At 45.4% G+C, this 142,929-nt stretch overlaps 3 protein-coding genes, 1 long non-coding RNA gene and 2 other non-coding genes across 15 annotated transcripts; 3 read left to right on the top strand and 3 right to left on the bottom strand.

The window, feature by feature from the left end:
* Window positions 1-25,042: 25,042 nt before the first annotated feature.
* Window positions 25,043-25,208, bottom strand: LOC123636290. Its single transcript, XR_006734481.1, has one exon. It is a non-coding gene; the product is annotated as a small Cajal body-specific RNA 1 (non-coding RNA).
* A 7,018-nt stretch (window positions 25,209-32,226) lies between these two features.
* Window positions 32,227-72,800, bottom strand: TRIT1 (tRNA isopentenyltransferase 1). Of its 5 annotated transcripts, XM_045548162.1 has the most exons (12): window positions 72,623-72,797; window positions 49,223-49,363; window positions 45,011-45,109; window positions 44,144-44,289; window positions 41,424-41,566; window positions 39,590-39,701; window positions 39,102-39,214; window positions 38,772-38,849; window positions 36,026-36,135; window positions 35,599-35,716; window positions 32,885-33,081; window positions 32,227-32,517 (listed from the first exon to the last, which is right to left on the bottom strand). In XM_045548162.1, exons 1-11 carry the CDS (start codon window positions 72,794-72,796, stop codon window positions 32,912-32,914), a joined length of 1,404 nt encoding a protein of 467 aa, XP_045404118.1. In that variant the 5' UTR covers window position 72,797; the 3' UTR covers window positions 32,227-32,517; window positions 32,885-32,911. The 5 variants fall into 5 exon arrangements, 4 of the variants coding, with proteins under 4 accessions (XP_045404118.1, XP_045404117.1, XP_045404119.1 ...); XM_045548161.1 differs by having other exon boundaries at window positions 32,227-33,081; window positions 72,623-72,800; XM_045548163.1 differs by lacking the exon at window positions 72,623-72,797 and adding an exon at window positions 50,812-50,937 and having other exon boundaries at window positions 32,227-33,081.
* Window positions 72,801-82,053: 9,253 nt separating this feature from the next.
* Window positions 82,054-88,590, bottom strand: MYCL (MYCL proto-oncogene, bHLH transcription factor). The gene is given in 4 exon segments (XM_045548159.1): window positions 82,054-84,610; window positions 87,637-88,141; window positions 88,511-88,566; window positions 88,569-88,590. Coding segments are annotated over 4 exon segments (1,182 nt in total). The 3' UTR covers window positions 82,054-84,011.
* Window positions 88,591-97,469: 8,879 nt separating this feature from the next.
* LOC123636071 lies at window positions 97,470-97,630 on the top strand. The gene has a single exon (XR_006734309.1). It is a non-coding gene; the product is annotated as a U1 spliceosomal RNA (small nuclear RNA).
* Window positions 97,631-100,258: 2,628 nt separating this feature from the next.
* On the top strand, window positions 100,259-111,064 carry LOC123635706. Of its 2 annotated transcripts, none has more exons than XR_006734191.1 (5): window positions 100,259-100,314; window positions 107,022-107,198; window positions 107,768-108,334; window positions 110,428-110,502; window positions 110,936-111,064. It is a non-coding gene; the product is annotated as an uncharacterized LOC123635706 (long non-coding RNA). The 2 variants fall into 2 exon arrangements; XR_006734192.1 differs by lacking the exon at window positions 110,936-111,064 and adding an exon at window positions 110,620-110,640.
* Window positions 111,065-114,925: 3,861 nt separating this feature from the next.
* Window positions 114,926-127,233, top strand: MFSD2A (major facilitator superfamily domain containing 2A). Of its 5 annotated transcripts, none has more exons than XM_045548158.1 (14): window positions 114,926-115,028; window positions 117,785-117,916; window positions 119,393-119,517; window positions 122,553-122,676; window positions 122,810-122,888; window positions 123,224-123,381; window positions 123,838-123,928; window positions 124,044-124,165; window positions 124,376-124,459; window positions 124,918-125,001; window positions 125,097-125,209; window positions 125,657-125,800; window positions 125,891-126,067; window positions 126,768-127,233. In XM_045548158.1, exons 3-14 carry the CDS (start codon window positions 119,510-119,512, stop codon window positions 126,829-126,831), a joined length of 1,248 nt encoding a protein of 415 aa, XP_045404114.1. In that variant the 5' UTR covers window positions 114,926-115,028; window positions 117,785-117,916; window positions 119,393-119,509; the 3' UTR covers window positions 126,832-127,233. The 5 variants fall into 5 exon arrangements, with proteins under 5 accessions (XP_045404114.1, XP_045404111.1, XP_045404109.1 ...); XM_045548155.1 differs by lacking the exon at window positions 114,926-115,028 and adding an exon at window positions 116,103-116,362; XM_045548153.1 differs by lacking the exon at window positions 114,926-115,028 and adding an exon at window positions 116,103-116,368.
* Window positions 127,234-142,929: the final 15,696 nt, after the last annotated feature.

Raw genomic sequence — 142,929 nt, 5'->3', positions numbered from 1 at the left:
CATTAAACCCTTCCAATGCCTTCTGCATTAAATTGATCAGCATTAGATGACTTATATGCTCAATAAATAGAGAATTTTTTCTTAAAAATGGTGATATTATTCATGGGCTGAAACTTTTCTTAATTTCTGCTGAATTAACAGCAATTATATTAAAAGTTCTTCTAACCATTGTAATACTCTGTGAGATATTTTTTATATTCCAGAGTTGTTTATTGGAGTAGGTAACATGAAAAGTCCTTACATTTTTATGTCAATTCATTAAAATTGTAACGAATACTTATATATACAGTGAATGAAATTGAGCGTTCCTCTGGAAATTTACTATTAATATTCTCTAATTTAGTAGATGTATAAGATTTTCATATATACATTATCTCTATTATTGACCAAATCATGAATATGATTAATTTGGATGTTATATTTAATTATCTGGCTTAATTCTAGTGATTTTTTTTTTTACCTTCAACCCACAGATCTTTGCAAGCATCATTTGACCAAGTCCCAGGAGTCAATAATAACTTAGAAGAATTTAAAAGTTCATTATATGGTTTACTTTTGTTATCAAATAACCACAATTACCACAGAATTTATTAGACAATCTAATGATTTTTCTTTCAGATTTAATACTGCTCTGGTATTCTCTGTTTTCTCTTCCAGCTCTATTATTTATTCTTCTCCACTTTCTTCTGTGTTCCCGGAAGCCAGCATCTGTAGGTTGCAGAAACTGGACTTCTCTAATCTCTGGCTTCTGACTGGGCTTGACCCATGGTGGGCACTGGCAGAGACTAGAGCATAGGAGCAGAAAGAGATCAGGACATTTGTTCCCCCCGGATCCTTCCCTGTCTGGCAGTGCTTGCACTCCTCTGCTTAAGGCTGTAACTCCGTCCAGCTGTCATCTCTTATGTGAGACTCTGGTAACCTGCTCTCCCCTTGTTCCTGCAGACATAGGAGTAATAACACTGCCCTGCTTTAGCTAGTCCTCAGGCTAATTGCTTTGCTACCCCTTGTTAATTTCCCTGACTTCAAATATCAAAGACTATTTTTTGCCTATTTTTGAACTTTAATTAAATGATTCCATTTATTCTAAAAAAAAGTATATATTCTTTTGGCGCTGGTTCTTTTCACTCAACAATAGGTTTGTAAGATTCATCTATGCTGTTGCATAAAACAGTAGTTTGTTTGTTTTCATGCTACATAGCATTCCATTATTTATATATTCTATGATTGATAGATATTTGAGGGATTTTTTTCCCCAAAGTGCATATATGTCTCTTGGCTGTATACCTATGAATGAAATTTTGGGTCACAGGATATGTATAACTTCATATTTAGTAAATAATACCCAACTGATTTCTAGAGTGGTTGTACCCATTTACCATTCCACCCGCATTGTATGAGTTACCATCATCTATAGGATCTATAGTGATGTCTCTCTTTTCATTTCTTTTCTATTTTTAGAGATGGGGTCTTACTCTGTTGCCCAGGCTGGAATGCAGTGATGTCATCATAGCTCACTGCAACCTCAAACTCCTGGGCTCAAGTGGTCCTCCTGCCTCAGACTCCCAAAAAGCTGGGACCACAGGCATGTGTCACCACATCTGGCTAATTTTTTTTTTTTTGTAGAGATAGGGGTCTCACTATGTTGTTCAGGTTGGTCTCAAACTACTGGCCTCAAGTGATCCTCCCACCTTGACCTCCCAAAGTGATTACAGGCATGAGCCACTGTGCTGGCCACAACTACCTTCTTGAGATAGATGCTTAGCTTATTGATGTTCTTTCTTTTCTAATATGTAGATTCAAATATGCAAATTTCTCTAAGTATGGCTTTACCTGCATCTCACAAGTATGGGCATTTAGCATTTTCATTTTCATTCAGTTAAAGTATTTTCTAATTTTCATTGTGAGTCTTCTTTTTCTTTGACCTGTGGGCTATTTAGAAGTAAACTTATTAATATTCAAATAATAAAATTTTTAGTAAAAGTTTAAATTAATTTTAGCTTAATTGGACTATAATCAGAGAACAAATTTTGTATTATTCCAATTTCTTTGAAATTTATTGAAATTACATTTATGATCCACATATGGTCAATTTTTATAAATACTCTGTGCACTTGAAAAGAAGGGTGTGATGTTCTTTTTATGTCAGTTTGGTCAAGTATATTAGTTCTGTGGTTCAAATCTTAAATCTTATTTTTTGTCTGCTTTATCTATCCATTATTAAAAAATATGTTAATATTTCTCACTGAATTTTGAACTTGTCTATTTCTGCCTCAGGTTCTGTCAATTTTTGCTTTAAGTATTTTGAGGCTATTTTGTTGAAAAATGTAAGTTTAGAATTATTTTATCTTTCCAGTAGATTAAACTTTTTATTATGAAATGTACCTCTTTATCTCTAATAGTGATTTTTGCCTGAAAGTCCACTTTTTCTAATATTAATATAATTATAACAGCAATTCTTTGGTTAGTATTTGCATAGTATATCTTTTTTCATTCTTTCACTCTCTTCCTTATAAACTCTTTAGTTTGAAATAATTTCAAACTTGCAGAAAAGTTGTGAATAGTATTAAGACCATCTATATACCCTGCATCTAGATTGCCCATTTACCTTATTATTCTATCCTTGTATATATATACCTTGTATATATACTTTATATAGTATATATTATATATAGATGTTTTCTGAGCTATTTAAAAACATGTTGTATACATTATACCCATTACAATTAATACTTTTTTTTTTTTTTTTTTGAGAGAGAGTCTCGCTCTGTTGCCCAGGCTAGAGTGAGTGCTGTGGCATCAGCCCAGCTCACAGCAACCTCAAACTCCTGGGGGCTTAAGCGATCCTACTGCCTCAGCCTCCTGAGTAGCTGGGACTACAGGCATGCGCCACCATGCCTGGCTAATTTTTTTTTTCTATATATATTTTTAGTTGGCCAGATAATTTGTTTCTATTTTTAGTAGAGATGGGGTCTCGCTCTTGCTCAGGCTGGTCTCGAACTCCTGACCTGGAGCTATCTGCCCGCCTCGGCCTCCCAGAGTGCTAGGATTACAGGCGTGAGCCACCGCGCCTGGCCTACAATTAATACTTTAGTGTGTATTTCCTAAAACAATGATACTATTCTACATGACCACAACAAAATTAGAATCAGGAAATTAACACTGGCAAAATACTACTAATTAACCAGATAATGCCCTAACTCCATTCAAATTTTCCCAGTTGTTCCCCGAATGACCTTTATAGGCCCAGGATCCAATTCAGTCGTCCTGTCTCTTCAGCCTCCCTTGTTCTAGAACAATTCCTCATCTTACCCTCTTTCATGTCCTTGATTTTGGTCATGATTTTGACAAATACAGACCAGTTACTTCATAGGATATCCCTCAATTTGGGTGTATCTGATGTTTCCTCATGATTTATGCATTTTTGGTAGGAATAACCCAGATGTGATGCTATGTTCTTCTGAGTGCACTGTATTAAAGTCACACAATGTCAACGTGTCCCGTTACTGGTGATGGTAATATTTACCACTTGGCTAAGGTGATGTCTGCCAGCTTTCTCCACTGTAAAGCTACTAATATTTGTTACTTATTAAGTTATGAATAATTAATAAGTATTTCATAGGGATATATCTGAGACTATGAAAATATCCTATTTTATATCAAAATTTCATCACCTAGTTTTAACCTTGATCAATTATTACTATGATATTTGCCAAATGATGATTTTCTAATTCTATCATTCCTTCTGCATTTAATAGTTAATATTCTATGATGAGGTAGAGCTTTTCATTCTCCCCAATTTATTTATTTGCTTATCTATTTATTTCATATATCAGTATAAACACATGGTTTTCATTTTTCTCAGTGAAATACAATTCATTACTTGTTATTTAAAACAAGGACCCCTAGTCCTGTACTGGAGAATGGTATTTATAAACCAAGATGTGGGTGCTAAGGATATTTGCAGCTGCCAGGTGTCATTGACTCCAGGCAGTCTCTGCAGACAGAACTAGGAAATGCATGCGTGCATGTGTGCAGACACATGCACATCTTGATTTATTTCTATAATTTATCTAAACATATTACAAGCCATGAATTCACTCTGATACTTCCAGTTCCAATCCACACTAGAGGGCTTATCTTAGTCTTCTGCATTTCCATATTTGTAACTCCCTTCTCTGACAATGACTAACTGGATTCACATTACTCTCAATATATTTACTTATTTGCTTCTTCCTCCTGTGTGCAGCTAATCTCACAGCCACGCAGGCCACTTCCTTGTCCCTGGAAATGGCTGCATCCAGCAATTCCTCGCAAGAAATTCCTCTTTTCCTTCCCCATGTCAAGGGGAAGGAAAAGAGAAACTCCACCCCTTTAATTGTGATCTTTCTTCATTCTTATGTTTTATGTTATGTCTCTTATAGTTATTTTTCTTAACTAATCTAACAATATTTACCTTTTAATTTGGGCATTTAGTCTATTTACATTTAATTATATTACTAATTACATTAGTCTATTTACATTTAATTTAAATATTGACATATTTGGATTCTATTTGTATCTTAGTGGTTAACCTAGAGTTTACATAAGGTTAATATTAATTGGTACAATCTTTCTGGACAGTATAAAAACCTTAGAACTCTATGAACTGCCTTCCTGATTTGTATGCCATTTTTATTGTCTCATTATACTTTTTTTTTTTTTTTTGAGACAGAGTCTCACTCTGTCACCTCCATTAGAGTGCTGTAGTGTCAGCCTAGCTCACAGAAACCTCAAACTCCTGGGCTCAAGTGATCCTCCTGCCTCAGCCTCCCACAGTGCTAGGATTACAGGCATGCGCCATCGCTCTTGGCCATAATTTTTATGTATATTTTAAATATATCCAGACATTATAATTGTTTTACAAAGTCCACATTAGTCTGTATTAATTCAGTGTTACCTACATACTTACCATTTTCATTGTTTTTCAGTCCTTCCTGCATTTTTGAGGTTCAATCTGGGGTTATTTTCCTTTTGTCGGAAAAATACCCTGTAGTATTTCCATCAGTACAGGGCTGCTGGAAGTGACTATCTGTTTTATTTTTTGTCTGGAAAAGCCTCACATCCTCTTCTTTTTTGAAGGATATTTGTGCTGAGTATAGAATTCTAGATAGGCAATGACTTTCTTTCAGCACTTTGACTACAGTTTGCCCTCTGTATCCATGGATTCTGCAGCCATGGATTCAACTATCTGTGCATTGAAAATATTTGGAGAAAAACAACAAAAAACAATACAATGATAGGCCGGGCGCGGTGGCTCACGCCTGTAATCCTAGCACTCTTGGAGGCCGAGGCGGGCGGATCATTTGAGGTCAGGAGTTCCAGACCAGCCTGAGCAAGAGCTAGACCCTGTCTCTACTAAACATAGAAAGAAATTATACAGACAGCTAAAAATATATATAGAAAAATTAGCCGGGCATGGTGGCGCATGCCTGTAGTCCCAGCTACTTGGGAGGCTGAGGCAGGAGGATTGCCTGAGCCCAGGAGTCTGAGGTTGCTGTGAGCAAGGCTGACGCCACGGCACTCTAGCCTGGGCAACAGAGTAAGACTCAGTCTCAATAAAAAAAAGAAAACAAACAAAAAAAACAATACAATGAAAAAAAATAATTCAAATAGAAACCACAATACAGTATAACAACTATTTATATAACATTCACACTGTATTAGGTATTATAAGTAATCTAAAAATGATTGAAAGTGTATGGGAGAACTGGGTGTGGTGGTGCACACCTGTAGTCCCAGCCACTCAGGAGGCTGAGTTGGGAAGATGGCTTGAACCCAAGAGTTTGAGACTAGCCTGGGCAACATAGTGAGATCCCATTTCTAAATAAATTAATTAAATACATGGGAGGATGTGCACAGGTTATATGAAAATGTTATGTCATTGTATATTACAATGACTTGAGCACCTGTGGATTTTGGCATCCACAAGAGGTCCTGGAACCAGTCCCCTTGTATGTTATCCAATGTCTCCCCCCTTACATCGTTCCTGTTGAGAGGTCAGCCATCACTCGACTTAGTCTTCCTTTGAAGGTAAAGTGCCCTTTTCTCCTGGCTGCCTTTAAGATTTGTCTTTGGTTGTTAGCCATTTTACTCTGATGTGCATAGGTGTACTTTTCCTTTAGTCTTGTTTGGCATTCATAAGGCTTCTTGAATATATAAATACTTAACTGTGGCTTGATGATTTTTATCAGTTTTGGAAAATTCTTGGCCATTCTCTTCAAAATATTGCCTCTGCTCCCTTCCTGCCCTCCCTTGTATCCTGGGAATACAAGGGCATGTGAGTTAGACCTTCTCACAGAATCCCTGTGTCTCTGTTGGGAAAGGCAGTCTGCCATGGCCCTGAGCATCACCACACATCCTTGCTAAGTGTGCCAAACTTCAAGGCTTATCGTCCCCTAATACTGAGCAGGTCCTGTAGCTAGTCACACAGGCAACCAAATAGATCAAGGCACCCAGAGTGTGACTGCTGTGCAACTCACTGCTCATCCCTGGGGAAGAGGGACTGGTTTGTTCACTGCTTGCTAAAAAGATGCTGGGCCCTTGGCTCTCAGTTCCTCAACCGCAACCCACTGCCTGCATAGCCTCCATATGGGCCCACACCATCCCCCAAGTGACATGGAGGCACATGTTTGTATGTGGAGGAGAGTAGGCCCCGGAATGTCTTTCCATTAGGGATGGGGGTTGCTTTCTGGCCCATCTCTGTAATTATTAACAATTACACTGCCCCTGGAATCATGTTTCCCATGCTGGGTTCCTGGATAAAGAGGGTGGTGCTACCAGGAGCGTACACTGATTCCTGGTCCCACAGAGCAGTATGAATCTTGTTCCTTGTCAGCAAGAGACTATGCCCTAGAGACAAGAATTAGAAACCTACCCTTTACTTTGGCTACCATAGCCAATGAGATGGCACAAGTCCTAGATCAGCAGGTCAGTCTAAACTCTCTTGCGTGGTTGTAATAGATGAGACTCTGGCTTTATACTACATCCTGGATGAACAGGGAGGAGCATGCGTGGTTGCCAACATCTCCTGCTATATTAGGATTAATACCATAGTTCAGGCGTAACAGTCCATCTATGCCACAAAAAAGGAAGCTAAAAGGTTATCACCCACTGCTCCCCTTGGGGACTGAATTCAGTTGTTTGAGTCAGAGATCCTGGGTGCATGTATGAGATCAATACGGCAGGCGGCTTCCTGCTGCTGATTGGGATTCTGTTCATGAGAGCTCTCATCAAGTGTTGCATGTGAAAAACAGAAAGGATATGTTCCCAGCCCAGTCAGTGTGCCTAATCCGAGTCTCTGATAGGGAGGCATATTCGTGTGAAAATTTGAATTCATTCAAAAATATGTGTAGGGCCGAGGGGTGTATGGTTTGAAAGGCCCCGAGAGCCCGTGCATACCCTAGCTGAGCTAAACCAAACTACCTGATACGCAACAGTTTCTGCAGCTTATCACAAAGTGACTAAGTAGGTCAAAGAGACAAGCAACTGCATGCATCTCTCCACTTGCCAGAAGACTGGTTTGTTGTGGTGAGTGCTACAAAATATTCTGGGTCCTTGGCTCAGCTGTAGCTGTGTCACAACCCGTTTTGCGTGCAGGCTTCATTTGAGTCTGTCCTGTTACCCCTGCGAGCCCTGGGAGCAAAGGGAGGGGACACACTGCACTGAGGCCCTGCTGTCAGCTGTGTGTGAGTAACTCGTCCTGCTCTGGTGCATCAAGCCGTGTCGTTTACTTTCGGCATCTGTGGAGTCGTGGAAGGCTTATTATTTGCCATCCTTTCTGAGGTTGGAGTTTGCCTCTCTTACTCTCCATTTGGCATTTTCCATTCCTTTGTCTCTCTGTGCTTCATTCTGGGTATTTTCTTCGGATCTATCTTCTAGTTCTTTAATTCAATAGTTAAACCCATTCATTGAGTTTTTACTTTTAGTTATTGTATCTTTCACCTCTATACTCTCTGTATTTGTTTCCTGGGGCTTCCATAACAGGGTGTCACACACTGGACACCTTACAACCATGGAGATTTATCTCACAGTTCTGGAGGCTACAAGTCCAAAACCAAAGTGTAGGCTGTGTTTGTTCCTTCTGGTGGCTCTGAAGGAGACTGTTCCCTGCATCTCTCTGAGCTCCTGGTCGTGGCTGGCACTCCTTGGCTTGTGGGCGCATCCTCCTTCCAAGCCCTATCTCTGCTGTCACATGGTGCTCTGTCCCTGTGTGTCTTCCCTTCATCTTCTTATAAGGACCCCAGTCATATTGGATTACAGGCCCATACTCCAGTATGACCTCATTTTAACTTTAAAATTACATCTGCAATGACCCTATTTCTAAATAAGGTCACATTCTGAGGTACTGGGCATCGGGACATCAACATCTTTTTGGAGGAAACAATTCAACCCGTAACACTTTACTTTTGATTCTTTTTGTAGTTTCTAGTTCTCTGCTGAAGTTTCAGCTTGCCTTTTATGTCTGAATATAGGAAGTTATTTAAAAGTGTGTCTATAATTCCGATATCTGAGGTTCTGTTTTTCTAGTCCATTTATTGGTTCTATTGCTCTTGTTCATGTTAACCTCACATGTGTGGGCAGGGCGTAGGGGGGATTGTATTTGCCAAATTCCTTGTAGAAACTATTTCACGCCTGGGATGGTGTTATTTTCCTCCAGAGACTAGGTCCAGAAGGGACTTACTTTTGCTTCTGCCTGGCACCTTGCGGGACTTGCAATCTGGGGTCCCCGAATACAGTTTCAGGGATTGCGATGGTATGAAGCTGGGGTGCACTCTTTGTGAGGATCTGTCTACTTCCCATTCGTCTTTATGTACTCCTAGAGTTTAGTCTTTCAGGGTCCTAACTCAGAGTGAGGAGGGTTCACCAGGGAACCTTCCCTGATGGTCCCTGACTCCAAACCCTGGCCACTTACCTGCAAATCCATGAAAGTACTGCTCAGTATCTCAGCGGCTCCCTCCAGGAAAAGTGGCCCCAGACACAGGGCTCACCTCCCTGAGCCCCTCTACTCCCAAGAGTCTTGGTCCAGTCGGTCACTCTTCACTCACTTATCAACACCCCACTGCCTTTGTGTGAGTTAGCTATTGCTGAGTAACAAATGCCTGCCACACTTAGCAGCTTAACAATAAACATGTATTATCCTATATAGAGACTGAGCCTCAGGACCCAGGAATGCTCAGCTTGGTGGTCTGGCTCAGGGTCTCTCCTGAGGTGGGATGTTGGCTGGGGGCTGTAGCCATCCGAAGGCTTGGCTGGGCTGCAGGGGCCGCTTCTAAGATAACGGCTCACACCTGGCAGGATGCTGCCACTGTTGTCAGGAGGCTGCAGTGTCTTCACCTGGTAGATCTCTCTTCTCTAGGGTTGCTCGAGCGCCCTCACTACAGGGCAGCTGGCTTCTCCTGGAGTGAGGGATTCAGGAGAGAGAGCACGGAGGAAACCACGGTGCCTTTAACGGTGGCGCAGTTGTTCACCTTCCCTTTGACTTTATTCCATCCGTTAGAAGCTAGGCATGAAGTCCAGCTCGCTGGCGAGGGAGGGGAATTGGGCCCCCCCTCTTGAAAAGAGGAGTAGCGATGAATTTATGGACATACTTTAAACCTCAGCTGTTAAGTAGGGTGATTTTTAAATTATTTTGCCTAGTTTTTCTAGTCGTCCTCAGAACAGGCTTGATCAGAATTACCCAGTCTACTGTTAACCTGAAATAGAAGTCCAGCAATCTGTTTTTTATTCTAGAAATACAAATTATTTGTTTTATTTTGTACTGATTCTTATATACTATCAATGAATATGCTAGGTGCTTCGGATTTTGCCACAGCAGTAACAGGTATTCTGGGCTGTAATTTATTATTAGTATTATTGCTGTTTCTTCTTTCCTCCTCCTCCCAGTAAGTGAGATTCATATTAAAAAGTGAAATATATTAAAATATTTCAAAGAAACCTCTCCAAAAGTTCTTTTGTCTTCATTTTGTTGTTTGTTTTAAATGTTTTATTATAAATCTTAAATTTATAAATATCAAACCACTGCATTCATCCTACTTAAGAGTTAAAATGAGCCAGGCATGGTGGTTCATGCCTGTAATCCCAGAGACTCAGGAAGCTGAAGTGGGAGGATCGCTTCAGGACAGGAGTTCAAGACCAGCCTGGGCAACATAGTGAGACCCATCCCTACCAAAAAAAAAAATAAAAAGAGTTAAAATGAGCCTATAAAATCTTAGTAAACACTACACTATTTATAAGCAGTAGCAACTAGATAATTTGAGGATAATGATAAACTGGCAACTCTTCTAAAATACAGAATGCTCCAGAAAGTATGCTCAGTGCACACCCTGCTCATCCTAGCATAGGCTGAATCCCAGATAGTCCTGAGGCCTCCAGTGTTTCTCAGACACCTGTAGGGCAGGAGGCCCACTGAGTAAGTCCTGACATCCTATAACCACAGCTTGAACTAAAGAGTTTATAACAGAATTTCTGTCATATATTAAGTTCATTGATAATCACAGTTGCAATTGTACTATTTACCAAGCACTATAAAATTATTTGAATAGTTTAAAAACTGGTATAGTCATGCCCTTAATATTCTTGCCCAATCATCAGCCCTGTACATGCAAGGTTACTCATGACAGTTTGTGACAGCATAAGTCTGGAAACAACTCAAGCATCTGTCACAAAGGAACAGACTGGCTCAATGAACTACAGTACATCCTCACTGTGGGAGACTAGACAGCGGACCAAAAGAACAAGAAAGCTCTTTATGGACTGATATAAGCTACAAAAGGCAAGATGTAGAATGTAGTATACCCTCCTTTGAGTGAAAAGGGGGTGGAATAAGAATGTATAAATAAATTTGATATTTGCTTGTAATTATTTACATGAAATAGACACATAAGAAACTAATACAATTGATCACTTATAAGGGAAGGATGAGGCAGAAAATGGAATGAGCATAGAAGCAGCAGGGAAACTTCTTGAAGTATATCATTCTATAGATGGTTTCTTGCGTGATGCAAATATGCTACTTAGCCAAAATATTAAGTAGAATAAGACATGTGTTGGGTTAATGAATGCTCGATGGAACCCAAAGGAACTCGTTTCCCCGATTCCCACCTCAGTTTCCCCCCGAGGGACTGGAGGACCCCTGAGGGCTTCCCCTCTTTGGCTCCCCTATTTTGGCACAGGCTCTTAGGACTCCATTCTGCTGCTCTGTCCCCACCCCAAAAGAGGGTCGGAAGGGGCCTCCCTCCTCTTAAGTCAGGGTCAGCTCCCTGGGACCACTGATGGGGCTTCAGTCCCTGTCCTGCTCCCCGGGCCGCTGAGCCAGAGGGCCTGCTCTCGCCTGGGGCTGCAGTGCGCGGGGAGAGGCCGGCTCCGCTCTGTGTTCTCCCTGGGGGCCACCCGTGTGCTCGGTGCGCCGGGTGCGCTGCAGCCGCTTCGGGTCTGCGGTGGGGCCTCGGAGCTCTCCTCACATCCCACACGCCCCTTCTAAATGGTGGGCTGTGACTCCTCACTGCACTGCGACAGAACCGAACCCTCTGTCCCAGCTGCAGGCACCCGGCTTCTGTCAAGCGGCTACTCTGGGCCAAGTGCTTCAAGATACTGTCTCTTCTCATCCTCACGGCAGTCCCGTTTGGCAGATAAGGAAACTGAGGCCCAGGGAGGGTTCCAGGATACAGCAGAGCCGGGGAAGGGGGAGGCAAAGACTGTTGAAGTCACCTTTCAGTGAACCCACCTGGGAGGCAGGACGCTGGGCCTGAGTGGAGGGACGCTGGGAGCTCTGTGGTCAGAATACAGGGAACAGGGGTGACCCAGGCTGTACCGGCCGGCAGGGTCCCTGAGGACTCCAGGGCTGAGGGGCTTGGATAGCTGTCCAAGGGGAGCATTTGCAGGTTGGGCTTCTGGAGTGGACAGACAGGGTCACCAAGTGGAGGTGCAAGACAGCGGGAGGGGCCGGGGAGGGGGTGGCGAAACCTGGAGGAATCCCAGCAAGGTGACAAGGCCTGATCTAGCAGGGCACGGGGTGGGAGAGGAGCACAAATCAGCAGGGCTTGGTGACTGATGGGATGTGGAGGTTTAGGGAAAGAGGGGTGGTGATGGTGATTAACATTTTGGGGGCACTTTCTCAGCGCGTGGCTCTACAGCAAGTGTCTCCATTTGTTATAGTGTTTAATCCTCACAACATCCTGAAGTGTTGGCAACATTATTACCCCCATTTAACGGATGAGGACTAGGGCTGAGAGCGATGAGTTTTGGCAGCGGTCACAAACCAGTCCTTAGGTCCCTGAGATCACTTAGTGTTCCGCTGTCACCTCCCGCTGGTGCTAGGCTGATGGCGGCCACCAGGGGGCAGAGCGAGGCCGGGAATCGGGACAGACCCCACGGTTTCCTCCCTTAGCCTTTTTTGTGATAAGAGATCTTGGTGATCGAGGACTCTGACTCCCCCAGTTCTCACTTTACCAACGAGTAAACTGAGGCCCAGGCAGCGGTGTGACCGGCCCAGGTGGCAGAGCCAATCAGGAGCACAAGTGGGGCCAGAGCCCAGGACTCCAAGCTCCCAGCAACTTTGCCCCCAGCCCTGGACTCAGGTTACCCTCAGCACCCGGGGGTGGGAGGGCTGTGGGTGGGCGCGGATTCTCACCCCCAGCCTGTGGAGCTCCGTACAGCCCACCCTCCCCTGCCCCTGCACACTGGAAGGACACAGCTGCCATTTCCCGAGCAGGGCCCGTGATCACCAGGTTCCTTGCAAACTGGGGCGATGCCTCCCTGGTGGGACTGACATGAGGACTGCTGCACAGCACTGACACAGAGGACGTTCTCAAGGAGGAAAACAGCTGCTGCTGTTTTCATTAGTCATAGCAATGAAAAGGCCCAGTAGCCATGTGAGGCAGGTGCCTTTTAATCCCATTTCCCAGGAGAGGAAGTGAGGCTCAGAGTCCCGCAGCCAGTGAGTGGCGGAGCAGGAGATCCGTGGCACTCAGGCCGTTGTGGCCACGCCTGCACCTGCCTCTTCCTTTGGGCGATTCTTTTGCTCATCCATCAAATGGGCATTTGTGCAGGATGCACTCTGAGCCTGGCCCTGGGAAGGGCATGGGGTGCCACACCCTGGGCCCTGAGGTGAAGGCGGGGTGTGGAATAAGTGGAAACTGAGTCAGGCCAGGCCTAGAGCCTACAGGGTCCCTGGGTCTGGGCACTGAGTAGTGAGCCCAGGGGACAGAAGGCCAGGCCTGAGGGTGGGGGCTTGTGCCAACTTTGCCTGACCAGGACTTGCTTCTCTTTCCCTCAGAGTCACACACTGGAGGTCGGTTCTGCCCCTGGACAACATCCTGCCCTCAGGATAGCCTTGGGGCTGCCCTCAGGAATGGGGGTTCCCTCATCCGGGGCTACTCCAGGGCCAGAGGGTTATGCCCGGGAAGAAGCTTCCACTGCCGGTGTTGCTGGGAGCTGCTCCTGAGTCCTTGCCCCGCTGCCTAAGGTTGGTCCGGGCCAGTGGGGAGGAAACTCTGGACTGACCTCCTTTTGTCAAGCCCGGGGAATACGCAGGTGAGGGGCAAGGTTTGGCCTGGAGATCGGGGGCTCAGGTCCATGTGTTAGGATTGTCCTAACAGGCATTGCACCTGCGTAAGCCAGTGCAGGATGAGTCTGCACAAGCCCATAGGAGGAGAGGCGAGAGGGGTTGAAGTCCAGCTCCACGCCCTGCTCTACTTGGCAGCGCTGAGCACTGCAGCAGGCTGCATCCACCTAGAGGAAACAGCGTCTTTCCCTGAATCATCCTGGGCACCACGCGGGGTTGGCAGTGGCCTGATGGCGGCAGTCCCTACAGCACAGGGGCGGGGTGCGGCTTGATGCTGGCCTGGAGCTGTTTGAAAGAGCTGCAGTGAGGGGGTCTCACTGCACACCCACGTGCCCAGATCCATGGCCCCAGGTCTTGCTCAGGAGAAAGAGGGAGGGAATTGGCCACAGGCCGTCCCTTCAGGGGGCTGGACCTCCCCTGAGGAGTTTCCAGTGCTTTGCTCAGGATGTGTCTGCAGTGACCCACCAAGCACCCTGGCGTCTCAGAGGCTCTCTGCTTCCCATTTTCCCAGGCCCCAGTCCCAACTGACTTCCCCAAATGCCTGTGGTTGGTTATGTCCGAATTCCTTTGCAAGCCTTTCCTAGTCACCACAGAAACACCTCTGTCCAGTGCCCTCTGACAAGCCAGTGCTCTGAGGTGGACTCCTGGCTGGGGGGACTCCAGGCCCTGCAGCTGTGGAGCCACCTGCTCTGGACACATGGGGGAGGGTGGCAATGGTCAGCAGCTCAGGGAGCCCAGCAGAGCACCTGGGTGGCGACTGGCCTGGAATCCACGCAGCGTAGGGTGGACCGCGGCCTCACTCTGCGATGCCCCCGCGAGGCAGCCAGGACCGTGTTCTAGGCCAGGCACCAAGGCCTCTCTGCAGCCTCGTGAGGCCGTGTAAGGACCCGACCCAGCCTGGCCCGGAGGTCAGATTCCTCAGCTGAGGAGTTGCAGGGACAAGGAGAGGCGGCCAGCGTGGCGGGAGGACTCCTTTGTTCCAGGTATTTTCTCAACGTGGGGCTGGGCTGCCTGCCAGGTGCCAGGGCGCGGCTCTGGCCTCCCGCCGCACAAGCCACTTTGCCGCCAAGCCCTCTACCTGGCCCGGCAGCTCCTTCCCGCGCTTCCACTGCCAGGCCCGGCAAAGTAAGGGGCAGGACCGTGAGCTCCCAGCCCAGCCAGCCTGTGTCTCTGGCAGGGACCTGAGCCCAGCAAGAGAAGGGACTCAGTCAGTGCTCCTCACAGTATCTGGCATTCAGAACTGCATTCTTCCAGGAGAATAGGTTAAAATATACAAACTTTTGCTCAACAAAATATGATAAAACTGCAATAGCAGATATGGACTCTGTCTGGATTTGATTCCCGGCCCCACCACTTATTAGCTGTATGAACAAGTGACTCAACCTCTCTGTACCTCCACTTCTTCATCTGAAAAATGAGGACGGTAGCTGTGCCCACCTCGTAGGACTATTGTGAGGACTTGGTGGGTTATGACACGCAAAGCTCTCAGAGCAGTCTTGGGACATCGTGGAAGGGTCTGCTGTGCTCATGATCATGATGATGATCGTCAATGGGGACAACACTAATCAGAACAGCAACTCACTCGGGCAAGCTTGAGCGAAGAGAGGAATTTAATAACGAGTCTTCAGAGGTGTCACATGGAACCCAAGAGTAGGGAGCAGCCAGGTCTCAAGAGAAATGAGAACCCGGATCTTAAACGCTGTTGAGCATCCAGGCAGCTTCTCTCCTCCTCTGGGCCTCACCACCTCCTACTCACCTCCTTTCTGCACGTTTGCCTCTCTCTTGTCTTTCTCGGCTGATCTACTTCCCTCCCCCACCCCCACCCCCTGGACACATGGCCAAACATGGCCAGCTCCCAGTTCTCAGGTCAGGGAAAGGGACTGGCATCTCTGAATCCCAACAGCAAAATCATGTAGAAAGAACCCATCATCCCGTCATGCACCAAGAGCCCATCAGTGGCTGAGGGGACGGCCAGGGCCAGTCCTGTGGTGCCGAGGGAGCAGGGTGGGGCGGGGGCAGGACACCCCTGAGCGTGTGGACTCCAGTGGCACGCTGGGGCGCCCATGCGCTAGTCCTGGTGTTGCTGCAGGAAGTCCCCAGTGTTTCCAGACCCTTCTCCTCTTCTGCTCACTCAGTGACTTCTACAGTCCTTTCTCACAGCATTTAGGTCGTATTATAATTGTTTGTGTGTCTGTTTTCCTCACTAGACTGTGATTTTCATTCATTCTTTCACTATAATACGGTAATGACCAGGCACCAGCCATGTGTCTGGGATACAGAGATGACTCCAACCCAGCGCTAGCAGCCTGGCTCAGCGTCCAGCCATGTGGAACGGATCAGCCCCACTGACCAGACCCTTCCAAGTTCAGGTGCTGGGGACTTCCTTTCCCACACCATTGACAGTGGCAAGATCCCACCTTTGTTTTAGGAGGTTTACAAGATTCCTGAGCTGTTAGGAAAAGTGAACATCTGCAGGAAATGCCTGAGAAGGGGCGAGGCACGGGTGGGCATTGCTTCTTCGGGGCAGTTCAAGGGCAGTGGTAGGCAGCTGACAAGAGAAGAGCTTCCCAGCAAGTGAAGAGCAGAGCAGTGACTGTGTTTTCTCAGTGCAGGTGACAGCAGTGCCAACTGGAAGGCCATTGATAGCTACCCGTGTTGCTGGGCTGCCACAATGCAGCCCGGCCCTAACACTGACCCTGCCCCTCTCCCCATCTTTGCTCCCATCTCAGACCACTCTAATCTCTCCCCAAGTCAACTCCTGTCCCTGTTTTTAGCCTGAGTTACCCCCAAGGAGCCTCCCTGCAAACAGGATGGGCCAGACACCCTTCTGTGCTCTTCCTAGTCCACTACTAAGGCATAAACTTTCCACTCTGCTTTCTTCAGGGACATCCTTTGGGTTCTCAAAATCCCTTCTCCCTAAATGCCCAGCACTTGACTTTCAAGACTATTCATGTGGGTGACCACATTGAAGCCCAGTTTGGTAGTTGAAAAACTAAACATAGGTTTTTTTCCTTTCTTTTTGCATTCTTGCTATAAAAATATCAATTCTTGAAGGCAACAGAATGCTTCTGGCTGTCCAGGGGGAGGAGCACATACAAGGACGTATGGAAAAGAAAAGCCCAAATATTAGTATTTCAAGATGTTTTCCTCCTATACACATGATCAAATAATTGTAAACAGTGTGGTAGGGTCTGTAGTTAGGGTTGACAGAGTTCCCGGAGTCCAAGGGCTGCAGAGAAGAAAGTAGCTGGCTTGGCTGGGGACGGTGGCTCATGCCTGTAATCCTAGCACTCTGGGAGGCCGAGGCGGGCGGATCGTTTGAGCTCAGGAGTTCAAGACCAGCCTGAGCAAGAGCGAGACCCCGTCTCTACTAAAAATAGAAGAAAATTAGCTGGACAACTAAAAATATATAGGAAAAAATTAGCCGGGCATGGTGGCACATGCCTGTAGCACCAGCTACTCTGGAGGCTGAGGCAGGAGGATCGCTTGAGCCCAGAAGTTTGAGGTTGCTGTGAGCTAGGCTGACGCCACGGCACTCTAGCCCAGGCAACAGAGTAAGACTCTGTATCAAAAAAAGAAAGTAGCTGGTTCACCTGGCACGTAGTGGGAGGGGACAGCTTGGGGGCCTGTGCAGAGGAAGAGATGCTTGGGGTGAGCCTGGGAGGGAGGGGTAAGAATTTCCAGGGAAATGGGGGCATGGGGAGAGCATTCCAGACAGTGTCGACAGGACCGAAAGAAGGGACTATGTGCCAAACACTGTCTTAAGAAGTACTTGAAAAATATTAATTAAATCATCACAACCACTTTTATGGGCCAAATTTTTAAAAAGATAAAACCAGGGCACAGACATGGGAAGTCACTGGGCCAAGAATTCCTATCTGGCAAGTGGTGGAGCTGAGATTCAAGCCTGAGAGTGTGACTCCCAAAGCTCTAAGACTCGCTCTGTTCTGTGTCTCGAGGCATTGCGGTAGCTTTGTAAGGGCAGGTGGGGGCTTTAGCTGAAGGACTGAGCAGGAGAAAGACCTCAGAAGATCGTGCCCACCGTCGGAGGGGCTCAGACTTGATCCTGATAGTAGGGGGTCAGTACAAACTTTGAATCGAGAGAGACATGGGAGATGCAATGAGAAGGAGAATGGATCTGAGGGGGCAGACCAGAGGCAGAGACCACCTAGGAGGCTGTGTGTAACAGAAATGAGGGCGACTTGGCCTCAAGAACAATGACAGTTGGCATGGGGGAGTTCAGGAAGGTTAAGTGGGCAGGACGGGTGAAAGATGTCCTCAAAGATGTCCACATCCTAATCCCCAGAACCTGTGGCTCTCATTTTATATGACAAAAGAGAGCTTGCAGATGTGACTAAAGATCCTGAAATGAGCAGTGAGGTTATCTGAGGAGCCTAATGTAACCAGAGTGGGTCTGAGCACAGACGCAGAGAGTGAAGTGATGCAGCTACAAGCCAAGAAGTGTAGGCGGCCTCCAGAACCCGGAAGGGACGAGGAACAGGCTCTTCCCTAGAGCCTCCAGAGGGAGGTGGCCCTGCAGACAGCTTGATTTTAGCCCCGTAAAACTCATTTGAGATTTCTGACCAACACAACTGTAAGATAATAAATTTGTGTTATTTTAAACCACAAAATTTGTGATTACAGTCAACCCTCGGTATATGCAGGGGATTGGTTCCAGGGCCCACCCCTCCCATGAGCACCCAAATCTGCACATACTCAAAGTCCTGTTGTCTGCCCTTCAGAACCTGCATATACAAAGTGGGCCCTCTGTATACATGGGTTTCGCATCCCATGAATCCTGTATTTTCAATCTGCACTTTGTTGAAAAAAAGCCGCGTGTAAGTGGACCCGTGCAGTTCAAACCTGTGTTGTTTATAGGGTCACCTGTTTTTGTTATCAGCAGTAGGAAACTGATAGAGACGGTTAAGGAAAGGAAGGGTCACAGGAAGGGCTGAGGACGACAGCCAGGAACTTGGCTCGGGTGATGGGGCCAGGGGTGATACCATTACAGTCGGGACTGGGAAGAGCAAGGAGGGAGCAGCTGGGGAATGGCGGGAGGGCGGTGTGTTCAGCTTTGGACATATCGAGTTTGAAGTGTCCCTGGGACATCCGGAGGAGGGTCTGGAATGTAAGATGCAGCTTGGGAGCCACTGGTGTGCATAGGCTCCGGTCTGAGAACTGTTAAGAGACCTCACGGCCAGCGACATGGGCTTTCCTTTATACCTCATACTCTGTGACGTGGGGCCAAGAGTCTCTCCTAAATGCAGCTGTTGGGCACTTAAGCTCCAGTCCTAGCACCCTCCTCACACCTTTCCCTGTTGACAGCGGGTAGAGAAGACTTATTCCAGATGGTAGAAGCCATATGGACTGTTCCATGGAGGTACCCAATGTGCCTCCTCTGGTAGCAAACGCAGCCTTCACCTGCCAGGGCCTTGCAGGGCAGTCTACAAGCCAAACTCCAAGTAGATCAGCTCTGCCGAGTCGCTTATAGGTGAGCTCTATTGACTCCTGAGAAGCCACTCTGTCCCACTGGTCCCTTTGAAGATACCTTTTAGTGTATAAGCTAATTTAACTCAGGCAGTACCTTTGGACAGCACCAGGGTGTTTCCGACAGTAACAGAAATATCTCAGTGGAGTGTCCCATGAGTCAAACTGCACATTTAAGCACCAAATACAAAGTGCATGGGGTAAAAGTTACATATCATTAAAAAAATTAAAAAAGCCTGTTCATCCTGCGGAACAGGTGGGAGCTGAGCCTGCCAGCAGATGAGATCACTCAGGGAGTGCCTGTGGCTTAAGAGGAGGAGAGGGCCAGCGAAACCGACTTCTACAGGGCGGGCAAAGGAAGGGAAGGGGGACCCGGGGCCGATTCACACAGTAGGAACTCAAAGGATGTTTGATGAATGAATGAGTTTGTACTTTATCTTCTGTAGAATATAAAAAGGAAAGAAAGAGAATGTGGGAAAATATGTCGATAAAAAAAAACAGGTACATGTTTATTATCCAAATAATTGAATTAAGTATTATAAATGTGAAACTGGATTCTACTCAGAAAGGGCTTAAAATGTAAACAACAGGAATGTAAAGTTATCTCAGGAAAATGATAGTCTGACCAGTGAATAGAATAAATGCAAATTCCATTACCTTTAAGATTATCTTATAGGCCCATAAAACTAGAAAAAACAAAAAGAGGTAACCAAGCCCCACAGCAGTGAGGCTGTGGGAAGGGAGAGCTCCACCAGCCACAGATGCCAGCAACGGGGACACAAGGGGCAGGAGCTATGAATGTGCACAACCTGGAACAAGAGTCCCTGGGGTGCAGTAAAAGAAATCCACTAAGGCAAAAATATGGGTGTTTTATAAGCAAATAGCAGTATCTCAGGAACCCAAGGAAGCACACTAGGCCTCAGAGGGTCGGAAACTGGAACTGAGAAATCAACAGGAAACCTCTCTTTGTCTCTCTTCCTCGTCTGGGCTCCCCTCCCACATCTGCTTCATTTCTCCTTCTCTGCAGACCAGTCTTCTGTGTTTTGCCGTGTACCCGTTCATACGCCAGACATGGCTGTTCAATTTCCATGTCCAAGGGTACCCAGCTAAGACCAAGTTGCAATACGAAATTTCCAGGAGTCATCTGATTGGCCCGGCTGGTTGATGTAATAAGCTACCACCAGGGGGGCCGGAGAGTCATTCCACTAAGGGGGTTACATCTCTAATCCCTTTTTCCACAGGAAATCCTTCATCTCTATGTAAATTAGTGAATGTGGTAACAAGCTGGGGAGGGGATGCCCTTAGGCAGAGAGATAGCTAACCTCAACCCATCCAAAAGTTCAGAACTCCAGGCCCTGGTTCCAGCCAGAACATCCTGTTAAACTTTTTCCTGTTTCCACATTCCACAGCTAGTTATGCCTTCACAGCCCATTGGCCACATAGTAGCCAGACTTACCTTTTAACATGTAAATCAGATCATATTTTTCCCTGCTAAGCAAATAAACCAGAAAACTCTTCAACTGCTTCCTTTGCAATTAGAATAAAATCTAAAATCCTTACCAAGGCCTATCAGGCCCTGCCTGATCTAGATTCTGGCTACTTCTCTTTGTCTTGCACAAATCTTCCCCTCATTCTCTCTGCTATAGCCATACTGGCCTTCTTTTTTGTCCTTAAATAGGCCAAGCTCATTCCCACCTCAGGGCCTTTGCACTTGCTGTTCCTTCTGCTTTATATTCTTATATGACTACCTCCACATCATTCTGGACTCAAATGATACCGTCTCTCATCATCTTCATCCCTTCTGAAGATGTAACACCCACCTCAAAACACACATACACCAGTCACTCTTTACCCTATTTTTCAGTTTTTTCATCATAGGACTTAATATCTACCGAAATTTTCTTAATTGTACATTTTTTTGTCTCCCTATTAGAATGTAAGGGACTGGCCTCATGTGGTGGCTCATGCCTGTAATCCTAGCACTCTGGGAGGCCGAGGCGGGAGGATTGCTTGAGCTCAGAAGTTTGAGACCAGCCTGAGCAAGAGCAAGACCCCATCTCTACTAAAAATAGAAAAATTTAGCCAGGCATGGTGGTGCTCGCCTGTAGTCCCAGCTACTCGGGAGGCTGAGGCACGAGGATCACTTGAGCCCAGGAGTTCGAGGTCACTGTGAGCTAGGCTGACGCCGTAGTACTCTAGCCCAGGCAACAGAGCGAGACTCTGTCACAAAAAAAAAAAAAAAAAATGTAAGGGACCCAGTCTGTCTCTCCCTTTGATATTCTTCCCACCAGAACTGAAGCTGGCAGTTAGTAGACACCAAAAAGCGCTTGAATGAATGCCTGAATAATTGGGTTTCAATGCCGTACCACAAGGCAGTGTAGTACAGCACCTTAGAGCAAAAGCTCTGGAGCCAGACCACCTGGGCTCACCAGCTCCCCACCTCCTACCTGGGTAAATTTGCACAGGTTGTTTAAGCTTATCTGTGTTTCAGTCTCGTCATATGCAAAAGGAGGGATAGGGAATGAGGGAGAGGAAGGAACAGATCCCATGGTACTGTCATGAGGATTAGATGAGTTCACATGTGACAAGGGTTTAGAAAAGGCTTGCCACCAAGCACTCAACATGTCTTCACTCTTATTCTTTATTAATCATGAGTACACTTATTTTTGAACTCTTGAAATTCATCTTTCATTGTTCTGCCATTCATAACTCCTCTTTGATCTTATTTCCATATTTTTATCAGCTTCCTGTGTTCTAGGAGACCATCTGAAGTTTGTTTTCTTTACTAAATTTATCTACTGTGTTCAACCTGGCCTTCCTTGCTTGCATGCATTTTTTAATTCAGCAGCCTTGTCTTGAATCTCCTAATCCTTCCTTATCCTAGATTATGCCCTTTGCAGGATTGCTGGTTCTAAGTTAATTATGTGCCATCTTTGGAATCCTATTGAAACATCAATCAAGTATCATCTACATTTTATTCTGTTCCTTGCAGCAGGTCTTTTCTGAGGTAGGCAGCTCCTCTAAATTTTCAGAGAAATGATAAATCACCCTCTCTACAACTCAACTAGAGGGTATTTCTTACTTAATTCTCATGGAAGGAACTCTTGACCTAGGGTGAATGATCATCTTGGTTTATTCCTATTGAGGGTTTCCCAGGAAACCAGACTTTCAGTGCTAACACCAGGAGAGTCCCAGGCAAAATGGGATGAGTTGGTAACTCTACCTCCACCTGTAGACAGCGTCAAGGAAGAGCTCTGAGGTCAGGCTCAGTGGCTCATTCACACCTGTAATCCTAGCATTTTGGGAAGCCAAAACGGGAGGATCGCTTGAGGCCAGGAGTTCGAGACCAGCCTGGGCAACAGCGAGACCCCCGTCTCTATAAAATATTTTTAAAAATTAGCTGGTTGTGGTGGTGTGCACTTGTAGTCCCAGCTACTCAGGAGACTGAGGCAGGAGGATCACTTGAGCCTAGGAGTTTGAGGTTGCAGTGAGCTATGATGATACCACTGCACTCTGGCTTGGGTGACAGAGGGAAACCCTCTCTCAAAAAAAAAACAAACAAACAAAGAGCTCTGTCATTCAGTCATATTGTGACAAACAGACCTCCAAATCTTTCACAAAAGGAAGAAATTGTTTTCTAGTATTTAGAACTACTAGCTCCTTCCAAGTAGCATTTTAACATGTGATAATGTCTTGGAAATAAAGGGGAAAAAGGTCTTTAACCCTAAGCCTCCCTCTAGCAACCATCCTGTCTCCTGCCTTTCTTAACTTAGGATGTTCACTGTCTCCACTTTCTCTCCTCCTCTTCATTCCTCAAACCACTGAAATGTGGCTTCCATTTTCTAACCCTCAACTGGCCCTTCTCTTACCAAGGTTACCACTGATGTCCTCATCACCAAAATCCAATGGATACTTCCCATTCCTTATTGTGCATGGCCTCTTGACACATTCTTCCCTGCTGCCCACTCCCTTCTCAAAGCTCTTTGAGTCGTACCAATGTTCCCCAGGGTTCTGCTCTAGACTTTTCTCACTACACCCCCTGTTCTAGTGACCTCATCTCCCACAGCTTCAAATACCATCAACGTTGAAGACTTAGAGATCCCTGTCTCCAGCCAGAATGCAATCTGGGCTCAACCTGAATATTCAGTTCCTTACTGTATTTTCCATTAGGATTCTCTACAGACACCTCAATCTCAGCAAGTCCCAAACTAAACTAATCCTCAGCCCAAACCTGCTCTTCCTCCAGTCTTCTCATCTTGGCCAAAGGACTTGGCCACCATCCAATCAACTGCTAAGGTCAGAAACACGAGCTTCATTCTTGACCTCTTTCTCTCTTTCACCTCCTACATTTAATCAAGTCCTGTAAATGCTACCTGCTAAGTATCTTAACTGTTCCCCTGCTTCTAGCTGTCTCCAGCCAACCCATTCTCTGCATTGCACCAGAGTGATCTCTCCAGTAAACACATCTGATATTATCTTGGGATTAATGGTCCAAAGGGTCCTCTAAGACCTGGGTCCTGCGGACCTCTCCTGCCTTTCCCCCTAACACTCCCATGCCTGGCTCACTCCAGTTACTCTTTCTGATGTTTTCTTAGACATCATTTCCTCAAGAAAGGCTTCCCAGATGCCTCTGGACTGGGTCGGGTAAAATCGTGTATGTTCCCTGAACACCTCTATCACAGCATTTATCACATTCATTGAAATAGCATGGAAGACTTAAACTCTTTGAAGAATCGTCTTGTTCACTGATACATCTCTAGCACCTAGAATGGTAAATAGTAAGTACTCGTTAAGTCTGTTGAACAAATTAACAAACAGACATTCCTAATCATAAAGCTCTAATCCGTTTATTAGACTCCCAAAGTCCTCTACTTGCCTTTATGTTAGTCCAGTTCCAGTTACCAAGTACCTGATGAAAAATACAACCGCTTTGTTGGAGTGCTTATTCGAAAGAGCTAGAAGCAGCACATTACAATAAAAAGAACACTCCTAAACTAGGAGACCAGGGCTCCAGGCATACCAACTTTTTGTGCTGCTGTTGGTGACTCGCTTAGCCTCTCTGGGACTCAATTTCTCCATCTGCTAAATAAAGTGGCTAATCTAGATCAGTGATTTTCAGTGTATGCCTCACAGGGGAGGAGACTAAATCAGAGGGACCAAAGGACTGTGTGCCCCATCCAGATGCTCTACTTCCCAAGTTGCTCTACTTTGATCTCTATTATATATTGGAATTCATGCATGATTTGAGGGAAGTGAAAAAAAAAAAAAAAAGGATCCACAACTAAAACAAGTTTGAAAACCACTGAAACATGATCACTGAATTCTCTGCACCCTTTACATGCTGGCATCTAAAACAATGCAAAGCCATGAATGTCACTAATAAGAAGATATTAAATAGTTTTTTAAAAGCACCTGAAGCTTCTGGTTGCAAAATCCTGGAGGGGGCGGGCTGGTACTTCCTGGTGTCAGGAACCCACCAGCTTCCATGCAACTCCATCTCATTATGCAGATATGGCAGGACAGACATTTTTGAATCCACAAATAACATTTATTTAAGTCTTCATCCTTGATCCCCTTGATACTAATGAGGAAGCACAGGCAGAAGACATAGGCCTAAATGGTTTTCCCTTAAGTCTTGCTTTCAGGTGGCTCATCACCCAACTTCTGGTGACTCAAAGTCCGACCCTAGTCCCACATCTGGTAATGCTCTCTCCCAGGGCCCTTGCAGAGATAGGGCCTCCCTTTTGGGTGGGAAGTACTTAGCAGTTAGCTTGTGCTAGTGAGGGTTGTAGTCAGAAGACCTGGGTTTCTCTCCTGTCTGCCACTTACTCTGTGTCACTGGTGTGGACGCTTACTGTTTGGTTTACTCAGCACCCATCCCATCCCCACCATCTTTCTGAAAACTCTTTTTCCCCCTAGGCCCATTCTAGTCATACATTTTTTTTCTTCATCTCTAGTTGTGCCTTTGAGTTATAACTCAGAGTGTCTCTTTACACACTGGGCTTAAAAGGCTCATGGCTTTTGTTTTAATATTGCACTTCTTAAACCCAGCTATCACAACACATCACAAGCCTTTGACACAAGACTAGGATATAGATAGCTCGGTTAGTATCAAGTGCTGAAGTTATACAGTTCTACAGGGAGTGGCCGTGTTCTTAGATGGCAGACTCTCCTGCTTAATCCAAAAGTGGACAGCAGAATTCAACTCAGAGTCTTTCCCTGAGATTTTAAACTCGGGGACTCAGTCCACTTCTTTGCAGTGGGGAAAAGCTATAAGATGTTGAGGTGTGGAAGGTTCTAATGACCATTTGAAGAAAGCTGGTTTGCATGGAGAAAAAAGTGAAGTCAGCACACAGAGAAGAGACATGAGCCATACAGGGCTGGAGGTGTCTGAGTCCTTGGTGGCAGTTGTTCCTGAGGCCCAGCTGTTCCTTGCCCGTCCTTCGGAAGGGGCTCAGTTGTTTGACTCTTGGATTCCATGAGCCAATAAATCCTCCTTTATACCGAAATTAGTTTAAATTGGCATTTAGTCCATTACAACTGAACACCAAGCCTTTGTTAGAGTCTGTTTCTTCATTTGTAGAAACTACTTCAAAGGTTTATGACAAGGACTAATGAGATACATAGCTCTGTTAAAATCATACTGAACTATAAATTTGTAAGGAGTGACTATTATAGATATCTCATGATGAAGATAATGGCAAGTACTACCCAGATGGTGTTTGGACTTAGCTTAAGCTCAGCCCTGCTGCAAGAAAAGCAAGTGGCTTCCTGACAAGCAGGCAGTAACTCCACAGTGGGCATCCACTGCTTGTCTGCCCGGGGGCCCTCCCCTCCCACCAACCCACACACCCTTCTGGGAATCACTCCACCTCCACTCCATCCATTTGGTCTCCATAGGAACCACCCTATCCTTTCAGGGATTCATCTCCAGCCTGGCTGATGGGACTCAGGGTAAGCACTAGACCCAAGCTGGACTATGGATTCTGTTCCTGGGACTTTTAACTGTGGTAAAATACACATAAAATTTACCATCTTAACCATTTTAAGTGTACAGTAATGTTGAGCATATTCACATTGTTGCACAACCAATCTCCAGAACTTTTTCATCTTACAAAACTAAAACTCTAACCCATTAAACAATTCCCCATTTGCCCATCCCCCCAGGCCTGGCAACCACCGAACATTCTATTTCTATGAATCTGACTACTCTAGATACCTCACATAAGTGGGATCATACCATAAATTTGTCTTTTTGTGACTGGCTTATTTCATTCAGCATGATGTCCTCCATGTTCATCCATGTTGTAATATGTCAGAATTACCTTCCTTCTTAAGGCTAAATATTCTATCATGCGTACATACCACATTTTATCCATTCATCCCTTCTTAGACACCTTGGGTTGCTTCTACCCCTTAGCTATTGTGAATAATGCAGCTTTGTACAAATATCTCTTGGAAGAGCCTGCTTTCGGTTCTTTCAGATATATACCCAGAGTGGGGACTACTGGATCATATGGCAATTCTATTTTTAATTTTTTTGAGAAACTAATTCTATTTTTCCACAGTGGCTGCACCATTTCACATTCTCACCAACAGTGCACAGAGTTCCAATTTACCCACATCTTCACCAACACATGTTATTTTTCTGGTTTTTTGACAGTAGCCATCCTAATGGATATGAGGAGTCCTGGGACTTTTGAACTTAGAACCAAAAGAAACGTCAGCACAATCTCTCCCCATTTGCAAAGCTGTACAAGGTGAAGCTCAAGCTCTCCCAGCAGCCCCGTCTCCTGCCACGTGGAGAAAGCCTATTTGCAGTGAGAGGAGTGAGCTGACCTGCACAGAAGGGAGAGAGGGGGTCGATTAGGTAGTACAAGTTGTACCTGGAGTCTAGATGCTTCCCTGTCCTTGAATTTGATGAGATACCTCTGTAGCCCAATCACAAATTCACCTTTTTGCTTAAGTTAGTTTGAGTTGGGCTTGTTACATTTGTTACCACGAGTTTTAACGAACATAAACACATTAGTATTAATAGTTCTTCAGGAATCTTTTTTGCTTTTTCGTCCCTTAGTTCCTTTTCAGAAGTAGGTGGGATGTAAGTAATTTGTACATTTAAGAAACCCCAAAGGAATGCCCTTGCTGAAGTATATAGTGGTTAGAGCATGAGTGAGGAGTCAGCCCAAATTGACTTCAAATCCTAGCTCAACAAATGTTTCCTGGGTGTGTTAACTAACTTGTGTGGCAATCACCTCACAATATATACACATATCATCACATTGCACACTTTAAATGCAATTTTGTCAATTATACATCAATCAACCTAGAAAAAAACAAGAGACTCGCTTAAAGGAAAACACACACACACACACGTTTTAGCCGAGTGCCTTCAAGCAGCAGGTTCTTATAGGTGCCAGGGATAAAGCAGTGAACAATGGACAAAATCCCTGCCCTCCCTGAGCTTTCTTTTCAGTACTTAGCAAATGTTTGCTTGTCTACTCTGTGCCAGCCACCGTTAATTAAGCTCTCTGGGTAGGTCTGGTTGTTTACAAAATGGTGATAATAAATTACCTGGTCTATCTGCTTTAAGGAATCACTGTAAGCTACGCATGTGCTTAGCACGCAATGCCCAGCATACAGCGAGCACTCAGTGAAGAGCAGCCATGCTTATGTCTAGACACAAGATGTGCCTTGCAGGAGTCAGCCTCAGTGTCTACTGGGTGCCAGCTCTATGTCCCACAGTAGTCTTAACATAGGACCCACATCCCGGCAGAAGTTACTTTGCAACAGGAGTAAGAGGTAGTTACAGATAATGTGTGCTATAGCAGAGCAATGAGGAGGTGGGACACAGACTTTGGAGTCACCCACCTACTTTCAAATCCCAGCTTGCCCCTGGGAAAATCACTTACCTGCTCTACTCAGTTTCCTCAGTTGTAAAATAGAGCTAATATTAATAATGATGATACTACCTCATAGGGCTGTTGTGAGGATTAAATGAGTTAATATGTGTAAAAGTACTTAGAACATGCAGTGCTATATAAGTACCTGCTAATATTCATACTATTACATATAAACTGCCAGGGAACACATAGGAAAGAGGAACTAAGCCTCCCTGGAGGAGTCAAGGAAGCTTTTTCGAAGGAGAGGACATCAGCTCTCTGGGCCTTGAAGGATGTGTAGAAGTTCACTAGGTAAAGACTAGAGGAAAGGGCATTTCAGGTGAAGAAAACAGTTCAAGCAAATGCGCTGGCCCATGGAAGAAATCATACGTGTTAAAACAACAAATAAGAGCTAATAGCTGAAGCCAAGTTGGGTGGCAGATAAAACCCTGAGGCACCACTTTTGGCCATTAGCACTTTGGTCCACCAAACTAGTCAGTTTTGAGTCAGAGCTTGCCCTGATAACTTAAGAACTGACACCATACCATAAGCCAACCCTTTAGTAGCATTAACAATTTTTCCCCAATGAAGCAAATAAATCCAATCAATACTTACTGTTTACTGGGCACTATGGTGCCAAAACACTCTATTTATAAAAGGACCTACCTCATTTAATCTTTACCATGTTCCCTGGAGGAGATAACACCATTTTATACATGAGGAAACTGAAGCTGCTTAAGCAATTTTCCCAAGGTCACACAGATAGTGTATTAGATAGGAAAGTGTTCAGTTGCAAATACAAATAGCAATTTCTTTCTTTTTTTCCCTCCCCCAACTCCCAATAAAACAAAGGCTGGAGATAGGTGGTCATTAGTTCAGTTATTCCACAATGCCAGCAAAATGCTTTCTTTCTTCCCCATCATTTTTAAAGTATCAGCCATTGGCTCTAAGGCTCATACAGTCTCACATTTCCTATAATGCTTTTTTATTCTCATCCTAAAAGCCCCACCAGCCAGGATTTTGTCAAGCTTTACTTTTTGAAATATTTCATAGGTCAGCTCACACAATTCACTAATTTCACAGATGGGAAAATAGATTTGCCCCTAGCAAACTAACAGAGTTAATTAGTTAAATGAGCCTGGAATTCAGTGCTCTTTCCAAGATACCAATTTAGTGGAGACTGCAAGTTGTCCACCAAAATCTGTTCTCCCATTCCTTCTTGGCACAAGGTTTGACTACATTTCTCAGCCTCCCTGGCAGGTAGGTGTGGCCAGAGGACTAAGTTCTTGCCAATGGAAAGTGCGAATGCATGCAGAAGTATGCCTGCCACTGCCGGGTAGGCCTTCAGGCAGTGGGCCCCTCTCCCTGCTCCTTTGCTCCTTCCCACCGGCTGAGACCAGTGATGACCCAGCTTCCAGCACACAGCAGATGAGGACAATGCTCCAGAGGATGTGGAAGCAACATGAGACAAGGAACCTGTGTCCCTGAATGACCATTTGGACCAGAGCTGCCCCAGTGACCTGGACTGCTCACTTTAGACACGTTAACTCCCTTCAGAGCTGTTATGTGAGAAAGAATGAACTTCTTTGTTCTTTAAGCCACTGTATCATTGAGTGTCTTTGTTACAGCAACTTAGCCTTTTACCCTAACACAACCATGTAGCTTCCCTTTGTACACATTCAGGATAGCTGTATAAATAACCAGTTAGCCATCATTTTAGAAAACAGCCCTAACTGCCCAAGTAGGTGATAATCAAATAACGAAATTCCTGCCTGTGGCTACCATCCCAAGATTTCTCCATCGTGTTAAAGGGTATTTAAGGATTGAAGCAGATCACTTATGTAGAGACCCACTTGACTTTTATGCTTTTGTGTAATTACTTCCACAAATATTTGTTTCTAGGTGCTGGGGACACAGACTGTTCACTGCATTCATAAAAGCTTGCTTTCATGCATTTGTGTGTATGGGGGGGTAGCTGTTGTTTTTTAATGTTACACTGTGTGTTTTAAGCAGAAAAATCCTCTTTGTAGAATGTGGAACTAAGGCTAAGAACACAAATAATTACTGAGTGTTACAAAGGAGCAAACCACCGACCTGGACTACAGATGAGCTGTTCTCCTTCTTAGTCCTAATAATCCAGCTCCCTCTTCAAAGTCCTTGCTACCCACTTAAAACAACATTGGCTAAACTGTAAGTAGTATCTAAAGCCTAATCCAGATTTTTACTGAAAGAAGTAGATGAACCCAATAGCTCGCGGAGTGTTAGAATCAATTACGAAGGCCATTTAGATAGCACTGCTGCTGTGTGGGACTGAAGACTCTGGGTATCTGGGCTGGAAGGCTCTGCTCGTCCGGGGATCAGCTGCGGCCAGATGATGCCAGATGATGCAAAGCGGCATTCCTCATCCTCACTCCAGGCTGAGCAAATAGCCCAGAGCTGGTCTCTGTGGTACTTCTCAGCTCTCAAATGAGATCTGGCATGAGATATAGTAGTCATGTAAGAGAGGTGACCTGGGATGTCCTGGCTTTGCCACAAACTGCTCTGTAACTGTAGAACACCCATGTTTTGGGCCCCAGTTCCCCCCTCTGTACAAGAAGGGGTTAAGGATTCTTTCATCTCTATATTTATGACAATCACAAGACAGAATTACTTTCCTTCCCTACATTCAACAGCAAAGCCATTCAGAGGGCAGCAGGCAAAGAAGTGGAACCTACGCAGGGCGATACGTCAGACCAGAGCAGCGAGCAGATCTCTAAGGCGTGTTCTGCCTTCCCAGGTTCTTTGCTGCTGTTGAAGGAATTCCATCTTGCTGAATTTACAGTTTCTAAGTATATGGGCACTAGGCCCAACCACAATGCCTTGAACTTAATAATAGATGCTTCATAAATATTAGGCACTTTGATTTTTTTTGGTAAAAAACTCCTTATTTCCAATTGCCATAGAGATAACAATGAGTTCAATGAGAAGTTACTGCTCCAGGTATTGCAGATGGAAGGATTAAACGCTTTTTGAGGTAGAATTATTAAAACTAGTTTTTCCTGTTTGTCCACTGATACTTTTTTAAGCTTTAAAACATATTTAGCAATTGAGTGGAAAACATTTGAGACTAAGTTTCCTCCCTAAGAACAGCCAGCTTAATACCGTTCTTTATAGTACAAGTCTACCGGCCTCACCGCCACTCCAGCTCTGCCACTTCCTGGCTATGCTCCTTTGCTGAGCCTCGGCTTCCCTGCTGGCCACAGCAATGGGAACAGCGTCTCCCTCCCAGGGCTGTGGGAGAAGATAATGTACATAAAGTGCACTGCTTGGCTCACGGCAAGTACTCATCTCCACTCCCAGCGGGAAGATGTGGCTTCCCACCCTATTAGGGCCTAAAGCAGTTAAGAAACTGAGAAAATTATATCATGTTAAGAACAAGACCAGGTGGATACAAGGATGATTTCTTCTTTGACCACAGAATAAATTTATTCTTGAGATTCAAATCAGTTAAAGTGAGGCTCTGGAATTCAGCACTGTTAAAAAGGTCAATTAAGTTAGTTTTTTTACTCTACCTTCTCCTCTATGTAATCTTGTATGCATAGGTAACAATACATGTACCAAGAATTGCTTCTTAAGGTCCAGCAGAAATGATCCTTCTTCTATGATCCCTTCCTCTTCCCTCTAAATGGAAAATCTACAGAGCTTTAATGGCTTTGATAATTTCTTGCCTAGGTTGGTTGTTTATCTACACACATGATTATTTATAAGCTCCCTGACAGCAAGGTCCACATCTCATCTCTGCATTCCCTCTAGCCTAGTCCAGGAACTCTCATATAGTAGATTCTGAACAAATAAAATATATTTGAGTGGGGAGTTACTGCTTAAGGAGTACAGAGTTTTCTGTTTAGAGTGACAAAAAAGTTCTGGAAATAAACAGCGGTGATGGTTGCACAGCAATGTCAATATAATCAAAGTCACTGCATTGTACACTTAAGAATACTTTATTTTATGTTATATAAATAAATATTTAACACTGCTGTTAGCTCAGATCACTCCAGAAAGAGGGTTTCAACTGGAAATAATAAATCTTCAATAAAAGACCTTCTCCAAATGTCTTCAAGTAATATATAAGTGCTCAATAAACATCTGCTACATAAATGAACAGACTGCATGATCTATGAAGAATGTCAATTTTAAAAAAAAGCTATCATGTTGATAATAGGACATGTTGTATATAAACCAGACATGGACATATATATTTTTTTTAAGGATTAAAGAGGCTCTTGCAAACTTTTTCTTTATTTACCTTTCAATACAAATATAGACTTCCCAATTCAGAAAGACAGCAGTGACAGGATCATACAGGAGCAGCTCAACAAATTTCAAAGTCTTTAGTCTTCAAGGCCCTTGTCACAGCTACCTCAGGCTGCTGATTCTCCCCTTCTTTGTGGAATTCCAAGAACTGGTTGGTTCACTTAATCATCTCACTGGAGCTGGTCCATTCCTGCCATTCACTCAAATCCAGAACTCCTAATTTGTGGTTCACAATACTTCAGTCATCTACAAAAGCATCTGGAAATTAGATAATTTTAGCCAGAGTCAGGGATATAAAAACTTCTTTTAAGGGATATAGTGAATCCTAGTAGTCACCACTAAAAAGATCCTCACGTATAAAACTGTACAGTCTGTGCCTCTTTTAAAAATAGAAGCTTTAAGGTTCAAAGAAAAAAAATCCCTTTCTGAACTACATCATTACCAGACACATCAGCCACACAAGGAGCTGACAAGACCTGCTGGTTCCATTAGAGAGAACACGAGGCTATAAAACCGTGCCCGTGCCACTGAATGAAAGAAAACGCTGGGAGCTTTCTGCACAGCACTCCTCAGTCCAGACAGGGAGACAGAGACACCCCCCCCTCCTGAACTGGATCCCCGCCACCTCTGCAAAGGCCACTGGACGCGTCTCTTAAATGTTGGGTTTCAGCTCTTGATCACTCTGCCCTGGGGATCCCTTCTCTTTAAGCTCTTTGTCACGGTCTGGGGAAATACTCTGACTTTCTATGGTGTTGACAGCATCTGAGTCCAGCCTTCTTCTTTTCTTCAGTTGGTGCAAGTGGGATTTGGATTTTGTATGTGCTGATAAGACAAAAACAAACCAACCAAATAAAAAACTCATTAAAATTTTCTAGAATTAATCCCAGAAGCAAATAAAATTAACTATACAATCCTTTTCTTTAACAATAAATAACAGGATCGACACATGTATTGGTATAGCTGCTTAGCATTTTTAAGGGAAGAATAAATTACATGGCCAGCTAGCCAGCAAACTAGAGTGAGCTATCACATATCAAGTGCTCCTTGCTAGGTACTTTACATCACTAATCCTTACAATCGTCTTGCAGGACGACGGAACCATTTTGCTCATTTTGTAGAAGGGGAAACTAAAGTTCAGAGAGGTCTTATATTTTGTCCAAGTCTAAGGTCACACAGCAGGTAAATGCTTTCGCTTAGACCTATAGCTTTAAAAAGAGACCCTACTTTCCAGAATCAGGTCTCTAAGGCATGGGGCTTCCCGTTACAGATGCATTTCAACTCATAAGGTTAAAAAGTTAGAAATTCAAATCCTCATCTGTATGTCCTGCCTCGTGCCTGCAACACTTGGCCCTACAGAGAGGTGAGGAACACAGCTGTCTTTCCCAGTCCGTCCCTGCTCTCCCAGGTTGTCCCTCCTAGTCTGACATCCCCATGCCCAGGTCAGATAGGCCATTTGAATGACTACCCCGCAAAGCTCCTATTCTCTGAGCACACAATGCTCCAGGGAGACAGTAAGGGGTATTCATCTCTGACAATCTCTTCTGAGGGGCCACAGAGCAGTAAAGCTTAAAGGCCACTGTTGCCTGATATCAACTGCTGACCTGTCACTTCTAAGACAGTTCCCACCTTCTGACTAACTCATACAGGCTCATTTTTACTATCCTGTTCTTTTTTCAAGGAAATTTCATCTGGGAACACCTAAAGAGATGACTAGATTAAATCCTCTTTTATACACATCAAAAACATCATTTTTAAGGGTTTAGAAGCAAGGAAGGTTAGAAGTCAAAGAAAAGTTTAATTGGGGAAAAAAGTCAGCTTTGTTCTCCAGCTAGAGCCTAAGGCAAAAAAAAAAGGGCTTCTGGGCTGGCTCTCCATGACAGCAGGAGATGGGAGCAAGGACTTGACAGATGGCACTACAGAAGGGCTTACACAAGCTAAGCTCACAAAGGCTCACACATGTTGCTTCTCTAAGGCTATCCCTGAAGGACATTTGACAAATCGAACCACCAAGTTTCCTTTAGAAAAAACAATCAGACACTCTCTTTCTCTTCCCCTTTCATCATTATAAACCAACGGACAATCAACAATCAAGGCTTCTTCTGCTGGTTGGGCAATCACAGCCATCCCCAGTCTCTGACAATGGAGTTCATTTTGCCAGAGTTACCAGTTAATAGACCTAATCATTCTATTGGTTGGTATGAGGAGAAAAATCTACTTCATTGAGAATCCCATGCAAAACAGTACCCTGAACAGAAGGATCCCAGCCGCTGGGTAATCTACAAGCCCCACTGTGCCTAAAAGGAGAGGGCCTTATACCAGTTTCTAAATACCATGTAAATTCAAGGCTTGGGGACAAAGCCCTCTGGGATTTGACTGGAAGACAACGGAAATCCTACAAAGCCAGAAGAGGCAGAGCCAGGCTCTAAAGCAGCCCTAGGGTGGGGCTGGCCTTGAGTTGGTGGGGGACTACCTTCTTTATACATGCCTGACAGGCTTGCCTCCACAGTTTCCCTTAACATCTTTTCATCACAGTTTTAGCAACTACTACCATTTTAACATACTACCTCAAAAATTACTGAAGAGACACCACTTTTGAAGAATGTATTGGGAGTAGTAACTGCACTTCCTGCCCCATCCCAGCTACCCTTCTGCTTCTTCCAGTCTCTTTGAGGAGTTGCCTGGCTTCCCTTATAATCCTATCTTATCCCGACTGAGTACTAAACTCCTCTAAGGCAAGATTGTAAAGTCAAAGGAGAAAGTTTCCTAGGACTCTGGGAAGCCGAGGTCAGGAGTTCAAGACCAGCCTCAGCAAGAGCGAGACCCCGTCTCTACTAAAAAAATAGAAAGAAATTAGCCGGACAACTAAAAATGAAAAAAAAAAAAAAAAAAAAAAAAAAAAAAATTAGCCAGGCATGGTGGCACATGCCTGTGGTCCCAGCTATTCAGGAGGCTGAGTCAGGAGGATTGCTTGAGCCCAGGAGTTTGAGGTTGCCGTGAGCTAGGCTGATGCCACAGCATTCTATCCCAGGCAACAGAGCAAGACTCTGTCTCAAAAAAAAAAAAAAAAGGAGAAAGTTAATCACAGACCTCTCAGTACAAAATATCTATTCCAGCTGAAGCTAGAGGGCATCTAATCTCCCTTTGAATTTCAGAATACAGAGACAACTCCCCAATCGGGGGAAGCCTCCAAGGAATTTGGGCACAGGCTCTTAGAGGAATCTGGCTGTACCTTTACAAATAAATAGACTCTAGTGTTCAACCTACCAAAGACCTTAAATTTCATGAAGTCAATGTGACCTCACCCTTACAGATTTCTCCATAACCTTCCCCATACTCTACCTGCCCATTCACGGTCCCCAATGATGATTCGATCACAGAAATCACACATGTGATAACTTCTCTTGTTCTCAGTTTCACTATATGGCATCTTTATTGGAGCAGCTGCAGGCTTGTGGCCCTAAAAGAACAAAAGTGGGGAGAGCATTCAATTCAAAGAGATTTGGATATACTTCTTTGATATTACGGGGAGTGGGATTTTCCCAAGATTCCTTTTTCTCACCCCAAAGAGCAGGTGAGCTGTGTACACATTTTAGCAATAACCTTTCTAAATGTAATAGCAGAAACGCAACCTCCGGGCACCTAAAAGCAGCAAGCCCTTCTGCTTTATTCCATGGAAAAGAAGGCTTGGTTCCATAATATAGCAACAATTAGCTAAGTTAAGTGCTCTGAAAACCAGACAACAGACTGTACCATGATTAATAATCACCTGGATGAAACTCTGCACGATTCCAAGAGCAGGTTCGAGAACAGACTCGTCCCACTTTGAGACATCAGATACCTCTAAGCCATATACGGGGGGGACACTGGGACCAGGTCCTAATGGTAACAAAGAAAAGCTGTGAGAGGTCAGCCTCCAAGACCCAATCTATTCTGCTCCCAGGACTCCAAAATCCTCAAGGGAAACACAGGGGCCAAAGGAATAAATATTCTGCCATGATACTTATTCTAACCAGAAACATGAACCACAATCCAAGAAAAGACCTGGAGGTTTCACTGATCAGCAGCCAGTAAGCCTAGCTGTATAATCCAGAGACTCGAGTACAGGATCTTCCAGATCAGTCAGGAAACCAGAATAGAGTAACAGGTCTAATAACCACTGTGTGGGCTACAATATAAAGATAGCAAGCACATTATAGAAAGAAAGAAACTAATGCTTTAAGTGAGTGCCTGTTCTAAGTTCTATATCATCTTACAGTGATGGCGCTCTGTGGCAAGAGAGTTTGTAGCTTTCTTTAGGTCTCGGGTTTGCACGTATCCCTTTAGAAGCCTAGTATTTGTGAAACTCCTTGACAGCATGCTGATAAGCATGGGCTGGGAACAGAATAGTATCAGCCAATGAGCCACTGAATCTGAGAACTAGAAAGAAGCCTTGGAAATATCTATTTGAGCCCCTTCGTTTAAGAACCAGATCCAGAGGGTATTCAAGAAAAATTCTGGTAAACATTTCTGAATGGAGATGAGACTGGAGGTACCGAAGAGTACAGCTTACGGACATTTCACCCATCTCAGCCAATCATGTTGCAAGAGTTTAGTCTCTGCTGGTAGCTTCCCCAGCCTACACACACACTAAATTGCCTTCCACAGCTAAGTCAGTTGCCCAAAGGCAAAGAGCATCAACCCCATGGACAAAAACATCAAAGGCCTTGGGATGCCAACGGCTGGCAGGTGCTAGCCTTTTGATTGTGCCAACCACAAATAAGATTGTTCATAAACTGGACTGGGCTGCACCTGCCACCACATGGAAAGGTGAGACTGGGAGGGTGCAGGCAGCATCCACAGCACACCTGGCCTTGGCTAAGCTCTGCACCTGTTTCCAGGCCACTCTACATTTTCCTTTCTCCTCTAAGCCCTTTGTTGGGCTTCTGTGCCCTGTCTAAGCACCTTTCAACAAGTTCTCGGCTCCCAGCTGCTATTTCTGGCTTGGGTCCAAGGCCAAGCTGGGGTGGGGAAGTCCCTCTGGCTTCTTGCCAGAACCATATCCCAGCAGACCAGCCCTGGCCAATTGCATGCGGCTCCTGATTTACAGGGCAGCTGTGCCTTTCACTCTAGCTCCAGGACTGTGCCGGCATACACACGAATGAAGAACAGGCACATGACACACTATGCCATCAGCTCCTCCTGTCTCAGAGATGGAGGAGTTATTATGGCTTTACCACAGGAGGAAGTTTCAATTTATTACCAAAAAACTCCTTTGTTACAGACTTATTGTCAGGCTTGGGGAGAAGAGAAGCTACCTTAGAAATCTGCAGTACAGTACTGAGCTTCCACTTCAGCTGGCACTAAGACTTCTACCTTCTTCTACATGCAGAGAAAGCAGGATAAGTAGAAGACAATGTAAAGAGTCTTTTGGCACCAGAACTCCAATGGGAAGCTCAGGAAGAGGGTGGGAGCTAGGAGAGATAACGTCAGCAATCTAGTGATCAACAACATGGATCAAGGTGTATTATGTTCAGGGGCATCAAAGAGCAGGAGTGGAAGCTTCAGCTGGCCCTGTCTGTAACTGAGAGCAAAAGGTAGACATGGGATGATCTGGAAGCATATGAAGATTCACTCAACATCATGTGGGAAAAAAAAAAGCATACGAAGAAAGTACTGCCTATTAGCTGGGGGATTTGGGGCAAGTTATTTAACTTCTCTAGGCCCTCATTTCCTTATCTGTAAAAAGAAAAGAATAACACCTACTCAAAGGCTCAATAATAAATGAATAGCATCAAATTTAGTGCCAAAGACACAGTACAGGGTCAATGAATAAAAATATCCTTTCCTTTCCCTTAAAAGTGCTATTCAACAAAAGTTTCAGCTGGAACAGAGTTGGAACAATCTGAAGCACTACGCACGTGACCATGATGCCATGATGGAGATGCTGGGGGAAGCGGTGAAGGCTTTGTCTTTTTTTTTTTTTTTTTTGGAGATGAGATCTCACTCTGTTGTCCGGGCTAGAGTGCAGTGGCATCATCACAGCTCACTTCAACCTCAAACTCCTGGCCTCAAGTGATTCTCCCACCTCAGCCTCCCAAAGTGCTGAGATTACAGGCAAGAGCCACCACACCTGGCCTGTTTTGTCTTTTTATACTGCTCATCTGGCCAAAAAGATATTGTAAACAGGAAATCCTCCCTATAGAAATCTGATTGTTCTTCAGGTACAAAATTGAAGCTAAAATCAACTTTGAACATCAACTCTGCTAAGAAGACATTGCTATTTTGTTTGTAGCTGTTTGCAGGACCTATCTGTTTGAGGCATAAGACAGATTCCTCAATGAAAACTTAATTTTTTTTTTCTGAGACATCACAAGAAAATATACCTAGATAATCATAATCAACCCTGCCCCAGGTCAGTTCCAAAATCTTAGAACAAACAGGTCCAGAAACTAAAGTTCGTTTTCTGGGTTAGCTGAGGACATCTATATTCTATTCAAAACAGACTCAGGGATTAAGAAAAACATGAGACTTACTGCTCAAAAAACGGTTTTTAACCCATCGGTTTTGCTTCCGGGCATATCTCTTAGTTACTTGTTTCAGAGTCTCAATACCTGAAAGATACAGTAGATATAAGAACATCTAGGTAAGCACTTCTTACCCTACAGAGATGCAGACCCTCCCAGCCCAGCAGAAGAGAAAACCAGCCACAGCAGTACAATGTTAGACTTGGTGGATGAAAATCCCAATTCTGAGCTGAAAGCCATCTGGTACTCTTCTAGCCTCAGCTCTTTCTCAGACCATACCAGCAGGGTACTCTGTCACCCAAGGATGTCCAAGACTAGGTTAGATGGAGGAATTCACACCTTTCTTTAGAAGCTGGTTACTAGTCTCTGGTGTGCATTTTCCCTCAGTGATCAGGTACTCGTGAAATTCCTTGAAGCCAATTGATTGGAAGATACCATGTTGATAGTCCTGGCTGGGAACAGGAGAGCATCAGCAGATGAGCCATTGCTTCTGAAAGCTAGCAGGGGCCTTGGAGATGACCTAGTTGAGCCATTTCATTTCACAGATGAGGAACTGAGATTCTAAGCAATTAATGACTCTCTGAAATTCTTCCCTCCCCTCCCCACCAGTTCCCAGGTTACTTCCTTGAAAAATAACTCCTGGGAATGTCTGAAAGATTAGAAAATTGCAACTGTAACAAGTATACCAAACCTCCTTCCAACAAGTCTTGACAATGCCAACGACAAAGGCTAATAAACAAGTAGATCCAAAGCCAGTATTTTGTCTATGGTCTTTCAACCCCAGGCAAGAGATGGAGAGTAGGTCAGAGCAATAGCCAAATCCTCACCTATTTTCTGAAGCATTCTTCTGATTATAGCGTCTGTGAAAATCTCTTAGTTCCTCCAAGAGCCCAGCAGCAAGCATGTCATCTACCCTCTTATCCAAGCGCTCATCTAGAACTTGAATCAAATTAGCCCATCAACCAGCAAGCATGTTACAGGTGCCTACTATACACTTCTATGGTGAATGAACAGACTGCCACAAAAAAGAGAATCTGTCCAAATGGAAGAAAGGATTCAGAATCCAGATTATATAGTAATTCACATTATATTTACTCACACTTAAGACTCTGCAACTTCAAATAAAAACAGCCAGAATCAAGCACATGCCTTCTCGTTGTATAAAGAGAAAGAATACAACTACAGCTGTTATGAAGGACAAATATTTTATTCTCATACGGAATGTATATCCAATGTGTTTAAGAGGTGGCTGAAGACCCCTTGGTTTACCTTCCTTAATTCTTTGTCATTTAATTTGTCATTGTACTCTAACTTTGTGTTATTTTAAAGAATCCCCCAGAGGACACCTCGAATAGAAACAAGAAACTTTAATCCAATGCCATCCTAAATATATCCTGAATTACTAAACCAGACAAAGGAGCAAAGCTTGAGAGGTCATAATCGTTCAGATAGCGTGGTCAAACACAGCTCTATTGTGAATCAGATACCATTATTTTACGCTGAATTATAGTAAAAGTTTTTATTTACAAAAATTTCATTCTTCTATAAATTTATAACTGATTAATTTAACAAATTTTTTACCACTTCAATTATGCTCTTCTACATCTCTACCATTGCTGTGTCTCGGCCTGCAACAATTGTTTCCTATCTTCCTAAAAAGTTTGTGTTTACTGAGGATCCACCATGTGTCAGACACATTCTGAGCACTTTGTATATATAAATTCATTTAATCCTTAATGAAGTTATGAGATATATACTATTATTATTATCATCACTTTATAAGAGAATTAGGCCACAGAAAGGTAACTAACTTGTCTTACAACTCACATAGCTAGAAGATGGTAGATCAAGAACTTGAAATCAGACAGTCTGCCTCAGAGCCTGTGCTCTTAATCACCACACTATACTGCCTGTCCACATAATAATCTCATCTCTCCAGACCTAGCTCATAGGTTACCTTTGTACATTGGTCCTATTCCCCCTAGAGAACATTCATCATCCCTTCTCTGTGGCCCCACAGCACTCCGAATGTATCTCTAGCCCTGCATTTATCACACTGTAGTATCTGTTTCCTTGTCTGTCACCCCACTAGACTGGCAGCTCCATAAGAGGAGGCACTGCCTCTTATTTATCTCTGAAATCCAAGTAGTACGCAGAATACTTGATGCTTCATTGAATGTTTGCTGGATAAGTAAGTTACTACTATCACAGGGCATTATTATATTTTAGCAACAAAATGCAATCAGGCTAGCGAGCTAATCATCACAGCTACTTCTCAGGCCTGCTGGTTCTAGAATAATCAGTGATCCAGCCTCCAGCCAATCCAGGGATCAGACCTCCTTCCACAGGAAGCTTCCTTCTCTTTCCCCTTTGGACCTTCCCTGGATGGCAGTCTCTTTCCCATTCCACCCGTTCCATCCTGTCTCACCCCTGCTACCTTATCCTAAGTGCCAGGGCTATCCTTCCTCCCTTTCCAGACAGACACCTGGGGGAATGGCACTACATTTAAGTCAACAAATAATGATAATGATAATACAATTAATAGTTTACACATTTTTAGTGCTTATTATGAGCCACTCATGGTTCTAAGCATTTTATATACAGTAACTTATGCTCTAAGTTCTATCTCAGATGGATTCTGGGGCATCAAAGGGCTTTTACCTGTCTGGTCAGCATGAAGCCAGAGGATGCAGGGGTTAGAGAACTTCAGAGGACCTCCAAGGGGACCACCACCTTCCTCTGCATGTTGACGATGAAGAAATTCACTGTGAGAGATTCCCGTTTCTTCAAACACTTGTAAGCTCCTAAGTCATTTAAAAGTGGGGAGAAGGGACACAGCCATAAAACCACTGGGAAATATTCATTCTCAAGTGAAACAAGGAGAGAGGCTGTTTATTATAGAAAGTCTCATTCTCATTTTCACTGCATAAATCCCAGAAGACGTGAAGGACTAGGGTTACGCTAATCCTACAGCTACTCAAAAACGGTCCTAGAGAAAACTTTAGGTAAAGTAAGAAATAATACTATTTTTCTAAATATGCATAAATTTTCCTGAGATCAGTTAAATAGGTTCAGAAACAGGTTTCTTCTACACAAACAGAATGGTTCTCATTCACTTTCAGGTAAGCAGTGAAAGAGCTTGTTTGGGACACTTTGTTACAAGCCAACAAGTCTGGTCTCGCTGCCTGGCATGCCTTTCCCACAATACAAGTATGTCGTATATCCAGCTTATCAGCTTTCTTTTTAAATATGTCTAAAATTAATGAAGAATGTTTCTGGCTAATCCAGTGCTCTACTGGCAGAAAGATCACTGAAAAAACTTTAACTCACATACTCATTCCTAAACCACCATCCACGCCTGTCCATATCTATTATGTTATGCAGCACTAGGTAATTTAACTCCCAAATCTATACTCTACCACTCTGTGTGATTGCAACTTATCGGCTTGAAAGTGATCTTTCCCTTTCCTGACCCAATTCTACTTCCTGAAACCCTACCACAAGAATGAAGCCCCCTAGTCTTTTAGTGTCACTGGTCACTCAAAGAAGATCTATGAGAAAAAAAATGTAGTAGTAGATATCTCACTAATCTGGAGGTTAGAATACAGCCTCAAACCAAAAGAAAGATGAAAGAAGTCCTCCAATCCTCTCTAAAGGAGAGAATCTAGAGCTTTTGCTTGGAACCTATTGACTCTTACTAAGACAAAATTCTCCAACTTATTACTAGTTTAAAAGGAGCAAAATGAGGAGAGCTGATAAGAAAGAACTGATCAGTAAAAGGAGAGAATAATAAAGACCAAACTCAAGAATCAGGTGATAAAACAATATAAAAATGAATGTTCATCATGTTTCCGAATTTTAAGGAAAAAAAGGGAGAAAGATTCCTATTGATATGTTTAAAATAAAATGTTTGGATACTAAAAAGTATAAACTTTATTAATCTACAACATGCATTCTTAATGGGGTGATACTAACTTCAAGGAGATGAAAAACTTATTAATAGATACAATGTGTGCCCCACAAAGGACAACCCTACCTGAAAAATATCCTATTCTTTAATATTAAATTTCACTGGCAGAGGGAACCAAGGGGAAAAAAATTTCTAAAAAGACTCCTGGGGCCAGGCGCAGTGGCTCACACTTATAATCCCAGTACTGTGGGAGGCCAAGGCGGGAAGATCTCTTGAGCCCAGGAATTCAAGGTTACAGTGAGCTATGATGGGCCACTACACTTTAATGTGGGTGACAAAGTGAGATCTTGTCTCTAAAACAAATTTTTTAATAGAAAATAAATAAATAAAAAGGCTCCTGGGGGACAATAATGAAAAAAGAATTAAGAAACACTAATCTAGAAAATTCAAAGGTCAGGCGCGGTGGCTCACAACTGTAATCCTAGCACTCTGGGAGGCCGAGGTGGGTGGATCGCTTGAGCTCAGGAGTTCGAGACCAGCCTGACCAAGAGTGAGACCCCCGTCTCTACCAAAAATAAAAAGAAATGATTTGGACAGCTAAAAATCTATATAGAAAAAATTAGCTGGGCATGGTGGCGCATGCCTGTAGTCCCAGCTACTCGGGAGGCTGAGGCAGTAGGATCGCTTAAGCCCAGGAGTTTGAGGTTGCTGTGAGCTAGGCTGACGCCACGGCACTCACTCTAGCCCAGGCAACAAAGCAAGACTGTCTCAAAAAAAAAAAGAAAATTTGGTTGAGTGGAATACTTCATAAGCCCTATCAATGCCAGATGTTACTATATTTACTCTGTATAACCATCCATATAGTAGGTCCTTTGTTGGATGTTCTACTATGCCAGAAGTGGTTATCATTCCCAATACTGCAGAAAAACAAACCTAATCATGAGGCTGCAATTTCAAAATAACCTAAGAAAATATGACCTTATGAGTTCATTCAACACCTCTCTTTCCAACAAGAAAGTCTCCATGTGCAAAGGTGAGCTGATCTACAAGACAGTTTATAAAATCTACCTCCCACTGGGAAAGCTGCTGGGGCAGAACTCAGCATTGCACAATCAATTATGAAATGCAAAGCAGAAAGTACATGGGCTGCATGCCAGAAAAAAATTTATATGAAAACTGTTATACAAGCAAAGATCAAATAGAAAATGGAGCAAGATTACATAGGCCCTAGGGAAAAATGATATTGTACCATGTATGCATTTAAAATGTAAGAACAAAGTAGGGTGCAACTATTTATTAAGGGAGTTGAACTGAAGCAGTAAGTCAGAGACTCCCAACCTGCTGAGCTAGAACAACAAACACATCAATCTCTACTAACTGCTATTACCAAACCTCTCTCGTCACCTAGGCAGACTGAAGAACTCTCTGCCCCCTAACTCTAAAGGAGTTCAGGGTCAGCAGGCTTCCTTACCTGGCCACTTTGCGCTTGTCGTGTGGGTGCAGCTTGGCGGCCATTTCTGGGTCCACCTGGCTGAGGCGTTTGTGGAGTGCATGGCCATCCTCCTTTTCAAGCTCTGCTTTCCGGTCAGCTGCTTTCTCAGTGCCCATCTTCTGGGGCTATTAAACGAAGGTTTAGCAGTAAATTTAATTCAACAATTCAACAAACATTGAGACAATGTGCCAGGCACTTAACAAAGTGTTACAAATACAAAATATAGATGAATCAGATCTTGCCATACCGTGAGAGACAGATCATAACCAGAAAATTCCAGTATGCTGTGGTAAGTGCTATGAGGCCACAGCAAACAAAGAGGAAGGAGGACTTACTGCACTAGGAAGTACTCAGCCACCCTGCTTCCTTGTCAGAAGTACAAACAGGTGCCACAGCTACCACATCTAATTTAACATGTATAGGAGTCCAGGCTTCTCAGCAAGGGTGACCAAAAAGTAGACCAGATTGCCAGTATATTACAGTTTGTAAAGTCTTACCCTACGTTTTAGCATATCCGTAAGTAAGGTCAGTTATCGGACATCTCCCTGACATATACATTGTGCTGCCAGCCAGAAAAGGCTGAATCAGACTAATGTACTTTTAACTTATGTGGAGATGCTAATTAGTCCACACAGGAGCATTTTTCCCACACTACCTCCTCCCTTAGGCCAGCCTGGAGGAGTACACTTCACATATGGAGGTGGCATTTGCTTCAGATTATTAAGTAGGAAAATTACAGTTGCTGAGTATAAGAAATAGGCCAAAAGTCAACCTCCCTCCTACTACAATTGGCCAACAAGAAAAAGGAACCCATTTCTCAGTGAGTTACAAGTGAATTAAACCTACCTTGGTATTGACAAGAACTTTCCAGAGCAGAGACTCAATGTAATAATTGGTTCCTCCCACAACAATAGGAATTTTGTCTCGGGCAAATATATCTTCAATGTGAACATTAAGAAAAACATCACCAAATTTAATATCAAGAAGAGAATCCTGGCTCACCTGGGAAGGAGACTATTAGCAAGAAAACACATTTGTCTACAAAGCAGAGGAGAAAAGGCAGAAACAAAGATGAATTGACACCTGCCTTCGATGTTTCCTATAACTTTTCAGAATCATTTCCAATCATCTCTGGAGGGACTTACATAAACTAGAGACAAATGCTTGATGGTAATACCTTCCAGTTCTAGAACTTTCTAGGTCTTGCTCCTAAAAGTCAAAGTTCTATTGGTATTCCAAATAAGTTTAACAAGCACAAGCCCAGGGACTCTCATAGAACCAAGTGTCAACTGCTCAGGAAGCCACCAAGGTGACATCCATTGTGCAACTTTACCTTCTAAGGCAAAACACAAGCTGGTTTCTCTAAGGTTCTTAGACTCAATCAGTCTCTACCATTATGTAGTAGTAATGTACATTTTTGCCACTAAAGACTTCACCACATTAAATGAGAAGCACAGGTTCTGAAGACAAATAGACTTCAATTACCAGGTCTAGCTCTTGGGGAAGTTACTCAGCCTGTCTGAGCTTCAGTTTTCTCACCTATAAAATCCCCATGAGTTCTTATGAGCATTAAATGTGACAAAGCATATAAATCCCATACCTTAATGCCTGAAAAACAGTAAGCACTTGATTTACTTTAACCACTACTGTTTTCATATCTCTGCTCCTTTGAATTTTTCTTGTTAAAATTTCTGTTGAACAGATAATTATCTGCTTCATCAAGGGCTTTGCTTCTGAGGATAACTGATTAAAAAGAAACTTTCATTACCCAGATAAAGAATCACTTACACACTTCTCCCTCTTGCCAGCCAATCTGTGGGCATACAGACAGATGACCTCTTTTCTATCAGAAGCCCACTAATCCTTAAGGGGTTGGGGTGAGGTGAAAAGAAACATGTTATCAATCAAGGACCATAAAGAAAAAACATTGTCTATTTGTTTTAAAAAGAGAAAACAAATTCTCTATTCCCCCTTTAAATTAAGTACAGGGACCATACAATTACACAGTATAATAAAACTTCAATTACATACAGGCTGAGTATCCCTTATCTGAAATACCTGGGACCAAGAAAGTGTTTCAGATTTCAGATTTTTTCAGATTTTCAAATATTTGCCATTATGCTTACTGTTTGAGTACCCCAAATCTGAAAATCTTCCTTTGAGCATGATGTTGGTGCTCAAAAAGGTTCATATTTTGGAGCATTTTGATTTCAGGTTTTCAGATTTGGGATGTTCAACCTATAATGTGATTAACAAAGGGAAAGTGAGCAAGGAAATAAAAAGGGGAAGGGAAAAATAGTAAGATACCAAAAGAGAGAGTGGAAAAGACGGAGGGAGATAGGATTGTAGATATTTCATGGGAAAAGATTTGTCTGCCCAAGTCATGAAATGACAGTGATGCTGGCAAAGCTCTTCTCACTGGGCCTCTCAGTACATAGAACCTTCACTTGTCAAATCAAGAAGGCTGACTGATACTTCTTAAGATACTAAAGTCTGACATTCTGATTCTACTCTCTCGCTAAAATTCACAAATCTCCTAACCTGTAAGGGATTCTCATTAAGTCATCCCCTGTCATTGCTGTCCTTTGAAAAATCTTAATTAACTCTCCATTTCATATCAGTTCTTTCTGAACAACTGAACTGTCTTACAGCAACTAACTTACATTTGGTGATATATTTTAATTTGCAAAGGGCTTTCATATACATTATTTCATCTGATACAACAGCCTTGTGAAGTAGGTAGGGCAGGAATTATTATCTGCATTTTAATTTCTGCCATGTGCTAGGCAAAAAATATTATCTCATTATTTTAATTTGCATGCCCCCTGATTTATAGCAAAGATAAACCTTTTTCATGTTTACCACTATTTGTATTTCTTCCTTTGTGAATTACTGCTCATGCCTTTTAAGTATTTTTTGTATTGATTCATAAGAGTTCTTCATATAATAAGAATACTAACCATGTGCCTTTCCTATGTTACAAATATTTTCCCCAAGGTTTGTAGTCTGCTTCTAAATTTTGTTTACAGTGAGCTGTTTTCCTTATTCCATACATACAAAAGAATATATGTAATACATGTAAATTATGAAGCTTAGTAACAAAACTAACACTCATGAACCCAATGTAAGAAATGGAATATTACCAATTTCTTCAAAGCCTTCTGTGTATTCATTTCCATCCCAACCCCTACTTCTCCTCTCAGAGGGAATCACCATGCTGAATTGCTTTGGTTTTTCACCATACCCTTGCTTTTCTTTAATAATTAATGATATATATGTATCCCTAAACAATATATTAGTTTGTTTTGCCTTTTTAACCTTTATAATAATATATAATGACATGAATATATATGTATCCTTCTGTAATCTCCCACACTTTACATAAGTTTCTGGAGATTATTCCACATTGATTGATGCATGGAATTGCAATTTATTCATTTTCACTGTTGAAAAGTACTTAACTTACTTGAACAAAGGAAATTTTTATACATTCTTCTGTAAGTGAGAATTTGGGTGCTTATAAGGTTTTGCTATTAAGTACAATGCTGTTATGATAAGTTCTACCACATATTTCCTGATATAACTGTGGCAAGAGTTTCTCTAAGGTATACACCTAGGAATTCTAGTTAATATACATTGTCACCAATATAAATTCTTAATTTTTACATATTCAAATCTAACTATTTTCCTTTTTTAAAAAAGTTGTATCTACACAGCCCTTCCCTACTCTAAAATCCTATAACTACTCTTCTTCCACATTTTAAGGTTTCATTAAAAAAAATGGATATTAAACTCCAAAATCCATCTGGAATTTATTATGTCATTTATAACATGTCATATACAACGAGGACCTGGCTTTTTCCCCCAAAACAATTAACTGCCCCAGGAATAATTATGAACTACAGTTGTCCACTGGTATCCATGAGGGATTAGTTCCAGGACCCCTCTCAGATACCAAAACCCAAGGATATTCAAGTCCCTTATATAAAATGGCATAGTATTTGCATATAACCTATGCATGTCCTCTTATATATTTCAATCATCTCTAGATTACTTATAATACCTAATACAATGTAAATACTTATGTAGTATTTTATGTAAATACTACATAAAAAGTTGTTATACTGTATTGGTTTTTTATTTGTATTGTTATTTTTTATCATTATATTGGTTTTTTTTCTCAAATATTTTCAAGCCACAGTTGGTTGAATCTGTGGATGTGGAACCTGTGGATACTGAGGGCTGATGGAACTTCATTGTTTCTCCATTATTTTGAAATGCCACCTGATCATAATCTAAATACATACATCCTTTTAAATCTATATCTGGGTTTTCTGTTCTGTGCCATATATTTATCTAGATTACATAAACTCCATGCTGTTATAATTGTTATAACTTTTCAATATGTTTTAATACATAGCAGTCCAGATATTAAAGGCAGCCTGGATATTTAAATATAAGGGCAGTCCCCCTTACATTATTCTTTTTTCAAAAATTTCTTGGTTTTACCCAGAACTACTTTTTCTAATACTTCCTCACCCAAATAATCCCTTTGAAATTTTAACTGTAACTCCAATAAATTTTAAATTAATTTTTATCCCCATTTAAAGGGCAGGAAACTGAAGATCAGTGGGATTAAGTAAGCGGTTTACCCAATAAAATTAACATGGACAAAAGACACAGTTCTAGGACTAGAACACAAATGTTCTGATTCCTAAATCAGTGTTCTCATCACTGTAATAGTGCTTTTCAAATTTTTATGTGACTATAAATCACCTGGGACTTGTGTCATAATGCAGATTTTAATTCAGTAGGTCTGGAGCGGGGCCCAAAATTCACCATTTCTAATAAGTTCCCAGGGGATGCTGATGCTGCAGACTAAGGACAAGAATTTGAGTTTCAAGGGCACTGTATCTTTCAATCCATAGTCTGATGAGGGTGCTATCAATTTGGTCTTGGGTACCCTTACTTAAAGAATTGCCACTAAAAGCAAACTTCTTTCTTGGCTTGGGTTGCTCTGTAGCTACCAAGTCTAGTTGCTATCTTTCCTAAGGATATCAGAGCAGTTGCTTTGTTCCTGAAGTCCACCACTGTGTAATTGGTCACAAGAGGATCCACAAAGCTGATCATGTGGTGCCGGCAGATTCTCTGCTCTTGGGCAGAAACCTTGTTGGTGATGATGTTAAGGCCTTCATAGACCTAGGGGAAAGAAAATTAACATGAGAAAGCCATATGCCTCCATAACACGCACCTTAGATGGGTGGAAATGGTGATCTATCTCTCCCTCCAGCCAAACACTTGACTGACCCAAAGGACCAGGGTAGATGTATTCTAACAGAAAGCACAGCCAGATCTACAAAACCCGAGACAAAGAAAGAAAACAGAGGATTGGTTTTCTTATCAAACAGTAGCTGTTAGCTCTGACTTTAAGATAAGAAGGGTATGTAAATCCATACCCAAGTGAGAACTAATTCTGCAAGATTAAAAGAAAGTTCTTTAGGCTCGAACTTTTTTATGCATTTAAAAATGGGCAGGTTGTTTTATTTATTCTACTTATCACAAGTCTACAGAAAGGTAACATTTTGCATTTGTTTTTCACAGTTCTACTTCAAAATGCTTAGATATTTCTTGGATTTAAATGGCTCTAAAAGGTTTCAGAATTTGCATAAGACTAGTTCCTTTGTGGAGAAGTGGCCTATCTATAAAGATACATACAAAACATACACATACACACTTTGAAGTCAGAACCCCTAATACTATTGTACTCTGGTAGAAACATTGTGATCTACCCAAATTACTGCTTCAGGGGTCAACACATCGAGTCTAAATACTCAAAGGCAATATCCTGTCCCTAAGCTCTTGATCTGCCAATCCAACTAAAAAGTTCATGTGTACTTTTTCTAAATGCAAGGTCTCAGATGGAGAACAGATCTGAAAATACTAGTTTGAAAACAGGGATGAATGCTTTGAGATTAAATGTTCTCTCTGTAATCACTGATTCTACAGGGAGCACTGAATGAACAAATGATAAGTTCTGTAGAGCCCACAAAGACGTTAAAAGCATTTTTTATCTCACATTTCCCTTTACTTATATGGGTGTCAAATAAGTACAGTACAGTGTAATGGTTAGGAGGAAGGACCCTGGCGCCAGGCTGCCTCGGATCAGTTCCTAGCTCTGCCACTTACTGGTTATTTGTACTTGGAGTAGTCAGTTACTAACCTCTCTGCCCCTCAATCCCTCATCAGTAAAATGGGGATACTAATATCTAACTCCTAGGGCTATTGTGAAGATTAAATGAGTTACTACATGTAAAAAAAGCACTTAGTTTTTGCCTGGCACACTCTAAGTGTCACATGAGGGTCATTATATTACCACCTAAATTACTATCAACTACTATCACAATAATATAAGGAGAAAGGGAAATAATTTTAGTGTCACTGTTTAACACTCTGAAGCCTCTGTGCTCTTAGTGACTGAGGTTATTTACCAGCAAGGATAGAAGCTATCTTCAAGTAAATAAAATTGTTAAATAGTAAAACAGCACACAGAAAAAAATAATATAAATAGAACCACAGGGAAAGTATTAGCTCTGCCTTTTTATTAGCTCATTTAATCTGTGCCTGACAGGAGACTTGCATTCTTATACCTGAAAAGTGACAGAATTGTAAATCATAGGAAATTCTTTTCTGTGTATCTTGAACAAGACTTCCTTCTGCCGTTACAAAAGGTTGTAGAGTAGATCATACACTGGGGTCTTCCGCTGTGCAAAGTAAGAAAACTAAAGAGGGGAAAAGAGTTAATAACTATGTGTTCCTCAAACTCTCATTTCACACAGTCCTTGGTTGGTTGGCTTTGCTGTAACTTAGAATTCCAAATGATCCAATGTTAAAAAGTTCACATAGCAACAACTTGATTTTGCCAGTAGAGGATTTCTGAATATTGATAAGTATGTCATAGTAAAAAGGATTCTCATTTTTTACACTGAGATTAGTGTTAATTAATGTTAATCAGTGTTAAATGCATAGCTGCAAATGTACAATTACTCATCCCTCGAAAAAAGCCAAAATAAAACACCTCTTCTAGCTCGTTCTATCAGAGACCCAAAGAGGCTAGATAAAATTTTATCCTGTGATCTGCCTTTAGGTGTATCTTCTTCTCTTTTTTTTTTTAAAAAAGAGAAAGGGTCTCACTCTGTGGCCTGGGGTACAGTGGTGTGATCATAGCTCACTGCAGCCTCTTACTCCTGGGCTCAAGTGATCCTCCTGCCTCAGCCTCCTGAAGCTTTTTTGTTTTCGTTTTTTGTTTTGTTTTTAATTTTTTTGTCTCGCTGTGTTGTCCATGCTGGTCTCGAACTCCGGGCCTCAACTGACCCTCCCGTCTCAGCCTCCCAAAGTGCTGGGATTACAGGTGTGAGCCATTGCTCCTGGCCTAGGTGTATCTTCTAGAGATGCAGTGGTCCCCAGTCCCTGGGCCACGAAGCAACACCAGTGGCACCAGTCCAGGCCTGCCAGGAACTGGCCAGATAGCAGGAGATGAGCGGCAGGGACTGAGCAAAGCCCCTCCTGCACCCACAGCCGCTCCCCATCCCTCACATCACCAGCCAAGCCCTGCCCCCACACCCCATCAGATCAGCCGCGTGTAGGAACCCTATAGGAACATGAACCCCACAGCAAACTGTGTACCCCACTGCAAACTGTGCGTGTGAGGGATCCAAGTTGTGCACTCCCCAGGAGAATCCAATGCCTGATAATCTGAAGTGGAGCTGAGGTGGCAACGCTACCCCATCCCCTACCCCCATCCTACCACCCGCCATGGAAAAACTATCTTCCATGAAACAGGTCCCTAATGTCAAAAGGGTTGGGAACCGCTGTTCTAGAGGCCCTCAAAATGGTGAGTTTAAACAAACATACACATGAAACAAGGTAACCCCAGAACCAGGCTCATCTTATTTATTAAAAGAAGTGGCCTGTTGTACTCTTTATGGCATACACAAATTCCAGAAAGAAGGAGAGTATTAATCTTTTTTTTTTTTTTTGAGACAGAGTCTTGCTCTCTTGCCTGGGCATTAGCCTAACTCACAGCAACCTCAAACTCCTGGGCTCAAGCGATCCTCCTGCCTCAGTCTCCCGGGTAGCTGGGACTATAGGCTCACACCACCATGCCTGGCTAATTTTTTCTCTTTTTTAGTTGTTTGGCTAAATTTCTTTCTATTTTTAGTAGAGACGGTGGGGTCTCGCTCTTGCTCAGGCTGGTCTCAACTCCTGAGCTCAAGCAATCCTCCCACCTCGGCCTCCCAGAGTACTAGGATTACAGGTGTGAGCCACCGCCCCTGGCTGAGAGTATTAATTTTTAAAGAAAGCAGAGCTTTCTTTTCCTCAGAGTGAACAAATTAAAAACTGTTAATTCAGCCGGGCGCGGTGGCTCACACCTGTAATCCTAGCACTCTAGGAGGCCAAGGCGAGTGGATTGCTCGAGGTCAGGAGTTCGAGACCAGCCTGACCAAGAGCTAGACCCTGTCTCTACTAAAAATAGAAAGAAATTATCTGGCCAACTAAAAATATATATAGAAAAAACTAGCCGGACATGGTGGTGCATGCCTGTAGTCCCAGCTACTCGGGAGGCTGAGGCAGGAGGATCGCTTAAGCCCAGGAGTTTGAGGTTGCTGTGAGCTAGCCTGACGCCACGGTACTCACTCTAACCCAGGCAACAAGCGAGACTGTGTCTCAAAAAAAAAAAAAAAAACTGTTAATTCATATAAAAGCAGTGAATCTTGGTTACCAATGTAAATTGTCATCTTTGAGTGATTTATTAACCCTTTGCCTCCTATACCATCAGATTAAAAGAAATGAGATATAAAGATGTGGGTGATACTGACTAGATATCTGATGATAAAGAAATTATTGTTAATTGTTAGGTATGATATGGTTTTATGGTTATGTTTTATAGAGTCTTAACTTTTAGAGGTACAGGTTGAACATCCCAAATCCGAAAAAACAAAATCTGAAATGCTAAAAAAGCTGAAACTTTTGAGCATCAGACATGATACTCAAAGGAAAATGCTCACTGGAACATTTCAGATTTCAGATTTTCAGACTTGGGATGCTCAACTGGTAAGTATAATACAAATATTCCAAAATCAAAAAAAATCCAAAATCCAAAGCACTTCTGGTCCCAAGCATTTTGCATAAGGGATACTCAACCTGTATACATATCCTAGTCATATACTTGCATTCACATAAAGTACACAGGAATGAAAGCATATGACTGAGATTTGCACTGCAACAATGGGGGAAGGGAGCCAGACCATAACTGAAACAAGATCGGGTCAAGTGCTATAACTATTGAGGCTAGGTGGAATATATGGGAGTTTAATCTACTGTTTCCTCTATTTTCTTTGTATGTTGGGAAATTTTTGTAACAAAAAGTTTCTTTAAAAAAGACTTGGCTGTACTGCTGTACTTCACACTCATCATGGCTATTAGACAAAAAAAAACCCAGCAAGCAACAAATGTTGACAAGGATGAAGAGAAACGTTAACCCTTATGCACTGCTGATGGAAATGCAAAATGGTCCAGCCATTACGGAAAACAATATGGCAGTTCCTCAAAAAATAAAAATAGAATTATGATATGATCCAGCAATTCCACTTCAGGTATATACTGAAAAGAATTGAAAGCAGGATGTTGAACAGATATTTACACATCCATGTTCACAGCAGCATTATTCACAATAGCCAAAAGGTGAAAGTAACCCAAATGTCCATCAGTGGATAAATGGTTAAACAAATTGCGGTCTATACATTCAATGGAATATTATACAGCCTTTAAAAGGGCAGGAAATTATGACACATGACACAACATGGATAAATCTTGAAGACATTATGCTAAGTGACATAAGTCAGCCACAAAAGGATAAACACTGTATGATTCCATTTATATGTAGTACCCAGAGCAGTTAAATTCATAGAGACATAAAGTAGAGCTGGGGAAAGGGGAGAATAGGGACTTATTGTTTAATGAGTACAGAGTTTCATTCAGGGAAAATAAAAAAGTATTGAAGATGGAAGGTAGCAATGGTTAAAGAACAACATGAACATATTTAATGCCACTGAAGAGGTGAAAATGGCTACTGAAATGGTTAAAATGGTAAATCTCATGTGTATTTACCACAATTTTTTTTAAAAAAGACTTGGATGATAGCTTTTAGGCACAATGAGAAACCCGTGAATGGCCAGGCGCAGTGGCTCACGCCTGTAATCCTAGCACTCTGGGAGGCCGAGGAGGGCAGATCGTTTGAGCTCAGGAGTTCGAGACCAGCCTGAGCAAGAGCGAGACCCCGTCTCTACTAAAAAAATAGAAAGAAATTAGCTGGACAACTAAAAATATAGGTAAAAAATTAGCCAGGCATGGTGGCGCATGCCTGTAGTCCCAGCTACTCGGGCTCAGGCAATAGGATTGCTTGAGCCCAGGAGTTTGCTGGAGCGAGGCTGATGCCACGGCACTCTAGCCTGGGAAACAGTGAGACTCTGTCTCAAAAAAAAAAAAAAGAAAAAAAAGAAAAGAAAAGAAAAAGAGAAAACCGTGAATATTAGCAATGAAATAAAATTTTCAAAATTACTGAGAGCTGCTATTATTTCTTGAACTGAGTTGTAGTTACATACGTATTTTCACTTTTTGATAATTTTTGAGCTGTACAGTTATGAATTATGTTTTTATGGGTGTCTACTATTTATCAATTAAAATCATACCACACAGTTAAAAAGCAAGAACACAGCAACATTTTACACATTTGCACCAAGCATAAATATCTAAACAAACCTAGAAACCAATCAGTTTTATAAATGTCACATTTGGTCCAGAGGTTTAGATGACATTTATATTGTAAATACCACAATCAGGCTTATAATTTTATTACCTGCCAAGAAAACATTAACAGGTTAGATTTGTAGCTGAATGCTTTACATTTCCCCTATTTTCCAGATTCAATTATAGCTTCAGTGCGACTCTAGCTATAAAACAGTAACCCTGGGTGCTGGGAAGAGCTAAAAGGATCTGCGTTATCTTTTAAAAGCAGTATGCCACTCTGTTCTGTTTCCCCTTCTCCCAGAGGACACTTGTGACCTGTGTAGATAAAAATGACTTTGAATAAAATGCTTCTCTCTGCACAAATCAATACTACGGGACCTCTGGCTTCTCTGTGAGGACTGACCACTGAAATATTCGGAAAAATTAGAGGTTTAACCCACTTAGCCAACTACCCAACATAATTGACTTACCTCAGCAAACATTTACTAAGAGCCTACTACTATGTGCCAGGTACTCTGCAAGATGTTAGGCATGCAAAGATGATTAAGAAAGAGTCCCTGTCCTCAAGGAGTCCAAGCCAGCAAGAGACACACATACAAACAGCTATAATAAAAAGAAGTAAGTGATATAAAAGTTATGAGAGATATTAAAGTTGAACTCTGTAGTCTTCTTTAAATACCATAACCATTAAACATTTAATGTTCTAGGCATTGAACATTATAATGTATGTAACATTATATTACATTAAGAGGTATGATAGAGAATATACCTCTTTGTCTCACCTCTACTGAGGGTTTTATTTCCAGACTGAAAAAATTCTGGGAAAAGGCCAAAAGGCTGAAATAACCTGAACTGTCCAAATCAACAGAGCGAAAGTACCCAAAGGAGCTAATGAAGGCGAGAAAATCTACAACAGAGACCTAGAGGAAAACCAACAGAATCTAGAGCAGTGATTCTCAACTGGCAGTAATTTTGTTCACCAAGGAAATGTCCAGAAACATTTTTGATTGTCACAACTTTGGGGTGGGGCTGCTACTTATCATCTTGTGCAGCAGTCCCCAACCTTTTTGGCACCATTGGCACCAGGGACTGGTTTCAAGGATGACAATTTTTCCTTGTGGGGGGGGGGTGGCAGCAATGGTGGATGGCGGAGCTCAGGTAGTGATGTGAGGGATGGAGAGCAGCTATAAATACAGATGGTTCACTCACTCACCTGCCACTCACCTCCTGCTGTGCAACAATTTTTTTTTCCACAGATGGGTACAGGGGTTAGTGGAGCTCTGCAGCCCAGTCCCTAACAGGCTGCAGACCGGGACCAGTACGGGTCCATGGCCTGGGGTTTGGGGATTGCAGATCTGGTGGGCAGAGGCCAGGGACGCTGCTGAACATCCTACAATGCATAGGACAGCCCTCAGCCCCTATAACAAGGAATTATCTGGCCTAAAAATGTCAATAGTCTAAAGAAATTTCACCTTGGAGAAACTCTTCTAGATTTTTAAGTATATACAGCCAAAGATCCCATCCATTTAAGGCCCCAACACTTTGGGGCTGCGATGTAGGGTGGCCCTATGAGTATGCTAATCAGCAGTGTTCTGGGCACTGGGCAGATCCTGGAGGTCTAAATGCTGGCTGTGATGTACCAACATAGCTGTCCACAAACAAGAGGAAAAGCTGCCCCTTAATTTGGCTCTTTCCCCTCAAGTTATCATCCCGTTTTGACTTCATTTCCTTCCTATTCCAAATCCTGAAGTCCTTCAGTCACTTTCTTGCCTCTATGGATTACATCTGCCTTGAAAACCACAACCTTGGATTACGGATCAATACAAGTATCTGCCTTCTCTGTTTGCTGCTCTCCATTGCCCATGAATATCTCGCTGAGAGCACTAAGGAACCCTGACTGCCAAATACAACATTTTTTACTAAGTGCTCAAAACAAGTAATGGAAAAAGCAAAAATCTGATACTACTGAGCTCTCTCCTTTGGAGCTTCCATGGCACCAGTCTTTCTAGGTTTTCTTCCTATCTCTCTGGCCCTTCCTCGGTCTGCTTTACTGAGGCCAGCCACTGGTCTATTAGCAATGTCTGTATGGCAATCATATTGAGAAATGGCAGTCTTTATGGCATCTACGTGCCCTTTCTGTATGACAAATTTTCTTTGGGTAACATCTAAGACCTACACAACCATTTTTGTGCTTACAACTCCCAAAATCCATATCCACAATCTAGTTCTCTCTTGTGGTGCCAGACCTGTATATTCAACTGCCTAGTAGACATTTCCATCATTAATGAGAGAAGTATAGTAAAGTGGTTAACAGTAAGAAATTGGGAGCCAGATTACCCGTAATTAAGTCCTGGCTCCATCACTTACTAGCTATGTAACCTTGGGCAAGTTATTTAACCTCTCTGTGCCTCAGATTCCTCATTTAGGAAGTGAGAATAATCATAAATCTAACCTCAAAGGGCTAAGTGTTATGATTAAGTGATTAATACATGCAAAGCATATGGAATAGGGCCTTCTAGAAAGCAGTCAATAAATGTTAGCTAGCTAGCTATCATCATCATCATCACCCCCCAAAACAGGTACCAAAACTTAACTAATTATCTTCTCAGCCACACTTGGATTAACCACCTAGATCTGCAGTCCCCAGCTCCTGGGTTGCAGACCAGATTTACAGTCGCTCCCCATCCCTGGTATCACCGCCTGAGCTCTGGGCCCGACCCCTCCCAGTCCTTGGAAAAACTGTCTTCCATGAAACGGTCCCTAGTGCCAAAAAGGTTGAGAACCGCTGACCTAGATAATCAAGCCAAAAACCTGAAGTGCTCCAGTCTGTCTTGTCTCTCTCCCCACATTTCCCATCTGCCTGTCTCAATTTCTGTTCATGCCAGTTCCTAAAATTAGCTCAAAGCTCACCACCCTCACATTTCCCACTGCCATTACATCAAGTAAAAACTTCACACTCAACCAGACTGTCTCTCCCACGAGATAGCCAGCATCTAGCACAGCACCTAACACATGGAAAATGCTCAGTGAATATTCTATGTGTGAAGTACAGAGTTCTAGACTCTATGCTAAGGGCTTCACATCCTACAAAGTCATTTTGCTCTCCTCTTAGCTACAAGAAACTGGAACTCAGATACATTAGGTAACCTGCCCCAAATCACACAGCTAGTTAGTGGCAGAAACAAACTTTGAATCCATGTCTTCTGACTTCATGGTCAGTGTTCTATTTCCACTATATCGTTAAACATTGTTCTATACACATCAGATTTGTGACTTTAGGAAGCCCTTTTCCATGGAACCTCAAGTTTCTCACATCTAACATTGCTTCTAGTTCTAACAATCCAAGCTGCAGAAAGAAAGACGGTTTTGGCATAGGTGGGTGAAAGGAAAAATTATCTTTTTAAAAGATGTTGACACTCATCAGAAAGTTGATTTTCCTTTAATCAAATTCAGCTGAAGAGATCCTGAGGAGTAGGGGAAAAGTCAATCTCTAAACTAACTTTACTTTCTTAATATAAAGGATAACTCTTTTTTTTTTTTTAACTTACAATGTTACGAGGTTAGAAATAATGAATCAGCTGCAGGAACACCATGGCAATTACTCCTTTTAACTTTGGTACAAATTCAAATATAGACATGCTGAATAAACTGGAGAGATTAAGATGCTCAGAAAGCTAGAGAACCTATGGCTGATCTCTTCAGTCAGGCTGGTGAGACTGGTGGTTTGGAATTTATACTGCATATCATGGCTTTTATTCTTCCTATGGCTGTCTCTCCTTAAGGGAATAGAGACTAGAATCATAAAAGGCCATACTTTTCTAACTGAGAAGTGCATAACATGCATGTGATGCATTCTTTTGGAGCATCAATCTTACTACGTGGTAAAGAAATTCTGAAATATTTTTACATCTCAATAAATATAGATTGGATTAGGGCAGAAAATGCAAAATTGGCATATACTTTTAGGTTAAAACATGAGAAACTTTGCAACACAGAGCCTCCGTAATGGCTGCTTGGAAGTGCGCCTGCAAATACTAGAGAAGCATGGATATAATGAAATTCCGGAGATCATCCAGTCCAATCAATTGAAACTTTATATTTGAGAATATTGAGGCTCAGACTTTATATTTGAGAATACTGAGGCTCAGAAAGCTCCCTGGCCATATAACTGTCTGGAAGCAGAGACAGAACTAAAGCCTGGATGCTCTGTCTATAACCCAAGCTATTTCTGTTGCCTCTTACTGGTAGAATTTTTATCCCCATTTGACTCTGGTCTATTTGCTTGCTTTATGTAATGAATTCCTACTGAGATGAAATTAAATTCCAGAAACTAAGAAGACAACCTACCACACTGAACCCCTTCAAGGTTCTTAAGAATAAGCATGAGAGAAAGCTAGAAATATACACACAGGCAATGCCATGTGACTGTAATGTTGAGATAGAAACAAAAGGCTCATTTGAGAAAATAGGCAGGCACGGTGGCTCATGCCTGTAATCCCAGCACTTTGGGAGGCCAAGATGGGAGGATCACTTGAGGCCAGGAGTTTGAGACCAGCCTGAGCAACATAGCGAGACCCTGTCTCTACTAAAGAAAATAAGAAAAATTAGCTAGGTGTCGTGGCACGTGCCTGTAGTCCCAGCTATTTGGGAGGCTAAGGCAGGAGGATTGCTTGAGCCCAGGGGTTTGAGGCTGTAGTGAGCTATGATAGCATCACTGCACTCCAGCCTGGACAACAGAGCAAGACCCAGTCTTTAACAAAAAAAAAAAAAAGAAGAGAGGGAAAATAAAGTTCATAAGAAAGTTTTTACTCTTTGGCCATCTTTACAGCCTCAAGGATGACCCATCTTTGATGGTTTCAGGGATATTTTACCTTAGGATACCTATGATAGCTGAGGTGCTCCAATATTTAGAGCTCTATGTGTAAGTTAGGGAGAGACAATATAATAGAAAAGAGCCAGACTATCTGAGTTCAAATTTTGGCTCTACCACCCAGTCGTAGCCATCATTTGGCAGGTTATTTAAGTATCTAATTTTTCTTTGCTTCAGCTTTCCTCATGTGTACAATGCGGATGATAAGAACACCTACACTCCTCCTTAGGTTATTCTGAGGATTAAAGTTAATATAGGTAAAATGTTTAGAATATTGCGAGGCAAATGATGAGTACTACATAAGTGCTTGACATTATCTATATTTAATTGGCAGTGGCTAAACAAGATTTTCCTTGGCTCTTTGAGGTAAGACCCCCGGCTAGGGTTTGAAAGAAAAGAACTACAAAATGCTAGACCTGAAAGGGGCTTTAGACACCAAAACAGACAATGTATGACCCACAAAGCCTAAAATACTTACTATCTGGCTCTTACCTGCAAAACTCTGCCAATCCTTGATCTAATCCAATATGTGTCCTTTCTCTAATATATTCAAAGAGAAAACTAAGGCCCAGAGAAAGTCAGTGACTTGTTCAAGTTTATACGTACAATGAGTTAGTGGTAGAGCTGGGACTAAAACCCAGTTTTCCCGGTAAATAAAACTGCCTATCAGGCCAAATGGAGACTTTAAAGACAAACTGTAAATGAAGAGAGAATACTGGCATCTGAAGAGTTAGGTATTAATAAATCATCTAATTCTAATCAATAGATATTTATTGACCACTATAAGCCCAGGCATCAGTATGTTTTTAACGCTTTCCAGGTGATTCTAATGTGCAGCCTGGGTTGAGAATCACTGTTACAAGCACTGTGTTTGGCAGTTAAGATGTAAACCAAAAAACAGAGAGAGCAAAAAATGATTGGGTAGCTAACCAAACATATCCAGACCTGTGTTAAGCCTGACAATACACATATGTGTAGGAAACTCCAAGGGAAGAGCAACAGGCCCAATGAAGGCAAGAAAGCAGAAAAAAAAAATGCTGCTGACTGTCTTTTGATAAAGAAAATAAAAATTAAAAATTAAAAAAAAAGAAGGTAAGAAAGCCCTGGGCATGTGTTCATTTACACTAAACAATCAATGACATTTTTTATTTAGCTCTGTAAGTTCTAACAACTCAAAGGATTATAAACTTCAGACATGGAGTCTTTCTAAAAAGAGTGTTAAAACTAACTTGTACTCCTAAAAAAGTATACAAGAATATAAAAATTTCAAACCTCTGTATGCCCCCCTAAAAAATCGTAAGTCAAAAAATAAATGACCAGCTGAAAAAATACTTCCAATACATGAGACTGTACAAAAGGTTAAAACCCGCAATACACAAAAAGCTCTGACAAATCAATAAATACAAAACCGAAAAGTATTATAAAAGTGGGCACAACAAACAGAAAATTCAAAAAAGAAAAAAAACAAATGGCCAATACAACCTTGAAAAGACAATTAGCCTCACAAAGAAATGAAATTAAAATGAACTCCATTCTTCCTTACCAGATTGACAAGAATGAAAAAGATGGGTAATAAAGATTTGCAAGGGTGAAGGGAAATAGACATGCTACTATTCATAGTATAAACTTTCTAGAAAGCAGTATGGTAATATATATCAAAATGTAATGTGTGGGCCGGGCGCGGTGGCTCATGCCTGTAATCCTAGCACTCTGGGAGGCCGAGGCAGGTGGATCGCTCGAGGTCAGGAGTTCGAGACCAGCCTGAGCAAGAGCCAGAACCCGTCTCTACTAAAAATAGAAACAAATTATCTGGCCAACTAAAAATATATACAGAAAAAATTAGCCGGGCATGGTGGCGCATGCCTGTAGTCCCAGCTACTCGGGAGGCTGAGGCAGGAGGATCGCTTAAGCCCAGGAGTTTGAGGTTGCTGTGAGCTAGGCTGACGCCACGGCACTCACTTTAGCCGGGCAACAGAGCAAGACTCTGTCTCAAAAAAAAAAAAAAATGTAATGTGTGGAACTCCACAAGAAAAAGACAAACAACCCAATTTAAAAATGAGTAAAGGTTAGGTGGGCATGGTGGTGCCCCTGTAGTCCCACCTAAGGCAGGAGGCTGAGGAAGAAGGATCGCTTGAGCCCAGGAGTTTGAGGCTGCAGTGAGCTATGATCATACCACTGTACTCCAGCCTGAGTGACAGAGTGAGACCCTGTCCCCCCAAAATAAATAAATAAATAAAAACTAAAATAAGCAAAGGACTTGAATAGATATTTCTCCAGAGAAGATACAAATGGCCAACAAATACACTAGAAAATGTTCAACATCATTAGTCACTGGGAAATATAAATCAAAACTACAGTGAAATACCACTTTCATACCCATTAGGATGGCTATAATTTAAAAAAATGGAAAATAACAACTGTTGGACAAGACAGAGAGAAATTGGTACCCCTGTACATTGTTGGTAGGAATGTAGAATGCTACAGCCACTGTGAAAAACAGTGTGGAAGTTCCTCAAATAGTTAAACACAGAATTACCACATGATCCAGCAATTCCACTCCTAGGTATACACCTGCAATAATTGAAAACAGGTACTAGAACAAATACATGTACACACATGTTCATAGAAGCACACTATTTACAATAGCCTAAAGGTGCTAATGCCCATCAACAGATGAACAAACTACAGTATATACATACGCTGAGATATTATTCTAAGGAATGAAGCACCAATACATGCTACAACTAATGTAAGTGAAAGAAGTCAGACATTAAAAGGTCATATATTGTACGATTCCATTTATATGAAATACTCAGAATGGGTAACTCTATAGACACAGAAAGCAGACTGGTGGTTGCCAGGGGCTAGTAGCAAGAGGAAATGGGGAATAATGCTTAGTAGGTATGGGTTTTCTTTTGGGGGAGATGAAAATATTTTGCAACTAGACAGAGGTGGTAGATAAAATAGATAAATTAGGCATTACAAAAATTTAGAACTTCTGCTCTGTGAAAGACACTGTGGAGAGATGAAAAAATAAATCACAGAACGTGAGAAAATTATTTGTAAATAACATATCTGATAAAGGATTTGTACCCAGAATATATAAAGAACTTTTAACGTTCAACAATAAGAAAAGAAAAAACCCCAATCCCCACTCATGGACAAAAGAACTGACAGACACTTCACCAAAAATATACAGATGGCAAATAAGCATACGAAAAGCTCAACATCATTAGTCTTTAGGGAAATGTAAATTAACCACAATGAGATACCAGTACACACCTATTAGAATTGCTAAATTTTTTTTCAAACTGACAATACCAAATGCTAGAAAGAATATGGAGGAACAGAAATTCTTATTCATTGCCAGTGGGAATGGAAAATGGCACAGCCACTTTAGAAAACAGTTTGGTAGTTTCCTATAAAGTTAAACCACAAAGTTACCACACAACCCAGTAGCCCACTCCTAGGTATTCATCCAAATGAAATGAGTGAAAACTTAAGTTCACACAAAAACCTGTATGCGAATGTTTATAATAGCTTTCTTTATAATCGCCAAAAACTAGAAATCCAGATGTCCTTTAATAGGTGAATGGACAAACTATGGTACATCCATACAATGGAATAATACTCAGCAATAAAGAGTAATGGACTCACGCAACAACATGGAAGAATTTTAAAAACATTTTGCTAAGTGAAAAAAGCCAAACCCCAAGGGCTATATATTGTATGGTTCCATTTTTTGATATTCTGGAAAAGGTTAACACTATAGGGATAAAAAACAGGTAAGTTATTGCCAGAGGTTAGGGGAGAGAGAGGGGTTGACTACAAAGAGGCCACATAGAATTTTTAGGGTGATGGAACTATTTCAGTATGGTACTGTGATGGTGGACACCTGACTCTATGCCTTTGTCAAAACCCACAAAACTTTATACCACAGAAAGTATACTTTACTATACACAAATTTAAAAAAATAGCCAGCATGTCTGGGGAACACAGGATAGACTACAACAAATGAATCTAACTGTATTACAACCGTCTGACATAACCTCACTGTGGGGAATGGGGTGGGGAGGAGCTGACCCAAGCAACTTTGTAAAACAATATCATTATTGGATCCTGGAAGGCTAAAACCAAACAAAAAACTGTACACAAACATTGTACTCTATTTGGTATCTTTGTTTCTCACAGGAGAAACTACTGAAACGACTTTACAGGTTACACAAATAAGCAAATATACTGTAGACAATGAGAGCCAGATTTCTTAACTCTCAGAGAAAGAAGTCACAAGTAAGCAAAGGGAGTCAGGGACAGGAGTAGGGAGAAACTAGAAAGAACCCTGTAGTGCTGGATTACAGCCAGAGATACCAGTATAAACTCCTGCATCTACACATACATACATATACACATACACACACACATATGGATACAGAAATGTAGGTATGTGTGTGTACATAGATTAGTATATATACATATTACGTACATATTATTTCCTAGCTCTTTCCATTGAGAGGGACTAGATCACCAGAAGCATCTTGTAGTGCCAGAAAGTAAGGAAGTACTAAACACAAACATACACACATACACAAAGTTGGGGACATGTCAAAGGACACAGGAGTCTGTGTAAGAGTATCCAATAACCAGAGTTGGAAGAATTTAAGCAACAAAATAAACCATGTAGTATTGGATTATAACCCAAAGAATAAAATAAATATCCATAATGATGTAAGTAAATAGTATAAATAAATGGGGGAAAAGGGACAAATATTTGTAGAATTTCCATTAATATAGAAGGGGCTGGGCACCATGGCTCATTCCTATAATCCTAGCATTCTGGAAGGCCGAGGTGGGAGGATTGCTTGAGGCCTGTAGTTCGAGACCAGCCTAAACAAGAGCAAGACCCCATTTCTACAAAAAATAGAATGCAGTAGTATGCACCTGTAGTCCCAGCTCCTCCAGAGGCTGAGGCACGAGGATGGCTTGAGCCCAGGAGTTTGAGGTTGCGGTGAGCTATGATGACATCACTGCATTCTAGCCCAGGCAACGGAGCGAGATCTGGCCTCCAATAAATAAATAAATAAATAAATAAATAAATAAATAAATAAATAAATAAATAAAGTAGAAGGAATGAGGGAAATTACAACAGCAACTGTAGCAGTAAAGATTCACCGATGAATGCTAAAATTAGTGGGTTAAACTTTTTTTTTTTGAGACAGAGTCTTGCTCTGCTGCCTGGGCTAGAGTGAAGTGCCTTGGCGTCAGCCTAGCTCATAGCAACCTCAAACTCCTGGGCTCAAGTGATCCTCCTGCCTCAGCCTCCTGGGTAGCTGGGACTACAGGCTCAAGCCACCACGCCGGGCTAATTTTTTATTTCTATTTTTAGTTGACTGGCTAATTTTTTCTATTTTTAGTAGAGATGGGGTCTCACTCTTGCTCGGATTGGTCTCAAACTCCTGACCTCAAGCCATCCTCCCACCTCGGCCTCCCAGAGTGTTAGGATTGCAGGCATGAGCCACCGCGCTGGTCTAGTGGTTTAAACTTTAAGGAGAAACAGGATATCTGCATAGCCTCAAAGTATCTCCCCTAAAATATTTATTAATAACTGTGACACTTTTAACATGTCAGCAATTCTTTGATATTCTTCTCTCTAAGAGGTAGAGCTTAATTGTCCTATTCAATGGGGGCCAGACTTGGCAACTCATTTTTAACAAACATGACTGGATACTCTTATATTATGGAAATGAAAACGGAAAATAATATGGAAAGGGAAAAACCTTGACTTCAATAGTAGAGAAATCTGACAGACATACCTTAACCAAATGATCAACATTAACAATGATAAACCATGCTGATATCAGGTTGATATCACACCCTGACAAGATGCAAAGAGAAGGGTACCTCACTTCTGTGGTATGCTTTCCCAAAACCCATAATGCCAGTCTAATCATGAGAAACCAAAACCCAAACTCAAGGGCATCTACAAAAGAACTGACCAGTACTCTTCAAAAGTATCAAGGTCACAAAAGAAAAAGAAAGACTAAAAAACTGTCACAGAGTGGAGGAGACTAAGAGTACATGATGGGGCCAGGCGTGGTGGCTCACGCCTGTAATCCTAGCACTCTGGGAGGCCGAGGCAGGTGGATCGCTCGAGGTCAGGAGTTCGAGACCAGCCTGAGCGAGACCCCATCTCTACTAAAAATAGAAATAAAAATTATCTGGACAACTAAAAATATATATAGAAAAAATTAGCCAGGCATGGTGGCACATGCCTGTAGTCCCAGCTACTCGGGAGGCTGAGGCAGTAGGATCGCTTAAGCCCAGGAGTTTGAGGTTGCTGTGAGCTAGGCTGACGCCACGGCACTCTAGCCTGGGCAACAAAGTGAGACTCTGTCTCAAAAAAAAAAAAATAAAGAGTACATGATGACTAAATGCAATATGGTATCCTAAATTGGATCCTGAAACAGAAAAGGGACATTAGTGAAAAAACTGGTGAAATCCAAGTCTACGGTTTAGTTAATATTAATAGTACTGGCCGGGCACAGTGGCTCACGCCTGTAATCCCTAGCACTCTGGGAGGCAGAGGCGGGTGGATCGCTTGAGCTCAGGAGTTCGAGACCAGCCTGAGCAAGAGCAAGACCCCGTCTCTACTAAAAATAGAAAGAAATTATATGCACAGCTAAAAATATATATATATAGAAAAATTAGCCAGGCATGGTGGTGCATGCCTGTGGTCCCAGCTACTCAGGAGGCTGAGGCAGTAGGATCGCTTAAGCCCAGGAGTTTGAGGTTGCTGTGAGCTAGGCTGACGCCACGGCACTCTAGCCCGGGCAACAGAGTGAGACTCTGTCTCAAAAAAAAAAAAAAAAAAAAGAACATAATTCTTCCCTCTTTTCTGCCTGATAAGGTGTACACAGTGGTACAAAGATAAATAACGGGATGGACGATGAATGAATAAATAAATAGGAGAAACTAGAGGGGAAATACAGAACAGCATGGAGATGAGAGTAAGGTAATTTTGGGTGGGGATGAGATAATAATAGCATGTATCTCAAAAGGTTGTAGTGGCCAGGTGCAGTGGCTCCTGCCTGTAATCTCAGCACTTTGGGAGGCCAAGGCAGGAGATTGTTTGAGGCCAGGAGCTTGAGACCAGCCTGGGGAACAGAGCGAGACCCCATCTTTACAAAAACAATTCAAAAAGTTAGCTGGGGGTGATGGCATGTGCCTGGAGTCCCAGCTATTTGGGAGGCTGAAGAAGGAGGATCACTTGAGCCCAGGAGTTCAGGGTTACAGTGAGCTATGATTACACCACTGCACTTCAGCCTAGGCAACAGAGCAAGACCCTGTCTCTGAAAAAGGGAGGGGGGGGGGAAAGGCTGTGGTGAGAACATTTAGAATATTAAATGAGATAATATATGTCAAACTTTTTAGACAGCCTGGCATATATGTTATTCTTGTTTTCATTTTCAGTAGTAATATCATCATCATCATTCATGGTGCAATGGTGAGGGCTTAAACTCTGGCTGCCACAGTGAGGGTGGAGCAGTCAGGCTGCTGCTCAGAAGCAGAGCCCCAAAGGTAAGCAATGAGGTAAACAGGATCTGGTCTGATCAAATTTACCTAAGGAATCCAACAAACTACACAAGAAACCAAAACCAATCCCATTCAGTCACACTGGAGCACATATGTGAATTCCTATACACTACAAGTAACTTTTACTCCTCAAACAAATACTTCTTTTTGAAGTACAGCTGCTTCAACACCCTGCCCCAGGCACTGAAGCATCAGGGCAGCACCTCACCCTCATGAATCTGAATCTGCAAGCCTCATTTATGCTCCTTTGGTTTCTCAACTGGCCAGTAGTCACTTCTCCTTCCTTATGTAATAGAGAAGGTTTGACATCAAAGTTCTCCCTGTAGCTGCAAAAAAGTGACCATATATGTACAACCTACCCAGCTTAATACTGTAGCCAAAGGAGGCCAGGCACAGTGGCTCATGCCTGTAATCCTAGCACTCTGGGAGGCAAAGGTGGGAGGATTACTTGAGCTCAGGAATTCGAGACCAGCCTGAGCAAGAGCGAGACCCTGTCTCTACCAAAAATAGGAAAAATTAGCCGGGCATGGTGACATGCACCTGCAGTCCCAGCTACTCGGGAGGCTGAGGCAGGAGGATCACTTGAGCCCAGGAGCTTGAGGTTGCAGTGAGCTATGATGATGCCACTGCATTCTATCCAGGCTGGCAGAGTAACAGTCCTAAAAAACAAAAAAAAAAAAAAAACACCCACGGTAGCCAAAGGAAAACCAAGGGGCCTAGAAACTCATCAAATGTTAGATGAGTCAAAAAATTTGAAATTTCCTTCTTAGCCTCTTGTCAGGCTCAATCCTTTTAAAAGATTCCCTCTGTCAGTTGAGGCCCCACCTCTCCCAATTTACAGGTTAACAGGTCTTCCTGCCTTTTTTTGCACATCTATTAGGCCACTGTGACACACCATCGCATCTCTCCTTTCGTATCCCTCCCCCATGCATCCCCGATCTCCCTTGAGCACTATCAGACAGTCCATCCTTTGGTACAAAACACTGCTCCTAAATTATGTCTCAAAGCAAACAAAAAGAACAGAGTCCACATCTGTTAGATGACACACACCCTGCCTACTAGTCAGACTGCCAAAAATCATTTGCTTCTCCTCTTGTAGATTTAAGCAAACACAAAGGGAACTGTGCCTCTATGTATGACTACTGCTTCTCCAGAGGACTTGAAGAATTGAGGCATTAGAGATACTTCCTCTCTTTAAACCCAAACAGAACACTTTGTTTATTTTCCCTTAGCATATAGTTAGTAGTCTGTATTTCCAGCCAGTCATTGTACATGTTTGGCAAGTACCTTCAAGTTTCTCAGTACAATATTTCATCTCATCACTGAAGGCGATGCATTGTACCTTGAATTTACATGCCAAGATAAAGACTCAGACTGAAAAGAAGACCTTCAGTATCATCTTCCTGAAATATATCAGACTCTACAAATGAGTTAGAAGACCCAGATCCAATTCCCAGTCTCTTGCAGTGTGATCTCTAGACCGCTCTTTAATCTTCCTGTACCTCAATTTTTCCATCCTGGAAAACAGGGATTATATTACCTGTCCTCCTTGAATTCAGACTCTCACTACCAAATGAGAATATTTGTTTCTACAATTTGTGAAACAACCAGGGTTCAGAAAACTCAGAAAATTAAGCACAAATGTTGTTTCCCACTTTTGTCAGACCTGCCATGCAGAAATCCACAGTACAGCCCAACAGGACACCCTAAGCAAATAGTCCCTCAGAAAGTAGTTGCCTCTTCCTGCTCCACAAATCCCGTACATAAGAATAATGGGAAGCAAGAGGCCAGGCAGGACCTTCAGATGCTAAGTGGCTATAGAAGCAAGTCACTGCATACCAGCTTCCATGAAGAAATTATCACTCTACACATACTACCCTTAAAAATCCCATTGTAGTTTTACCTCAGAGAAGCTTAAAACACTTACTTATTCAATGTTTAAGAAGATAAGTACTTCCCCTGACAGGAAGTGCTCTGTAGGGGCTGCCTTGGGATGATGCTACAGTTAAGGTAGGACAGAGAAGTGACGAAGGAAGCATGAGGTACAAGATAATTTAAGATTTAAGGCAGTGTTTTACAATCGTTTTTGAGTTACTGGTACAATTCTAAATACAACATTCTTGGCAGCATACCAAAAGGGATTATTAAAATGCAAATATTGGTTTTTAAAAACTCAATTTGGAAACTTGAAAGAACTTTCTAATTATCACACTTTCCATTTGGTCACCCTCTGGTCTGTGTGGCTGTTACAACAAAGTGGTTTACTACTCTGTCTAGGCTCTCCACAAGGCCAAGTTTCTCCTTCGTTCAAATAAACACTGTCTGTCTTTAGTACCAACTTGACATTAAATTTCATCCCCCTACAACCCATCAAGTGCCTGCCAGTCAGCTCAACACTCCATTTGACAGACGTCACTACAAATTCATGCTATGATTCACAATATGAATCCTAAAATACATTTTATACCCTGATCAAAATGTAGCACACTCCTATGAAGGATGAGTGCCACACAAGTTAAGAACCACTCTAATGACTGAGTCCCATAGCTCCTGCCTCATCCAAAGGGCATGGCTTTGTGCAGCGGATAAGCAGTGGGCCTGGAAAGTAGAGACCAAGGTTCAACTCCAGGTCTGCTACTTACTCTAAGACCTTGGACCTGTTTCCTTAACACACAGTGAATGGGACATGGATACTTTATTTCATTATTTGGACTGAAAAGTAAAATTAAAGGTCAAAGTTTTCCAATAGGGATTAAGAGGAAATGTTATGAATATCCAGGGTATAATCAAAATTAAAAATAACCTATAGGCAGTTCAGAAAGCTCAATACTCTTCAGAGTTTTTCATATGTTAATTAATCCTCATGGCATCCAAACGATGAAAGAAATTTAATTCTCATATTCTAGTGACTTAAAACCACAGGAAGAACCTGAATGGATTAAGATGTGCCATTTTAATAAAACAGACCATCAAATATTAAGGATCTACCATATCATCAGCACTAAATGAGGCATAAAATGTCCCAGTGATGTGGCCTATTTTACAGTGAGCAAGACCTCTAGCAACTTCACCTTATGGTACACAGTTATGAGTAAAGAAACATTTCTGAGAATGTAATAGCTACTACAGAGCTATATCCAACCCTTATTGCCAGAACCCACTAATTTACTTAAAGATATTAACAGATGCAAACTTAAGATGATTTATTCAGAACACTTTCTTAACAGGAACTATGTGGGGGGGAGGAGCAGGTCGTCACAGAAGGCCTCAATAAGGTGACACCTGAGCAAAGACCTGAACAAAGAAAGGGAGCAAGCCACGTGTTATATAGGAGGAGAGGGTCCACCAGGCAGAGGGAACAAGCATAAGAGTTCTGAAGTGGGTTCACATCTGTAGCATTTTCCACACATCCACTAACTAGACTTCCCCTACAACGTCCTCTTCCCACTCCCATGTGCTCTGCAAGATCTTTCTGACTTCCAGGTTCACCACACTCTCCCAGGCACCCAAACTTGAATCCCGAATCACACTGTGGAAATTATTCTCTTCTTTCCCCAATCAGTGACCAACTCATATTGTAACATGATACTACCTTCAAAATACTACATCTTTCTCTTCCTCTCCATCCCACTAACACCACATCAACTCAGAATTACAGAAATTACAGAACATAAAGACTGGAATGGACCTTAGATATTATCAGTTTAACTCATCATACTGAAAGCCATAGTACTCAAGGCCCCAAGCATCAGGCCAAAGATCTATTGTGACACCATATTTGGATTTTTTCTTTGTATGCATCTCCCACCTACCCCAAATTCATCATGCATGCTGCTCACATATGAATGCTCCTTACACACTGCCTGTATCATGTTACTCATCTCCCACTCCATAATATCTACAGTACCTCGCTATTGAACAGTCTGCTTTCACCGTCCTACATACACACTATGGCCCATTTCACCTTCTAAACCTTCACTTATATTCCTTTCTTTGACATGCCTTTTCTTCTTTCTTACCTATCCAAACTCAACCTATTTTTCAAGCCCCTTTCAAAGAGCTTTCCATGACTATGCCAGCCTTCATTGATTTCTCCCCAGAAAGTCTATAATACTTAATAGTTTATCATAAAATCTAGCACCTGTAGTCTCTCTCCTTCCAACCCCATCCACCTTGCAAAGCACCATTAATATCTCTGTTCAAACACGTATTAGCTCTGCCTTGTTTCACGTTTAGCTGGACTAAAACTCATTAAGGATAGGGATTACGGTTTTGTCTCTTCAAGAGGGCCTTGCAGAAAATAGCAGCTACCATATTTTTAGCTCTTACTATGTGCCATATGTTGTATTAAGTACTTCACATACTTTATCTCATTTAATCATCACAACAATGTGATGATTATTGATATTATTCTTCCTACTTTACAGAAAAAGAAACAAAGGCACAAACAAAGAGGCTAGGCTGAAGTTGCCTATCTTGGAAAAGACAGGGCTGAGATAAACTGTCTCCCCAAACTGGCACAAAGTAAGATGCAAATAAATATTTGCTGAATTACCCTACTGTTTTATGTGTGCTGATGATCTTGTCACCGCAAATGAACTAATGAGGGTAGAAACCATGCCTGGAAGCCTGTGGGATAGAGTAGAGGCAAGAACTGCCCTTCCCTGCTGAGTACCCATCAGATGCATTTCATGTCCAATATCTCATTTACTCTCTGAAGACTCATAACTGTAAATTCTCTTCAACAAATAACTGTTGTAATTTCTCCACCAGAGATTTACCCAAAATGTTACCCACTTTCAATAGAGCACAAATGCTCCCAGATGCAATGAGCACACCCCTTCTGGGCCTCCAACCTCAAAGAAAAGGACAAAGCCCCCTCAACTTGGATCAGCCAATAGAGTTAAAAATCTCAGCTTCAACCAGCATTCATCACATGTCTGGCCTTCTTCAGGACAGGCTACCCTGCTCTCATTCTAGCACTCATGGTATCATTTAGTAAGCACTATAGCTTTGTGAGGTAGGTGACATTTTCCCCCCTTTACAGATAAATAAAATAATGTCCAAATAAACGACATTGTTAATCCTAAATCACGTGGCCTACGGCAGATTCAGGACGACATTCCAGATCTGTTTACCCTGTCCCACTGTCCCGCGTTCCCAGGCGCCCGGGGCCAGCCGCACTGCCATACCTGCATGGAGTCAGCGCTGACGATCTCACCATCGAGCCGCTGGCCTAGCTGCAACGCCAGGGTGGATTTTCCGGTGCCTGTGGCCCCGAGAATCACTACAAGAGGCAGTGTCCGACGCAGGCCCCGGATCCCAGGGCCCACAGGAACTGCTCGTGCAGCCGCCACAGCCGCCATCTTAAATCCATCTGCGCTTGCGCCGGAGCTGTTGGGCCCCATGGCAAGCGTCAGTGCGCCTGCGCGGATCTCGGGCTCGATAGACCGGGATACTAAAGGAGGAACCGCGAAATGAAAGTCCCAAGCTAAGGAGGTTCATGGCATCACTGCCATCACTTAATCATTTAGCTGGTGTCAGATCTCACCTACCTGCTGTCGTCTTAAGTGGGAGTTGGCAGCCCTATCTAAAGTAGACCTGTCCCTGTTACTTTTTTATGGCACCCGATTCTTTTTTTTTTATAGCACTACAATATAAAATTATATGTTGGCCTCTTGTCTATTGTCTGACTTCTTGGGACAAATTCTGCCTAGGTCATTGCTTTATTTCCAGTGTCTAGCACAGTACCTGGTACCGAATAGACACCCAATAATTGTTAAATGGAGAGAAGAATGACTTGCCTATCTAGTGCGGGAGCCACTGAGCCCAGAGGTGTGGCATTCTCCAGAATCAGACCTACCCAGTTCTCAGGTAAGGGCGGCTGCTCTTATGTTTTCATCCCACAGTACAGCTTCAGACGCAATCCGAAGGCAGGACAAAACTTTCCATCTCCTTGGCCAAAGGATGCAACAAATGGGGTGGGAACAGAGAAAAACAAAGGACAATTCACAAAATAGGAAGAGGAAAAGGAAGGCAGGCAGAAACGATAAAATAGTAGCAACCCTCATATTAAAGTGGGGTGGAAAAAATTAGGACCAGAGAAGACCAAAATTCTCCACAATATTTTAAGAAATGGCTTTGGAGTTCGATGGAGCTGGGTTCAAATCCCAGTTCTGTCACTTACCAGCTGTGTGACCTTCATTAATTTCACCTCCTAGCCTCAGTGTTCTTATCTTTAAATTCCTCTCAAGACTGCCTTAAGCTGAAATGAAGTAATGTCTGAAAAGTGCCCACTACACTATAATGCCCTGGCACAAAGCAACCATTTGTTGAACACTTTGTATTATTATAATGGTAACACTCCATCTGTCTCTCTAAAGAGGTAAGAGCAACAGCCTAAGGGCAGAGAAATTTTCAGTAATGTGTAAAAGTGCCTAAATACCTATTCTGCTAACCCCTCCTTAGCAAATTTAAGAGTTCTAATTGCTTTCTTCCTGAGATTGTCTCTGCCTAGCTCTCAGGTCACATCACCAGGATCCCCTGGGCCAGAGGAGTAACCCCTGGAAGCTTCCAGCATATGACAGGCCTGCCTGGAATAAGGCCAATACATTTCTCAATCACTTGAATCACCATTGGCATAATGACCACTCTTGCAGACCCAGCCTAAACCTTGTAGCCACATATATTGTTTGGAGAACACTGGTTCCCAGTTCTTGGTCCCCTGTACCTCCTTTTCTCAACCCAACCTGCTTTGATCAAAAGCCTTGTTCTCTCCAATTTGTGGTACCCGCCTGGGGCTTGGTTTAAAAATGGAGATGCATGACCACGTATTGGCAGACACTCTCACATGATGGTTGTTAACTGTAGAACCTTTGCCTGGAGACTTTCAGAGGGTATGGTTACCATGACAACCACCAGAAAGATGGCAGGCCAGAGAAATGATGCAATTAAAGGAAAAGGGAGGCTGATTTCATGATGACAATCTGACCATGACAGAGTATGCTCACTCACAGATGGGATAGCACTGTCCAAGTCATGACCAGGTGACTGTTACTAGAGAGAGAAAAAAGGAGGGGGTGGAATTTACCATCTAGAGACCAGAAGAAGAGAGTGGTTACCAAGGCAACTACGGAGAAAGGAATGAAAAAATGGGGCTTCACCATAGCAGCAGAAAATTGCTTCTAGCCAAGCAACACAGGACTGTTGCTATAGAAACAAGGAGAACAGGGATCCTATAGACCATGGGGAGAATTATCACTGAAATGCTGAGCAGGAAAGACTCCTATATCAGAATGGAGTCTGTGGTCCAAAACAAATGAGAAGTGAGAAAAACATAGTACCATTTCCATTCATCATAATTCTACCACTTCTACCAAAAGAGAATGGGAATATATTTTTTTAAATTCTTTAGTCTATTTTACGTGTAACTCTGTTTGTCTCCCTAGAGATCTTCTGAACTCTACATCATACTAAAAATCGTTCCTGAAAGACGTTCTGTAATTTGAAATCCTAATTGGAGAAACTAAGTTCAAGGGAAAATTGGGAAAGTGAAGTCTATGACCAAGAGTTAATAAGTATTTCTAAAAAGGAACAACATAAAACCCTCTAATGGGAAGCTCTACAGAGTAATAAGGAGACAAAAGAAGGCAAAAGAGAGTCAAGAAAGCTATTTGTACTCATGCCCAGGTATTAGCCCTGGCCCCCCTCCTCTTTCTATGAGAGCAGAAAGGAAGTAGCTCGCTCTACTCTGAAAGGAGGCCCAAGATAGTCCCTCACTTAAAGTTTATGTGTATGTCTAGAGATGAAGGAAACAGAAGCCCATCTCCAACATGCTCCACATATTACAGATTATTATGGGCAAAGAAATTCTAATTTTAAAAGCAAAAATACCAGGATAAATCCAGTCTGGAATAGCATATCTAAAATGCAGGAATAAGGTACTAGGGATACTCAAATTACTTCGAGGGTAATAATTCCTTGCCTGCCCTTCCAAAAGCCTGCAGTCAGCTACCTTAATTCTCTAATTCTCAACCCCTGTGTGTGTGTGTGTGTGTGTGTGTGTGTGTGTGTGTGTGTGCGTGTTTTACCCTAGAGGCAGGTATATAAGTCAGGCTGAACCTCTCTGTACCTACCTCACCTTCTTTAGGAAATTGAGAGAAGTGCATAGGGTGGGACGCACAAGAAGAGATGGCAGAAAAGGAGAAAGGGAGGGGTGCAGAAAGGTAGAGAGGAAAATCTGGGTGATGACCCATGAATGTTTATTGTAGTATTTCCTGACCTCTGTGCACTTCAGATAACTTATTTAAAAACTTTTTAGAAAAAGAAAGAAGCATGTAGGGACATGGCAAAAGATGAAGCATCATTCAAAGAGGATCACCCAAAAGGCTCAAAGATTTGAGGTGGGATTCTAGAGGATGCAGTGACATTGGGGACAGAAAGAGGAATGCTAACCAGTGCAGTAGCTAATGCCTGTAATCCTGGCACTCTGGGAGGCCAAGGTGGGAAGATCACTTGAGCTCAGGAGTTCAAAACCAGCCTGGGCAAGAGCTAGACACCATCTCTACAAAACATGGAAAAACTAGCCAGGCACTGTGGTACACGCCTGTAGTCCCAGCTACTCAGGAGGTTGAGACAGGAGTTTGAGATTGCGGTGAGCCATGATGATGCCACTGCACTCTAGCTGTGGTGACAGAGCAAGACTCTGTCCCAAAAAAAAAAAAAAAAGAAAAGAAAAGAAAGAGGAATGTGCCATGAGAGGCCTGAGGCATCTACCTCAAAGTTAAAAGATGAAAGTTGGGTCAGAGACAAACACCAGCTTTTTGGTATGACTTAAGATACCTTTGCAGTCCAACCTTCACACTGATTAGGTACTCCAAATAAAAAAAAATATTTCCTGTAGGAGGTCTTTCATGATGAACTTGGTTCCTGTATTAGATTCTTAGGGCTGTCATGACAAATTACCACAAACTGGGTGGCTTAAAAACCACAGAAATTTATTTTCTCATGGTTCTAGAGGCTAGTTGTCGGCAGGGCCATGCTCCCATGCTTCCCTCTAGGGAAGAATCCTTCCTTGCCTCTTCTAGTTTCCAGTGGGTGCCAACAATCCTTGGTGGCATTCCTTGGTTTGTGGCAACATAACCCCAATCTCTGCCTCTGTCTTCACATGTCCATTTTCCCTGTACATGTCTGTATCCAAATTTCCCTCCTCTTAGGACATCAGCCATTGAATTAGGGCTCACCTTAATCCAGTGTGACCTCATCTTCACTTGATTACATCTGCAAAGACCCTATTTCCAAATATTTCCAAATAAGGTCACATTCACAAGTTCTGAAAGGACGTGAATTTTGGTGGTGGTGAGGACAATATTCCCCTAGTACGGTGCCTATGAGTAACCATGACACCTCATATTGGTTTATTGAATTGCTATTTACAGTACTGTTTCCATTGGTGATTGACCAATTCAAATTTGAATTTTAGGGGGCATCAGAATTGCTCAAAACAAGTGAGGGAAGAAGAGAGTAGAGTTCACCTTGTTATAGGGTTTGTGTTACACCTAAGTTGACTTATAGGGTTTGTTCCAGAGCACACCAGAATATTCTCAGGGGGAGCTTGCTTCCAGCTTGCTCAGCCCTCTGGGAGAGCCTGCATGACACCAGAGGATCCCTGAAGGCTGTAAAATCAGGGTGGGGAAGATGCAAATAGGAAAAAGCCACCAGAGGTCCTAATCTCATGGCTCTTCCAAGCCCTCTCCTTTACTTCTCTGGCCCCGTCTCTTTCTCTTGGTTTGGCATTCTGGATCGTAATCATCTTTATATCCCAGTGCTTCTCAAACCTGTATTTCCCATTCAAATCCCTTTCTAAAGCCTCAATACCATATATTCAACTTGTTGGTGCTTCATTTTGGATGACCCCACCAGCTCAATCTCATTGTGTCCCAGCCACAATCAGTTTCATCCCCTGACTTCCCTATTTCAAAGAATCACAAGAGAATGTTTGCTCTTAAAGGATCCCCTTAGAAATCTAGTGCAACTGTTTTTGTTTTGTAAAAATGAGACTACCCAGCCAGCAAATCAGACCAGTTCCTCCCCTCTCCCCAGATTTGACAGGAAATTCCCAACTGCTCTTCCCCAAAGCTATTCCTTTAGACTAGAACATCTTCTTTTTCTTCACTTAGCTAAATACTGCCTGTACTTCTAGTTCCAGTTAAAGTCACAATCTCCAACAAGAACTTTCTTTATGAGTCCAAACAAAATGTTCTCTTCCCCTTCTGAGGCTTGTAACTGTTGTCTGAGACTGCCTTATTCTGTGATCATGTTTGGGTGCTCATAAACTTCCAGAAGTAAGGAACCATAGCTTCATGTATCATTGCAAACATATTGCTTTTACTATGTGGCAGCAACTGTTCTAAATGCTTTACATGTAACAATTTATTTAATTTTTTTTTTTTTTTTGAGACAGAGTGTCGCTTTGTTGCCTGAGCTAGAGTGAGTGCTGTGGCGTCAGCCTAGCTTACAGCAACCTCAAACTCCTGGGCTTAAGCGATCCTCCTGCCTCAGCCTCCTGAGTAGCTGGGACTACAGGCATGCGCCACCATGCCCGGCTAATTTTTTCTATGTATATTTTAGTTGGCCAGATAATTTCTTTTTATTTTTAGTAGAGACAGGGTCTCGATGTTGCTCAGGCTGGTCTCGAACTCCTGACCTCGAGCGATCCACCCGCCTCGGCCTCCCAGAGTGCTAGGATTACAGGCGTGAGCCACCTCACGTGGCCCAATTTATTTAATTTTTACAATAGTCCTGCAACATAGATATCGTCATCTCCATTTTGCAGGAGACATGCAGGACTCAGAGAGGTTGAGTGATTTGCCCAAGATCACACAGGTAGTAACCCTGACTCCCTGTTCTTAACTATTATACTATACCCTCTATACCACCGTCTATGAATACTTTTGTATCTTTGAAGGACCTGGGCTCCAACCCCTTATACCCATGATTTTCTAAGTGTGGCCTCAGGATTCCACCTCCCTGATTACTTTTCAGCAATGCAGATTCCTGGTCCCAACCTACTGCATCAGGGTCTCCAGGGTGGGTAGATTCTTAAGAGACACTTAGGTTTGAGTAACAATGTTTTTACAAGATAGGGGTTAAAGTATTTAACGACTTAATGGAGTGAATCGTTTCCTGCTCAGTTTAAAGGCACCACAGTGCCCAGTGAGGAAAAGTGGAGAGTCTGTATGTTCAACAGCTTTACGGGTGCACAGCCTTTGTCTGTCATGGGCCATGGATACTTTGGGCCAGTCAGAGGCTACAGTCTTTGCCCTCCCTTCATCCTCTGCCTATCTCAGTCTCCCCAAACCTTGGCTCTTCCTTCCCTGATGATTTACCATCTCTTGAGACATCGATATGTGCACTCCAGATTACTTTAAGTACTCCTTCTGGGAAGATTTCATATTTTACCAATTCCTTCTATCGATCAAATCTGACTAATCTGTATTCTAGGTGTGGCTTGTTAACATGGTTTAAATAACACTAATCATTTACTGAGCACTTACTGTTGCACACAATGACCCAATGAAGAAGGTGCTATTATTTATATCTAGTTTGCAGATGAGCCAGGAGCCAGGAGAGGTTGATAACTTGCCCAAGGTCAAGAAAACTAGAAAATGCAGAGCCAAGATATGGAACTGAGATCTGTTGGGTGTGGGTGACCACTTAACCATAATGCTTCCCACAAGCTTAAAGGCAATCCAGTATTTACTGGGCACCTACTGGACTCCTGGCACTGAGCCTAATCGCTTAATGACACACTTGATTAGAGACTTTAAGAACATACTTACATTTCCTTGCCAAGAGAATGGTAACATTAATACAGTTGATCCCTTTGGCATGAGCAGTTGTAAATAAACAGACATTAACAAAAACTGCCCACTGGGCTTATGGTAGAAATGCCCACACACCCAAGGAACTTTAGCTGACACATTTAGACACTTCCCCCTTCCCCCTCCCCAGTCCCCTCCCATCATCAATCATCTCCCAACTGGTTATCTTATCCTTACAAAGGAACCTCTCTCTCATGCCCTCCTATCACCTTCCAGATTAGCAAAGCCATCCCCATCCCCTTTTCCACTTTTATTTATTTATTTGAAATAGGGTCTCATTCTCTTAACATGGTTTAACTAGGCTAGAGTACAGTGGTATCATCACAGCTCGCTGCAACCTCAAACTCCTGGTCTCAAGGATCCTCCTGCCTCAGCCACCCTAGTATTGGGGACTACAGGTGTGTGCCACCATGCCAGGCTAATTTTTTGTAGAGACAAAATCTCACTATGTAGCTCAGGCTGGTCTCGAACTCCTGGGCTCAAGCAATCCTCCCACCTTGACCTCCCAAAGAGCTGGGTTTACAGGAGTGAGCCACCATGTTCAGCCTCCTTTTATTCCCTCTTTTAAAGTGAATATTCTGAAATATTCTGACCTCAGGAGCACTGTAGACAAATTCAGCACCTCTAAGACGGTTTAACCATCTCAATTCCCCAAAATAACTGCCAATAGGGGCAGAAGTTAAGCAAATACTTTAGCCTTTTATTGTCTAACGAGAGAATGTTCTCTCTTTTCTACACTAAGCCTGGCTTCTGGGCCAAATTAGGAGTGTGATCCCTTAGGTGTTTTATTCAGAGGCAAACCTAATTTGTAGAAATTGTTCTCTGAAATCCAGGAATAAACTCCTGGCTATTTTCAGACAAAGATAGAGGTAGGAGTCTGTTGAAATGAGCTAGGAAAGAGCTTAAAATACTTCACATTCCAGAAACACCCTGCCTTCCCCCCAGGAGATGGCTTTATTCCCACTCCTTTCTCAGCAGAGTTGACTCAAAGGAGCTGAAGCTTGGAGTCAGGCAGCTGGTACTAGCTGTGTGGGTTTAGACAAATGACTTGAATGTCTCTAAGCTTCAGTCTGCTTATCTATGAAATGGGGCTGACACCACCCGGCTCCCCATGTTATTGGGAGAATTAAGATATGCAAAACAACTAGCATTACTGCCTGTACCCAGGGGTCCCTAACATTTTACTGAGTGCCCACAAATCTTTTCAAGGCCCAATAAAGGAGAAGTCCTACAAATTAGTCTGTTGACAAATGGCCTTGAAAAAGGATAAATACACTGGGAGTTAAAAAAAAAAAAAAAGACTTCGGGTAGTCCAAGTCTGTTTTATCAAACAGCTCCTTAGGTTCTCAGTTTGCCATCCGAGGGAAGTGGGGGATGAATGGAAAGTTTACCTGACCTAGACTGGGCTTGGGATCCTGATTTTGCTGCATGACTTTGAGCAAGAAAACTCTCTGGGCTCCAGGACCATAGGACAGATATTGCTTACTTACCAGGTTGGGGTGGGGGTCACAAGAGAGTCATTTTGTAAATGAGAAATTAGGAGTAGCTTTTTTACCCTACTCCAACTCCACAGGCATACAGGCTGGGTGGGCAATGGTAACCCAGTTTGCAGCTGCAAAGCCGGATTAGTGGAGGCAAAGCGAAAGTGGCCTTCTCTCACTGTGATGCCCATAGCCTTTCTGAACAGCAACTGTTTTCTTCTTACAGTCCCAGAGTGGGCCTCTTTGCAGCAAGACTGTCCCACCTAGCACATCATGCTGTGAGTAGCTGGTCATGGAATACTTGCTCCATTTCATCCCAGTAAGTGGCAGAAGCAATAGCCCCAAAGAGAAGACAGCTCCAACAAGCAGTTAAGTGATGGAATTCCACGCTTCCCTCCTCCACACGCCCCATGCTAACAAACAGGCTGATCGTTATAATATAGTGGTTAAGATCTCTGGCTCCAGCGATAGGCAGAGCTGGTTTCAGAGCCCAACTCACTTACAAGCTGCGTGAACTTGGGTAGTTTTGTTTACTCTTAGAACCTCAGTTTCCTCATCTGTGGCCCTGGCTTGGTGTGGTGTGATATAAAGGAGTCAGCAGAGTGCTCAGACATAAGCAGTGCTCTAGCAGGAACAGCTATCATTAACTTCCCCCTCTTGCACTTATAGCAAGTTTATGAGAACCCTGGAAGGGAAAGGGAGCCTTGATTTTCTTTCATTCATTAAGGGAGAAAGAATTTAAAAACTACCTTTCTATAAGAAAAAATTACATTACTTCACAAATTCTCAGAGAGTTTTATAAAAGACATCCTGCAAAAGGTCATCATACTGCTAAGAATAGTATCACCCTAAAGAGTATAAGGGTTTATAGTTTAGAAAGCAGTTTAAAGTCTACTACTTCATTTAATACCTACAAAAACCCTGTGAAGTAGCATTTATCCCCATTTTACAGATAAGGAGACTAGGACTCATAAAGGTAAAGTTAAAAGGCCACAGAAGATGTGGCAGAGCCGGGATTTCAAGCCTTCTAAAGTACAAATTCAGCACTCTTTGCAATTCACAAGAGACTTTCGTGTTCACTGATTACTAAGCCTACATTGTTTAGACATGTCTGAAATGGCATTTCAGGAACCCAGAGTGGAATGACCAGGTTAGCAACATGGTTAAAGAAATGCAGCCATCTGGATCACTTGTGGCTACCCTGAAATATTTTTCCGTGGTTCAGGAGGATTCTGATGGCGTAAGCTGCCCCCACTCTGACATGTTTGAGAAATCTTTTATTAGAAGACGTCCCAGAAGGCAACATTTTCAAATCAGGCAAACAATAATCACAACTAAATACAAAATTTCAGGTAAACTTGCCTTTCAAAATAAATCAGACCCTTGCAACAGGAGAATTGCCCAAGAGTTTTTTTTTTTTCCTTGTACAAAAACAGTTTACACCACTTTGCAAAAGGCATACAAAAATACAGTATAAAAAAAAAACCTCCCCCAGCATAATACCCAACAGCAGCTTATAAAACACAAGCTATTCAGGTGAGACATCAGTAACCTACACCCCACCTGTCCTCCAAAGACAGTTCTAGAAGTCAGTAGGCTCCTGAAAACCATGCTCCAGAAGGTAGAGAGGCTATTTCCAAACTTCCACTGAGATTCTCTGAGGCCAAGAAGCAACCTCAGAAAGAAACCATCTTGGACAATAGGTTTGGAAGTAGCAGTTGGTTTTCCAGAGCCACGTATAGTGCCTACCACCACCACCCTCCCCCATTTCCAAACCTAGAGCCAGCAGGCACCTGCTGTCCTGGGCAGAGTCCTCAAGGGCCTGGTCCTTTTTTCAGGACAGGCTTAGGGGTTCCTGAGGTTGCCCATATGACACCTGCTGGGTTGGGTGACTTTCCCAGATTGGAGGGTGCACCTGGATTCCACTTGGGGCTGCATAGTCCAGCTGGGGCAAAATCCATCATGGTTGGCTAAACAGAGCTCCTGGAAGCTCCTTTAAAACCCACCAGGAAGCAAGTCCGCCTTCTGGAGTGCTGGATGAGTCCCAACCACTCTCCCCAGAACTTTAGTAAGGCCCGCATTCTGGGAAAGAGATCTGACTCATGGCAGGTTGGCGGGGGTCCAAGGGTGGCTATAGAGCCAGCAAGCTCCTTGGAGTTGCATGAGAAGAACAGGTTTGCATGGTTCCAGTAGAACTTCAAACTTATCAGTCAAGGATTGAGATGAGAGGCAGGTGGGAAAGAGGAAGTGGTAACAGTTCTCCCTTCTGAGGTGCCTTACACCTGCCTTGAGAAAAGATTCTAAGATGGGCCTCAGGTGACCCTTGGAAAACACCTGGGCAGAGAACAAATTCATTAGCCAGGACTCCAAGCCTTCCCTGGGCCCCAGGCTAGAAGCCATTTCCCTGTGTCTTGGGGAAATATTTCTGGCTTATGGGAAAGGGTGCTGTAGAGCCCATTGCATAACAAAGGCAGAATGAAACAAAAACATCCCTTGTGAGGACAGAAAGGTCCCTCCCTCAGAGGAGAGGGCCCAGAGGGCTCTGAGACAAACAACCTAGAGTCCAGGCTCTTTAAATGTTCTCAGAGTCGCAGCATTGAGAGTGAGAGGAGAGGTGTCATTTAACATCATAACATTTATATTGAAGGTTTCCAACTCCTCAGCTACTATAAAGTGTCTGACAGTGAGGTAATGGTCCATATTGATCAAGTCTACGAGCTTGTCTTCACTCAAGACAGCTCATGTGTCTCCTGGAAAAAGGAGCCTCAGGGAAGGCATCCAGGCCCAGCTGTCCTTGCATCACCCCAGAGACACCAGTGGGAGCATCCTTTCCTAGCCTAAAGCTCATGCGGAGTGTGAGATTTCATGCAGGCTGGAGCCCTCGATAACGTCCACCACCTGTTGCATAGCATCTGTCAGCCTTTTCTTCGGAGCTAGCGAGCTAGGCAGACCCCAAGGCTCCTCAGTCAGCTGCCTGCTGAGAAGCCAAAGGCGCCGGAGAAGACACAGCACTCCCATGAGTAGGGGAAGAGGGAGAGCTGGGTTTCAAGGTTTCCAAGAATGCAAGCCCTTATTGTGTGTGCACCGGCTGCAATGCATCCTGGGATCTACTGTCCAGACTGTCCCACCATAACCAAAATGTGCAAATTACTAAAGGGGAGAGGGAGGTTAAAAAGAAACTGTCTTGGTAAGACAGAACAGTCAGGCTTTTTGGTCAGTTAGTAGCCACTGAGGTACGCAATTCTTTTCTGCAACTGCTGTTGCCGGCATCGAAGCTGCCTTTTCTCCGTCGCCATCCTCTTCTCAGCCCCCACCAGGGCTTGCAAGTATTCCAAGGCCTTGCTTAGGATCACCACTTTGGGGGCCTTAGAGCAGCTGGCCAGGGTGGGTACCTGGTCCCTCAGGGCCAAGAACCGTGAACGCAGGTCATTCCGCCTTTTGCGCTCCAGGAAGTTGTGGTTCTTCCTCTTGGTCACGTCCTCAGTATCAGAACTGACGGGTTTAGGGTGGCAGGACTGGGGAGCCTCACTTTCTGCAGGCAGGGGGCTCACAATCTCTTCATCCTCTTCATCTTCCTTCTCCTCCGGGGCATCTCCCTCCAGAGCCTCTTCTTGGGGATCCCTCTCTGGAGCCCCTTCTTGGGAGCAGCTTTCTGGAGGAAAACGGGCTGCATAGTTGTGCTGCTGCTGGTGGATGGCGATGTGGAAGTGTTTCATGCAGGGGTCCAGGGGGTCCGCTCGCACCGTGATGGTGACAGGCTTCCGTATACCCAGGGACTGTCTCTTCTCTACTGTCACAACATCGATTTCTTCACCCTCTGTCCAAAGAAGAGAGATCAAGAGAAGAAACACATCCCATGAGAAATACATACATAGACCCTACAGCTTTAGCTCTCTATGCTGGGGCTTGGGAAGGTAGGTAGTAATATTTTCCCAATTTAGAGATAAACAAATTGAAGTGAGAAGAAAGTGGACTCATTTGTAATGGGGTAAGGGCAGAGTGAAGGAAACGACGGGAAATAAGCAAGAGGGAAAATATTCTCCAATTTCCTTTTGCACAGCAAGGCTTAGATAAGAACAAAAGGCAGACCCAAGCCAACAGCCCCCAGTCTGCAAAGGTTCTCCCCTCCCCCACTGAGGGAATGGAGAGAAAGAGCTACCGGCCTGGGACAAAGTTTAGCTATAAAGATCTTTCCCAGTCGGGCTCTTTCATGCCCTATCAGAATTGTAAATGAGGGGTCTGTGGGCAGAGCTGCCCTTTGTTCCTGCCCAACACAGCCTGCACTTGGGGAATTGTTACTTTTCACAAGTTATAAATCCTATTATTCTCCCACCTCTCTATTCTGCCATCCCTTTCAGCTGGAGATTCAGAGAAGGGAGGGCTACAACCCATTCCTAGTCACCCACAGAGGGGAGGGAAGGGGTTTCCCTTAGGAGCATTTTGCTCCTGGGTTCAATGGGTTTCTAAAGTCATCCATCAAGTATAGGTTGCCTGCCCCACCCCCTTCCCTGGACCTGAAGAAGGTTGGATTTGTAATCACAGGTCGGAGAAGGCTGTAGAAACTTCACAAAGGTTCAAGCAACCATCTCCAAGCTACCTGCACCAGAGGCAGAGACTGGGCAGCAGGAGAATGTCCCGGATACAAAAGCCAAAACAGCAGGGACCTGGAGATACTTGGACATGTCCCTATCATTTCCTGGCTCGGAAGGTCTCTTAGGTTAACCCAACCAGGAGGGAGCAATTGGAGGAAAACACTCCAGCTCCACACATTTTCCAGCCCCCACACAGAAAGCCACCTTAATGCATTTCGGCCTGACAACTGAAGAGCTCCGTTCTCAGCCTCTTTGCATATCAGGAAGCTTGAGCTCCTTTGTCAGGAAGGCTCCCATTGTGTGGACAATCGCATTATTTCTCCATTAATAAAACCTGACCATTCAGCCCTCCTGGCCCCAAAGCCTGTGATTGGCTGGCTATGCTGTGTTTGGAATGCTGTTTTTACACAGCCCCTAACCCCTATTGGCTGAGCTCTGCTGTCAGTCACTCTCCCACCCCCTCCTCATTGTCTGCAATCTGTTGCATTTTGTTCTAGGCCATGTGGCCTGTGAGTGAACCAGGAGCCCACAAACAGGTTCAGGTTAAAGGGCAGGTCAGAAAATGATTCGGGAAGCTTCCCTACATCCCAAACCTTTAATTTTCAATGTTAAACCTCATGGCTCAGGAAGGTTCTGTCTAAGAAAGAAATAATTTAAGACTCTATTCTCCTTTTCAGAGAGTTGTGTCTAACTCTACCCAGACAAGGAAATGTCTTCAGCAGGACAATCAACTCCAATCCCCTCATGTGCAAAGGGAGAAAGTGAGACCCAGATCAGCCTTTGTAACATTCTGCATCTCAAACTAAGATCTCCCGACTTCCAAAACAATTCTCTTTCCACTCTACTACTCCACCAGGCTTTGTAGAGATACATCTTTTCTAAGACTAGTCAAGGTAGAGATACATCTTTATTACTTTCTTCATCTCAAGATTCCCATGCCACCTGTTAAACAAACCTAAGCCCTCGGTCACCAGCCTGTCACCAAGCAAGCAGGTTAAAAATGACCTTAACACAGTGGACCCAAAAAAATTGACTATTAATTTTTCTTGTTATCCTCTTTTCCCCTGAAGTGTATAACAACTTCCATACCCCATTCCCCAGCTCCCTCTCCAATGGTCACATAAAAGTTATTCTTCAAAGCTACAGTGAGTTTTCTCTGTCCTGATCTACATGCTGCTAGCCTCAGTCTGCACCCTGCAAAAGCACTCTCTCCAGCACTTCTCATGGGTACAGATGTCCAAGATGTTGGGGCAAGAACAACGCAGTCTGGTGGCACAGGATGCTCCAGTCCGCCCTCAGTGAGGTCTGCACTTGCATCAAGGATCAGGAAGGAGGGCCTGGAGCTCTATGGCCCTGGTGACCCAAGCATCTAGCCTAGAGGTTGACACAAAGTAGGGGCCAGTCAATATTTGTTGAATGCAAGGGAGCATCTGAAGCCTGCAGACATACTGGGAGGGAGCTGGAAGAAAATCTTTCCACCTCAGGTCAAAGCAGCAAGGCAAAGTGTAGCCCTTCTCTGATAAGCTACCACAAAAACCTTATAAACACCAAGGAAGAGGTGCAAGGTTGAGATGGAGCATAGGGGAAAAGAGTCTGGCTAGATGGCAGGAAGCTGGGACTCACTTCTAGTGATTTCCTATCTCTAGTCCTCAGTTTTTCCATCCGTTAATAGGGAGCATTCATTCCTCCCCTACCTGTCTCATGAGTGATGGAGAAAATGCACAAGTTCTTAAGGCTGGGAGGTGCAAGGAGAGGACATTCATTATTGGCATTTTAAAGTGAAGCTGACTGAAGACCTAGGTGTTTTAAAAGGACGAAGGCTTTAGCTTTGCACAAAAGGCTCCTCAGCTCTTCTCTCCCTAAGGGAGTGTGAGTTTCCCCGGGAAAGAGCCGGCAACAAAAAAGCTTCAAGCTTGGAGTGACTCCTCCAGCCTCCTTTGGACAGGAATCCCTTACAGTCCAACCCCAGTATTGTTCTCTAAGCGCCAACCCTCACCACTGTCTCCCTTGTCCCCTGAGGCTCCAATCATCTTCCAGGGGATGCTGGCTCCCACGCCACATCTCTAAACTGTTTACCAACACACCCACGTGCCAGACAGACACTGCCGGGGGCTACCTCAGCAGCTTCTACCAAAGAAAAGGGGAGGTGGTCGAAGGGCTTGAGAAGACCCAGTGCTTGACCTGACAGAGGTAGAGAGCTTTGGCCACCCGTGGGGTGTCCCCCACTTGGATGGTCCGGGGCAGTTCTTACCCGAGTCACTTGGGCTCTCGGATCCCGAGCAGGCCTGGGTCTTGGGCTCGCCCAGCGGACAGGGGGCGGCGGGTGCCGGGGTGCCGGCTTCGAGGCTGGGACTGCAGTCCGGGGCGGTGGGCGCCTTGGGCGGGTTCCCTCGGGGCGCGCCAGCAGCGAGCCGGTCGCTCACAGCTCTCTCCAGCCGTTCCCGGGCGGAGAAGCCGCTCCACATGCAGTCACGACGAATGATGGAGGCGTAGTTCCTGCCACAAGCTTTCGAGTGGCCCCGAGATTCCCCCTCGTCCCCTGCGCCCCCTCCGGGCCACGGCTCCGGGGGACCAATCGCAGGAGCCAGGTCCCCGGCGCCGGGACCCAAGCCCCAAGGCGGCGACGTGGGGGGCGACGGCACCAGCTCGAATTTCTTCCAGATGTCCTCGCTGGGCGCCGTGGATCGGTAGAAATCCTCCCCGCAGTCATAGTCGTAGAAATAGTGCTGGTACGAGTCGAAGTCCATGTCCGCTCCCTGCGGGAGGGAAGGGGGGACGTGCTGGCTGGGTGCGGGCCGAGGGAAGGAGGCGTCCCCGGGTCCCTTGGCACAGCCAGCTGCCGGGCTCTCGTCCCTCCCCAACCCCACCGGCTAGCAGTCTGCGTCCTATCCTCGAGTCCTGGCAAGCCGGGACCTGGGTTAGAGCACCCAGGGAAGCCGCTCACAGCGCGCGGACCAGGCTGCAGGGAGCGAGTTCAAAGCAAACTTTGCCAGCGACGCCCGGAGCGCAGCTCCCAGGGCCCAGCCCGGCCGGGCCGGGCGGGGGCGCGCTGTGCCCAGAAGGCAGCCTGCAGCCAGCCCACCTCCCGGCACCCGCGCCCGTGCCCGGGCCACCCGCAGTCTCACCTCGCGCCCGCCGCCCGCCACCTGGAGCGTACCGGCTCCCGGCCCGCTCGGGGCAGCCGGCAGCCCGCACACACGCACATGCGCGCCACCGAGCGCGCGGCCCGCACTCACGAGCGCGCCCCCTCCGCGCGCGCCCCCTCCCTCGCTCGCGCACGACAGCCCGGACGCTCCCGGGATCGGCGCGGGAGCGCGAGCTGCAGGCGCATTGTTTCCCGGCTGCCTTATATCTCGTCGCGCGCCCCGGACTCGGGGACTGGGAGGCGGGCCCTACGGGACAAGCCCCGCCCTCTCCCTGCCCCCGTCCGGGCAGTGGACAGGTGGGGCCGGCCACACCTCCCGGGTGCGCTCGCCAGCTCTATTCTGTCCCTTGTAACCCCCACATAAATTGCACGCTGGGGAGCGCAGAGCAGGAGGCGAGCTGATGCAGCCTGGCAGTCGCCTGGTGGAGGCGTGACTCTAGCGAGGCGCTGGCGGTACCCAGCCGGCCGAACTAAAGCCGTGCTCCTTGCCCACCCTGGGCTGGGGAATAGGGCTACTCCCCGCCCCACCCTGCGAGCCTACTTTCCCCAGCGCGCCCCGCTGGGTTCAGGTGCGAGCGACCCGCGGCAGGGGGCAACCGCACCTTCGTCGCGCCACCTGGTGGCCCTCAGCCGTGAACTAGGGCCGGTTCCGGAGTCCACTTCATCACGCATTGGCCCGTTTCTTTAGCTCGGTGACCTAAACTTGGATGGCAGCTAAGCGAAGTGGTGAAGATTCCAGGCTTTAGAGCCTGAAACGTAACCTTTCTGAGCCTCAGTTTCCTCTGTAAAGTGAAGGGATGTAATGCTTACTAAAATGAAGGGTGGTTGTGAGGATTTAAGAAGAGAATCTAGGGAAGAGACCGGGTGCGGGAGGAAAGACCAGCAGAACTGGCCTAGCCCCCGGGGTGGGGGCGGAGGCAACAGTGAGGAAGAAATACCCCAACCTTGCAAAGCCAGGGCTGTGACCTGCTCCCGTCCCTCATGCCCGACAGAAAACACTCATGTACTAGTAGAGCATGGGGATTTGGAGCCTGGAAACTTCGCTCAAGCTCTTCTTTTGCCACTTGCTAGCCAAGTCACTTGAAGCTTTGTCCTGCATCGCTGGCCAAGATGATAGATATATGACCCCTTTGTGTCATCTTCTACGCAGACTACCTTTGGTGAAAGAGGAAAAACTAAACTATACGGCTAGTCTAAGATTTAGGCTTGAGGAAGGTAACTTGGGATAGCAGCCAATACATCTAGATTCCTCCACCTGGCATGGAGGTTTGGTTGAGGTTTTGTCTGCCCTAGGCTGCTTGTCTGCTGTCTCTCCTTCCCTCCCACCCCTGTGGTCTAAGAGCACCAAACTACTCACTACTGGCATCCCAGCAAGGAAGTGAGAAGTTCAGTCTGGTTAGAGCAGAGGACGCAGGTGTGAGTTGATATATGGGTTGGGAGAGAGGGCAGGGCAGATGATACCCTCAGTTTTGGATAAGTTAGGTGTAAGGTGCATATGGGACATCCTTAAAGGCAGGAACTAGCTCTTGCTTTGTAATCTCAGCACCTAGAATAGCTTCTGGCAGATAGTTGTGAACTGACTGAGAGACAGCCAACGAGATTTTATTGAGACAGGCTGTGTGCCATGCTTTGTGCTGAATGGAACACACAGATCAGAAAGATTCCATGTTTGGTGGCAGCCTTGAAGCAGGAGGATTGAGCTGTCTTTTGATTCTCTGATGCACAGATGTCTGAGATGCTTGCTCTACCAGTCAGGGTTCTTGGTTACAGATGACAGAATACAACGTTAAATAAATTTAAGCAGGAAATGACTTTATTGGAAGAATTTGGGGTATAGAATTCACAGGAGGCTGGGAGTCTATGCTTGGAGAAGGGACCCTTTTTCTCTATCTGGAGTAGCATCCCTACTCTCTTTCTCATCACACTGTAAGCTCAATGAGGGCAGGGACAAATGTCCGTCTTGTTCATTGCTGTAACCCCAGGGCTTAGAACAGAGCCTGGCATATCATGGGTGCTTAGTATATGTGTTGGCTCTTTGACTGAACACAAACCTCAAATGCCTTAAAGTAGAGATGTGCCAACCTACCTGATGGAGACAGAATAACTCTTAGGCCCAGTCTAGACTATAACCTGTTTAAAGGTATTAATGCAGCTGAAGAAAGAAAGTGCCAGTCAGGAGGGTCTGGGCAGCCAAGGAAGCCAGAGATCAAGAAGAGTTGCCAAGGCATTGACTTGCAGTGTCCATCCTCTGGGGAAAAGGATGCTGGTCCAGGAACAGAGGAGATGGAGGCATCATTCTTTGAAGTCACCCAATTCACCTCCCACCTCACTCATGCTCTGGATCACCAAGCAACCCTCTGAAATCCACTCTGTTCTTCCACGTAGATCCGCCCACAGGGAGAGAATGCACTCATCATTGAACAGGAAGAACCAGTGTGCTTCAAAGCCCTGCTTCCCCTTATAAATTAATGAATTGGCATCTGATTTGAAATATTAGCCTCATGAGCCTGGTTAAAGTGTGTCTTTTCTGTAGAGATGCTGTTGCTTTTAGGGCTAAAAACTCTGGTTTCTGAGCTAATGTCTGGACCCAAGATGGTGATGAATTCACCACGGTAACAAATGCTACCCTAGGGACTTTCAATTTTTCTGCAATTTTTTATTTCCTTTATTTTTCTTAAAACATATATATCTATATATATTTTTGAGACAGAGTCTCGCTTTGTTGCCCGGGCTAGAGTGAGTGCCGTGGCGTCAGCCTAGCTTACAGCAACCTCAAACTCCTGGGCTTAAGCGATCCTACTGCCTCAGCCTCCCAAGTAGCTGGGACTACAGGCATGCGCCACCATGCCTGGCTAATTTTTTCTATATAGATTTTTAGTTGGCCAGATAATTTCTTTCTATTTTTAGTAGAGATGGGGTCTCGCTCTTGCTCAGGCTGGTCTCGAACTCCTGACCTCGAGCGATCCACCCGCCTTGGCCTCCCAGAGTGCTAGGATTATAGGCGTGAGCCACCGCACCCGGCCAAAACATATTTTTAATAAAAAAAATACATGTACCTAGGCATATGGCAAGGTTTAAAACAAAGGCAGTCTTCTGCCCTGTCCTCACCTGAGTCCAACTCTTCAAAGGCAACCATTGTTTTAGCTGTTCTTTGTCCTTCATATTTCTTCCCATATTTTGACGAATACAGAAATCTATTTTTTCCTGATTTTAGAATTTCGATTGACATCCTACAGTAGAAGGAGAGATATAGCTCTTATATTTCCCTTTCCCCCCAATACTTGGTCTTCCCTTATTCTACCAATAGAATTATCATTTGATTTTTAAATAAATAAATAAATATTCAACATTCACAGTACTTTGGCTATACAACTATTCCTTTCTTATACTATTTTTTTAGAGTTAAATTATCTCATTTTTCCTTTTGCTTAGATTTCTATGTATCTATCATGAATTTAACTCTTTACAGTCCCACCAGAGCTACAGAAATCACTCCACATGGTAAAATACACCAGGTAATCAATCTATCAGTTACATTTTTTTCTTGGAATCATCCCTCTTGGAACCCTTTGTCTTCCGGTTCCAATCTAAACTTATTGATCTCTTGGCCTGCATCACAATTGTCATCCTGTGACTTCCCTTCACCATTATCTTGGAAATTCCCTCTGCTGCTCTCCTGTGTTGGATCTCCTGTTTCTGGAGCTTCCTCTTTCTTGATTTACTTCCTCACTGGTGGAGCACATCCTCAAGTAGCTGCTTGAGAAAGGATACTTGGAAAGTAAAATTTTGAGACTTTGCATTTCTCAGACTGTCTTTGTAGTGTTCTTTGGTTGATATTTTGGCTATATATAGAATATTAGATTGGAAATAATTTCCTCCAAGAATTTTAAAGGTACTAAATTCCTGTTTCTTAGCAACTGAGGTTGCTATTGAGAAGACTGATACCATTTGATCTATAAATCTTTGTATATGATTTGTTTCTCTGATAGATTTTAGGATGTACTCTTTGTCCCTATCATTCTGAATTTTTTCAACAATGTGCTTTGGTATAGGTCTGTTGTAATAAAGAATCTGAGTGGCCTTTGTCCCCAGTTCCTGGGAGGTAACCTCTAAACCCTTGGAATTTCCCAAGTAATAGAACTGTCTTTGTTACTCCTGGTGGATCCTGATCATTTATGCTAATAAGATTATCTATAGTGGACCTCTGGGTAGTTTAAGATGACTCACAATAGACAGTAGGGACTGGCCATACCAGAAAGACCATGTGATTAGAGTGTTGGGGCTGTGAGTCACATGATATCAGTCTCACCTCTGGGTTAGGGAAGGGGACTGAAGATTGAGTTCAATCATGTGGACAATGATCCAATCAATCATGCCTACATAATGAACCCCCAATAAAAACGCTGGACACTGAAGCTCAGATGAGCTTTCCTGGTTAATAATACTCTGTGTGTACTGTTACACATCAATGTACCAGGAGGATGATACATCCTGATTTCATGGGAAAAGGACACTGGAAGCTTCACATCTGAGACCCTCTAAGACTTTGCCCATTGTGTCTTTTCTTTTGGCTGGTCCTGATTTGTATAATCTTTGCTATAATAAAACTGTACCTATAAGTATAGCACCTTCCTGAGTTCTGTGACGTATTCTAGGGAATTATTGAGCCCAAAAGTGTAGTGGGAAGCCCCAAATTCATACCCAGTTCATCAGAAATGTGGGTGGCCTGGGAAACCCTGAGCTTGCAGCTGGTTTCTGAAGTGAAGGCAGTCTCGTGGAAACTGTGCCATTAACCTGTGAAGTTGGTCTAATTTCAGAGAGTCTCAGAATTGCATTGTAACATCTTTTTGCATTCTTTACCCTGAAACTATTAATCTGGAAACCCATTTACTCTGGAATTATTTCTTTGAAAAATTCCTCCTCCTCTATTTTTTTCCTTCTCTCTTTCTGAAACTTCTGCTAGTCTTTTAAAAATTTTTTTCTCATATCTCTACCTCTGTTTTTTTTTTTTTTTTCTTCCTCGGAGAGTTTCTCAATTTCCAATCCTTCTATTAACTTAAAATTTTTTGGACATATTTTTTAATTTTTAAGAGCTCTTTTTTTATTCCCTAAATGTCTCGTTTTTGTAGCTTTTTGGGTTTTCTTCGTGGACACCTTTTTTCCCTCTTTCTTCTGAGGCTATTAATAGTAGTTTTCATATTAATTATGAATTTTGAAAGTTTTTCCTGCTCCTTATTTTCTCTATTTCCCCTGACTCCTCCCCTGTTTACTTTGCTCTGTGTTTTTTGTTAGAGGCTTTCATCAAACATCTGGTGATCCTTGCTGTCAGTTTTTATTTATATTAAAGAGGGAGACATTAAAAGCTGATTGCAAGTTCTATATACGTGAATGTGTGTGTGGGGGGGGTGTTGATTATTGAGCTTCACTAAAGGGTTATTATGCAGGTACCTGGCAGATTTACCAGGAGACTCCTCAACTGTCAGCACCAGGGCATCTTTCAATTTTCATGTAGAGAAGTCCTCTAATCTACCAGGGCAAGGTTATAAGTCTGGCTGCCAGTCTTCTGGGAACCAAGAGGGGAAGGGGATGAAGAGGTTCTACAGTTCAGCAAATCCCTCCGCCCCCACCCCCCTCCCGATTTCAGTATAACCTGTCACTCCTGCTCTCAGCTGTGCCTGATGTTCCCAAATCCAGAGCTTCTCAATTTAACTTGTCTTCTGCCAGGCAGGAAGAGGGCAGTCACCTGGCTACAGAGGTTGAAGGAGGAGATTTAGGAGTCTAACTCCTTTAACTTTCATCCATTCTTCTTCTTTCAGCCCCATCCTACAACCCTGGCTTCAGAAGTATCCAGTGCCTCCAGTTTATAAGCTGTTCTTAGGTTCTGATTTCACTAATGGACTGGCTGCTTATTGGCATTTCTCTCTCTGTCTCCCCACTCCCACCAAAAGTGGTTACAATTTCTGCTTTCTCTGGCCTTTTGCTATATGTCTGCTTTCAAGTGTCCCAAGGTTTGTACACACCTCTCAATTGCTGTTGTTTCCTCTCCTCTTTTTCTGTTTTCTAAATTAAGGTAAAATTTACATGACATAAAATTCACCATTTTAACCATATAAAGTGTGTATTCAGTGATTTCTATAATAGGTATTCATAAAGTTGTACAACCATCACCACTATCTAAATCCAGAATGTTTTCATCACCCCCAAAAAGAAACCCCATACCCATTAAGCAGTCACTCCCTTTCCCTCCTAAACCCTAGTAACTACTAATCTGCTTTCTGTCTCTATACATTTGACTACTCTGGATATTTCATATAAACAGAATTATACAATATATGGCTTTTTGTGCTGGCTTCTTTCATTAAGTATAATGTCATAATGATTTCAGGCTCATCTGTGTTATGGCACTTCATTTCTCTTTCTTTTTAAAAGAGACACGGTCTCACTATGTTGCTCAGGCTGGAATACAGTGGCTATTCACAGGTACTGTTACAGTGCACTGCAGCCTCCAACTCCTGGCCTTAAGCAGTCCATCCTCCCACCTCGGCCTCCCAAGTAGCTGGGACCACAGGTGTACATCACCATGCTCAGCTAATTTTTTTTTATTTTTTGTAGTGATGGGGTCTCACTATGTTGTCTGGGTTGGTCATGAACTCCTGGCCTGAAGCAATTCTCCAGCCTTGGCCTCCCAAAGTGCTAGGATTACAGACTTGAGCCACCATGCCTGGCCTTCACTTTCTTGATAGTGTCCTTTGATGCACAAAAGTTTTTAATTTTGATTAAATCCAATTTATTTATTTTTTCTTTTGTTGCTTGTGGCTTTTGGTGCTTTATATCTAAGAATATCCAAGAATTCATCACCAAATCCAAGGTCATGTAGATTTGTTTTATAGTTTCAGCTTTTACATTTAGGTCTTTGATCCTTTTAAGTTAATTTTTGTATATGGTGTGGGGTATAGGTCCAAGTTTTCTTGTTTCTGTCTTTCTTTTTCTTTCTTTTTTTTTTTAAGAGATGGGGGTCTCACTCTGTCAGCCAGGCTGGGGTACAGTGCAATCATAGCTCACTATAACCTCCGATTCCTGAGCTCAAGCAATCCTCCCACCTCAGACTCCCAAGTAATGTGTGCCACCACACTTGGCTACTTTTAAAATTTTTTTGTAGAGATGGGGTCTCATCATGTTGTCCAGGCTGGTCTTTAGCTCCTGGCCTCCAGCAAGCCTACCCTTTTGGCCTCCCAAAGTGCTGGGATTACAGGCGTGAGCCACTGTAGCTGTCCATCTTTCTTTTTTATTTATTTTTTGTCCTTGTGAGTTTAAATTTTTTTTCTAATCCATTTGCTGTCATTTTAGTGGCATTTGGGGCATGAGTAGAGATAAACACATGTGATTAATCCTCATATTTAGCCAGCAATCTGCTCTTCCTTTCAAATTGCAACAATTCTTACTTTCATTAGGCAGATTCCTGGGGCAGGAGGTCTGAGAGGGCTTTCTGGAGGAGGGAAATTTGATCTGAGCCATGAGATGTCTAGGATTCCAGTAGAAGTAAAGAGAAGGTGGGAAAGGATGAAAAAGGAGAGTTAAGTAGGGGGGAGGGAGGAAGAGGAGGGGCTCTGGGGCCAGCACCAGAATTTAACCAGACTAAAATCTGGTTTCTTATCCCATAGTTGTGGCTCTGTAACCTCTGCTTGGGTTTCCCTGCAAAGCAGTCCTTTCCTTAGAACGCTGAGGAATGTAGCCCTGTTTTATGTGCAGTGAGAAAGGGGTTCTAGAGACTTTGCACCTCACTCTGCAGCCACCCTGGGGAAAGGGCCAGGCCTAGAGAGACAAGAGCAGCTTTCAAGAACAAAGAGAAGTGAGTTGAACAAAGAATTTCTCTGTTGGCAAGCTGTGTCACACTGAGTTTTCTCACCTGTAAAGTTGTTATCCCTATCTAGCAGTATCACTGGAGAATTAAATTAAACTGCAAAGTGTTTAGCACAATGCCTGAGTTTAGCACCGAGGATAGTTAGAAAAATGTCAGTTTTCTTCTCTTTCTTTGGAGATTTAAGGTAAACAATCTGGGTGGGGTCCCATCCAAGGCCCTGAACAGCCTGGCTAAGGAGCTGGGACTGAAGCTGAAAGCGACAGAGAATCAGGATGTTTGTGAGCAAAAGAGTGACACAGATATATCTGTGCTTTGGAAGATCACTTCCGGAAGAAGAGAGTCCAGGCATAATGCAGGAGGGGGTGTCCTGAGCCCCAGATCTGCATCTGATTGATTCAGTTTTCTCACATGTGCCCAACCCGTGAATGGTACCTGTCAATGTTTCCCCAGTGGGCTATAAGTTGTGTGAGAACTTAATTCCTAACACAAACCGGGTCTTCCAGTTTGCCTTCTTAGACTTGAATGTGGGGCCGGGGAAGGGTGTTCCCCAAACCTGAAGTGCCAATATAGCCAGCCTGAGCTGCGACATGGGGGATGAGATGAGATTTCTGAGAAGCTCTGGAGATTGTGATAATGACTAAAGCCCAGGGGACTCTCCTGGCACTGCCCCTTACAGGGACATATTACCAGGTGCCTCTTGCCTGAGGACAATTGTGAAACTGTATGGATCCTCCTTAAGAAACTCTTGCCACCAGTGAAAACAAACATCAGCCATACCCATCTCTGGGTGCTAAGCTCTGGGTACAGGTGGAACAAGAGAACACCTGGAAATGACTCTTCTGTCCACTAGAGGGAAACCCAGGCTAGAGAGATGGGGAATCTGTGTGTAGGAGCCTTGAGGCTGCTGGAAGGACAGCCCCAGGACCTGAGCGAGCCTGGCTCAGTCCTGTTGCTGGAGCTGCTTGTATCAGCCTGGTGAGAGCTGATTGCTGCATTTGCAGGAATTGTGAGAGCTAGTTGTTAAACATGGCCATTAAAAATTAAGTTATATAAATTTACGCTTAAATAAACTATATTAAAAACAAAGTAAAAGGGGAGATACCATGATCATGAAGGTTTTCCCGGGGCAAGGCTTATCTATTGCACTCCGGATATGCTGACCCCCGAGATTTCCCCAAACGTGAGAAACTTGACTGTATAATTTGTGGTAGTGGAGGACTGCATATATATTTTCCCCTGATCTTTTCTGTATTAAAAAACACAACAAAACAAGCTAAAACAAACACTCCAAACTCATGATTCCTTAATTACTATATTTTAAGACTATGTGTCTATTGTATCTGTTTCAGTGGAAGTACCCTATATAATGGTGTACTACTGTCCAACTTCAACTTTGGTAGCTTGAAATTGTCCATGGCAGAATGGCAGAATATTTACTCCATGGGGCAGGAGGATCCCTTGAGCCCAGGAGTTCGAGGTTGCAGTGAGCTGTGATCATGCCACTGCACTCCAGTCTGGGTGACAGAGCCAGATCCTATCTCAAAAAAAAGAAAAGAATACTTACTCCATGGAAACCCACAAATGCTACCAATCAGGGTTCCCCACCTGCCACTGCTGCCCACCCGCACCCCCCAGGTTGTTAAACATTTACCAAGACATCACTGCCTAGGTCTTTCCCACATCAGGTGTTGTGGGGAAAAGATAGGCTTTCCCAGAGGTCTTGCCAACATAGACACACTGAGAGATGTCCCTGTGGAGGGAGCACCCCATTTCAGCAGGCAGAGGCTGTTGCAGGGGTTCTGTGGGGGGAGCATTCTGTTGTTGCAGGAACTTGTACTGGAGCAGCTCAGCCAGTCTCAAGCTTTGCACAAGCTGTTCCATCCACCTGAAATCCGTTTGTACTTAAGTGCTCAGGCATGCCTTTCTGTCTGCCTAGCAAGGAAGTGAGGTTCTAGATCATCCAGTGCTAGAGAATGTTCTCCCCATCAGAAATGGAGTTTTTACGAGAGCCAGGGAAGTACCCAACTGGGTCTATATTCCCAGGCCTGGCTCAAGGCCCTGGGCCTAAATATTGGAGCAGCAACACAGAACACTCGGAAACAAGCAAGATAGACATTAGAGTCAGACTTGGGCTGTGCCACCTGGTAGCCATATGACCTGAGAAAGTCACTTACCCAATGTGGTCTCCAGTCTAACTTGTAAAACCTAACTTGTAAAATGGGGAGACTACTACTCATCATGCTTGGCTGTTGTGAAGATTGAATAGGATCATCCGTGCAAAACTCTCAGCTGGGTGTTCCCTTCACCTAGAAGGTGTTCTGTGGTGAAGAGCTATTATTGTTATCATACTTGGGGTGGGGTGGGGTGGGTGTGCTGAAGTTAACTGGGCTCTCAGTGCCTGACACCCATGTGTCAAGAATGGTAGGGAGTCTGGCGTGGTGGAGCAAGAAAGACTAGAAGGCAACAAATCTATGATGGCACAGGTGGCAGATGTGCCCCAGTAACACAGGAAGTGGACCGAAAGACTGGACACCAGCCCTCCAGCCAGAACTCAGCCAAATGCTCCATAATGCTCCATACCTGGCAAGGAGGGCCTCTCCCCTCCCACCCTCCTCTGCCCGGAGCTTGGGGGACTGGGGCGGGGGCAGAGTGCCAGCAGCCGGATGTCATAGGCCCGGAGGCTGAGTGCAGGAAGCACTGGCCCGGGCTGTCCCCAGCCTCAAAGCTGCGGAAGGGAGGGAGCAGCCGGTACCGCATTGTGCGAGCCCCGCTCCCCGCTGAGCAGCCGTGAACCCCTGGCACGAGTTCTTGGAGTCCAGCTTTTGCAGCGGGGCCGGTGGCTTTCAGGCAGGTATTAACTGGACAGAGAAGACTAGATCTGCACTTTCATTCATTCATTCATGTATTCACTTATTCATACATCCATCAGTCATTGAGCTGTGGCAGGAGTTAGTACACAAAAACATAGTCCATGATCCTGAGGACCTTTACAATTCGTGGCAGTGTGCACCGTCAGACAGCTGGGTTGGAATCCTGGCTCCTCCACTGAATCCCTGTGTAATTTGGGCAAATTTCTTAACTTCTCTGAGATTCAGATGACAAGTTTCGTGAGCAGAGGTTGTCCCACTACTTCGTGGGGAGCTGGATTAAATGAATTCTATGTGAAGCATTTGAAACTATGTCTGCAACTAGTAAGCATTTGTTACATGTAGGATTTTTTAAAAATTACTTTTTTTATGAGGCCCAGGGTGGGGGTCCTGCAGCCGCTCTGAGCCTTTTTAAAATAAAATAAAATAAAAAATTATTTTTATTTTTATTACCACAAAAGACCATTTCAGGAATGAAACATGGACTAGAAGAGCCCAAAGTTGCAAACTGGAGGCCTGAACAGTGGTTTAATTTTTTAAATTGATTGCCAACTGTTAGAAGTTGTGAAATTTCATCTAAAAACTCAAATTTTGACTTCTTTTGAAAAGATTGAAGATCTGGAAAACTTCTGTTTTTTAAGCTGCTCTTGGGTGTTGCGCTAGAGGCAATGGCTTTTTTTATATATATAATGTATTTTTGTAATGACTTTTGCAAAGTGGTGTTAATTATTGTTGTACAAGAAAAAACTCTTGGGCAATTCCCCTGTTACAAGCATCTGAAAGGCAAGTTTATTTGGAAAGGCAGATATTTTATTTAGTTGTAATTCTTGATTGCCTGAGTTTTAAATTGCCGTCTGGGACATATTCTATAAAAAATTTCTCAACCATGTCAGAATGGGACAGCTTATGACATCCTAGTCTCCTGAACCAAAGAAAAGATCTATAGGCCTTTGAGTTTGCACAGCTGGGCTAGAGACCAGAAGTTAGTGACCTGGTGGAAGAAGTGACAATCTCACCTGGAAGTGCAGGTGGAGAGAAGGGGCAGACAGGAGACAGGTATTTATTAGTAAAAAGTAGAATTGGCAGGCTGTGGAGTAGGGGGGAGAGAGAGGAGACGAGGTTGGCTCTTGGGTTTCTGGCCTGGGAGAATGCGTGGGAGGTGGACACATTCACTCGCCTGAGGGTCAAGAGGAGGAAAACGAGTTTTCTTGTAGCCGTGTGGGGTCTGAGAGTCTGGGTCAGCCATGAGATCAGTGGAATATCGGGGTCTTGGTGCCCAGGAGAGGGAGCTGGGCTTAAGGTTCACCACTGGTGAGACAGGGTGTCTGGGGAGTGGCAAAATCACCCCCATCAATGTGTGCAAAGAACACACATGGACCTAGGACAGACCATGAGGATCCATTTATATTTAAGGGATTAAAGATGTTTAAGGGAGTTGGAAGGATGTTAATGGAGGAGGAAAGGAGATTGAAAGACTCTGCAAGGTCCAGTTGCCTCCCCAGGTGGTCTTAGCTTCCATCCTGCAGGGCTGGACCCTTCCCAGTATCTTACTGCAGAGGCATGAGGAACAAGGTGGAGGAGGGGTTCCAACAAGAGCCTGCTCTAGTCAGGTAAAGGGTAAGGTAGGACAAAATCCCTGGCAAGTTCAAGATACCTAAGTGCCCTTCAGCGGCTCCTTCCTGCCCTCCAAGGCCACTTGGTGGGCCTCTGGGACACTGCTGGGAAGGGGAGCTCAGAGGAAGGGCCCAACTGGGCCCCACTGACTGAAGAGTGAACAAACAGGACACCCAGGACATCTCAGCTATGGGAGTGTTGGGAGGACAGAGGTGCCCAGGGCTGCCATACTGGCTTCTCAGACCATTCCCCGTGGGATGCCAGGCTGGCTGAAGGCCAGGCTAGGGAGCGCCATTTCTTGTGGCCAGAAGGTATTGAGCCCAGCATTGAGAGAGGCAGCATCTTGCTTGGGAGCTGGAGATCTGGGCTGGAGCAGAGCTGAGCTTTGAAACACACGTTGACTCTTATATGCACCAGACACCCTCATACATGTTTTGTCTAACCCTCATGAAAACCCTATGGAGGAAATAAAATTTTCCCTCTTCTACAGAAGAGGAAACCGAGGCTCAGAGAACATAAGTCACATGCCAAGGATGCCCAGCTGGTGAGAGGTAGAGTTGGGAGCTTGGGCTCTGTCCCTCTGGTTTCTCCTGGGGTGGTCCCAATTCTGCCTCTCAGCCTCCCTGACACTTGGGCCCTGCCCTGAGTGTCTTAGCCCTCACCCTCTCTTACACCCAGCCTCCAAATGATGACCAAATCCTGTCCCTCCTGCACCCTGCAGATCATGCCTCTGTGCCCTTCCCTCCTCTCCTGGGTCACTCTCCCAGTTTGGGCTTCATGAGCTCCTGCACTGGCTACTACATCAGCTTCCCCCTTGATCTCCCTGCCTTCCACTTCTCCCACCCCCACCCCCAGTCCCTCCTCCACGTCAGCAACCAGAGGGCTCTTCTAAAACACAAGTCTGACCACATCACCGTCCTTCTTATTGCCTGCCAATGATATCCTATAGCCCTCTGGATAAAGTTCAAATTCCTGAGCAGGTCACCCAATACTGTAGGCTCTTGTCACCATCCTCAGCAGCCTCATGCTCACTGCTCTGTGGCCTGCTGTGCACTCTAGCCAAACAGAATGCTCACTCACCCTCCTCCGAACAGGCCCTGGGCTGGACTTTCTTGGCTCTGCCCCTTCGTTCTCACCACTGACTTCCTACCACAATCTCTCTCACCCATTTCTGCCGACTGAAGTTCTGGCCACCCTTCAAAGCCCAGCTTCATGGAGGGCCCTTTTGCCAGAGCCTAGTGTGCCTGGGATTAAAGTTCTTTGTGTTCCTCTCTCCCAGACTGAGCAGTGTGAGCTCCTGTGTGTCCCTCCCTCTGTGCCCACATCGTGCCTGACATGCTGGGAAGGTTCTTTTCAGCGTGCAGTGGGAATGCCTTGACCTCTGTCTCCCATCCCCTCTGCCCTGGCTCTGGCTGCAGGTTCAGCCCCTTGCCCTGCCCTGGATCCACTCAAGCAGTAGCAGTTGTGGGTTTGGCTCTTGATTAAGCTCCAGCTCTGATTCTAGCTCTGACCTGCCTCAAGATTTAGCTCCAGGCCCTAGTGTGGCGCCAGCTTTGGCTCAATATCCAGAACTCATGTGGGCTTAGCCTATGGCATTGGGACCAAACTCACAACCCATCTAACCATTTCCCTCTCTCCTGACCCCCAGTTCCAGTTTCTTGGGCTCAAGTTTCCTGCCTCAGTGTTCCCCACTAGAAGGAGGGAGGGAGAAGCCTGGGACAGAGCCCCACACAGCCAGGGATCAGTGCCCCTGCCTGGAAGCCATCTTGCTGTAGCATCCCAGCCCAACCTCAGGGTGCTGGCCCATGCTATGGGGAAAAATAGTCCGAGGTTCAAAGCAAGACATTACCACTTACTGGCTGTGAAGCTTTGAGCCCCTTTTTGGGCCCCGGTTCTCTTGTTTATAAAATGGGGATAACATTTGGTGTGAGAACAATAGGAGACAATGCTGTGGAGCTCTGAGTACAGTGCTGGCCCACAGTCAATGTCAACAACCGAGAGGGCCTTTCCTTTTACCCTCTTCCCAGGTCCGTTGGATCAGCTCCTGCAGGTGCCCTGCCCATTCCACAGTGCCTATTGCATAAGGTCTTTTCTTGTCACTATGACATTGGTGGGCCTGGCACAGCCTTACTTCCAGGCTGCTGGCTGGGACTCTTGTTCCTAGCCTAGGGTATCTTGGGCAGTGGGGGCAGGGCTGAAGCATCATATTGGATCCTCTGCCCAGAACTCCATGTTCCTGACGTCAGGGGCAAACACAGGTCCACAGGGTAGTGGGGAAAAGGCCAGTCTCCCTTCTTTGCTGTGGGCTGAGTATATGCCTTTGGCTTGGGAAGGTAGTGGCGCTTCCTTCTCTCCTCCAACTGCCTCGCTGAGTCTATGTCTCATCAGAAGGCAAGGGTTCCCATGGATAAGAGAACTTGGGGAGGCCGGGCATGGTGGCTCACGCCTGTAATCCTAGCCCTCTGGGAGGCCGAGGCGGGTGGATTGCTCGAGGTCAGAAGTTCGAGACCAGCCTGAGTGAGACCCCGTCTCTACTAAAAATAGAAATAAAAATTATCTGGACAACTAAAAATATATATAGAAAAAATTAGCCGGGCATGGTGGCACATGCCTGTAGTCCCAGCTACGCGGAAGGCTGAGGCAGTAGGATCGCTTAAGCCCAGGAGTTTGAGGTTGCTGTGAGCTAGGCTGACGCCAAGGCACTCACTCTAGCCCGGGCAACAAAGTGAGACTCTGTTTCAAAAAATAAATAAATAAATAAATAGAACTTGGGGACCCTGCTCCCCAAACATAGGGACCAACATCAGTGGGGGTCTGGGTGTGATGTGTAGGTGAGTGAGCATGTGGGTATAGGTGTATGTATGGGATGTGTATGTATGGCATGGTATGTGGTGAGTGTAGGCATGTTGGAGTATCATGTGTGGTGTGTATATATCTGTATGTGATATGTATGTCAGGGTGTTCACACACCTATATGTAATGTGGAGAGTGGGAGGGCTTTACAGAGCACGTGTGTGGTGTATGTGACTTTTGTATGTGAAGAACTGTATATCTGGAGATGGATGAGGACCTGGGTATGTAGTGTAAGCAATGTGTATTGGCGTGTCTGCATGTGATATGTGTTGTGCCTGTGGGAAGGGGACCGGGGCAACTGCGAGCTGGAGAGCTATGTTGGGCAGCAGAGAGGTGCTAGAGCATTTGGGATTTCCTATCAAACTCTCTGCAGGGGCCTGGGCCAAGGTCATTGTACACTTGCTGCAGGATCCAGGAAGCATAGTGGGGGCAGAGCCAAGGGGATTGAGTCCATTCTTCCAGAAAGCCAGATGCCACACATCCAGCTGGCTGCCCTGCCCTGATGTCTGCAAACACACCAGGGAAATAAATACAACCTTTGGAAGTCCTGGTGATGTGTCTGGGGAGGAGGCCCAGCTGGCAGTTCATCTGAGCTCTGTTCCCATCCCACTACCCTGCCATTGACCAGTGGTTGAGAGTGGTGGGCTGATGGCCTTGCTGCCACTGGCCAGTCCTACATTCTTATCTCAGTACTTTAGCCAGCTCCAGAGCTTCCAGAACATCCTTGCCAAGGAAACTTGGCCCAATTGCAAATCAACATTTCTTGGAACTCCAGGTCTGTGAGGAAGAGAGGTTAGGGACTTCTAGGGCCAAGCAGTACCCAGGCTGCTGATCTCTGGAGGAACCAAATTTTAACCCAGGCCGGCCTCTCCCTGCTCCACCTCTAAGTGTGCCTCTTTCCTCAGAATGGGCCATGCCTCCTCCCTCTAAATGACTCCTCAAATAAAGCGATCCTGCCTGTGTTTCCTATCATACACCAATATGCACTCCGAGCTGGAGACATCCCGAACAATTTGCATTTCCAAAAATGCACTCTGCAGCTTGCTGCCAAAGACATTCTACTCTGCCTAATTCTGATACATCTCTCAAAATCCAGGTTAAGTGCCAGCTTATCAGGCTGAGGCTAAAATTACTAGTTGTCCCCTAATATCCATTATCTCGCATGTCCTTAGTCATAGAAGCCTGATTTTTAGCTGCGCACATGGTTGGCCTAGAGTAAAAACCATGTTTTCCAGAATTCCTTGCAGCTAGGTGTAGCCATGTGACTAAGTGCTGGCCAACAGCTTGTAGGCAGAGCATTTCGTGCAAATTCCAGGAACTGTTTTAAAAGAGAATGTGCTGTGTTTCACCCCTTCCTCCTTGGAACTGTCTGGAATGCAGATGTGATGTCTAGAGCTTGAGCTACTATACTGGGCAATGAAGTAGAAGCATTGTGTTAAGGATGGCAGAGAGTGGCAGAGCAATAAGACAGAGAGCGCCAGGACTCTGATGATCATGGAGCCACCTATTAGCTCTGTGCTACTTATTTCCAGACTTCTAACTGGTTGTAATGACTGTGATTTGGAGTTTTCTGTCACCCACAGCCAAACCCAAGCCTAACTGATACACTTTCCTTGGACCATCTGTCTCTTCTCTTGTCCTGTCAGCTCTCTCTCCGACACACTGCATTCCATTCTCATTGCTTGGTTCTATCTGCTTGCTAGATGGTGAGCTCAGGAGCACAGTGTCTAACAAACCAAGAAAGGTCAGTTGTATGAACAAACGTGTGAAATATACGTTCAGGGATCCATATGTGGGTGGAGCTATAGATTTGGGAGTTATTGGTATAAACATGGTCACTGACGTGGCGGGAGATGGTGGGGTGAAAAGAGAACTAAAGGAAGAGATCCTCAGAGCTGTACCACGTAAGGTCGTGTTGAGGACAAAAAGCCCTAGGGTAAGACCGAGAAGAAGCAGGAGAGCCGGCAAGGACCAGGCAAAGGGCTGCGGAGCAAGTGAGCTCAGAGACCACATGGTTTCTTCCAGCAGCTCACAGCAGCTTGGGACAGGAGCAGAGAAAGGAATCGCTCTGGCCTGACCCAGGCTGAGGGCAGGGGAAGGTGCAGCAAGAGACATGCCAGCCTGTGGGAGGACAGACAGACTAAAACTAGCCGGGGCTGCTGGGCTGGGAGAAGATGGAGGGGAATCAGGGTGGGTGGTCCTGATGGGATTAAAAAACAGGTGACGTGGCAGGAATGCAGACGTGAGTGAGCAGAAGAGAATTTGGCATTTTTCAGGTGTAACCAGGCCACACCATGCCTAGGATAAAAACAACTTCACCCAAATAGTGTTTTTCTGGCTCTGCAGCACCCTAGCCTCCCTCAAATTCCTTCTGGAGAGCTCTGGGACTCCCAGGGGCTTCTCATATACATGCTGGGAGATTTAGACTCCCTGCCCATGTCCCCTCCTCCTGCTCAGGAGCTCGACCCCTGTCAATGCCAATACCCACTGAGGACACTACTGCTGGCGAAGCTCAAAGGGGGCCTGACGTGACTGCTGGTGGCCCTCTGCGCCTGCACTCGGGTCACCACTGCCCAAAGTCTACACCACTGGTGTTGAGCAAAGCAGTGGTCAACAGCTCAGGGTTCTAGAGCCGGGAGATCTGGTTTTCCATCCTAGCTCTGCCGTTCACTAGCTCTGTGACCTTGAGGGAACCGATTCATTTCCCTGAGCCTCGGTTCCTTTATCTGCAGAGGGGAGGATAACAAAGAACCTACCTCACGGGTGGGTTCATGGGGTTGTTGTGAAGTTAAACTGAGACAATGCACGTAAACCTCTTAGCACAGCGCCTGGCACAGAGAGAGTGGTTAACAAATGTTGATGATTATGACTTTTGTTATTATAGTTCTTGCATTCATTAACTCATTTAACAAACAAGCTCTAGGCATTCCTCCACATGTGCCCAGTGCGTCAGCCAAGATGTATTTCCTGATATTTCCCAACACTTAACATGTTCCCTCAGCCCTCAGCGGCTTTTCTCATGCGGTTTGCTCTTCGTCTGCCTGGCAAACTCGCCCTTTGAGCCTCGGCTAATGCCTGGTCTTCTTGAGGCACCTGCCTGGACTTCCCCGGCTGGGGTCAGATACCCCCTCTGGGCTTGCACATGACCCAGGCTGTCTCATTGCACAATTCCAGGGGGACCAGTCATACGGACCCTAGGAGTTGTGCAACATGGCAACTTTGCCCGTATCTCTGCTCAATTTCCCTCTATCATACCTTTTATCGCACTCTTACTGTAATGATTTATTTACCTGTAGGTCTCTACCTCAGACTCTGAACTCCTCAAGGACTCTGCTTGACACAGTCAGGGCTCAGTAAACGCTCACCTGAGTGAAGGCATCCGGGCCTACCTGCTGCATCCTGAGGCTCCCAGCCTGGCTGGGGAGACAGAATGAACCGACATGAAACATGTCAAGAACTGAGCATGAACGGAGGTTCGCGTCCCTGAGGCTTTCCTAGGACAAACAGAGCTGTGAGGGAGGATGCAGTGGGCAGAGTGGAGGGTGGAGTGGAGATGGAAAAATGAGGAGGTTCTCAGAAAACCCAAGGTCTCACGCTTCTGGATGGCTCTGCCTAGGGCTGGGAAGAATTCCAGCCCCCAAGCCCATGATTCTCCTCTGGCCTAAAGTGAAGGAAGTAATAGTTTCAAAGTTCTTGCAGGGATATTACATATCCAGGGGGAACCATCATGGGTTGATGCTCCTTTCCAGGCCCGTTTGTTACACACAGGAGGTGGGAGCATAGCCCGGAAGCAGGAGGATGTACCCAGAGGATCTGACATTACTCTAAAATATAATTGGAGTGTTAGTCTCACTATAGGCAGGGACCAGATTATAGAGCCCTTAGGAAAGTGTTTTTCTTCCTCGATATGGATTTAGACTGTATTGTTGCGGAGAATAAACACTTGTCTTTTGTAGGTGTGTGTGTGTGTGTGTGTGTGTGTGTGTGTGTGTATTTGATCTGCATTTAACCACCTCACTCTCATTCCCGCTTGCTCCCAAAGGCCAAGTGTGAACAATGAGGAAGAGGCATAGTTCATCACTTCTCATTGGGAGAAAGACTTTAAAGGAACAAGAGCTTGAGGATCAGAATTGCCAAGCTTCACCTAGACTGCTTGACTGAAGCTGTTTCCTGCAGCTCTCCGTCCTCCTGCTGTGATACTATTCTAGACTGTTGGGAAGTGTTCTACTAAGTGTTTCTTAGTAGAAACTTAGTAGTTTCTGTTGATCCTATCCCATGGGTCTTGGGGGTGAGGTTTCCTCCACAGAGCCTAACGGAGGTCTTGCCCAGTGGAGGGCTGACAAGGTGGTCTCTTTCTGCAGGTGTAGGGAAGGAGGATCTGAGACGAGGCAATAAAGTTGGGAACTGAGTGTACCCACGAGGGGATATCCTGTGAAAAAGTTGAAGAGGTTTTGGCTGTTTTCCCCTTGGGCAGTTATGTGACATTTACAATTTTAAATGATTTCTTCCAGCTGTATTTCCTACAGGAATTCCTGCCCCTTCAGTGAAGTCTGTTGCATACACGTGGGCCTTGAGTTCACGGCGCTAGAGGGGGCAGGTTAAGGCGTGGGTGAGTAAAAGAGGTGTAGCCTGCCTGGCTGTCCTCTGTGGGGGTCTATGTGAGAAAGAGGCCTCCCGGGGGAGTGTGACCAGCAGTGTAGCTGCGGAGGAACCCTACTGGGTTGGGAGGCTTGGGGCAGAGGTGGGAGGAAGGGGACCCTGAGGGAGAACAAAAGTGTAATGGTCTACTGTAAGGGACAGATGATCAGGGTGAGCGTCAGGACTCCACCAAAGGCTTGGGTGAGCCCTGGGATGGCTCTTCTGGGGACTGAGAGCTTCAAGCCCAGCTCCCAGCTAGAATGGAGAGGGATGCAAAGCCTCTGGGAATGAGGTAGAAGAGGTGGGGGTGAGAGCACCTCGGACCCAGCCCCAGGCCTTGGCTGCTGCCTCTCTCCCGCCCCTGGGAAGCCAGGCTGTGGGCTGTGCCTGGGTTTCCTCACTGCTCTCTGCTCTATAGAAAGTTTCTTTCTTTTTTTTTGAAACAGAGTCTCACTCTGTTGCCCAGGCTAGAGTGAGTGCCATGGCGTCAGCCTAGCTCACAGCAACCTCAAACTCCTGGGCTCAAGCAATCCTACTGCCTCAGCCTCCCGAGTAGCTGGGACTACAGGCATGCACCACCATGCCCGACTAATTTTTTTTTTATATATATATTTTTAGTTGGCCAGATAATTTCTTTCTATTTTTTAGTAGAGACGAGGTCTCGCTCTTTCTCAGGCTGGTCTTGAACTCCTGACCTCGAGCGACCCACCTGCCTCGGCCTCCCAGAGTGCTAGGATTACAGGCGTGAGTCACTGCGTCTGGCCTATAGAAAGTTTCTTGATAACAACAGGATGGATTGGCCACCAGAAGATACTCCCATGAGCCAGCTGCCCTGCCCTTTACCTTCTTGGTGGCCAGGGAAGTTCTTGGGCAGCTCAAGGAAGTCTACTACCACCTTCACTTTGGCCCCCTCTCCCAGGAGGATGGAGTCAGGCTGAAAGTTTCCAGGAAGAAGAGTGGGGTGAAGGGACAGGCTGAAGTTGCTACTGTCCCCCCATACCACCACTCCCACCCCACATAAGCCCAGAGCCTGGAGTTCAGAGTAGAGACCACAGCTTACTGCTTAAGGGCTAGAAACCAGCCCTGCCCCAAAGTTCAGCCCAGAGCCTAGACCCAGAGCCCAGAGCTCAAAATCTACCCCAGTACTCATACTACAGCCTAGAGCCTAGAACCCAGAGCCCAGCCCAACATGAGTTTAAAGTCTAGTTCAGAATTCAGAACTGAAACCCAGAGCCCAGGACCCAGACCTTAGAACTCACAGGACAACTCAGTACAGGCCCAAAGTCCATCCAGGGGCAAAGACCAGAGCTCAGAACTGAAAGCAAAGCCCAGGACCTATAACCCAGTTCACAAACACAGAGCCCAGAATTCAGAACAAAGCCTAGTCTATAGCCCAGAGCAGCCCAGGATCCAGCTCAGAACCTACACAAAGCCTAGAACCCAGCACAGACCCCATCTTAGCTCCAGAACTGAGTCCCACCTAACAGTCAGGGTAGGTAGAACTCTCCTCCCAACCCAGAGCCTGGCAGTTCCTTGATGCTCCTTCTAGGGGCAACCCCAAAGGAAGATGCCAAGCCTGTAAGCTGAGAATGGGGGATTCTAGATCCCAACCCTACTCCTGGCAGGAGGAGACAAAGAGCTGGTATTTGTGTGTGAAGTGTGGGGTTGGGGATAGGGTGTTGTATGGTTCTCTTAGCCCTGGTCTGGAAGGCCTATATAGGGGATTCAGAGATCAGGCAAAACATGGCCTGAGCTTTCTCTGCAAGAGCTGCCTCTCAGAACCCCAGTGGCACAGGAAGCAGAGTCCTGCTGCTGCTGACTTGCTGTGTGACCTTGGGCAAGTCCCTTCCCTTCTTTGGTCTTACTTCTCCCAGAAGGGAAATCAGGAGGTGCTTTATTTAGACCCATAGACTCAGAAACATAGAGGAAGGGACTATCACAGGTAGGCCCTTCATTCATTTATTCATTAAATAGTTATTGAACACATACAATAAGTAGATTTTTAACAGGGAGATAAAATAGTTAGATTTGTTTTTCTTTTAAATTGTCTGGTTGTTGTTGCAGACTGGATCAGAGAGAAACAGACATTGCGGCAACAGTCCAGGAGAGACGGGACAAGGGTCCAAGGATGGCCAAGTGGTAATGTCATCTTTATAAAGTACACATGTGGTCATTTTACTCCTCTTCTCAGAATCCCTTCAATGACTCCCCACTGTCTTCGGGATGAGAATACAAGGCCTCCTCCTACCTTCTCAGCCTCAGGGTCTACCAATTTCCCATCCAGCAAATGCTTAGCCAGTCCAAGCTGCTCACGGGCTCTGCACCCACCAACTTCCATCTCACCTCCATGTCTGTGGTGCTCCCTTTGCCTGGCATGTCCTTCTCTGTCTCTGGAACTCCTACTCAGCCTTCAAGGCGTGGCTCCATCATCACCTCCTCTCTGAAGCCTTCCCAGACCTCCATGCCTCCAAGAGAATCTGATGTTCTCAATTCTGTATACTCGAATAGATCTTCACTAGGCCTTTGCCAAATTATTTTGTAACACTCTGCTTGTGTTTTTCTCTATGACTAGATGTGACCCCCTCAGAGGACAAGATGATCCACACCTTATTCATCTCTGTGTTGCTGAGTGGGCTCCATGAATGCACTGACAAAGCCACCTTTATATCACCAAGTATCCTTCTGTGTGTTTCTTTTTTCCCTTAAGGCCCCATGTTTAAATTTTTAATCTCAGAACATGGTAAGAACCTTGTTTTTCAATTGTCTATTAATCAAAAACATACATCCTGCCAATTAGAGGGAAAAGATAATGGAAAGAAGTTAACATTTGTTGAGAGCCAACTGCAAGGTTTGTTCTGGATATACACATTGTCTCACTGGATCCTCAGGATAACATTTACTATGTTAGCTCAGAAAAGGTAGGTGACTAGCTAGAGAGAGAACTGGATTCAAACCCTGATGAGTCTGACTCCAGGCACACGAAGCCCCAGCTATGCCTTTATCTCTTGCTGTCAATCAGCATGAGATCACAGCATTAGCGTGTCAGGTCTGCAGCCAGCTGGAGGTCCTGGCTTGCCACAGTGGAGGTGGGAAGCAGCCATCACAGAGTATGCGTTGCCCAACATGCTTTTTGTGCAGGTGGGTAAAAGGAGGTCCAAAGAAGGGGCAGGACTCCAGGGGTGCCCAAGGTACACTGGCCTGAATCTAGCAAGCCATTTGCTTTGGAAGACTCTTGCAGCTCTGACAAGGTTCAGGCCAGCAGACTAAGGCAGAGGCTCCCTGTAGGAATGTGGTGTCAGTATGAGGAGAGCAGGGTTCTGGCCAGCCAGGAAAGGAGAGGTATTGCTCTAGCATCAGTCCCCACCCTCTTCTCTGAGGCCAGGCTCTGAGCTCTTGCTCAAGAAACACCTCACCTGATCTAATGTAATGGGCCCTGAGGCCACCTCGAAATTTGGTCCAACCAATGGGGCTCCTAGAGCTACACTATGTCCTCAGGTGGCATGGCTGTCTGAGCCAAGGCTGATGTTACTCAGCTTCTTGCTCGCCATCATTCTTATGTCTCCTCAGCAGTCAGGGTCTTCCTGAAAGAGTGGGTCTGTCTCTCTCTTCTGGGAGGACCTCAGGGAAGTCTAGGATGAGAAGACACTGGGACACTGGTTGTTGGGGGTGGGTACCAGCTGTCCCAAGGAATCTCTGGGTACTCTCCATACCCCTCAGCCCCCTGAGAACTGAGGCTCAGCAGTCAGACCCATCACCCACCCCAGAGGACCTACCTGGGGAGTGGTGCACAGCCTCCTGAGATCAGATGGATCAGCTGGGAGCCCTCTCCTGCTCCCCAATTGCCCAACCAACATCTAGGCAGGAACTGAAGTCAAGTGACTTCAAGGGCCCTCTAATAACTTCCTCCCCAAAGAGCCTCTCTTGGGACCCTTGAGAGTCCCTCCTCCCTATTTTCTGCCTCCCTCGTCCCCACAGGCCAAACAAAGGAGCAAGATGGGAAACAGGCTGAAGCATCCCTATCACAGCGGCTGTTCCAGGAAGTCCTTGCTCCACGGCCTGCTCAGCCCTCACCTCTTCAATGTGGCCAGTCCCGTAGAGCAACCACCACCGGGGAGATCAATTTTCTAGTGGCTGGTTAAGTCAAGTGTGTTTCAAGGCATGGGCATGGCTCCTTTTCTTCAGAAGTCAGGGAGTAGGGCTGCCAGTTAGGGACTGACGAGATCTTACCACTGGATAACAGACTGCAAGCTACCCCACCTGGCAACACTGGCATCTGGCAACATGTTCACTCAGCAACAATATCCTAGCACCAGCACCCCAACAGCTCCACCTGGTAATTCTGCCCTGGAAGTATCCCAGTATCCCACTGTGCCAAAAATACCACCTTGAGTCACCAGACATAAATCTAGCCCCTAACCACTCACCAACAAGTTTTCTTCCCTTTGACCTAAGTGGCCTTACTTGGTGAGATTTTGCCCAGGGTACTAATAATGATATTGATAATAATGATAATAAATCTTTTTAAGGGCTTACCATGTGCTAAGCACTGTTCCAAGCATTCCACTTAATCCTCATGCCAACCCTATGAGATAGGTACAGTTATCATCCCCATTTGACAGCTGGGGAAACTGAGGCTCAAAGAGATTCAGTAATTTGCCCAAAAGTAAACTGTAATGGTAGAGATAGGATATGAAGCCAGGTAACCTGACTCTGGGATCTCTGCACTTAACTCTGCTGCCCTGCCTCCCAAGAAGATCGGGGTATGAGGTGGCCTCCCCCATGGCTTCAGGAGCACATAAAGGAGCCCACTGTGCGGAGCTTGATCCCCATCAGGGTACAGACAGGTGGAGAACAACAAGGGGAGCTCTTTGGTTGATTTGCCCTAGGCTATGAGGCTGGGCTAGACCCAGAAAAGGTCAAGGACTGCTGGGAGATTGGTCCCACCACAGAATAGGGAGCTGTCTGTCCCTTAGGGAGAAGCCACTGTTCCAGATGGAAAGAATGTTTCTACAAAGAATGGGCCCAGGTCTCTGCTCCAGGCTCCTGAAGCTAATAGAGCTGGTGAGGTTGCTCTCTGCCCCCATGGACTGGAGCCTCAGCAAAGCCCCTTGGGCTCCAGGCCTGGTGGTATGAGGGTAAGGAGGTAGGAAGGAGAATGCCCAAGGGGGCCAGTGGAGTCACCTGGTCAGGACTGTAGGCACCTGGAAGACAACATCCCTAAATGACGAAACCAACAACCAAGCTCATCATCAGAAAAAGGGGCCTCACTCTGCGTTTATAAAATGGAATCCCTGCTTCCCCTCTCTTAGCCTCAGCTTTATCATCTATAAAATGGGGTTAATAAAAATGACCATCCTCAGTGGTGTTGTAAGGAGTAAAGGAGACAGTACATATAAAGTATTTAGCATAGTGATTGCCCATCATACCGTGGGTGCTCGGTAATTGGGAGCTGTTGTATTGGCAGTGCCCTGACTCAGTTAATGGTGAATGAATGTCTCTATTGGTGTGTTATGGGGCTCTGTCCTGACCAACAATATGGCTGGTGAAGTTGAAGTTGCAAGGGCCAGGCTGGATCTAAATTTAGAGTGAGAGAAAACAGTAGGCCATAGAACCAGCATCCAAAACAATTTTGACAGGCTGGAATAAGCAAGATGACATTGTTCTGTTGTGAGCTTCAAGACGTTACACAAAGCAGAGGATGGGGGAGAGACCTGACTTGACCCCAGCTCCGGTGAAAAGGATCTGAATGATTTAGTTGACCACAACCTGATGGGAACTAATCATGGGAGAGAGAAAGGCTCTGAAGCCCAGCAGTCTTAGGCTGCATTAACAATGTGTCGCGTCCAGACTGGGGGAAATAATAGGCCTATTGTGCTGGCTTGGTCAGGCCATATCTGGAATCTTGCGTTGCTACATTGACAGACTGGAATCAGGCCAGGAGGGGGACCAACCCAGCCTCAGCTCCCAGGCACTTGTGCTAAATGCTTCCTGTGCACTTTCTTGTTTCATCCCCCAAACAATCTTCCTAGGTAGCTACTATTAATATCCACATTTTACACTCAGGGAGGTTAACTGAGTTGCACAGGGTCAACCACACAGCCTATAAATGGAGGAGCCTAGGGCTTTTCCAAATGGGCTCCTCTTATGCTTGTACCTTAGGGGGGAAGAATGAACATTCATTCACTAAACACATATTTATTAAGTTTCTATTATGCGTCAAGCCCCAAGCTAGTTAGTGGGGACACAGAAGTGAAAAAGTTGTGGCTCCCACCTCCAAGGAGCTCATGGTCTGGTGAGGGATCCAGATCACTTGTGATGTGGTGTGATTCTATGGGAGTGAAGATTTTAGGGTTGGAAGGGATCACAGAGTCCACCATAGCCACCTCAAGTCCAGAGAGGGGACGAGGGACAGAACAGTATCACACAGCTCAGGGTGGAGGCGGGGAGGCCAGTCCATGCCCTTTTCATAATATCCGACTGCCTCACTTTGGCTCTCTTCTGCTCAGCAGTGGCCAAGAGCTGTGTGCCCAGACAGGATCTGCTAGAGCATTTGAGGGAGCTTGGCGTGGCCGTCCTGGAGCGACCAGACCTCATTTCTCCTCCCTGCAATCAGAGATCTAAAGAAAGAAAAAAAGAGTCTGACATAGAGAGCCACAGTAACAGGGGTGAGTGGTCTTTGAGAGTCCCAGCAACCCCTTCACTAATCAGACAGAACTGGGAAGACTGGGGTGACGTTGGCATAAGGGACCCAGAGGTGCGATTAAACACTATTCTTTTCTGGCTATGTGCCAGACTAATGTCCTCCCATCTTTTTTCAAGGACCAGATTACTCTGAACTCTCTTTTTCAAAACTTTCCTTGATTGTTTCAACGCAGGGGGCCTCTGCAGCCTTGTATCTCCCAGGGCTTCTTGTTGGGGAGACACATGTACCCCATTCAGCTTTCTGCAATTTATGCTAAGAGGGACAGAGGATAGCTGTTGAGATTAAGGGCTTTCGAATCAGGCAAAACCTCCCAGACCTGGCTCTGCCATAAGACAGCTGTTTCACTTCTTCCAGTCTCCCTTTCCTTGGCTGTAAAATGGGGATAATAATAGTACCACCCTCATTTGGTGGCTGTGAGGCCCGAAAGAGATCATGTTAAGCCTGGAGAAAGCTATCTATAAAAGGCCACTGTTGGTATCACAGTGTACCAGTGGCTGCAGCCCTGGTAGGGCCCGCCACTGGGTTGCCTCGTCTTTCTCCCCCACTGCATAGATGGCAACAGCAGGAGGAGGGAACAGTAGGTCATGCGGGGACGAGAGAGGGAGCATCGGTGGCGAAAGTGCCAACCTACATCCACCAGGCTTGGAGAAGGAGACACTGACCTGACTCCAGATTTTAAAGGGGGCAGTGGGCTTCCGAGCCCCTTCCTTTCCTAGGCCAGGGGGTCAAAAGCCATGGGTTGTAGATTGTAGGCCCAACTCAGGGCGAACTCACTCTGGGGGACCTTGGGGAGTTCACTTTCAGCCCAGGGTCTCAGTTTCCTCGTGCGCGTCAGGGGGTCTCGCCGGCCTTCTCGGGTTGCCAGGAGCAAGCACAGCCGGATGCCGGTTCCGCGGCTTTGAGAACGTGGCTTAGTTGCAGAGCGCAGCCGGGCAGGGGCGGGGGCGGGAGGGCCGGCGGGCGAGGGGATTGGCTGGAGGCGGCAGAGCAGGGCTCAGGGATTGGCCCGATCCGAGACAGCGGGGCCGAACCTTTAAGAGGCGCGGAGGGGGCGTGCAGCGGAGTGCGTGCCTCGCCTGCCTGCCGGGCTTGCTAGTGCACGGCGACACTGGCAGCGGCAGCTACGGCAGGAGCCCGGCGGGGAGCGGAGGCCCACGGCACACAGGAGCATCCCGGCGTCCTGGTCCCAGGCGGCGTGGCCCGCGGGTCATGGCCAAAGGAGAGGGCGCCGAGAGCGGCTCCGCGGCGGGACTGCTGCCCACCGGCATCCTCCAAGCGGGTGAACGCCCGGCCCAGGTGAAGGTGAGGGTCTGGCACCCCGAGTGGAAGGCAAGGGATGGGGGCCAGGCTGATATGAGGCGAGGGGGGCGTTGGGGGATAGATCTGGTCCGGAGACACTTGGAATAGCCAGGGACAAGCAGGCCTGCTGGTAGGAGAGGGCCTGGGGGTGCCCCGGGGGCAGAGGGTGATGGAGAAGGTCGGTAGGCGCCGGCGCCCCCTTTTGCTCACCCCTACTCCCCATCTCTGCGGAAGCGCTCCGCCGGCAGCTCCACATGGTGCCCGGCTTTTCTGTGCTGGTTTCGGTTCTTCTATGCTGAGCGGCAGGAGTTTGCCGCCCTAGAAGCTGGGGAGACCCCAGAAATCTGGGAACCCCCTTTATTCCCCTTCTCTCACTCCCAGCTCCCTGCTCTCGCGCTCAACTCTGTCGTGAGGGCCGCTCAAGTTCATTCATAAGAACAAGGCTCTGCTCTTAAAGGAGCCGCATTCCTCAGGCGTTTGTGTGAGTGTGGGTGTTCGCGCACGCACGATGCTTCGCGCATCTCAATCGGCCCTAGCCCCAGCCCTGGGGACCTATTGAAGGACCGAATGAAATCAGGCGGCCCCAGGAAGGGATCTCAGGTAATAGATATCTGCCAGGGAGGTGACCGCCTTTTTCTTTTCATTTTATTAACGATCCTTGGAAGGAGCCGGGGTGAGCAATTACGCTGTTAGTATGTATGAGTAATCTCTACTTTCCCTGGGCAACCCCAACCTCCCTAGTGCCCCACCCAGAGAAGGCTCAGTCCTGCATCTGGAGTTCTTTCCTTCCCTCTCCAAGGTCCCCTAGGAGCTGGTGGGAGGAGGGGAGCTACAGGGTAGGGCAGCTCCTGGGTTTGCCTGAAGCTCTGGCTGCCTACGGGGGCCAGGGACGCTCTGGGACAGATGGAAGGAACAGCTGTGCCTGCAGCCAGCTAGGCTGGGCCCCTACAACTTTCTAGAGCTCTCACCAGCAGGCAGGTGGATCCTGGCCTCTGAGCCAGGGCAGGAGCCTGGGCTGGGCTCAGGCGGCTCTTGGCAGCAAGAGGATTTTCAGGTTGCGGCAGTTGGTGCCGGGTGGGGACAGGTCCTTTGCTGGAGCATGTTCCCCCTCTGTAACTTGGAAAGAGGCCTTGGCAGGAGTTCTTTAGAGATGGTGGGCTAAGTTTCCTTACAATTTGAGGGAGGGAGGGAGGAGGCTTAGGGGCAACTTCCGCAGGAGTGTGGATTCCCTTTTTCTAAATTCCTAAGAACAGAAAATACTTTTTTCTTGTGGGAAATGAGATCTCCCTGGGTGGAACAGGGCAAGGCAGAGTTGTTCCTCCTGGCAGAGTTGGCTGGAGGGATGGTCTTGCATCTGGAACCTTCTAGGATGGAGGCCAGGATGTTGGGCCTCTTTTCATCCTTTCCTCCTCTTCCCAGAAGGAACCAAAGAAGAAACAACAGTTGTCCATTTGCAACAAGCTTTGCTATGCAGTTGGAGGGGCCCCCTACCAGGTGACAGGCTGTGCCCTGGGTTTCTTCCTTCAGATCTACCTACTGGACGTGGCTCAGGTGAGTAGCCTGAGCCCTCCAGGGCTCCTCCCGCATCCTGAGGTGGGAAAGACTAGGCATCTCTGAGTAAGTTCACTCAGTTTTCCCCATCTGTGAAATGGGACCAGAAATCCCTCCTTTGCTGCCTCTCAGAGTCACAGTGGATGAGAAATGAGAAGACTTTGGAAAGCATCCAGGAGGGGAGTCTCTCCACCCCAGGAGTCTTAGCTGGCGAGGTCTGGGAACTCCTCCTTGCCTGGCAAGAGCAGTAGAGCCTGGAGGGGTAGGTGGTGGTGTGAGAGAGAATGAGGCCTGCTAGTGACATGGTTCTTAGAAGAGATTGGCACACCATGTCCCTGGCTGGAAGACAGTGAGCTAGCTTGGCTCCGGGGTTGGTGGATGTTGCCAGGCTTATGGACAAGGTGCCTCTCACCTTCACCTGAGGAGCAGAGGCAGGTTGGTGGGCAGAGGGGCTGGCAACTGCTGGACTAAGTTAGAGTGTCCCCATACACACGGTCTTTGACTGGGAGGGGTACTTAGGGTAAAGCAGGGCTACTTTGTGCTTTGAGAAACCTTGGCCAGCAGCCTGGCATCCTGAGAATTCACCCTGCTTGGATGGGGAGTGGGAGGCTAAACAGCCATGGCTACCAGGGCTCCCTCACTAGTCATCTCCTCTCTGTAGCATCTGACTTGGCAAGCAGGACATCTTAGTTGTATCCATTTACAGGTGGGGAACACTAAGCCCCAGATTGGACAAATGACTTTATTCAGCAGCTAGTTTTTGAGCAACTGCCATGGGCTGGATCTTGAGTAGGGTGAGAAGGATAAAACTGTGTTGTAGTGAGTGTGAGAGCTGGAGGGGTGGGGGCCAGACTAGGGGGACCACAGTGTGGGAGACAACACCTGCTTCCCGGAGCAAAAGCATAGCAAGGCTTTGATGGATGGGGAGGAGTCCAGAAAATCCGTACTTAGGGCATAGAGGGTTTGTGGGGAGAGGGATAGCTTGAGTGTGTAGTGACAGGTCACTGTTTAAAAAGTACCTATGGACTCCTTTTCTACATCCAAGGTAGAGCTTGACCCTATGAGATAGAAATCATAACTCTCATTATACAGATGGGGAAACTGAGGCCAACTGTGGTAACCCAGTGAATGCTTTTTCTGATATCAGGTGGGCTCAGAGCTGTGAGAGGGAGGGAAAGAAATGTCTCTGGATTCATTCTAATCGATGGGAATGTTTTCAAGGGCAGTAGAGGGGAGGAAATAAGAGGACAGATCTGGGAAAGCCTCTAAGGAGGCACACAGTGCTACTGTTATCGGAGAAATGCCATTGTCATTATTAACAAGGCCAGCGAAGATGTTTAACGCTCACATGGGAGCAGCACACGGTCTCAAAGGCCTGGCTGAAGCAGGGAGGGGGAGCCCCGGCTTTTGCCTGCGAATGAGGGTTGAGATGAGTAGAAGGATGAGGGAGTTGTTTTCTGCCTCTTCCCATTCCAGGTGGACCCTTTCCCTGCCTCCATCATCCTATTTGTGGGCCGAGCCTGGGATGCCTTCACAGACCCTCTGGTGGGCTTCTGCATTAGCAAATCCTCCTGGACCCGCCTGGGACGCCTCATGCCCTGGTGAGTAGAAGAGGCTCCTTCAAGGTGGCAGGAGATGGGGCTTCTGGCATATCTGCCCCTTGGTCCTTCCATCTGGTTTGTCACAGGCTAGGGGGTGAGGAGACAGAATGACGCGAAAGCCCAAGAGTGTTGAAACCCTATCTGGGGTCGCAGCTTCCCCAGGCAGGGCACTGGGACACCTAGCCAGTTCATTCTCAGGCTGACCAAAGTGCTAGGCTGGGCAGCTTGCACCAGCTCAGGCCCCTTTGCTCCCCAAGGTCCACTTGCTCCTCTTGGTGAAACTGGAATTCTAACAGCTTCCACTCAGTCACTTCCCATCATGGCAGAGGTAGTACTTCAGGGTGGTTGAGAGGACACCTTCTTCACTACTTATAGCTGTACAACCTTGAGCAAGTCACTTAACATCTCTGAGCCTCAAGTTTATTCATCTGTAAAACAGGGATAATAACTATGTCTATCTCACAGAGTTGTGGTGAGGATTAAATATTTTTAATATTTAAAGTACAGTTCCTGAGTGACATATAATTCCATACCTCTTCAAGGTACCCCCTGGTGGAGCAGGGGTTGGGGGTAAAACTGGAATGGGGTGGCAGACCCATAACCTCTGGCGCCTTGGATGCTGTGAACTCCCTTTTCTCTTGGTATAAAGCCTGCACTACTCAGCCTCAGGCTGTGGGGCAAGGTATGGGGGAGGTGGTGCCATAGATCAGACAGCAAGGGAGACACATAGGACAGGCCGTCAGGCCGGGGCTCTGGTTCCCTCCAGGACATCCTGCTTCAGAGGGTGGGGGGGTATACCCCTTTCATCTCCAGCCCATCCAGGCTCAAGTGGGCGCCTTCCTGCCCCAGGGGCGCCCATACCTGGTCTCCGGCCTTCAAAGCTCTTCCCCCAGCCCCTGTTCCCTGACAGCTTCCTTTCCCACGAGGCCCCCCACCCACCCCAATCCTTCCAGCCCCTGGCTAAGGCCCAGGTTGGAGCCTTTGATGCAGACTTCAGGGCCAGGGACAGGACAGGCTGCCTTACCTGGGCAGGCTGCTCAGGGCTCCCTGGGCGCCCATGAGACTTGGCCCTGTGCCCGCCTCCCTGGCAGCCGGTGGAAGGCGGGGCCCTGCTGCTACATCTCCTCATGGGGCCCGGCCAATGGGAGGCAGCTGCTGGGCTAGCCCGGCGGCGGGGCCCGGGTTACTCTCAGTCACATTGGGTTTCTCAGTGGAGGCTGCAGCTGCCTGCGAGCAGAGGATGGGGTGTCTGACTAGGGCTGATGAGGAGCCCTTGTTCCCTGAGGGGACACGTGGATTTGGGAAGGGTGGAGGCGGGCAGGGTCTCCCTGTGGGAGGTAGGATGTGAGAGATTCTTGCTGGGCAGGTGTGGCACACAGCATGGGGAAGTTGCTGGTAGCCTTTGAGGCTGGTTTCTGATTTAGCAGGTGTCCACGTCTGTGTGCCCACCTGTCTGGTGGGACCTGTGTCTGAGTGCACACAGGGTGGCTCGTGGGCTGAGGCGCTGCCGTGTGTGTGGCCTGCCCATCCATACCCCAGTTAGGACCTGGGCCCCTTCTCAGGCCCAGAGACCTGGCGCCCCTTTTCCTTTCAGCTCAGGAAGAGGCTGGGCCTGTCAGGGTTCAGGAGCCCTGCAGCCCCCTCAGGGCAGCCCCTGCTGTAAGCCTACATTTAAATCCTCTCCTTCAGACCACGGATACTTTGACATTCACATTCCTGGAGTTCCCAAGGCCACCTAGTGAGGGGGGGGGGGGTGTCACATGGGGCTGGGCCTGAGGTCTGACTCCCAGCCCAGTGCTTTCCTGGCCTGCACTAGTCACCACATGCCGGCCTCCTGCGGCGCTTCCCTGATGGGATAATTGTAGCACTTAGTGGCCCAAGCATTGTTTGACATTTTAGTATCAACTTATGTAAGTCTCAAAATTACTTCAACCCTATGAGGTAGAACCAAAGTCCTTACAACCGCCTGTAAGGAGTCCCATTTCCTCTCCCTCCTCATCTGATTCCTGTTCCTTTGCTCACTGTACTCCAGCCCCAGCAGCCTCGCCTTTCCTCAGACCTCCCTGGCCCCTCAAGGACCTTGTACTGACTATTCCCTTGCCTGGCCCCCTCTTCCCTCGGATGTCTGCAAGGCCGGCTCCCTCCAGCCTCAGCCTCCCACGTAGCTGGGACTAGCTACCGTGCCCGGCCATTATAATCATTTTTAAGTGTACAGTTCAGTGGCATGAAGTACATTCACACTGTTGTATCCCAGAACTTTTCATCTTCCCAAACTTGAACTCTGTACCCATTAAACACGAACTTCCCATTCCCCTCTCCCCCATCCCCTGGCAACCACCATTCTACTTTCTGTCTCTATGAATTTGACCACCCTAGGTACCTCATATAAGTGAAATCACACACTATTTGTCTTTTTTGTCTGGTTTATTTCACTCAGCATAATGTCCTCAAGGTTCGTCCATGTTGTAGCATGGGTCAGAATTTCATTCCTGAATAATATATATATAACTTTTAAATGACTTTATGTTTTTAGAATGTAAGTTCCACAAGGGCAAGGATTTCTTATCTGTTTTGTTCACTGATATATCCATCCTAAGTAATTAGAATAGTGCCCAGCACATAGTTGGCACTTAATAAATATTTCTTGAGTAAACATTGAATGTAAGTTATGCACTGTTACTGTTCTCATTTTACAGATGAGGAAATGAGCCTCAGAGAAGTTAAATAACTTGCCCAAGCCTAAGTTATTTATAGTTAGTTGGTAGAGCCAGAGCTGGCTCCCTGCAGTGTGGCTCCAGCTGGCTTTCTGTACTGATGCCACCAAGTTAGACCATCCTGACTGAGGTTGCACCCCTTGTGGCGTGTGGGACCCACACGTGGGAGGCAGGCCTTTGCTCCCTTTTGGTTCCTTCCACAGGGCCCCTCCCCCAGCCACCCCACCCCCGCGTCCCTGTGTGTGTGGAACAGAGCAGCCCAGCGGGGCCTGGCTCTGGGGTTCTGGCTTCCAGCCCCACTCAGACCCTCCCCTTCCTCAGGATCATCTTCTCCACGCCCCTGGCCATCATCGCCTACTTCCTCATTTGGTTCGTGCCCGACTTCCCGCAGGTCCAGCCCCTCTGGTACCTGCTTTTCTATTGCCTCTTTGAGACACTGGTCACGGTGAGTGTGGGCACCTCCCCTGGGTATCTCTGGGGGCAGAGATGAGGGCAGTCCCTGGAGCCTCCAGGGTTGCCCGAAGCCGCGTCTGTCTGTCCATCCATCTGACTGGCCAGGGGCCTCTGTTCTGTGCCAGTGTTTCCACGTGCCCTACTCGGCCCTCACCATGTTCATCAGCACAGAGCAGAGCGAGCGGGATTCTGCCACAGCATACCGTAAGTCTCTCCCGCCCTCCTGCCCCCACCCACCAGGGACCCTCCCGCCATACCTCTTCCCTTGCGGACCCAGCTCCCCACTCTACTCTTGGACGTGGATGTGAAACTATCTTAAAAATAACTCACTCCCCTTATTGCTCAGGTGAGACCCAGAGAGGTGCAGGGACTAACCAGAGCCATACAGAGAAAGGCCACGTGCTCAGGCCAAGGTGCTGGGTGCCCCACCACCTGTAGCCACCCCATGGAGCTAGAGCTGGGCTCCTGTCCATCTGACCTTCCTCCCTGGGCCCACAAGCCATGAGGCTCCTCTAAAAGACCCCCTTTTCCCTGCCCAGGGATGACCGTGGAGGTGCTGGGCACGGTGCTGGGCACAGCGATCCAGGGGCAGATTGTGGGCCAAGCAGATACACCTTGTCTCCAGGACCCCAACGGCTCTGCAGTGGCCTCAGACAGTGCCAATCGCACGCAGAGCACCACCTCACTCAGAGACACGGTAAGGCCCCCGGCAGGGCTGGGATTAGGGGAGATGAGGAGCAATGAGATGGTTTGCAGTCATTCTAAAAACAGTAATAGTAGCTGATGTTTATTAAATGTTGGGCATTTAATAGACCTATTAGCAGGCCCCATATACCCACTTTGCAGATAAGGAATCTGAGACTTAGAGAGGCTGCATTTGTCCAGCGTTGTAGACTGAGTGAATTGCAGAGACTGGGGAAAGGTTTGAACTTTGTGTGCAGAGACTCCACACCTGGCTTCTTAACATTTTGTTGATCTGAACCATGCCCAGCCTTGGGAAGCAGAAACCAGCTGAGGGCGTTCCTTTCATTGCACAGGTGGAGACAGTAGGCCCCCAGAGAAGGAGGGACTGGCCCAAGACCGTTTGGTGGGGGCTGCTGGGATGAGACTAGACTGACTGTCTCTATGTATGTCGCCTTCACCTCCTTTATAGCAAAACGCATACCTGCTGGCAGCAGGGGTCATTGCCTCCATCTATGTCATCTGTGCTGTCATCCTGACCCTGGGAGTGCGGGAGCAGAGAGGTGAGGGGCGCCTTGGGAAAGGGTGCAGGCCCCAGCACAGGTGGCTGTGTCTTTCTGGCTCTCAGGCGTTGGGAGGGGCCTCTGCTGCCCCCTCACTGTCCCCTGTGGTCTCCAGAACCCTATGAGACGCAGCAGGCTGAGCCAATATCCTTCTTCCGGGGCCTCCGTCTGGTCATGAGCCATGGCCCATACATCAAGCTCATTGCTGGCTTCCTCTTCACCTCCCTGGCTTTCATGGTGAGTGGGGACCTGACTGCTCAGCCCGAGAGGGGGTGTCACGGGAGGGGGTAGGCAGAGGACTCAGGATGCAATGAAGCCTGAGGGGCAGGTAGGATGGGGGTGGGGTGAGCCAAGGTCTCTGGAGCAGAGGGAATGTTTTGGGGAGGCTCAGCCCCAACATCACCTCCTTCTTTGCATTTCCTGCCCCAACCCTGCCCCGTCCCCCAGCTGGTGGAAGGCAACTTTGCCTTGTTTTGCACCTACACCTTGGGCTTCCGCAATGAATTCCAGAATCTACTCCTGGCCATCATGGTACGTGTTGGGCACGAGCATGGGCTGGCAGCCTGGGCTGAAGTGGCAGTGGGACGGTTCTTTGGATAGTCAGAGAAGGTTTCCCAGACTGACTTGAGGTCATGAAGGGATGAGGGAGTCTTCCCAGAATACTTGGTTGGACTTTGAGTAGGTAGGACTATGAAAGAAAGTTTGGGGCTGGATATTCAAGTGGAGAGCGCAGCAAAAGCAAGGGGATGGATGCCAAGAACCTTGTGGAACTTTGTGCTCAGAGGTAGGAGAAGGCAGGAGATGAGATCTGTCGGGACCAACTCCCAGCTTCCCTGGGGAGCTGTCGAAGGTGCCTGTTATGTCCTTGCTGCCCAGATGCTGTCATCTAACTGCTCTTGGGCAGGGCTGGAACACCTTTGGGGTCCTGGGAAGCTCAAGAGGGGTTCCGTGGCTCTAACTCACCCCCTCACCCTCTTGTCCATCCATAGCTATCGGCCACATTCACCATTCCCGTCTGGCAGTGGTTCCTAACTCGGTTTGGCAAGAAGACGGCTGTATACGTTGGCATCTCAGTGAGTGGGGCTGAAAGGGCAGGGCCTAGGTTGAGTTTTGGGCGACTGATGGGAGCCTCCCAGCTGACTCATCTTCCTTCACTCCCCTCCCCTAGTCAGCAGTGCCATTTCTCATCTTGGTGGCCCTCATGGAGAGTAACCTAATCATCACGTACGTGGTAGCCGTGGCAGCTGGCATCAGTGTGGCAGCTGCCTTCTTACTACCCTGGTAGGTACATACAGGCCAGCCTGACTGTATTCCCCAGCCCCTCACTCCTAGTTCTGAAGTGCCTTGGGGGGAGTTCTAGGGGGGCTTCTCCTTCTACAGGCCATTCTGTGGGCCTAGGGTGGAGGTGGGGCAAGTGTGCCCTATATAGTTGTACAGGTTGGGAACTGTGCAATACCTCCTAGTCAGGGTGGAAAATGGGGGCTAAAATCTGGCCTGTGCCCCACTTGCCAAGCTGAGCACCTAGAATGGGGCTACTTCATCTTGGAGGAGGGGGTCTTCTTTTCTTATTCATGTGAAGGTGCCATCCCCTCACTGAGCCGTGCACCTGTGGTGCTGCAGGCTCCCTGAGGGGCACCTCTTCCCATTGACACCAAGGTACCATATGGGTTAGTGGGAGCCCGGGGTTGCTAGGGGGCACGTCCTCATGACTGCCGCCACTCTGCACAGGTCCATGCTGCCCGACGTCATTGACGACTTCCACCTGAAGCAGCCCCACTCCCACGGAACCGAGCCCATCTTCTTCTCCTTCTATGTCTTCTTCACCAAGTTCGCCTCTGGAGTCTCACTGGGCATCTCCACCCTCAGTCTCGAGTGAGTGGGCTGGGGGCCTGGGGCAGGGCTGATAGGGCCAGGCCCCAGGCGCCCCTTCCTCACTGCTGCCCTGCCCACTGGGTCCCACAGCTTTGCCGGGTACCAGACCCGTGGCTGCTCCCAGCCGGCACGTGTCAGGTTTACCCTGAAGATGCTGGTGACCATGGCTCCCATAGTCCTCATCCTGCTGGGCCTGCTGCTCTTCAAGCTGTACCCTATCGACGAGGAGAAGCGGCGGCAGAACAAGAAGGCCCTGCAGGCTCTGAGGTGAGGCTGGGGAGGGGACAAGCTGGTGGCGGAGGGGACGACTGTGGCCAAGTCCAGACTCACCTCCCGCACATCTTCTCTTGACAGCCCCAACACTTAGCCACGCACCAGGCACTGCGCTGAGTGGTTTTACATTTATTCATTCAACAAACACTTACTGGATGCCTACTGTATGCCAGGCATTGCTCTAGCAAACAAAACAAAAATCTCTGTCCTGGAGGAGCTCATATTTCAGGGAATGCTCATTTGTGACCTTCTGTGGTCCTCTAACAACCCTAGGTGATAAATTCCTACGATTCCTACCCTGCAGATGAAGAAACTGAGCTTTAGCCAGGAAGAGTGACTGGCCCAGCTGATAAGGGGTGGAGCTGGGGCTGGAGCCTGCACCCTTCACCGCCCTCCCGGCATGAGGGACCTCAGGTGTGGCCTGAGCCCTGCCTTTCAGGAGACCAGAGGGCAGGGGGCGTGAGTCATGCCAGCCCAGGCCAGAGTATAGCGCCAGGGCTGTCGGTGCCCGTGAGCGGCAAGGACAGTAAACAGACCAACCAGCAATTTCTGTGCTGAAAGTGAAAGTGAACAAGCTCTGTGCCCTGTGGCTCACACGAGTCCCACAGCTGGCTAAGACTGCAGGGCTGAGAGCCTGTGGGGCAGGGGAGGGGTGAGGGCACTTCCTCCAACCCCTCTCCTCTGGCTCTGGCAGGGATGAAGCCAGCAGCTCGGGCTGCTCTGACACAGACTCCACAGAGCTGGCCAGCATCCTCTAGGGCCTGCTGTGTTGCTGAAGCCACCATGCCGAGGTCCTGTGCCACCAGACCACATGAGGCATCGAGACCGGTTTTCCCGCTCGCTGAGCAGCTGGTCTGCAGGGGCCAGGAAGGGAACCGAAGACTAAGAGTCAGCGGGCCCAGGACGTCTGCCGTGCTCGCTGTGGGGCCAGCCACTCTACAGCCTCCTGCCTCCCCTCTGCCGGCCGGTGGGGCCGAGCCCTGGGGCTGCTACTGTGAATATGCCAAGGACTGATCGGGCCTAGCCCGGAACACTAATGTAGAAACGTTTTATACAGAGCCTAATTAATAACTTAATGACTGTGTACATAGCAGTGTGTGTGGATGTATATGTCTTTGAGCTATTAATGTTATTAATTTTCATAAAAGCCGGAAAACGGAGCTACCTGTTTCTGTCTGTGTCCTCAGCTGCTCACTGAGCCCTTCTGCGCCAAGACTTAGATAGTGACAGGGCGCACTGAGCCCCAGGTGCCACTGGGTGGGGAGGAAGCGTCTGGAGGTGTGGTAACAGCCTCAGCTGATGTTTACGCATCACCCACCCTATACCAGGCCCGGTGCGGAGGCTCTGTGTTCACTTGCTGGTGTTCTCATTTAATCCTGGAAACCATCTCGCTGAGTCAGGACTGTCCCCATTTGAAAGATAAGAAAACAGAGCTCCAGTGCAGAGAAGGACCTGGTGAAAAGTCACACAGCCAACAGGGACCTAACTGGAATTCCACCCCATCTCTATGGGACTGCAGTACCTTGGTCCCACGGTCCACTCACCTGAGTCTGAGAGTGACCGACGGACTGGCAGACAGACAGCCACCATGCCCACGCCTGTGCTCTGTGCTTCCTGCCCGTGCGTGCCTGAGCTTGTGGGACTGGCTGTGCTGGGGCTGACTCTGTGATCTGGGCCCCGTAGTGTCTGTCCCTAGAGACCTGCAATTCTTTCTGCACAACTGTTCCAACGGTGTTGGGAGATGAGGACGTACCTGGCTAGATGTGTTTGTGTCGTACGAGGGAGGATCTCACCAGTGGTGTGCTGGTAAAAAACAAACAAAAAAACACCTCTGGTGGGGAACAGGGTGGTGGGGAAAGCCTAGTTTATAGCACTCTGATTTCCATGGTGTAAGTAATTCCCACCATAGCCAATTTCAAGTTACCAGTGGTTATTCTAACTTGAAAAATTCCTAAAAACTTGACAGTTCTCACAAACTGGTAGGAGCTTGCCCCAGCACACCACTGGGTCTCACACTTAGGCTAAGCTCCAAAAATCGTAGAAAAGCAAAGCCGGCAAGATCAGGAACCACTGGTCCAACCTCCTTATTTTATAGATGGATAAATGAAGCCCAGAGAAGAGGAGTGCTTAGACTATTCAGGTTTGGATTTTATCTTGGGTGCCTGGCTCCATTTGGGGTGGGAAGGGGGCTCCATTTTTACTGATGAAGTTCTGCTGAGTTACTTTTATAAATTTCATAAGGTGTTACTAACAGTCACTGTTATATGTGCTTAATAAATTTTTTTTTTTTGAGACGGAGTCTCACTCTGTTGCCCTGGCTAGAGTGCCATGGCATCAGCCTAACTCACAGCAACCTCAAACTCCTGGGCTCAAGCAATCCTTCTGCCTCACCCTCCTGAGTAGCTGGGACTACAGGCATGCGCCACCATGCCTGGCTAATTTTTTTCTACATATTTTTAGTTGTCCAGCTAATTTCTTTCTATTTTTAGTAGAGACGGGGGTCTCGCTCTTGCTCAGGCTGGTCTCGAACTCTTGAGCTCAAATGATCTTCCGGCCTCGGCCTCTCAGAGTGCTAGGATTACAGGCATGAACCACTGCACCTGGCCAATGTGCTTAATAAATATTGATTCAGTTAGACTTTAGAACTTCCCTATGAGGAAGGTACTATTCTTATCCCCATGTTACAGATAGGGAAATTGAGGCACTAAGTGCCCTGCCAAGGTCGTCAGACAGTGCACTAGAGGAGGAGCTGGTATTTGAATCCAGGCTGTCTGGCTATGGTGCCTGTGCTCTTAATCACCACTTAAGGCTGTTATGAGAGCCCATAGTTTTGCCACTACCAAGCCAGGTGCCACTGCCTTTGTAGCTGTCATCTCATGTCAGAGGCTGCCTGGGCAAGGCAGGAGCCTGGAGTGTGGTCAGGCCTCTGTAACTAGAGTGCTCAGGGACTCTGAGATCATGTTTTATAGAGGCCCATCACCCCTTCCCTTGCCTTCCACTCTAATCAGTAATCACCAAGTCTTGTCTTTAAACAAAATTAAAATTTTTAAACCTCTCAAGCTTGCTTCTTTCCCATCTCTTACCTGGAAGATTACACCAGCATCCTGGCTGGTCTCCTTGTCTTTGATTTCATCTCCTCGCATTCCTTCTGCAAACTATCCAAGATAGCTGAGTAGCTCTTCTGCTTAGAAACTCTTCTGTGAGTCCCCGTTGCTTTTAGGAGGAAGTCTGAGACCCCTGCTGACCCCAACCCCGATCTAGATGCAGCCCTTCTTGCAGGCCACCTTCCTGGCCCTGGAATACGTGACCACTTCAGCTCCAGTGGCAGACACTCGTCGAACCTGCCTGTGCTCCAGTGAGCCTCTCTGAAGCAGCATCCTGCCCCTCTGCCCCTTGGGGTGGCTCTGAGAGCCCATCCCCTATGTCTCAGTCTCCCACACCAAGCCCAGGGCCAGACCTGGTGGGTGGGGCAGGGCATGTGGAGCTGAGCAAATGTGAATGTGAGCTGTGACTAGACAGGGCTTCGGCTGGGAGCCAAACCGAATCCCACTGACCCACTATGATGCTTCTCTCCGGGTCTCAGTTTACTCCAAATGTTCTGTGGAGATTTAGAATTCAAAACCCTTGTCCTCCTAAGAGCACATTTAGGAATAACATTAATCGGGTGTCGGGCAGATGTCGTGGGGAGGGGATGTATACATACATAATGATTGTGATGCACATCGTCTAGGGGATGGACATGCTTGAAGCTCTGACTTGGGGGGCAGGAGACAGAGGCAAGGGCAATATATGTAACCTAAACATTTGTACCCCCATAATATGCTGGAAAAAAAAAAACCCCTTGTCCTGGCACAGTGGCTCGCAACTGTAATCCTGGCACTCTGGGAGGCTGAAGGGGGGGATCCCTTGAGGTCAGGAGTTCGAGACCAGCCTGGGCAAGAGCAAGATCTGGTCTCTACAAAATATAGAAAAATTACTCGGGCATGATAGCATGCACTTGTAGTTTCAGCTTACTCAGGAGGCTGAGGCAGGAGGATTACTTGAGCCCAGAAATTTGAGGCTGCAGTGAGCTCTGATGAGGCCACTGCACTCTAACACTGGTGAGAGAGCAAGACTGTCTCAAACAAAACAAAACATCCTCAGAATAAATAAATGAAACCCTTGCCTTCTCTGGTTTCATGCTCACAGGAAACTGCTCTCCTCTTCAAGACCCCACTGAGTTCTTGGGGGCTGATTTGGGAGTGGGACAGGTGGGGAGAGCGGGAAAGCAGCATCTCTTGGGTCACTGGCTATTCCAGGTTCCTTCTGGACAGCTTATACCTCCCCCTCCCCATCCTTTGGGAGAAGTGCCCTCTTGACCTTCTCTATGCTTGGATCCAGCGTTGCTATGACAAACCTGGTCTCTCTCTCCCCTTCCTGTGCTCCCCTCAATCACGCCAACCACACCCCCCAACTCCTCTAAGGACTAGGAGCAGCTTTTGGCTCCACCTACTGGAAGAAAGAGGCAACACTTCAACATTGCCAAGAGGGAATTCCAGCTCTGTTGATCCGGAATATTGATTCCATTGACCTGAACAGATATTTACGAGTCTCTTATATGTCATGCACCAGCTAGGCTCTGAGAATAGAGCAGTGAACAAAACAGGGCTTGCATTCTTGGTAAGAACAAAAGACCAATAAATGAAAAGTAGAAAATTTCAGATCCTAATAAGCACCATGAAAGAAACGCACGGGGTGATGTGGTAGAGGGAACCGATACCGAGGCTACTTTAAGTCAGGTGCTCAGGGGAGAATGTTCTGAGATAGTGACATTTGCCTTGAATCCTGAAGGAGGAGAATTAGCCAGAAGTTTGGAGAGCTTGCGGGGAAAGCATTGTGGGTAGAAGAGACAGTTGGTGCAGACTCTGAGGCACCAAAGAGCTTGGAATAGTCAAAGGACAAGAAGGAGACCAGTGTGGCCAGAGTGTAGTGAACGAGAGGGTGGGTGGTACGAGCTGGGGCTGGGAGGTGCACAGAAGCCAGTTCACCCAGGGCTTTGTAGCCCACGGTGAGAATTTGAATTTTGAGAGCAGCTGAAAAGCCACTGAAGACATTTAAGAAGAAAATTTATTTGCGTTTAAAAAAAAATGTTGCCCTTACTGCCACGTGGAGGACTGATTAGAGAGAGGTAAACGTTGAGTGGAAGACAACATTCTGAGGCTCCTAGAATGGTCCAGAGGAGATTGCTGGTGGCTCGGGCTGGGTGGCTCACAAACCATATCACCCTCAAGAGCTTCCCATCTGCAAAGTACAGCCTGAGTCATCCTGCCTCCCTCAAATTCAATGAGGCATGTGCAGAAGCTGTTTATGCATTATGATTCTAGGGGAAGAGATATTAGTCAACAAATACTGAGTGAGCATTCCCCATGTGGCAGGCCCTGTTCTGAGTGTGGAGGAGACTACAGAATCCTGTCTTTAGGGACTTTTTACCTGCTGGGAAAAATTGATATTTACAGAGTGAACATGAATGCCAGGAATGTTACAAGGAAGAGGAAGGAGCTATGAAAGTGTCACAGAATCAAAAGGTTGAGAGCTCCTGGCCTGAGGCTTGAAGAAAGAGTAGGAGTTAGCCAGGCAAAGAGAAGACGGGAACAGGAGAGCCTTTCAAGGAGAAGGAACAGAATGTGCTGAAGTTCAGAGGCCAGGGAGATCATGGTGGAGTCAAGAAATGGAAGAAGAGCTGTGTGGCTGGAGCACAAAGATTGAGGGGAGGAGATGCAAGATGAGGCTGAGGATGAAGGTGGAGGCAGATGGTGCACACATGGCTTTGAGGCCATGCTAAGCATTTTGGTCCTTATCCTAAGGGCAGAGGGAAGCTATTAAAGAGTTTTAAGTAGGGGAGCCATATGATAGATGAACAGTTTAGTGAGACCATATCAGCCGCTCTGTGGAGGCAGGATTAAAGGAGGTGAGAGTGGAAGTAGGAGGACTAATGGGGAGGCTGCTCATGTAATGTCCCAAGAAAGAAAGTACCAGACTGGGGTGGTGGCAGTGGAGATAAAAGGAAGAGGACTGATTTGGCAGCTGGCTGGACTAGATATAATTAAGGGGGGGGGGGTAGGGAAATATATGAAGGTAATGCCTAGATTTCTAACTTGGGAAACAATGAGTGGCACCTCTATTCAGGAAATGCTGGAGCAGGAACAAGATCGGGGGACAGAACAATTCTTCATTTGCCACTTGTTTGTATAATTTTCATATAAATAAGGAAGAAATTACACTTAGGAATTCTACTGTCAGGAACAAAGATATACACTATCACCACTGCTACGATATAACACTTCATTGACCAATATAAATATACAATATAAATTGCATTAACCAATACAATTAGGTGAGAAAAAGAAATAAAAATTGGAAAAGAACAGGTAAAATTATTTTTATTTGGTAATCATATGTTTCTGTTCTAAGAGAACCCAAGTGAACCAACTTAAAAACTACCATAAACAAGAAAACTCAGTTAGGAAATGGGGAATAAAGTTAATAAAAAAAACCAATACCCTTTCTGTATACAAGTTGCAATAAGCTAAACTGCAGCGTTCAATGTGATGTCAACGGAAAAGAAGCCAAACTCTGAAATAATTTAAAGAGGTTTATTCTGAGCCAAATTTGAGGACCATGACCCGGAGCCACTACCAAGAAACGAACAAGTGGACTCGCCGGGGCTAGGTTACAGTTTGGTTTTATACATTTCAGGGAAAGAGGGATTACAGGTAAAGTCATAAATCAATATGAAGGCATACATTGGTTTGGCCCGAAAAGGCAGAACATCTCAAAGTGGGGGCTTACAAGTCATAGGTGGGTTTAGGGATTCTTTAGTTAACAATTGGCCGAAAGAGTTAGGCTTTGTCCAAAAGACCAGGAATCAGTGGAAAGGAATGCTTGAGTTAAGATAAGGGTCTTCTATCTTTCATGTGATGCTATACCGGAATCAGGTTGGAAGTAAATCACATCATAAAAACCTGTTTACTGAGATTTTATCATTTGTAGGCATGACTCACCAGGCCCCCTTAGAAAGGAATTTGGGCAAAAGAAAAAGATCAAAGTTTAGTCCTCAGTGATAACTACACCACATGCGGCCATTTGATTTTAAATTTAAATTAATTAAAATATAATAAAATTTAAAATTCAGTTCTTCAATCACACTGGTCACACTTTAAGTTGTCGTAGCCACATGTGACTACTGGCTACCATATAAGTGCTATTATAGAACATTTCCATCATTGCAGAAAGTTCTGTTGTTCAGTGTTGACTGAGAAGATACAGTGAAAGAGAAGACCTCATTTATGAGAGCAACAGAAGACCTAGAAATAAGAATGAAATAATTCTTTGTCACACCACATAACTTAATTTTTGTTCACGGCCCCCCTACCTGGACCTCCTTATATTTCAGAACACAGCCAAAGTATCATTTTGGGGGGAGTCTTCCCTGACTTTTTCAGTCTAGGTCAGGGATTCCTCCAGGCTCACCCAGTGCAAAATACAGTTGACCCTTATTATTCACAGATTCCATATTTGTGAATTCGCCTACTTGCTGAAATTTATTTGTAACCCCAAAATCAATACTCGTGATCACTTAACAGATATGCACAAAGCAGTGAAAACGTGGAGTTGTCTGATGTGCATGTTCCTAGCTTCCCTTCCTTTTTTTCACTTCATATTGTTAACAAGTGTCTTTTTCACAGTCTATTTAGTGCCATTTTTTTAATTTTTTTTTCTTGAGATTTCACTACTTAAAATGGCCCCCAAGCATAGTGCTGAAGTACTGCCTAGTGTTCCTAAGCATAAGAAGACTATTGCTATCGTCTGACTGTGTCCTCCACATTTCATATGTTGAATACTTAATCCCCAAATTTATATGTTCATTGGGGGTGTGACCTTTGGGAGGTAATTAGGATTAGATAAGGTCATCAAGGTCAGACCACCATGATGGGACTGCTGGCTTTACAAGAAAAGGAAGAGACACCTGGACGGACACGCACACGCTTGCCCTTTGACCATGTGATGCTCTCTACCGTGTTATGACCCAGCAAAAAGACCCTGACCAGATGCTGGAGCCATGCTCTTGGACTTCCTTGCTTTCACAACTGTGAGAAATACATTTCCCTTTCCTTTCTTGGATCTTGTCTGAAAAAAAAAAAAAAAAAAGAAATATATTTCTTTTCTTCATAAGTTATCCTGTCTCAGGTATTCTGTTATAGCAACAGGAAATGGACTAAGAAAACTGATGCCAAGAGTGGGTGGTTGCTATAACCTGAAATGTGGAAGTGGCTTTGGAACTGGGTAATGGGTAGAGCTGGAAGAGTTTGTGGGAGTAGGCTAGAAAAAGCCTGTATTGCCATAAATGGATTGCTTAACAGTGATTCTGATGGGGGCTCAGAAGAAGACAAGAAGACTAGAGAAATTCTGGAACTTACTTAAGTAGTTGTGACCAGAATGCTGATGGAAATGTGGATGGTATACTATCACATTGGGTATTAAAGAAAAGAAAAAAGAAATGTGAATGGTAAATGCCATTCTGATGAGCTCTCAGACAGAAACGAGGAATATCGTATTGAACCTGAAATAAAGGCCATCCTTGTTATAAAGTAGCAAAGAATTTGGCTAAACTGTGTTTTTGCCCCAGAGCTGCATGGAAGGTGGAATTTAAGACTGATGATCCAGCATATCTGGTAGAAAAAATATCTAAGCAGAGAAGCATTCAGATTGCTGTGTGGCTACTTTTAACTGTTTATTGTGAGATACAAGAGGAAAGAGATTATTTGAAGACAGAATTTATAATTAAAAGGGAAACAGGGGCCGGGCGCAGTGGCTCACGCCTGTAATCCTAGCCCTCTGGGAGGCCAAGGCGGGTGGATCGCTCGAGGTCAAGAGTTCAAGACCAGCCTGAGCGAGACCCCGTCTCTACTAAAAAAGAAAATAGAAATAAATTATCTGGACAACTAAAAATGTATATAGAAAAAATTAGCCGGGCATGGTGGCACATGCCTGTGGTCCCAGCTACTCGGGAGGCTGAGGCAGTAGGATCGCTTAAGCCCAGAAGTTTGAGGTTGCTGTGAACTGGGCTGACGCCACGGCGCTCACTCTAGCCTGGGCAACAAAGTGAGACTCTGTCTCAAAAAAAAAAAAAAAAAAATGGGAAACAGAGCAGAAAGATTTGGAAAATTCACAGCCTGATCATGTAAAGAACAAAAAAGCATGCAAGAATATGGCCGTGCCACCCTGTGATAAAGAGATTACCATGGATAAAAGGAAGCAGGTGCTATTAATCAAGACAATGGGAGAAAGACCCCAAAGGCATTTCAAAGACCTCTGAGGCTGCCCCTCCCATCACAGAACTCTAGAAGTGCAGAATGGTTTCGAGGGCCAGGGCCAGGGCACCCTCCATGGGCTCATGGCCCAGAGCCACCCTGGGACTATGGTCACACATACCAGCACAGTGCCCCTCAGACACCTCAGTCCTAAACCTTTTCTGGCTACTACCTCCTTTCTTCTTCCCTCTCTTCCCTGCCTCCTTTCTTTTCTTCAACATATATTGTGACTCCTGCACTGTGCCAGGCACTGTGAAGCCCAAGGTGTGACTTGACATGCTTCTCCAGGACATATAAGCCATAAACCTTGTTTTGCAAATTGGTCCATAGATTTAATGCAATTCAATCAAACTCCCAGCAGGATCTGTGTGTGTGTATATGTGTGTGTGTGTGTTTGTGTATGTGTGTACACATGGCTCAAGCAGACCCAGATGTAGCTCGTTAGACTGCTCCAGAGGGCACAAGCAGTAAGCTTTGACCATGTCCATGTGGATGCAGAAAACAAGAGTTGTGGGGACGTGGCTTCCTCCACCTAGATTTCAGAGTATGTACGGAAAAACCTGAAGGCCCATGCAGAGACTTGTCTCAGGGGTGGAGCCACCATAGAGAATCCCCACTGTGCCTGGCAGAGAGCCATGGGAGATGAGACCACCACCAAGACCCCAGAACTGTAGAGCTACCAGTGTGCAGCAGCAGCCTGGCTGAGATACAGGCAGGAAACTCCAACCCAAGAAAGTAGCAAGGCTGTGGGGGCATGGTTGTTGGGGGCCTAACCCTGCACCAGTGTGCTCCAGATGCAGGGCACAGAGACAAAGGAGATTATTCTTCAGCTCCAAGAATTAATGTTTTCTCTGTTGGATTTTGGACTTACTTAGGATTAGATCAGGTCATCAGAGTGGGCCCTCATGATGGGATTGGTGGCTTTATAAGAGGAAGAGAGACCTGAGCTGACACATACACTCTTGCTCTCTCGCCATGTGATGCCCTCTGCCAGGTTATGATGCAGCAAGAAGGCCCTGACCAGATGCTGGCACCATGCTCTTAGACTTCCTAACCTTCAGAACTGTAAGAAATACATTTTTTTTCTTTATAAAGTACCCAGTCTCAAGTATTCTGTTATAGCAACAGAAAATGGGCTAAGACAGTTGAGATGTGCCTTACAGAGAAAAAATATGTGCATTAGACAAGCTTTGTTCAGGCATGAGTTATAGTGAGTTCAATGTTAATTAGTCAATAATACCTATTAAATAATGTGTCTTTTTAAATAGAAACACACATAAAACAAGGTTATGTATTGATCATTTGACAAAAATGTTATGACAGAGGCTCACAGGAGCCCAACCTTGTATTTCCCCTAGGAGCAATGGTCTAGTATTTGCTGATTCAGTGTTCATGGTGACTACAAAGAATGTAACAACCACAAATATTGAGAACGAACTGTACCCATACATGTCTCTCTCTGGGGCTGTGAGATTCTTAGCGCAGGGCCCACCTTGGATCACAAGTCTCTGCATCTCTAGGAGCTAACACAGTGCCTGGCACAGTGCAGGAGTCACCATATATATTGAAGAAAAGAAGGGAGGCAGGGAAGAGAGGGGAGAAGAAAGGAGGTAGCAGCCAGAGAAGGTTTAGGACTGAGTGTTTTGGACAAGATCTAGAGCCTCCCCTTTTCCTCTAGGGCAGCTGGGCAGGGTTGGGTGGGGCTCACATCTCCAAGGCAATCAAGGAAGTCCTTGATTACTGTGGCCTAAGGCTGTTTCCGGGGTGAGGTCCTGAAGAGGCCCAGCCCAGGGTGAGCCCAAATTGCTCACTATGCAGGAAATTGGCTTCTATCTGGCAGAAATTCTGTTGAAACTGGCCTGGGGTAGGTGAACTGGCTCCCCGCCCCAAGGTGATCCGAAGTGACTTGAAGGGGTTAGGGGGAGTCTAGGATGTCCTAGGGTAGCCTACTTTCAGAGAAATAGGGACAGGCAGGACTGCCTACCCTTAGAGTGGTTCATAAGAGGTGGGGAATGAGGCCTGTAGCCTCTGACTTCTCACTGCTACTACAGTCAGGAAAGTCACTCATCCCAGTACCTTCTCCTTCAGTGGCCCCCATGCAGCCTCAAAGGCTGCCAGTACTAGAGAAGGCACAGGAACCACCCAGCCTAGCCCCCAGGCTCAGAGAGGGCAAGGGAGCTGCACAGGTCACGTAGCCAGCTGGCTGGCAGGCTGCCTTCTGCTTGCACATGGCGGACAGCTCATTACGGCTCCAGACAGCCTGTTTCATTTCTGGGGAAAGATGTAAAAAAGGTCTTCCTCTTCTTGAATGGTAACTATCTCCTTATGGCTTGCCCCACAGATCCTAGATATGCCCTTTGGTGCCTACACAATACGCCCTCTCCTTCTGTCCCATCGAAGGCATACAGAGATTTGAAGACAGACCATGTCCCTAGAAATGGGATCAAGGGTTGTCATTCTGCTATTATAGTTACACTTATTTTAATAGTCTGTAAAGAGCATGCATTTATTTTGCTTTTGTAATAAAAAAAGAACTCCCTTATATTTAAATTTTTAACTGAGGTATAATTTATTTATTTTTCATTTATTTATTTTTTTTGAGACAGAGTCTCACTCTTTTGCCTGGGCTAGAGTGCCATGGCGTCAGCCTAGCTCACAGCAACCTCAAACTCCTGGGCTCAAGTGATCCTCCTGCCTCAGCCTCCCAAGTAGCTGGGACTACAGGCATACGCCACCATGCCTAGCTAAATTTTTCTATTTTTAGTTGTTTGGCTAATTTCTTTCTATTTTATAGTAGAGACGGGCTCTCACTCTTGCTCAGGCTGGTCTTGAACTCCTGAGCTCAAGCAATCCTCCCACCTCGGCCTCTCAGAGTGTTAGGATTACAGGCGTGAGCCACCGTGCCCAGCCTGAGGTATAATTTATATACAGAAAGTACACAAATCTTAACCACACAGCTCGGTTTTTCTATATTGTATACACCCATGTAACTTGCACCCAGTTCAATATATAGAGCATTTCCATCTCCCTGGAAGATTCCCTGTGCCCTGTTTAATCAATACTCAATCCAACAGAGGTAACCACTGTTCTGATTTCTATCACCATAGATTAGTTTTGCTTCTTCTTGAACTTCTTTTTTTTTTTTTGAGACAGAGTCTCGCTCTGTTGCCATGGCATCAGCCTAGCTCACAGCAACCTCAAACTCCTGGGCTCAAGCAATCCTCCTGCCTCAGCCTCCCGAGTAGCTGGGACTACAGGCATGCACCACCATGCCTGGCTAATTTTTCTATATATATATATTTTTAGCTGTCCATATAATTTCTTTCTATTTTTAGTAGAGATGGGGTCTCGCTCTTGCTCAGGCTAGTCTCGAACTCCTGACCTCAAGCGATTCTCGTGCCTCAGCCTCCCAGAGTGCTAGGATTACAGGCGTGAGCCACCAGGCCCGGCTTCTTGAACTTCTTGTGAATGGAATCATATATTATGTATTCTTTTGTGTCTGGCTTGTTTCAATGGCATGTTTTTGAGACTCATTAGTGTTGTTCTGTGTACTAATAGTTCTGTGCACTCATAGTTCTTTTATGTTTATTATTGTTGGTAACATTTCATTGTATTAATACATCACAAATTATTTTATTCTCCTGCTGATGGATATTTTGATTTTGACTAATTTTTGGTTATTATGAATAAAGCTTCTATGAACATTCTTGCACAAGTCTTTTGATGGATTTATGAACTAATCTGTCTTGGGTATGTCTGGCTGTGGAATTGCTGGATCATAGTGTAGGTATATATTTGGCTTCATAAGAAACTGCCAAATAATAACATATGACAGTTCTGGTTACTCCATATCCTCAGTGACCCCTGATAGGGACAGTTGGTAAAAAAATAATTTTGCGGTCATTCTGCTAAATGGATATGGTGTCCCATTGTGGTTTTAATTGCATTTCTTTGATGAGCTATTATTTTAAGCACCTTTTCATGTGTTTATTGGCCATTCAAATATCCTCTTTTCTGAAATGCTCTTTAAGTCCTTTGCTCATTTTTAAATTGAATGTTTGTCTTTTATTGATATGTAGGGGTTCTTTGTATTTTCTGGATATGAGTTTTTTTTACCAGTATATAGCTTATTTATCTACTTTCTTAATAATATCATGTGATCAAATGTTTTTCATTTTAATTAAGTCCAATTTATCAATTTTTCTTTTACAGTTTAGTGCATTTTGTGATTCGATTAAAAAATCTTTATTTATCCCAATATCAAAAAAATTCTCATGTTGTTATTTAGAAGTTGATTATTATAGTTTTTGTAGTTAAGTTTATGATCCACCTCAAAGTTATTTTTTTGTATAGTTTGAGTTAAGGGTCAGAGGTCATTTTGCTCCAGATGTTTCCAATTGTTCCAGCACCTTTTATTACAAGGCCACTCTTTCCCTACTTACACAGTGCCACCTTTGCTGTAAATCAAGAGAGCTTACACATTCAAGTTCATTTCTGGACTCTTTATTCTGTTCGAGTGATCTACTTGACTATTCTTGGTCCAGAAGTCCCCTGTCTTAATTACTATAGCTTTAGAGTAAATTTTTTCTTTTTTTTTTTTTTTTGAAACAAGGTCTTGCTCTGTCACCCAGGCAGTGGTGTTATCATAGCTCACTGCAACCTGAAACTCCTGGGCTCAAGTGATCCTCCTGCCCCAGCCTCCCAAGTAGCTAGGACTACAGGTGTGCACCACCATGCCAGGCTAATTTTTGTTTTTTTGTTTTTTTTTTTTTGTGGAGACAGGGGTCTCACTATTACTCAGGCTGGTCTCGAACTCCTGGCCTCAAGCCATCCTCCTGCCTTGGCCTCCCAAAGTGCTAGGGTTACAGATGTGAGCCACTGTGCCTGGCCTTCATAGTGAATCTTGAAATCTGGTGGTATAAGTCTTTCAACTTCATTTTTTAAATCAAGACTTTTTTGGATATTCTAGGATTTTTTCTTGTCCATATGCATTTTGGAATCAGCTTGTAAATGTGTACACACATACACAAACACACACACACATATACACACACGCAGATCCTGCTGGAAGTTTGATTGAATTGCATTAAATCTATGGACCAATTTGCAAAACAAAAATTGATATCTTAACAGTGTTGGTTCTTCTAATTCATGAACGTGGAGTATCTGTCCATTTATCTAAGTCATGATTAATTTCAGGAATGTTTTATAGTTTTCAGGTGGAAGGTTGTACATATTTTTTTTTTAATTTTTAGGGACAGAGTCACCCTTTCTGACTCACTCTCTCCAGCACCCTGAGCCTAGTAAATTTTCGACCTCTTCATAACATCCAACCCATTGATCCTATCTTTGTTTTTTTTTTTTTTGTTTGTTTGTTTTTTGAGAGAGTCTTGCTTTGTCATCCTGGCTAGAGTGCAGTGGTGTTATCATAGCTCACTGCAACCTCAAACTCCCAGGCTCAAGTGATCCTCCTGCTTCAGCCTCCCGAGTAGATGGGACTACAGGCACATGCCACCATGCCTGGCTAACTTTTCTATATTTTGTAGAGACAGGGTCTTGCTGTTGCTCAGGCTGGTCTCAAACTCCTGGCCTCAAGTGATCCTCCTGCCTCAGCCTCCCAGAGTGCTAGGATTACCCTGCTCCCAGTCCTTATCACTTTTTTATTATCCTTTATCTTGTCTACTTCTCTACCTTAGATTCCATAGACTCTAAGGTAGAATTCCTTAGATCCATTATTGTTACTTTCTTGCCTTCTTTCCCCTCTACAGATATTGCCTGGATATACTCCTGTTTAAATCCACATCTCAGATCAACATGATTGTTTTAGTCTGCTCAGGCTGCTATAACAAAGTGCCATAGACTGGATGGCTTAAACAACATGCACTTATTTCTCATAGTTCTGGATGTTGTGGAGTCCAAGATCAAGTGCTAGCAATTTCATTTCCTAGTGAGAACCCTCCACCTGGCTTGCAGATGGCCACCTCCTCTGTGTCCTCACGTGGTGGAGAGAGAGAGAGCTCTAAACTCTCTTCCTTTTCTTGTAAGGACACCAATCCCATCATGGGGCTCCACTCTCATGATCTCATCTAAACCTAATTACCTCCCAAAGGCCCTGTCTGCAAACACCATCACAATGGTGGTAGGGGTTCAACACATGAATTTGGGGGTACTCAATTCAGTCCATAGCAGTGATTGAGAAAAACACACAATATTGTCTAGTTTCACTTTAAATGGGCTGGTAATGCTGCTCATTTCTCTAGCGCATTTGTTCTCCCACTCTCTTAGCCACCTATTTCATACTCTGTCTCCTCAAACCTCAAAGTCGCCTCCCCTTCCTCAAGCTCAACTGATGATTTTGCTTCTTATTTGATTAGAGAAACAATCAGAAGGGACTCTCTACCGTTCTCCTACCACCACATCTACCGACCCACTAGCATCTGTGCCCATGTGCTCTGCTCCCCACTTTCAACAATGAGTGAACGAACCATCTTTATTCCTATCTAAGGCCAGGCCCTCCACCAGTGCACCAGATCCCATCTCCTCTCTCCTATTCAAGCATTTTCCTTCTACAATTATTTTTATCTCTCTTACATCTTCGATTTTTCCCTCTCTACTGATGCACCCTTGGCAACTTACAAACATGCTATGATATTTCTTATCTTAAACCAAATCAAACTAATCCCCTCCCTTGACAGCACTTTTTTCTAGTTACCATGCCATTTCTCTAATCCACTTTAATAGCAAAACATCTCAAAAGGCTGACTCTATCCTCTGTCTTCACTTTCTCTACTCCCATTCTCTCTTGAACCCACTCCAATCCACTTACCCTAACCACAGGGAGTACTGGAAAAGGGAGCAAAGAAATGGGGCAGGATCTAGAGAAGAGGAGGATTGAATTCAAACCCAGTGAGATTTTGCCCCTACCATTACACCAAAACTGACTTGTCAAGGTCACCAGTGACCACCATGTCACTAAAACCAATGGTCTTCTCCCTTGAAATAAGATGCAGAAAAAAAAATTAAAAGCAACATTCAGCCAGGTGCAGTGGTGCACGCCTGTAGTTCTAGCTACTCCAGAGGTTGAGATGGGAGGATCCCTTGAAGCCAGGAGTTCTGGGTTGCAGTGCACTTTGTACCTGTGAATAGCCACTGGGCAACATTGTGAGACCCCATCTCTAAAAATCAAAATAAAACAAAAAAACAATGGTCAGTTCTCAGTTATTCTCATACCTGACCCACCTGCAGTCCAGATGACCAATTCTTCCTTGCAACACTCACATGACCCTGCAGGCACAACACTCTCTACTTTTCTTCCCTCCCTGGCTTTTCCTCCCATCTTCCCAACGTCTACCTGGACTGCTCAGGACCCAGTCTTGACCTCTTCTTTTGTGTACACTCCCTGCCTTGGTTGGCAGCTCTCAACCCTATCAGACCTAATGACCCCTTTTCATTTATTTTATTTTCTAAATCTTGTATCGTGAAGACTTTCAAACATACATGTAAAAG

Source organism: Lemur catta, chromosome 3, assembly GCF_020740605.2.
Source record: "Lemur catta isolate mLemCat1 chromosome 3, mLemCat1.pri, whole genome shotgun sequence".
Lineage (NCBI taxonomy): Eukaryota > Metazoa > Chordata > Mammalia > Primates > Lemuridae > Lemur > Lemur catta.
This window is presented reverse-complemented; position numbering and strand designations above follow the sequence as displayed.

What these genes read in the sequence shown, in the direction of transcription:
- TRIT1 (XM_045548161.1), bottom strand. Translation starts at nt 72,796, where the DNA reads ATGGCGGCTGTGGCGGCTGCACGAGCAGTTCCTGTGGGCCCTGGGATC. An exon ending in GCTTCATGCTGACCAGACAG is followed by an intron (nt 39,702 to 41,423) that starts GTAAAAGCCCTT and finishes ATTTGATTCAAG; the next exon opens with TTCTAGATGAGCGCTTGGAT. An exon ending in TAAAAACCGTTTTTTGAGCA is followed by an intron (nt 36,136 to 38,771) that starts GTAAGTCTCATG and finishes TGTTACCATTAG; the next exon opens with GACCTGGTCCCAGTGTCCCC.
- MFSD2A (XM_045548153.1), top strand. Translation starts at nt 116,276, where the DNA reads ATGGCCAAAGGAGAGGGCGCCGAGAGCGGCTCCGCGGCGGGACTGCTG. An exon ending in TCTTTGAGACACTGGTCACG is followed by an intron (nt 122,677 to 122,809) that starts GTGAGTGTGGGC and finishes GTTCTGTGCCAG; the next exon opens with TGTTTCCACGTGCCCTACTC. An exon ending in AAGGCCCTGCAGGCTCTGAG is followed by an intron (nt 126,068 to 126,767) that starts GTGAGGCTGGGG and finishes TGGCTCTGGCAG; the next exon opens with GGATGAAGCCAGCAGCTCGG.